This window comes from Elgaria multicarinata, chromosome 4 (genome assembly GCF_023053635.1).
Source record: "Elgaria multicarinata webbii isolate HBS135686 ecotype San Diego chromosome 4, rElgMul1.1.pri, whole genome shotgun sequence".
NCBI lineage: Eukaryota > Metazoa > Chordata > Lepidosauria > Squamata > Anguidae > Elgaria > Elgaria multicarinata.
The window spans coordinates 91,794,106-91,903,244 of record NC_086174.1 but is presented as its reverse complement, the minus strand read 5'-3'; the positions used below and the strand labels follow the sequence as shown (position 1 = coordinate 91,903,244).

The window sequence follows — 109,139 nt, the reverse complement described above, 5'->3', positions numbered from 1 at the left end:
TACACAGAGACAGAAGACATCAAGTGAATATTTGGTACTCAACGTAAGAACTTTCTGGATCAGATCATGGGACAAACATCCTGTATCCAACAATGGCCACACAAATGCCTGTGGTAAGCCTACAAACGGTGTGTAGGAACCAGGGCAATTTGAGGAATTTTCTTCCAGGAGAAAAGTTGCAGGTTCACCCGAGAACGTAGATGAATTCCATGCCAAGTTGTCTATGCATGAAATCACTGCAGTAAAAGTTAGGCAATAATACTCTGGGTCTGGCTGGTATCTCATTTTGGTGACAGCATTGTTCTACAGGTTATAGCCTTGAACTGAAAAGTGAGCTGTAATGTAATCACAAAACCTAGAGCAATGTCCTTCAGAATTACTTTACCAACAAAGTATCCACAGCTGCTTTACAAAAACTAACAGCAGTGAAAATACATTTATATAAGGACCTAGAGCAATAAAAGTCGGCATTTTAAAAAACAACAACCCTCAAATAGATGACGCATGTAAACTAATATATATATATATATATATATATATATTAATATTATTTTGTCGAAAGCCTTAATCAGTTACAAATTTCCCTCTATTTTCAGGTCTGAGGGTAAGAAGTTTATCACTGACCTACACTGTTACCCTGGTATAGGTAGTAAAATGTATAGTGAAGCAGAATCAAAGCTTGAATGCGTACATCAATTGATTGGAAGAGACAACTTTGACCTTTCATATTGTTGCAAAGACATTTTTCCAAGAGGAAACTCATTAACTCTTTTCTGGCCATATACATAGATCTGTAGATTCTACAGAACTCTCATGACTGATGTTTTATTTATTAAAATAAATAAATTTATTTTATTTATTTATCTCCAGCTGAGAGCCCCCTCCCTCCTTCTACCAACTGTCTCTGCAGAGGCCACCAGTGAGGGAGGAAGCAGCAGCCAGGCACCTCTCCATCGGGCCTGGGTCCAGCTCCAGCTGAGAGCCCCCCTCCCTCCTGATACCAACTGTCAACTGTAACTGCTGAACTTTGCAATTAAGATTGTAGTGCCTGAATTTCCTTTCCTTTCCTCCCCCTCCTCCTCCCTCCCAATCCCCTTTCCTTTTGTGTCATGTCTTTTAGATTGTAAGCCTATGGGCAGGGACTGTCAAGAAATACTTTTGTAAGCCGCCATGAGAGCCTTTTTTGGCTGAATGGCGGCATAAAAATGCTTAAATAAATAAATAAATAAATATATAAATAATAAAAGGCAGTTTTCTGTGCTTCTAAGTCTCAAATGAAAAAGTTAAACTCCTGTATGCTGCATAGTTTCTCCATTCAGATTAGAGATAATTTTAGGGGGAAACTTGTTCAAAGTTCTGATCCCAGCTAAAGATTCGGTTTGGATTGTGTAAAAAAGGTTGTAGTTTAAATAAATCTAACATATCCATAAAACCAATAAGAGCTTTTCTACATGAGGCTGTTAATCGCTGTATCTTCTTTCGGTTTCATCGCTGAATTGAGACCTGAGCACTACACTAAGGGCTTTTCCTTCCTTTCTTTTCCACTAAGTGAAGCTGTGCTAGAGCAGAATAGAGTAAATACACTAGTAGAAACAGTGCTTTAAGAAATAATACTCCATTTCCCCCATTCTAAAGAAACCTGGGAAAGTGTTCTGAAAATCAAGAAGTGAAAATGGAGGATCACAACATCATCTAAAGACTCTGTAAACAACTGTGAGTAAGGCATCATGAGCCCACAATAAATACCTCATCTGGGAAAGCTCTAATTTCCTCTTTGCGTATAATAAGGAACAATTCATTACATTTGTCAGCTATAGATTATCAGAGATTCAACTAATTCAAATGAAAATTGAATAAAATTAATTCCAGACAGAGACTCAAAAGACAATTGTTTATGAAGCATGTGTATTACGTAATTTATTCTGTAATGTACATGTAACAGATGTATTCAATACAAACTATGAACAGAATGAATGCATGCCAGAGACACAGCGCCTGTGTATGAAGCATCTCCATAGTGCTTAATAGAGACCTTTTCTTCCTCTCTCCTCACATATGCATACACCTTGTTACATGCGTGAGTAGAGCAGCTGTATATAAGAAAGAATGGGAGCCCTGTGCTTGCCTCTAATATCTGAAGCCAGCCTGACCTCTAGCTGTGCCTTGCAAGTTATGTGTGCTCCCACAGCAGGAACAACTGGTGTCAGTCAGAGAGGAGAGGACTGGATGGAGATACTGTGTTTGCTGGGCCTGCAGTGGATTGTGACCAAAGGCTGGCTTAAGGTAGGGGTGCTGGATCTCTTCCAGCCTGAGGGCTGAATTGGATTTCAGAGAAGCTCTCGGGCTGCATTCCAGGGTGAGTGGAGCCAAAGGGGGTAGGACCCAAATACTAGCATATTTTAGCTTGAATCTTTGACTGCCAGTAACTAAGTGGGGGATGTGGAAAAGCCAGGAAACCCAAAAAGATTGGTGGTCAGAGGAAAGGGGATAAAGCCAGTGAAACAGGGTGTCATCATCTGGGGAATGCTCCTTCATGGAACCTGAGGTTCAGCTTTCCAGGCTGAAGGAATGATTCATATGGAATGAAGTAAAATATCAAGATCTTCCTGTGAACAGTTGCACTTTGTTTGTGACCCATGGATATTTCCATGATCTTAATTGCATCTAAAAAGGCTTACCACCCAGGCTCAGCTAGAACAAAATCCATGAAATGAATGAAAGGTGGGGGGGGGGGAAGCTGAACCCATACTTGAATGTGCACCGAAAATGGGAGGAAAACTAATCAGGGAGTCCACACACCGTTCCGAAGGCGCCCCGAAGCCCCTTGAGGGCGCCCCGAAAACGGTCGTGTAGCACATACCTTAATCGTCCCCAGAAGAGGCGGAGGAGGAGGCATGTTTTGGCAGCGCAGACTGCGGGCGGGCTGCTCCTGGCTCCGTTTTCCTTTAGCCAGCAGGCCCTGCGAGAGCTACCAGCAGCGGGGTGGCAGTGGCGGCCCCTGCGTGGTCCCAGGGGCGTGGGAGGCGCCCTCCCCTTTCCTCGCCCGTCGGCTCTCTTCCCTCCCACGACCCAGCCCCGCTGCTGGGAGCTCTCGCAGGGCCTGCTGGCTAAAGGAAACCGGAGCCAGGAGCAGCCCACCCGCAGTCTGCGCTGCCGAAGGAACCTCCTCCTCCGCCTCTTCTGGGGACGATTAAGGTATGTGCTACATGAGCGTTTTCGGGGCGCCCTCAAGGGGCTTCGGGGCGCCTTCGGAACGGTGTGTGGAAGAGGCCCAGATGCCAAGCAAGCTACTCCCTTTTGCCATTGAAAGGCGAGGGATTTCCAGCCTCTACTGCTGGCAATAAGCATTCACAATCAGAGAAAAGGGATTTTTTGCTGCCCATGCTGTGGAAGCCATTTCTTCAGGTGCAAAGCAGTGAGCTTAGGGTTGTTGATTCACACATCAGCCATAACCCTATTTCGTTAGGCATGCCTAAACCATTATTTCATTAGGATTAGGTGCACCCATATCTGCATAGGATTGGGATGGTAATCTTCATTCCCCAGATATTACATCAGGGAGTATCCATATATTTATCTCATAGGAAGCTGCCTTATACTGATTCAGACCATTGGTCCATCTAGTCTAGCCCAATATTGTCAACACTGACAGGCAGCGGCTCTCCAAGGTTTCAGGTGAAAGTTTTCCAGCACCACCTGGAGATTGAACCTTCTATGTGCAAAGCATGTGCTCTGTCCACTGAGCTATGGCCCCTGTCCCCAAACCCCAGGATTTGGTGCACTGCAAAACATGTTTAAAGGCTTCTGATTTGGTAACAAATTCCCAGTAGTGAATATAAGCATAATGCTTTATCATTGACATATACTGAGCTATATATATATATATTTAATTCTTTGGTACTGAAGATTGACCCCGGCACAGCTGCTTCTTGTTGCTTTCCTTTTCTGCTGTACAGGGTCTGGCAGTTTTGCAGTTCATCAGCTTTTCAGGCGGCAGGACAAATGTTGATGCTCACAGCACCACTGACCAAAGCTGCCTTGCTGAAACTTACTGGCCTTTCATCAATCATAAAGTTACGGATGCATCCAGTGAAGGAATTTCGTGTGGTTAGGCTGAATGTCAGGAGAGATTCTGCAGAGAGGTTAAAAACACACATATAACCATAAGTTGCACAAAAATGAGATTAAAATATCTACATGCAATGGTGCTTCTTAGAGTTGGCTTAACAAAATGGGGCACAACTGTGTCCTAGAATATGACTTGTTTTAAATGCACTTATTGCCTTTGCCCAACTTTGATTTCTAGCAGGTTTTAAAAATTACCTGCTGAATGACTCTTAAAGAAATCTTCAGTAAAAGTTTTAAAAATCATCATTGAATCTTTCTGATTCAACATTCAAACATATTTTTTTTTACAACTACAACAATAATAGATGGTGGGTTGTATCCAGGAAACTGCATAAGGAAAGGGGGTGCTATTTCCTCCCCCTGGGAGTTTCCTGAGTCCTGCAACCCCACCCCCACAACCCTCCTCTAGGCCTTACTCACATGCACATGGAGGGTGGTGGGTAAGGGAGCTATGAAGAGAGGAGTAACTGAACCACGGCAAGGAGCTACCAAGATACTCAATTATTAGCGGCTTTCTTAATTGACTTTCAGGGGGCATAGAAATAGTATTACGAGAAATTTAATGTTCTTGACCATTACTGCAGCACAGGTTTACAGTTTACTCTGTTACATTAAAACAACGTTTCTGCACTTCTGCATAGAAGGAAGTTCCATGTTCTGTAGTCGGTGTGTACAAAAGTATTACTTGAGAAGGAGATTAATGCTTCAACAAAATAAATGAATATAGAATTACACAAAATGTGGAAATTTGCTAAATAAATATGATTTTTACTTTACAGAAGAAAAAATCTTTAAAATAATAAACTATGGTCATTGTTGGAAATAAGGTAGCAAAATGATGACAACTCTTACCCGGTACTCCCCCAACAAACACAGGCTCCCTGTGGTCAATTGATCTTGGATTTAATGGTCCTACGACATGATTCACTTCAGAATCTACATCCAGCTGCACCACATTGGCATCTCTAATAACTGTCATGCAAAGCAAACAACAATGTTATGAACCACTGGTAAACGTTCTGCTTCTATTACTTATGGAGTATACATTATTTCATAAATACAGTTTTGAAAGGACCAGAATATCCTAAATAGGTAGGCTCCTACCCTGTATCCTGGACCTACTCTCCAACAGCTGATATTTATTTGTTTGTTTACAATATTTGCATATCACTCCTTATCCAAAGATTTTAGAGTGGTGAACAAATAGAGTAAAAGAATAAAAACAAAAAACACCATTAAAAAGTGTTTTCAAAGAACAAGGTTCAGATAAAACTGCAGCGGGTCATTTAGGAAAAGCTTCTTGGAGCAATAACACTTTCAGGAGGCACTAAAAGAAATGCAACGTTGGCACCTGCCTGACCTCCAAAGGCAGGGAATTCCATATAAAGCCGCACACACACACACACACACTGAAGGCTCTGGTAGACTTCAATCGGATCATAGGGCCACCAGGAATGTGCCCTCAGATGACCTCAGTGACTGGGCAGGTTGATAAGAGAGGAAGCACTCACAGCATCATCAGGATACTCCAGAGAGCATAATTCCAGGAGCCAATGGCAGTCATACTAGCATGCTACAGCTCAATGGTAGAGCACTTTGCTTTGTTGTGGAAGGCTTCAATTCAAGGGCGGGGACAACTTGTGGCTCTCCAAATGTTTTGGCCAACAACTCCCATGATCTCTCACCATTGGCTATGAGAGTTGTAGGCCAAAATATCTGGAAGGTCACAAGCTGCCCATCCCTGCTCCCGTTAGAAGATTCTAGGTAGCAGAGCTGGGAAAGGCTCTGCTATCTGCCAGTCAGAACAGATACTATGAAACTAAATAGACCATAACTATAGACTGCATCAATACCACTTATAATTGGTGTATTCCAACAGATACATCATAGTGTCTATCACTAAGACACATCTCTCTCTCTCATACACACACCTAGACTACTTGTCACATTCATAAATCCTTGACCCAACAGCGCAAACACAAAAACACAGCTTGCATACACATTTCACACACATCAGGATGCAAGTAGCAGCCAATGGGCTGGAGCATGGAAGCACACAATGTTGTGTGCCATTTAGGATGGGTGGTGATGGTTAACTGCATGGTTGCAATTTTCAGCAGAAGCCACACACTTAATGAGTGTGTATTTCCAGCAGTGGTTTATTGGTCTAGTGTGCAGGATGGTTTAAGCACACTTCAGTTCTACTACTCTTTTGCTAGAATTCATAGCTTAGTGTTTGCACCACAGAATCTCAGGGTCTGAACATTGCCTGATTTGTCCACATGCCTGGCCTTATTTAGACTAAGAGAAAGGGAGGATCGGGTATCACCATTATTAGCACAGCTTCTGGGGTTTACTCACCTGCAATTCTGTGCCATCTGCCATCACAAAGATTCTGTTTTGGTGTAACTGAAGTTGAAAAGTCTTTGATTCCATTGTTCAGCTTCACAATAACCTAGTAAAACCATTTAATTCACATTTAGAAGCTTAATTTTGCCTGCAAATATCTGATTATCTTAAAAAAAAGCAGCAGTATAAATCACACCTTTTTTTTTTTACTGTCTCAGAATAGGCTATCAGGATATTATACTGGAGGCATAAGGACTATTGTACTTTCTCACTTAGTACCTAATGATTAGGATGCAATCCTATATGCACTTTTACCTGCAAACAAGTCCCCTTGAATTCAATGGGATTTAGTTCTGAGTAGACATGTTAAGGACTACACTTTTAATACTCAGACCATGTTTTGTTGCACTACAATCCAAAGGAACATATAAGCATAAGAGGTCATTAGGAAATGTGGAGTTAGAATGGTGGGAACATTGCGAATGAAGAACGTGTACTATCATTATCTATCTTGAGAGTGTTCAGTAGCCTCCAATGTCTTTTGGAACGTTTAATGTTTTTGTTTAGATGTTTCAGTATGGCTATTAGATCCCCCCCTCCATAATCTTAATTTCATTGGAGCCAACAAACTATTTAAGTTCATCTTGCTGCACTGCTTAAACCTATGTTCTGGACTAGATCTACACTACTGCTTTACTGTGGTATTGAAGTGCACTGGTAACTGTCGGGGCACAATCCACATTCTGTATACCACTTTCAAAGTGGTTTCCCCCCTGCTTTTTATTCCACATTCGTAATGATTTGACACAAGGTATAGATCTGGCCCTGCAAGGGGAAACTGTACATAAAGGGGAAAGTCAGTTAATGAATATTGAATGCACATTGAATGCACTTTGGTTTCAAAGTTAATTGTAATACATTTGGGCGGAGCAATCCTAATCCCCAGATCTGCTGGCTAGGAGTGGGTTAGGAGGGAATGGAGAAGTGCTCTGCTGGTACAGTGCGTGGGGGAAGCTCTGCCCACCTAAGCAGCCCAGTTTTGCCCCTGGAAAGCTCCTTGGATGGAAAACTACAGCTAGCTGTGATCGGCTGCAGGCAAAATGGGATGTTCTGTTGAGAATCCATACGTCGTACTGAGGCCGCTTCCATGCGGCCCCAGTGCACCCTGAAAACGATCGTGTAGCTTGCCTGTAAAAGAGACGAGGAAGAGGCGTCCTTGCCGCCGCCACCCACCTCCCTCCTCGCCTGCTGGCTCGGAGAGCTCGGCAGAAGAAGGCGGGGTGGAGAGCTTCTTCCGCTCTCCACCCCGCCTTCTTCCGCCGAGCTCTGCTCGCCGACCGGCGAGGAGGGAGGTGGGTGGTGGTGGCGTCAGCGCCGCCGGCAAGGACACCTCTTCCTCGTCTCTTTTACAGGCAAGCTACACGATCGTTTTCGGGGTGCACTGGGGCTGCATGTAAGCGGCCTCAGTACGACGTGTGGATTCCCCCCTGGAGTGAGGAAGGGTCTTGGGATGAAGTGGAAGATCTGCAGCTTTGTTTTTCTCCAGCACCATTTAGGATTATCTATTCACCTGCAGTACCCTCCCTGCCCCATCCTAAAAGCACTACTCTGCACTCAGGGACTTCCTGAGTTTTTGACTAAGGTAGGATTTGAACCAGAAGTCCCAGGTTATACTCTTAGCTACTACAGTATAGAAGCATCACCATAGGGTAAAATCCAATTGAGCGCTTATGCCTCTGCCAATTATCTTCTGCCCTGCCAATTCCCTTCCGCAATTTGTGAGTCCGCTGGTCGGCCACTGCGTGAAAAGAGTGCTGGACTAGTTGAAAACTGGGTCTGATAATGCATGGCTCTTTTTACATTCTTATGATCCATGGCTTACGCAAGGGAGATTTAGCACTTCCTAGGGGAAGCCCGGCAATGAGCAGAAATGCTCATTTCTGGAAGGAGGCAGGTCGGTGGAGCCCCCCATATGTGAGCTCCGCTGACCTGTTGCCATGTTGCTGACCAAATTGCTGTTGTGAAAGCAGTGAAGGAGGTTGTGCAATGGAATTGGCAGGACTGAAGAGATAATCTTCAGGGGGATAATCCCTGACTGGGGGATAATCCAATGAGAAGTGCCCCACTGCATTCTGCCCATAAACTTTAGCTCAAATATTTGCATATATTTTAATATATATAAAACCAATTAATTTTCAGAACCACTCAGCACTGTACAGTACAAAAAGTATGAGCTTTTGCCCACCCAAAAATCTGATTTTGTTTGTTCTTCAGTCTCTGGCTTTTTTCTCACTTCCCCACATATTATTCAAGAACCCTTACACAAACACTGCCACACACAGAGGTCTGAGTAGAGCTCTGATAGTTTGAATGCATGCTATAAATAAATGATCAATTGATCTGCAAGTGAAAAAACGTTACCTAATCTGTAGCAGTGTACAGTGTAGCCCATTTGTAGCAGTTATACATCTTTAATGCTTTCATAAGGCAGCAGCACCAAGATGTCAACATCCTTTTCCTTCATCTTGACACGCAACATTTTTATTGATGCTATAACTGAAGTGTTCTGATGTTATGCTGACAGTTGACTCTTTCTGTACTTTAAACTGAAGGACTACAATTGGGGTATATTTTGCCTTTTCTAGTTAGGTGGAGTTATTTATTTCAGAAACTAGAACCTGTTTATATTAAGAGTGAGTTGGTTTGTACACAAATGCACATGACAAAAAGAGAGTAGGGTATTCCATTTGGAAAAGCATTCATAGATAAATGTGAAGGGAATTGTTAGTCCTTCCTCATACCTGTCCTTGTTTCATGTGCATGTTCAGGAACTCTCCGTTTACACTGTGTGCGTGCATTAGGATTCCCGAACTGCTTCGAGGACGGATTTCAAAAATAACTTCAAATTTTAGACCCAAACTGAAGGATTCATCTGCAAGGGGAAATCAAGACAAATCATCACAGACTGTTCTTTTTGTCCCAAGGTTAATTGTGTAGTTACCCATCTGCTACAGGACATGAAGATCTAACTATGGCTTCCAATTCTGGATATATCTTAATTTTTCTCATCTTGGAAGTATTTTATTATTTTGTAACCCCCAAGGAATGACTATTTTTAGGAGTCATACTCTGCAATGTTGACTTTGAATATTTTGCCTTAATTTTGCTTTGTATATAGTAGAAGAATCTCAGTCACCATTTGAACAATGTGCTGGTTTTGTGAGATAGTGTGTTTTAACACTTAACAACAAAATTCAAAAACATTTTAAAGCTGTGATGATATATTCAATTCCTTGGGAGTAAGCCCCATTAAACTCAATGGAACTTAGCTTTGAGCATAGAGGTAACGTTTCTGGGCATTTTGAGGTGGGTTTTTTTACTCCAGAAATATTGAAAATTTTGGAAAAATAGAAAAATAAGCAACACTTTTTTTTTTAGCGCTTTTTACTGATCTAAAGTCACTTTGTTACTTTAAGACAGCCTTTTCCAACCTGGTACCCTCCAGATATTTTGGACTTCAGCTCCCATTGGCCTCAGGAAGCATGGCCAAAGGTCAGGCATGCTGGGCACTGTAGTCCAAAACATCTGGAGGACACCAGGTTGGGGAAGGCTGCTTTAGGAACATAAAGCAGCCCTTGTATTCCTAAAGTTATTTTATATATAGCTTAGTTTGCTCATAAAATTATCCTTATATTTAATTTTTAAAAGTAAACTCAGTAAATTTGTAATTATTGTCTGCATAGATTAAAACTACATTACATGACTGCAACAGCATCAGAAACACAGGACTCTATAGACAAAAACCCAAACTGTCAAAATGCACAATGGTGATTCTACTCACATGTTATCTATCAGTAAAATATACTTTAGATCAATAATTTTAATAAGGAACGAAAGAAATAACAATGCTGGAAATCTTATAGAGAGGATTAAAAAACATTTTCCTCCTTGGCTTAGTTATTTCAGGACATTTTACATCTCTAGTCTTTCTATAAATATATTCTTATTACATCGTTTTTCTAAATCATTTTGGGGTGAGTAAAGTTTGGGTAACAATATACAAATACTTTGTCTTAAAATCTAAAAGGAAATATTTCATAACCCAAAGTTGTTCAAGTTTTTGCTATTTTTGTGTGTGGAACAAAATAAAAACCACTCCCCCCCCCCAATTTTTCCAGCTTTATTCCGGGCCTTCATATTTCTTGTTCTCAGTAGACATTTGTTAGATTTCATTGTTAAATAAACTGATCCTTCCATTTGCTGTATAAATGTAGTGATATTTGTGGTGACATTCACAGTTCCTCTGCCAGAGCATTATTATTATTATTATTATTATTTATTTATATAGCACCATCAATGTACATGGTGCTGTACAGATAACACAGTAAATAGCAAGACCCTGCCACATAGGCTTACAATCTAATAAGTTGTAGTAAACAATAAAGAGGGAAGGAGAATGCAAACAGGCACAGGGAAGTGTAAACAGGCACCGGTAGGGAGAAGCTAACAGTATAGAGTCAGAACAAACTCAATATTTGAAGGCTATAGGGAAAAGAAAAGTTTTGAGCTGAGTCTTAAAAGCAGTGATTGAGTTTGTAGTTCTCAAGTGTTCTGGAAGAGCGTTCCAGGCGTAAGGGGCAGCAGAAGAAAAAGGACGAAGCCGAGTAAGGGAAGTGGAGGTCCTAGGGCAGGTGAGAAGCATGGTATCAGAGGAGCGGAGAGCACGAGCGGGGCGATAGTGTGAGATGAGAGAGGAGAGATAGGCAGGAGCTAGACCGTGAAGAGCTTTGAAGGTCAGCAGGAGAAGTTTATATGGCATTGTGCTAATTGCTGGACCTGATCTGGGAATTACTATAGCAATAGTGCTGTCACTGCTATGGTGACAAGGATCTCTGCTGCCAATGCAATAGAGTATGTAGAGCAGGTGAAGGGATGCTTAGAACAAATTATTCCACTGTGTGCCAATAAGATAGCAGGAAACCCAGCATAATTTTAAAATAAATGTTTGAAAATCAATTCAGTTATCTCTTCTTGCTTCACTAACAGACAATTGATGTGAATACAGACATCACTCTGATGGAACAGTCATAAAAACAGTCAATGACTAGTGACATGTTACCAAGAATAATGTATCCTCCTTCTGATGAAAAATATGTTCCTTCTTCTGATGGTCCTTCAAAACAAGGAGTTACACTAAATGTCTGTGAAGGAGAAGTGACTGGCCTTCCATTAAGCTGTAAACTGCCGAGACAACCGCTAAAACTGTAGACTGAGTTAATCTGAGAAAACAAAATGGAGATTAAGTAAAATGGCTGCATAAGGGAAAGAGAAATCCTTTGGTCTTTCTATATGATTTGGGTGTACAATTGTTTATAAATCCTATGGACACAGCCCACCATTTTCAGTAAAGAAATGGAAAGCCGAGAAGGATGGAGGTTCTCATGCTGTGCTTGGTTCTTGGCGTTAAGTCACAGCACCCTAAATTATCTTCTAATCATAGAGTTGGAGAAGCCTTGTAGCTCAAACTTCTGTTTGATATAGGAAATCCAGAGCTAGAACATTCCCAGACCTTCAAGGCTTGTAGTGAGGTATTTATGCTCATTTCTTCAGGAGGTCCAGGGTCTACTACTGACCATCAGAAACTTAGCAATCAGAAACTACCAACAGATTCACATCCAGGATATATTCTCAATTGCAAAACAAATGCAGAGCTTAGTAATTTTTTTCTTTCTGTTGGTTACTATGCAGTTAGCATGAGGAAAAGGCTATAAATATTCTCTCAATCTCAGAGAAGCTTTTGTAAAAGACTCACAGTGCGATTCTATGTGGGAATCTACACTGATGTTATTCTAACGTTTTGAATGGGTTACTGTGACGCACAGCGTCACGTGACCCTGGGTCTCCAACGTTGCAAATGAGTTGTACTTACAGGTTCTATTTCTTAGTTCCAGCGTGGCTACAGATTCATGTGCCTCGTCCTACCGGTAATTTTCCTCTCCCTTTCTCAGAGCTGCTTGGTTTGCTCCGCCCACTTCCTGTTCTCCTTCCTTCGCCCCGTTTGCTATCTTATCTGCTACAGCAGATAAATCACACCAGCGTTACACTGTGCAATCACTGACAATTGCATGCAAAGGACTCAGAAGTTTTCCACCTTAGAATCTGCTTTGATTGTGAAGTAGTCCCATGCATCCAGCCTTAATTGTGCTCCTTTTGCAAAAGGTTCGCCCGAGCCGCTGCTGTGGGCGCAGGAGTAGGATTTTAAACAAATGCTTACATCTGCGTAAGCTTTATAGATAAAGACACCAAAATTGGCACAGTAATTCAAATACCAAATTTGAATGAAATTGGGTCATCGGTTGATTTTTTAATGATTTTTTTTTAACATTTCCCCCCTCTTTGCAAAGGAGCTGAGGAGTGCTCAAAGGATCGCTGTAGCTCCGTGCAGGAAAATTAACAAGGGTCCAAAGTCCAAAACTCATGACCAGCGGGGCTGCTGCAGACCGAGCCCTGCTTAGCTTCAGCAAAGTGGCTGGCTCCTATGCATTCAGGCAATTCCCTGGGATTTATATTAAGATGTTTTGGGAGGAGGTTTGTGTGTGCTTATGACTATTGCCCTGCCCTGCTCTGCTCTGCTGGCTAGGAATGAGGCAGGCAGTGGGCAGAGCAAATCCAGCAGCTCTCACAGAAGAGGGAGAACAACGGAAGGATGGAACCATGTGCCCTGAAGTTCCGTTGCAGCGAAACGTAAGTCACGCTAGTGTGTCCCGTGATACAGAGAACCATGTTAGAAAGGGACACTAGCAACGTTATAAGACTAGTGTAGATCTGGCCTATGCACTCCTACTTAGAAATGATTCCCAGTGAATTCAGTGGGCCTCACGATGCAATCCTATGCAAACTACCTGAGAGTAACTGCTATTGAGCATACATGCATAGGATTGTGTGGTCAGGATTGTCACTCTGTGCCTTAGCTTTATATGAAACATTTGGTAAAACACCCAACAGCATGCTGACCTTCAGTTTATCTCTTTAGTTTTTTTGTGGGGGGTATAGTTAGCTTCTTAATAAATATATGTATTCGTGCTTTATTGTGGAAAATATACTTTTACCTGGATATTTTTGGCAGCTTTTCCTGGTGCTACACCCCCTATATAAAAAGGACTATCAACACGCCATGTATTATCAAATGAGGAAAGTCTCTCTTCTAGTACTCGGAGACCATCAATTACCAAGCGGCCAGTATTTTTCTCCCGAACAAACATTACCTAGAAAACAACAGCAACAACACACACACAGAGGCTGAAAAACATATAAATGTATTGCATAACAATTTTTTTAGAAAAGATTGTTGGATTTACTTTGCAACTCTGATAATTGTGGTATGACTTAACAGGTATGAGAGCCATATTGTTCATCATCATTATTAAGTCTACTATTTTATTGTAATAAACCTCAGATTTTTTTTTTTTTGAACAGCAGTTTTCTAAAGCATGCCATGGTTTGCACCTGCTGCCTCTAACTTACATTGTGCCATTGGTCATCATTGTACTTCTCCTGAGTTCTAATTCTTAATTTTCGGTGGCCGCTATTAAAAATAAAAATCAGTCGGCCATGGGCAATAAAAAGCGCCATGAAATTCTCCTCCTCTTGATCAGAGACATAGAAGATCATCCCATGGGATGAATGAGTCTTTAGCATAATGGAGAACTGAGATCTGTCAAAATAACAACAAAAAACATTTTAATGTGTGAATAGAAATCAGTGCACAACAGCCCTCTACAAAGTGAAGGAAAAAATGTATACAGGATATAGAGAAAAACACTTGTGCAATGTCAAAAATCCCTCTAGTTAGCTTACTTCCCCCCAATTATGGAATGATCTCCCCAACGAGGCCTGCCTGGCGCCGACATTGCTATCTTTTCGGCGCCAGATCAAACTTTTCTCTTTTCCCAGACATTTGCAAGATGTGATGATCTTCACCAATCCCGGATCTGTTTTTAGGTTTGGCTGACAGTTTAGGGCTGTTTATATTGTTTATAGTTGTTTTTAGATGTATATTTTTGTGTATGCTGCATAGTTTTATGGTTTTAAATTTTGTATATTGTTTTTAATTGTTCAAATCTTATGTAAACCTCCCAGAAAGCTTCAGCTACAGTACAGAAATGTAATAATAATAATAACAATAATAACAATAAGTATTAAAAAATCACACTTGTTTTATTAGCTCACTGTACCTTACATTGAAATCCTTTGGTAAGTAATCAAATTCTTGCCGGCTATTTGCTGTTCCTCCAAACAGGTACATATGTTCAGTTGCTTTGGGGCTGTTGGACAAGTGACAGTGTGGATCCCGCTGAACTCTCAGTTCTTGATCTGTTTTGTCTATGCTTGATGGAAACTGTGACGGTCCTTCATTGTCTTGTCCAATCTTCATACAAAGGAAATCAAAAATTAAATCGTTGCTGCGGAATTGGCACTATTTCCATTTCCCCTACTTTTCTGTCTGTACATTCTGTTTCAGTACAGGTGGGGCAGGGCTAAACTTCACTGCAGTACTGATTGGACAGACCAGCTGTGAGTTACACCAAAACTGCACATGCTGATGGTAAAACAAGTCTAGATGTCAGTTATATTGGTTTTAGAAAATGAAAATCTCCTCCTAAAATATGTAACTATTGCTCCTTGGTACTGTCTTCAAATGACACCTTTCAATAAAAATATCTTAGGGCTATACTAGAAGTGAATGCAGCAGACCCATTTTTTTAAATACAGGGGAGAAGACGTAAAAAGTTCAGTGCATGTGTCCTATTTGCACCTTACCTGAGATGCTTTTCTTCTCAGACAAACTTCTAGAACAGAAATTGGCTCAGACATTCAGAAGCCCTTGGAAAGAGAGACTATGGGAAATAATTGTTGGGTGTCATCGGAAGGGTCCACGTCCCCTCACCCATTGTTGCCTTTGCTTTTAAAATCAGACCCCAGCAACGCTGTATTTAAGGGTGGAGCAGAACCGAGTTGAAACAGGCCTTCAGGCCTCACATCAAATGTTTCTTCACAATTTTGGGAGAAAACTTCCTTGACCCACAGTAAAAATATGTAGGGGGTCAAGGAAACATGCTCCACTCCAGTTCCAGCACTGAGGGGTATAACCAGGATTACCCCTGGAGCTTTGGAATACTGATAGTATTCTTAATATAATGACATGTGATTATTTTCTTACATGTCTGGTATATTTGGTAGATCTACTAGGTAGAGCCAGTGTGGTGTAATGGTTAGAGTGTTGGTGGAAGCAGGGAGATCCTGGTTTTAGGCCTTTGCGAGACCTAAGTGAAAATCTGGGGGAGAGGAAGGGAGACCTCGCGTTATGAATAACGCAAGATCTCACCCTTGTTTACATGCGAGATGCGATAAGCTCAAGAAGAGAGCCGTCGTGCCTGCCATTTTTTAAAAAAACTTTTAAAGGGCCAGCTGCGCACGAGAGGACGAGTGGCAAGGTAAGTGGTTTTTGTGTGTGTGTTTCTTTAAACTTGATTTCCCTGCTCCCCTCACCCTAGCCCTCATGGGTGCATTGCTCCTGGCTCCAGGCAAGTAATCGTGTGGAGCTGGGAAAAGCTGCGGAAATGGGCCACACGCTTGCAGACCGCGGGAAAAAGCGGGGCCAAAGGGTAGGCCTATATCCCGGGGCCAGGGAGGGTTGATCCCTGCCTGCGCCCGGGATCCCCTGTGCGTCATCTGGACGCACAGGGATGATCCCGGGTATCACCCTGGGATATAGGCTGGTCTAGCAAAGGCCTTAGTCCCCACTTAGCCATGAAAGCTCACTGGGTGGATTTGGGCCAGTCACAGATGCTCAGCCCAGCCTATCTCACAGGGTTGTTGTTGTGAGGATATAATGGAGAGGAGGAGGATTATGTATGCCACCTTGGGTTCCTTGGAGGAAAAAAGGTGGTATATAAATACAATAAATAATAAATAAATAATATATATTATCCTTTAATGGAATTACAACTTTTCTTGCTCTATACATGTAATATAAATAAAAAACAACACATCCTACACTCAGAAGAAGGTTCCATTGAGCTCAATGGGGCTTCCTCCCAGGTAAATGCCTCTAAAGCAGGGATCCTCAGACCCAAATCTGGCCTACCTGGGATGCTCAACCAGCCAGCTGGGGTTAGCCAGAAGGCCATGCTCCTTTTTCTCCAAACACCAATTGGTGGTTTCTCCGCTTTTGTGCAGTTTCCCCCCATTTTAAAGTCTAAAATGCCAAAAAGACTTAGGGCATGTCTACACAGGACTTTTATCCTGAGGTTGTCCCTTGGTTGTCCCTGTGCGTCCACATGATCCTGGGGGCAACCAGGGACAACCCCTCCATTTCCCCGGGACAACTGGTTCCCCAGTTATCCTGATTTTTCCCACTGTCCCAGCAGTGTCCTGAGACCACAGGAGGTGTGGGCACCTGTCCTGCCTAGTGCCCGCTTACTCATGAGTAAGCATGACACCAGAAACAGGCATGGAGCCATGCAGCTCCATTCCCATCAGGGGAGGGGATGGCAGCAATTTCACCACCCCTGCGATGGCAGGGAGGGGGTTTGGGGGGCGATTTTTTGGGAAAAGTTTTTCCCCCTTACTTTACGTTGGAGCAGGGCCTCGGTCTTGTGTGACCCGCTGCTTCCTCCCCCCCGCCCCAATGGCGACTGCAACATACTGCTTCCTTCCCGGACATTGTGCGCTGCATGTGAATCCAGGGGTTTAGTTACTGGCAGAGCGTTAAGCTAAATCATGCTGTTATTTTTGCTCCGCCCCTTTTGCCTTTGGCTCCACCCACCACTGAAATGTGGCTGTTAAGAGCTTCTCCAAATAGAATTTCGCCTTGGGCTGAAAGAGGTTCAACAGCCCTGTTCTAAAGCTTAGGCAGGATCTACACTACCCCTTTATAATGGTTTATAACAGTTGGGGCCCATGACACATTTCATATACCGTTTTCAAACTGCTTTCAAAGTGTTATATCATGCTTAGTGTAGATCTGGCCTTAGTTAAAGTTCTTTAGGAGCTGTAAAATTTCATGGATGCCTACCTTAAATATCTAACAAATATCTTTGAGAGAACCTACATGGTATTGTCCACTTTTGAAAGGCATGTTCATAGGTAAAAGAGGGATGATGCTCAAGTATCTGGGCATAGTATTTACTATAGCTTGATTAATCCAGAGCGTAAATGGTGTGATGGTTAAATCACTGTAATAAAAAAAAATCCCTTATGGGGACAAATTTCAATTTGCCTAAGGCTGATTCAGAATATCAGGGGCAGTAAGCTTCAGTCCAGAGGCAGTAAGCCTATGTGCACCAGTTGCTGGGGAACATGGGTGGTAGGGTGCTGTTGCACCTGTATCCTACTTGTGGGTCCTTGGTCAACAGCTGGTTGGCCATTGTGTGAACAGAGTGCTGGACTAGATGGACCCTTGGTCTGATCCAGCATGGCTCTTCTTATCTTCTTATGACTTATCTCTTATGAGAGAAGAGTTCTACAAGAGATTTTTTGAGAATGAGGGCAGTGCTCAAACAGGAAGACTTTGAACCCACACAACATGGACCAAAAGAAGTATGCTATTTGTTAGTTTTAACTAATTTTAACAGTGAGGTGTAGGGATTAGAGTGTGGGACTGGGACTCAGGAGATCTGGGTTCTAGACCCCATTCAGCCATGAAGCTCACTGAGTGACCTTGGGCCAGTCACTCACAGGGTTGTTGTGAGTATAGAATGGAGAGGAGGAGAAGGAGAATAATATACACCACCTTGGGCTCCTAGGAGGAAACGCCGGGATATAAATGTAACAAACACATAAATAAATAAAACGTTTCAGTAGCTAAACAAGATGCGGATGCTAACTTCTTTCTTGTAGCTTCCTTTGGATTTGGAGGAATTTTTTCTTTTCTTATGGAAAAGGGCAGCTGGAGGAGATTCAACAGGACATCCATAAAGGGACGCTTGGACTTTCTCAGGGTATCGCTGGAAGTCTTCCACCTCAACATCTCGATCCAATCTATTTTAAAAACAAAGTGCAATGTAGCCGTGAAATTATTATTTTCTATGTAGATTTTTTTTCCTTTAAGAAAACACCTAATTTCTACTTCTTCTTTTTTAAAAAAATGCCTTGTCTATGAGATCTCCATGTGAATGCAACTGATCCATGGGAACACGGAGCCCTTTGCCTTTCCACTGCTAAGAAGACAAAGATTTTGCTGCATGCACTGCTGAGCACTGCTGGTCATGGCCTGTATGTTTGTTTTTATACATTTCAAACTTAGTGTTGTTATTTTGACTGAGAATGGAAACATAATTGGAGAAATAATCCATATCAAATTTCAGTCACAAGGCAGAAGCAGAAACAGGGCCATTCATCAGAGACTTTTGGTAACTTTGAAAATTACAAGCTGTTGGCAGGCTCCTACTAACTTTTAGGAAGTTTTCTAGTGGTGTATCCAGTGTCTGATTATTTTCCACTCTAGTTTGTACATTTTTAATATATTCATTACCTTTTTCAATCCCATCTGATCCTAGAGGTTCCCAGTAGGTACTGATAGATTAAAACGTAATTAGGTAAAGTGGCCAATATTATGAGGACATGTGGGGCCCTTCAACAAAACGTTGTAGCATGGAGTCTTTCTGTTCAGGGTTCCAGCCACTCCATTCCATTCTACTCCCCTCTGTTTTTCCGCACCCTAGCAGTTAGTCAGCTTTCCCCATGCAATGAACATTCTCAGTCCCCACTGGGCTGTTTTGGGGTGTTTTTCTCCATTTTGGGTTCCCCCCTCTATTATGTGCTTTGTGGGGTGGACACACTTGTTCTCAATTGCAGCTACATTCAAATTTGATTTCCTAATTGAAATCTGTGGAGAATATTTTTTTTAAATAGCTTCTCAGTATGAACACAGAAACAACTTATTCAGCAAATGGTTCTTTCTACCCATTTTTTATATCTATATATCTTTCTCTCCCTTCCAACGCACTCTATTCCATTACCCATCACATTACCTATCCCATCCAACTGTCACTTTTTAAAATATCAGTCACTATACATTCCATGTCACTGAGCTCCTATGGAGTTTTTTTTTTTGATCTGCCCACTCCATGGGATTTCCCCCCCTCAACATTTTCTTCTTTTTTTGCATCTGTAAACCTTGGAGTTACTGAGTGTATTAATGGGGGGAGTGTTTGAGGGACCCTTCCTGTTATATCTTGGTTAAGGAACAAGACAGATACTAGTCAAAATGTACTTACCTTATGAAATAGGCATTGCTTATGCAGCCAGTAAAGTTGGCAAATTCAGTACTGACGGGAGAGCCACCAAAGTAGAATTTCTTGGTGCTCACAGACTTTTCCGCAAGTCCATCCTTTGCTAAATTTTCTGTGATCCGCTTTTTTTCATCTACCAAAAGCTCAAGCCTGCAGACAGAAACCATACTTCTTATGAAGAGTTTTTTAAAGTCACCTGTTTAGCAAGTGATAATATACAGTATGCTAGTAACTGTTTCAATGAACTTGAACTTGATGAACAATTCACTAGGTGGCACTCTCAACACAAAAGTGCATCCTGAAACTAGTAGTATTGCATAAGCCTCTTAGCATGTATCTTCTTCTGATAAAATTGAAATCACTTGCAAGCCATTCACTGTTATGCTAAAGACAATATGCTACAGTAGGGATGGGTGCAACATTAATTGGGTTCAGCTTTTTAAACAATATTACCAAATTGCACACAATGCACACAGAAATGTGTATTGTAGGAGAAAATGCACACAGAACCACATTAAATTAGTGAAAATCAATTGCAAAAGATGTGTATATTTTGATAACTGTATACAAAAATGTCTCCATTTAGACAGCATTTATTTTGCCAGTTTGGCTGTTGTGATGATATATCAGTGCTTGTCCTCCATCTTTTACACTGGTGCTGTATTCACAAGATTCACAGATGAGGTTATTGTGCTAAATAAAAGGTCATAATAATTCTAGGCTGAGATCAACTGTTCCTACAAGTTTTGGGAAAGAATAAAAAAAAAATTCTTCCATGCTGACTTCCTTAAATAAGATCTCACTCTGGAAGCAGAGTATGACATTTCAGATTTCAGCAAATATCTCCAAGTGGAATCATGAACTACAGGTGTAATAAGATGTGCACTTTATAGCTTTACCTTTCTGGTGAGACAGATGTAATGACAAAATGGGCTTTTCCATCATTATAGGAGCTGTCTGCTGTCTGAACTTTGACACCTTTTGCATTTAAAACAACTGTCCCTTTATCCATTGAAATGGAGAACTCATCTGACTGAAATATAGAAGAAGAAAATACATTGGATCCACAAAGTATGGGAAGAAAGTTTTGTGGAGATTCTGAAGTTTGGTGAATATTTTTATAATGCTTTTTATTTTATTTTTTACAGCAAACAGAGTAAGTGTATCGAGTAAAGGGCCCAAACTTGACAGGATGTTAAATGCGTGAATGCATTTAACACGTCTATTTTTTTACATCAGCTGTTGTGTGTGTGTATGTGTGTGTGTGACACACATGCAGGGTTGGGACTGGGTATATGGGAAGTGGGGTTGTCAGCTTTTTCCCCCTGTAGCTGTTTGGTGTGCTTGCATGAGCGCAATTGTGCTGGGGAAAATGGTGTGCTGGAAGACCCATGCCTGCCTGTTTTCTTTCCCATTTAAATTGCATTCCTGGCAGTCTACCAAACAGCTGAATAATGGGCTGGCCCTAAGGTGACCATATGAAGATGAGGACAGGGCTCCTGTATCTTTAACAGTTGTTTAGAAAAGGGAATTTCAGCAGGTGTCATTTGTATGCAGGCAGCACCTGGTGAAATTCCCTCTTCATCACAACAGTTAAAGCAACGGAAGCTATACTAGAGTGACCAGTTACAAAAGAGGATAGAGCCCTGTTCTTCTTTCCATATGGTCACCTTAGGGCTGGCAGAAGTGCAGTTGTGCTGTGGACTCTCCCTGCACACTGTCTTCCCCCTTTAAATCATGCTCAAACCAGCCCACCAACCAGCTACCTTGGGGTGGGGGGTGAACTCGGCCATGGGGTGGGGGAGGACTTGGTGGCAGAGGGCTTTGGCACAGAATGCCTCTGAAAGCTTCATGCATTCCACAGGTTCTCACTTATGCTTTTGGATTTCCCTGAGTGAGGAACATTGACTGATTTTTGTCACCACCAAGAGTTCCAAACCCAGACTGTACACATGGACACCCCTGGTAAAAAACAAACACAAAAAACCTTAATTTTTTTGTATCCGATGGCATACAAGACTTTCAAGACTTATGTTTTTATATCAGACAGGGCATTTCACTATGGCCTCATCAGTCAGGTTCTTTGTTCCCAATCCAGAAAAGATTGGTTGTGTTTAAGTCCCATTGAAATAAAATGAACAAGTTGGCTGCAACTTCCACTAATTTCAGTGGGACTAAGCACAAGTAGTTTTGTCTGGATCAGGGCCTGTGGGATTTAGTCCATAGGCTGCCCTGCAATATATCCACTGATATGTAAAATTATTTTAAAAAATCAGTTTTCTTTAAAAAGGAAAAGGCAGATTTTGTTATATTTCCCCCAAGTTATTTTAAAATAAATATATTCTTTTTAAAAATGGGAAAACCATACTTACTCCTTCAGCACAATAAAAAAGCAGTCCATTGGGCTGTAAAGTTCGGAAATTAAAACCACCTTCAAAACCATGAAAAGGGGAGATTTTCTGGCTGGATGCAATGTAGCTTTCTCCATTGAAATATGCTTTCCGGGACATCTGCTCAGCAAGTAAACAAAGCAAGAATTATACAGACAGTAGAGAGAAACATTTGAAAATAACAATAGAAAAGAATGCATAGGGGTTCAGGGCCTTTAGCTGTCACAGACTATGCAGCAATTTCTAAGTTTAGTGTATACGTGTTGTGGGGGTATGGTGAACTCTTATCCCTCTGTAACTCCCCTGGCATCCCAAAATACATCCATCAAGCACTGCTGCTTTATCATGTCCATTCCTTTCAATGGGGCTCATGTGCTAGTGATGCTGAAATGAATATAGCTTGTGAATTGTGCTTAAGTGCATCCCAGGGAAAGGGCCTATTCAGATGATACTCCTACCTGGAATCTATATGCACAGTGTTATTTGGAATATGTCTTAGCTTGCACCTTATGTCTACTCTTACTGTGCATAGAACATAACATCTCAACTGGAAGATCTCATGATCTAGAGGGACCCAAAAACCATTCCCAAGCTCATTATACATCCCATATAATGCTAAGTCATGGTGTGGTTTGTTGAAGGCTGGCTTGTCTGAACCCATTCCCACAAACAAACCATGGTTTATTAACCAGCTATAAACCACAAATAGAATCCATAGTTTGTGGTTGGCTTACCAAGTCTGCCTTAAACTGTGGCTTGTCATCTGAACCCAGAACCATGGCTTATCTGCACTGCTGTTTATTATTTATTTATTTATTTAGAATATTTACATACCGCTCCCCATTGAAAATTTTTGGAGCGGTGTACAAGATAAAATGAAAATAAAAACAGAATAAAACATAACAAATTTTAAAAGAAGCAAATACAGAGACTCAAGGCTGCATATTAAGGAAAGGCTTCCTCTGAAGGCTGGCAAAATAGGCAGGAGTGAAAGAAACCAGAAATAGGGAAAACAAGCTCATTTGCTCATTTGTTTACTCGTTAACATAAAACATGGCTTAGTGTTATGTGCAAACACAGCCATTGCCTGAACATGCCTTAAGAGGAAGCCACCCATCACAATCCTCTGCTCATGCTGCTTAGTGGGAAAAGTCTTGGTAGATCGCGTACCTCTAGAATGTTTGTCACTTAAACTTTTGCCATAAAGATACAGCCTTATATTTTTTCCAATTCAGCTACCCCTAAATAATAGCTTCTTAGGTGAAATGCTGACTCCATTGCCAACAGTGAGCATTTTATCACAGATCTTCAAAAACATAATTCCACCAGTGAGTTCTATGGTACTGGAATTATACTGAAGGGGGAAAATGTCCTTATGTCTGTGTTCAATTTTGTTCTCCTTTTTGAAGCTTTGAGGCCACAAAACATTTTGACATTGGGGGTTCCTTTGGTTACTTCAAAAGGCTAGAGCTGAAATATTGGCTATTGGCATCATAGATTTGTATCTAACTGTCAGAGTGTTTACCCAAGTATGCAGAACTGAAAATAAAGCTAGCTTAAATTATGACCTATGAAGACGGAGTGGGTGGTGGGAGGGTAAGCCTGAAAATATTTATTAAGCTGACAAACCTGGTGAATGCAAACTGTAGTAGGCCTACCACATTGCTTTTCTATTGTGATTTACTTTCTACATTCAATAGCATATTAAGTGCTAGTTCCCATATCTTTATGCTAAATGAATGTTATTTTCAGAGGGAAGACTTTTCACTTGAGAAATTTATATTTTCCTTTCCCCTAAGTATTACAAGCTGATGAGAAAAACCAATAATAAGTTCTACTGACATGTAGCATAAAAAGAGAAAAATAACACAGCATACATATAGGGGAAAATATCAGAACGTATACATCTACAAATCAAAACTGCAGCCAGCACCACAAGATGTAAGCACAGTGCTATACTTACAAGTGATTCTTCTGGACAGCCATAGCCAATTCCCAGGGTTCCTGGCTCCTCTAACAAGTTGAAGTCCTTCTTCTGGAATTGGAACCCTTTCATACAACCCCTAAAACTGGTACTGATGGCCAGGTGTGAACTGACACCGCTGCGAAGAAATGACATTTGTTCAGAGGGCAAAGGCGGGCTAACATCCTGATACTAAATTTATGCACAGAACTGCATTATACACTGGCAAAAGAAAAACCTTGTGTGAGGCATGCCCATCCTAGTAGGTTCACTATGTATGCTATGCAGTGGTGACAAGTAAGGTGGCTCCGAAACCTTTTACTAGGCTGGGGTCAAGGTGTTTTCCTACCCTAAGTGAGGAGGTTTTGGGCCACACTCCTAAACTTGTCCTATGCTGGATAACAAAAGGCAAGCAGTATGTAGGGTAACATGGTTTTTAAAAGCTGCATATCTCGCACACATAGTAAAACTCTCTATCTGGGTTTTGTTAAAACAGTCTTAGGCCTTAGTTAGACCTAAAGTTTATCCTGGGATCATCCCTGCCTGCTCCTGGGATCCCCTGAGAGTCATTTACATGTACAGGGATGACCCCGGGACGATCCCGGGATAAACCTTAGGTCTAGCTAAGGCCTTAGTTATTCATTTCCATTTTCCCCTAGGAACGTGAAATTGCAATGATAAATAGGATGCTTTTCAATAGGAGTGTAAGCGAACTAGAAAAGGGATTTTTTTTAAAAAAAAGAACACAAACAAACGAAAAGGACTGCTACCCTTTTCATTGGTCCAGTTTGTGTACCAGCAGCTTGACACACAGAAATTTAGTCGGTGACTTTTCTCTAACATTTATCTGTATTCCAATAGAAGTTTAATTAATAGTGATTGAATCAGGATTATAAACTAACCTAGATGTTAAAATCTCAGTAGGAGCTCCTCCTATATAGACATCAGTAAATGGCATGCTTTTCTTCTCATTTTCCATACTTTTTACATGTCTCTTATCCACGACTAAGATCATTTTCTTGGAATTATGGTATATAACGGATATCTGAAAAGAGGGAGGGGGAATTGCAGGTTAAAAGCCATACTATAGTACAAGACAGCATACGAGACGGCACATAATACAGTAGTATAACTGTATTTTATAAAGTTTTATTAAGAGTACAGTTCTATACATGTCTAAGAAGTCCCACTGGTTTCAATGGCACTTAGTCCCAGGTAAGTGCGTATAGCAGGGCTGGAAAACTTGTGGCCCTCCAGATGTTTTGGCCTATAACTCCCAGCAGCCCATATTCAATGGTGAAGGATAATGGAAGCTGTAGGCCTAAACATCTGGAGAGCCACAAGTTGCCCTCCCTTGGTGTAGGATTGCGCTTAAGAGTTTGTCAAATAAGGGAACATTAGAGAGAGAGAGACTTTTTTTTGTCTGCATAGGCAGACAAACCTTCTGATTAGTTGCCATCGGCTGGACAGGAAAGGGGGCGGACCTCCAGGAGCTCAGGAGAGCCCCGAGGTAAATAAAAATAAAAACGAGGGGGGGGGGAGGAGAGGAACGAGCCCTGCGCCTCTGTAAATTAACAAAGCTGCACAGATATGAATAATAATAATAATAATAATAATAATAATAATAATAATAATAAGTGTGAAGGAATGGGCAGCCAGAGGGAGGTCAGAGGGAGGAGAGGGGGTTTGGGCACCCTACATCCCTCTCCTTGTCTTCCTCTGGCTGCCTCATTCCTCCTCCATCCCTTCTGGTGCTCAGCGCAGCTGCATTGGAAAATCCGCACTTGCGTTCTTTCCCGTGCAGAGGCCAGGAAGGAATGGAAGTGCAGGAGCTGGAGGCCTTGTGGTGCCAAAGTGTCGCCATCAAGACAGGGGCCTGGTGCCAGTATGAAGAAGGATGCCATCACTGCTGTTGTTGCAGTCACCAAATCAGGCCAAGTAAGTGATGGGGGAAGGGGCTAGCAGAGGTAAGTGTTACGGTGGCTCACGGGTTGTTCAGAAACCCATTTGCATTTGTGATAATGTATCATTGCAACGTATGCCTTTCTACTTAGAGCACCCAAGGCAGCTATTATTAACAACAACAACAGCAAAACAATAAACCCCCTTTTAAAAGGCTCATAATCACAACTATTAAAAAGACAATAACAATATATCCCTCTATACCTCATGGAATTTGGCATCATTAATCAGAGCCTTTTTCATTGAATCTTCTAGGATCACAGGGCCACTGGCGAAGCCAAAATCATACTGTAGATATAAGTATCCATTCTGCATCTCTAGGCTGAAAAACATACTCTGCGCAAGACAAAATAGCAATGCGATTTTACTGAAAGGATTTGTGCTGTGGTTATGGAACACAGTGCCAACAGATGTGCAGCTCTTCAGACACACTTGTTTTCTCTGGCCTTTTCTTAAGATAGAGTTTTATGGGCCATTAAATTGCGATGGTTTTAGCTTCTGTTGTTACAGAACAGTGTGTTTGAACGCTTAGCTGGGTTTTTAATTTTTAGCTGGGTTTTTGTTTGTTTTATTAATAGCTGACTTTGTAAATTTATTATTTTATTACAGTGACTTGTGTTTAATCAATCTTTTCAGGCTCCCTTAAAAGGGGTTTTCCCTTAAAGGCAGCATACAAATATTTTGGAGCATTTACAGATACTTGTAATGTTGTACAAATTGTTCACCAGTTCATGACCCTACTGGTTGTTAATATGACATTGTTAGCTATAAAAGAAGCACAAACAAAGATCTCCTCGCCCAGTGGGCTTTTGTCATGCACCCCACTGAGGAGTCCTCCTCCCTGAAGGACTTGGTTAACCTGAGCTCAAGGCTTGCTCTTCCCCCAAGCATGATCCAGCAGCAGCGTCTTTGAAAGATGGCAGACATGCAGATGAGGAGGCGGCAGGCCCCTCTAGGATATCTGGTGGAGTTTCCCTTCTCCACCTCCTCCTTCCCCAGATGGTTCAGATTCTTAGCCAGAAGTGGAGCATCCAGCCAGCCCTCACGAAAGATGATGAATGAAGGTCAGAGAGCAATTTCAATCCTTCAGGAGAAGCCCTGGCTACAGGCCAGGAACTCAACTCTGTGAATGCTGCCCTTCTATAGCCGGCTTCACCGGAAGGTCTCTAATGAGCTGCAGCTGGGAGTTGGGCACGTCCAAGCTAGGGCCTATATAAAAGCCAGCAAGGCCAGTCCATGAATCAGACTTGCACTGATTCGAATTTCATCTCTGTGTCTCCGCTGTTTGGATCCTTTGAACTGCCTAAGGAGTTGCTCCTCAGCCGTGCACCTTATCACTGTTGGTTGCTACCAGCAATCTTGAAGCTTCTCTGCTGGCAGGAGGAAACCATGTGTTTTGAAAACACACACTTGATAGAGGACCCTGTCCCTGAAATAGGACAGCTTTCCTGCCCCTTCTTCCCCACTGTAGCCATCCAGAATCTCTAGACCAGCATATGATTGGGTATGTGATTGGGTGGGTGGAGGGCTGCAGTGGAATGAGGAAATTGGCAGAATTTGGGAACAGCGCACCTTGTGTGAGTGGAAGTGCCTTTCTGCCCATATAAGGTCCTTTGTGATCCAAGATTTTTAGAAAAAAATCTAGCTATGCTCTGAAGCTAGCTTAAATCAAGTCAGTTTAGATTTATTTAGGTGACATTGGGTTATATCCACAGAACACTTCCACTGGTGGAAAGGCGGGGAGGCAGTTTTTGCTGATTCCCACTCCCTCTGGAAGGCACCTGAGAGAATATTTTCAGAGGACATAGGGGACTACAGAGGAGCAGGGAATTGGTGTAGTTCACCTTCTTCCCCATTTACCCAAAAGGAGAGTTCGGCTGGATCAAAAGCATCCTGCTGATGGAAGGTGCTTGGCTTTTGCTGGGTCCACCCCATCATCTGAACCAGAGCAGACAATACCCGTGGTCTTATAAGCACCTCCAGCTTTCTGTTATTAGGATAACCTTCACTTATAACCTCCTGTTATCCTAATGCATCCTTCTCAGCTTGGTGCCTTCCAGATGTTCTGGACTACAACTTCCATTATTCCAGGCAATTGCCTGTGCTGGCTGGGGCTGACAGGAATTGTAGTCCAAAACATCTGTGTGTTTGGGGAAGGGTGTCCTAACAGGTCTACCTGGGAGAGGGCAGGTGTACAATATACAATGGATGACAGCCCAGAAGTCCATGGAAAATCGCTGAGTTTTACTGTGAATAAGAGAGGTGGAGTGAAGGAAGAGATTTTAAAAAATTTTCTTGATTACATTTTGGGCTTTTGATATAGTCATGTACTCAGTAAAATTTATCCCTTTTAAAGGAAACATCGAACCTGCATGGTTTCTGGGCCATGCTTACCTAAAGAAGCTTGTTCATGCTTTATTTATTTATTTATTTATTTATTTATTTATTTATTTATTTTAATGTTATTTTTAGGCTGCCTTTAAGGGTAAAAAAAAATGAAGGTTATCTTAAGGGTACAAAACTGGAAGGGTTGGAAAAATGGCTGTTTGGTGTGCTTTTATAATTGTGCTAGCCCTGGCTAGATCCTGGGAATATGATCTCTGCACTACATACCCTATTTCTTCAATTCTACAACACTTTCCCCCCCATATAAACATCTCTAAAAATGGGGTGCGTCTTAGAATCGCGGGTGTGACAGGGTTTTTTTTTCCTGTTGGTGGTACTGAAATTGGTGTGCGTCTTCCAATCGATGGCGTCTTACAATTGAAGAAATACGGTATATTGAGAGAGACAATCAGAGGGCCATTGCACAGCTAAGTAATTTTAGACCCTGGACTTAATTAACTTTCCCCCTTACCTACCATACTATGCTTATTTCCCTTCTCCCCTGCCCTTCCCAACTGATTCTACATTCCTGATATTCTAGAGCAAAAACAAACAAACATCCCTGTTTGCCCGCCTTGATGAAAAAGAAATACTCTGAGCATGTACCATTTCAAATGCGGAGACAGAGCCTGTTGCCACTCTCTCCCACCCCCACCTGCTGCTCACTGGATAGTCATTTGGGGCCACTTAAGTTGCGGGATCCTGGACTTTAACCCCAGTGCCTGGGCCTAGCTGCCCCACTGCCAGAGGGTGTCACAAGGGGCACTGAGACAGAAAGCACCATCACATCGAGGTCAAATGTGCGGCTCCCGTCTCTTCTCTGTTGCCGCTCCAATGTCACTTCCTGAAAACAGGAAGTTATTAGCCCCATTCAGTCCAGTAGGTGAGAGCAGCAACTGGACTTTCTCTGTTTTTTTTTGCAGTGCAACAAAGGCCAGAAGGGGCAGAAGACGCGTGAGAGGCAGACAATGTCATGTGAGTAATCTGTGAGTGCCCAGTAACGAGCGTGGAATAAAACCCTCATCTGATGGAGCTTAGAGTTTAGGAAAAGGATGTTTAAGAGCACTTAACAAAAAGAGTCCATAACAGTCCAATGGTGGCTGTGGGAATTGCAAACTGCTGAGTTTAATTTTTCCATGTCAGAGTAAATCAAAGAGCAGGCCATATTCTCTTTGCTGAAACCTACGACTTTGACTTTTCAACCTGTCTAGGATTTTCAACCTTACAAGATAAAACAGTTGTTTGCACCCAGTTTTTTCACAGTATATAATTTCCCGTGTTCCTTCGAATACATAGCCATAAAAACGATTTTAATAATTTATTTTGTGTTATGTCAGAGAAAACATCAATGAACTGGGAAATGAAATGTAAACTTATTTCCCTCTCCTTTTTTTTTTTACTTACCCCATTAACCATCAGGAGTAGGAGTCCATTATCTGTTGGTGTTCGAACTTCTATATCAAAACGAGTCACCTGGGCAAACTTCCCTCTTCTCTCAATATTCCTCAGCAAAGCATAGCCAGAGCCATCGAAGAAATAATTCACAGCCCGGCTCTGTGTAAAGGCCAGCTTATCTCTAGCAAGAAGAATAGAAGCAAAGAAATACCAGAACACTGTAATCAGAAGGCCTACATGCTCTGCCCTGGAGAAGTAATTATGGAAGCGACGTTGAAAGGGAAAATTAGGAAATGAGGTAGTTGGCCTGAACGACTTACAGCAATTTATTATCCAGTCTGCCATTCACTGTTTGTATAGATAAGTCAGCTTGTCTAATGTTTACTGGAAGAAGTATTTGTGTTACTTTTTCTGGCATGTTTTGTTTAATGTAGTAATCTATTAACTGTGACTGTAAGGTTCAGAAATAGGTGTTATCTGTTGAGGAGGCCTTATATGAACATGTTTGTAAAGTAAGATTGATGTAATATCATTACTGTTGACAGGATTCCCAGACATGCTGGATAGGAAGGGATGATTACTGAAGTAATGGTAGGAGAGAGTTACATGCCCATGTCTGCTACGTACTGTGGTGATCAGGCAGGGGTGAATGAGTTTCCACAGAGGGCTTAGCTACACCAAGCAAGATATCCCACTATGAAAGTGGTATGAAAGAGGTACGTAAAAGACAGGAGCCACACTACTGCTTTATAGAGGTATTGAAGTGCACTGACAACTGTTGGGGCCCATTGACACATACCATATACCTCTTTCATAGTGTTATATCCTGTTTGGTGTAGTTGTCAGAGCACTTCAGTACCATTATAAAGCAGTAGTGTAGATCCTGCAGTGTGCTTCAGTACCATTATAAAACAGTAGTGTAGATCCTGCAGTGCACTTCAGTACCATTATAGAGCAGTAGTGTAGATCCTGCAGTGTACTTCAATATTATTATAAAACAGTAGTGTAGATCCTGCAGTGTACTTCAGTACCATTATAAAACAGTAGTGTAGATCCTGCAGTGCACTTCAGTACCATTATAGAGCAGTAGTGTAGATCCTGCAGTGCACTTCAATATCATTATAAAACAGTAGTGTGGCTCCTGCATTTATATACCGCTTTCATAAAGGAATATCCTGCTTGGTGTAGATGAGCCCAGAGAAGACACTAAAAGAAGAACTTTGATAGGAACAATGTTTCTGAATGGAGTCAGCTCACCGGTTCTCCTGCAAGTCATCAAATGCTGAGAAATCAAGCAATGTAGCTGCATCTGTGACCTTGCCCATGCGCAACAGGAAATGGACAGGTTTTTATTAACAATGGAATAACAGAGCTGGGAAACAGAAACAAGATCAACTACTCCTTTTCAACCACTCTTTTCTACATGTAGATTAAATGTACTCATTTTCGCCCATCGAAGTCAGTCTACATGGATTTGTGAGAATGATCTTAATAAAAGGAAAGGCACTTCTTACCACTTCTTATCTCACATCACAAAAAGTAAGACGTTTGCAATTCACCCTACCTGGCACAGGGTACAGATTTGGTGATGTTGTAGATATTTCTGAAATTGTACAAACTGATTACATCATCATTCAATGTAGCAAGCTCCAAGCAGCCAATGAAGCCAGGCAGGTCCAAACTTGGAGGGAGCTGTAGAGAGAAGGAACCAAATGGAACACAGGTGAAACCAATGTAAAAGTTAGTAAGCTAAGCCAAATTTGTAAAACAGCCCTTTGCAGGCTAGCCTTGGGTTACTCTGCTATAACTCCAAACATGCTCCCATGACTATAATAATAAGTTGTATTTTTCCTCTCAATTTCTGATTATTACTGCATCACTTGTGAACTCATTTAACGCTCTCCACTAATCTGTTCCACACATGCCTTTTTCCTTCGCCTCTTTTTATTTTCCTTCTTCTTTCCAGTCACAGCACATTCTGGATACTTCCAGACAGATGGCTCTTAGCACTACCAATCAAAAGGCTATGTACAACTATTCTGTCTTTCTTAAAATCCTTAACGGACTTTTGTCATATGAAAAAAGATGGAAGGAGCGGGAAAAAACTCTGGGTTGTGTGTGTGTTAGTGTCTTACAAGATGGCATTGTCTGGACCCTTCATAAACTTCTGTAGGCAGTATCCAATGTTGCCTTTGTGCCTCTGCTTGTTTGGTTCTAGCAGTGGGACTAACAGTTAGCATGGCAGGAACTAGTGCTTCCTAAAGCAATCCCCAAAACAAGCAGAAACACTTATTTCCAGAGTTGGACCAGTCATGACAAGTACTATCACAAGGCAACACAACCGATTCCTTGATTACTACATAAAGAGCTTTGTGGTTTGCATTCTGGAGGAAGGTTTTCCCTTCAGTGCAAAAGGTTGTATATATTATTCACACCAAGTACATTTCCTCATTTAAGTAAAATAATAATGATCAGTGCATAGATTTATAGGCAAATTGAAACCCATTTTCAATTATTTTTCTTACCTTAAAATGTTGTGGCACTCCTCCAACATAGAAAACTGTATTTTTAGGTTCCAGATCCAACAGAGAATCATCACCAGGGACCTCTCCTTTTTTGATGAACTTTTCCTCAGCCGTGCTGCTGAGACTTGGTACAGTGAGAAACACTTTGCCATGCTTCCCAATCCTGTTGAGGAAGAGTGGGATGAGAAATGGGACCCATGTTCATATATTTAGCTGAATGATTAAATACGAAAAAGGGATTAAACTATTTCTAACCCAAACTTTTTTTAAAAAATGTTTATACTCCAAAAACTAATTGTCTAGAAGTTTAACTTTCTAAAAGAAGAGCTAAGCTGCAGATCATGCTCTTTCTGGGGAAGCATCTTCACCCGGGGAAGAAAGAGGAAGCAAGCAACAACCGTGTGGCCCATTCAGTGGGCAGTTTTATTGTGCTGCTTCTCCTGCACACAGCAAGTAAGGGCGGCAGGTGTCGTTATAGTAAAAAAAAAAAAAGATTGGATTTTCTGGGTCTTATTTTTTAATGGAAAAAAGAGCAGGAGGAGTGGGAGATGCAGGGGAGGTGGACGTTGTCAAAAGGACCTGCGAACATCCATGAGCAGTCAGTAAAGATCATGCTATAATATGCTCGTCAAATGATGCTCACTGAGGAACCCATTGTAAATTTCAGAGGAACCCCAGGGTTACCTACAACGCAGTTTGAAAACTATTGCTGTAGAAAAAGAGAAAACAATTTTCAGCATTTCTTTTCTGGCACGTTTCAACATTTTAGCACATGTAGTGATCAGGAAGAAAAGAGGGGAAGTTTTCTAAACTCATGAATCTGCTCCCTCCAGGGAAATCTCTACTTCTGTTGTATTTAAGTAGTAGATACTGATGATAATTAAGCTGCAGTGATAATTAGGCAGGGAACGCTGATGATAATGATCAGGGATAGCCATCCTGTCAGTTTGTTAAAATGGTATGATTAACACCTTTGATCATCACTCCACAAAGTAATGTCAACAAATTAACCACATTCCTCTCTTTTCCTCTTAATTTTCTTCAACCCAATCAGTTATGTAAGAAATGTAGCAGATGCAGGTCATGTTACCTTTCTATTTTAACAAGGCTGAAGTATGCTGGCCAAGAACTCACTGGCTTGGAGTCTAGCGGTATCTCCATATCGCCGCCACCCAAATTGTAAATGTATACCAGGTTGTCATTCTTAATCGCTAGACCCAGATAATTTTTTGTCTGGAGAAGGAATACAGAATACGAGATCATGAGGGTTCTAAGACATGTTGCAGACAAAATGGCTAATATAGGCTGAACAATTAAGGATGAAAATATGGCTATACAGGTAAGCCTTCTATACTAATGACAGGGAAGAGCAAGACAAAGGGAGGACTCAGTCTCAGGTGGAAAGAAGGAGCCCGCAATGGCTGGGTAGAAGAGCCGGGGACATTCTATGTATATTTATTTATTTATTTAAGCATTTTTATGCCGCCTTTCAGCCAAAAAAGGCTCTGACGGCGGCTTACAAAAGTCTTTCTTGACAGTCCCTGCCCACAGGCTTACAATCTAAAAGACATGAGCATACGTTTGTGTGTGTGAGTGAATGGGGGGACGGACAAGCAGTTTGAGGGATGCATGCCAGCAGTGGGTGTGGCTTCTCCCACTTTGGGCTGTACCCACTGCTGCCCTCGGTGTGCTTGTCCGAAGCAATTAGGCTGAAATAGATGCTCCACTCCTGAATAAACTAAGTGCATTTCTACATGAGGCTTTTTTTTTTTCCCATACCGTTACCAGTGCTTCTGTTTCCAGATTCTTTGCAAGGTTAAGATCAGCTCCTTTATATATGCCTTTTTTCCGGGAAGTTAGTTCTCTGCCTTTCTACATGTTTCATTATACAGCCACTAGATGGCACTATGGTGTAGTGCGAACGGAGAGTTTAATGGCACCATTTAGGATATTCTAGACCTTCTCCATTAAGAAAAAAGCTGCGAGAGTGGTTGCAAAGCACGGGAGAGGCCCTGGAGAATGACGACGTCATATGCAGGATCTGCAAACTATTGCAAGTGACCAATCACGAGTACACAATAAAACCCTCATATAGAACGGCACTAAAATTCATACTATTACTCAACTAACAGTGCAATCCTATACATGTCTACTTAGAAGTAAATCCAAATGAGTTCAATGAGGCCTCCTCATAAGTAAGCATGTATAAGATTACTGCATAAGATTTTCTATTTAATTGTGTGACAACCCTGCTAATTTCCATTCCTGAAAGCACTAGTCTAAAGCTTTGGCAGTGGTAGGGGAAGGTTGTTCAAGTTTCAAGCAAAAGTGGCGGTTAGTTGCCCAAATCATTGGTTGCATGGTATCACTAAGAAATCTACACCATCATCCCTGAAACAGTTTTCCACTCTTTTTATTTTTTAATGAACAAAGGATGAACTAGTCTTCACCAGAGGATCCTCTGGCCTTATTCTTCTTAACAAGCAGCTCCACCTCATTTCATTAGAGTATTCAAGCGCTGTCTATTGTCCTTGAGAAGATCTTTTACTAATGAGGATGTCTGAAGGTTTTTGGTTTTTTTGTGGAGTAGAGATGTGATTCCCTGGAACAATCGCAAACTCAATGAGCAAATAAGCACTATTAATCTTGAAGTCCTTGGAACTGGAAGGCTTGAAATGTAGACTGCCCGCAGGTGAGCACTAATGAAATGTGAGCACTGAAAGCTAAAGTGCAGTAATTTGTTCTATGTGTGCAGTGCCCATGGGCAGTTGATTGGAAATGTGGTTGAATATATCACACTGCAGCAGATGAAATATTTTGCTGTTTGAAAACACTGATCAGTATCCTATATTGCCGATGTGCCTCTGCTAGTTTTGTTGAGCTAGCAGTTCCGAAAATAAGCCCAGAAATCAGCAGCAGCAACATCCATTTTCAGAACAGGTCAGGTCAGCGGAACTCCCTTCGGTGAGCTCCACTGACCTGTCCCCTTCCAGAAATGAGTGTTGCCTCTCATTTCCAGTTGTTTCAAGAACTGGCTCGTTTGGGCCTAGCGGTCCATTCCTCTAGTGCCGGGGCAGAAGATCAAAGACAGTGGGGCGAGGGATGTTTGAAAATCACCAATTCATGCTCCTATAAACATGGAAATAGAGCCACATGGATGAAAAGAAACTTCAAACCGTGCCATTAGCAAAACTACTAGCATGTCCAACATTGTACTTTCAATGAGACAAAAATACATTATCTTACATTTTTGCTTCCTAGATACAGAATGAACTGATCCTGAGGTGCTGCCTGCTGTGTGTTGCCCTTGTGAAGCAGCATGTATAAACTCAAAGATGTGAAAGCCTTTAAGTCTTCCATGTTTGTTTGGGGATTGACTTCAACAGCTGACTGACCTTCAAATGACATCGAGACTTGAACCTGAAGATTGAAATATGGAAAGTCAGATGTTAGAATGATCTTTTGTGGGGTTGTATCCTATGTTAGCCTAATTTAAATCCCATTCATTTCAATAGGTGTACTCTAAGTAGGGTTAACATTGGATACAACTCACAGATTAGAAGATTTTGCAAAAATTCTAGGCGACAGCTACTCCTATATAACAGTGTGATACATGGGAGGTCAGCTATATTTGGCTTCGTGGATCACATGTCCAGTGTAAAAGAGAAGAATAAAGTGATAATTTCTGTTTTAAATCTGGTACTGCATTTGAAATCTTTGCAGTGCTGCTAGGTTCTGCTTTGTTAGTATTTTATTTACACTGTAGTTTTAAACTTTTATATTATATTTCATTGTGTTGTATTTTGTGTTTTTAATTGTTGTGAACCACCTAGAGAGCTTATGCTACTGGGCAGAATAGAAATGTAATAAATATAATAAAAGCTAGAAAATGCAATCCATTCGTTCATCTTCATTTACTATTCCAGGGGTGAGCAGAAGGTAGATCTCCAAATGTTTGAGACCAACCCCCAGAAGCCCCTGTTAGCATGGCAAAAATGGTCAGGAATGTTGGGAGTTGAAGTGCAAAACATCTGGAAATTTACTTTTTGACCACCCCTACAGTATTCCATACACAGCTTGATAAAAGTATTTTGGAAGGTTAATAAATTATAAAATTTGCTAAAATGTAAAATATATCCAATAAATTGGCTCCAGATTTGCCCAGAATAGAACACCACTATCTGGTCCTATGGGCAGAATGGGGAAGGAGACAACTTTTGACAGTTTTCCATGCATGCCCCCACCATCTGGTCTTGAGGATTGGACAACTGTTTAGATCAGTGTGGGTGGTTTTGCTGGGAGAAGGGGAAATTGATGGAATTAAGAACGTAAGAGCCACGCTGGATTAGACCAGGGGTCCATCTAGTCCAGGAGGCTGCCTAGATGGTCTGAAAGACCCACGGTGAGTACACAGTTGCGCTGCATTGGTTATACTTTGCAGCCATTGTGTGGCTTTCCTGAAAAGCTGCGACTTTAAAAAGTTGGGGACTTACCCCGACTTTTTTCCCTGGAGCAAGGCAAGTACAGTGCATCTGCTGTTTATCTTCACTCCGGAGTTATGGCAGAGGCGTTCCTGGGCAGATGGTGACTCCTGATTGGTTGCCATCTGGCTGAGCAGAGGGCAGGAGGGGTGCCTGGCATGCCAATGGCTGCCAGAAATCCCATGCCCTCCCTCTGCATTGGGATTAACCACTGCTACCCTGCTGCAGAGAAAGCCTGGGGCTTTGCTTAAGGTGGCGGAAACCCGGTACAATATAGGCAGCTTCCAGCACTCTGTTCATTCAGCGGCCAACCAGATGTTGACCACGAACACACAAGTAGGACATGATTGAAACAGCACCCTCTCACCCACGTACCCCAGCATAGGATTGATGCCTCTGATACTGGAGACAGCTTAGAGGCATCAAGACTAGTAGCCATTGATAACTTCTCCTTCAGGAATTTGTCTAACTCTCTTTAAAGCCATCCAAACTGGTGGCCATCACTATGTCTTGTGGTAGCGAATTCCATAGTTTGACTATGTGCTAGTCACCTCTCCCGCTGGATTGGAATTCCTTCTGTGAATGAAAGAATCCTTCTATTCACAGAACAGCAAGCCTGGATCCAACCCAGGGTCATTTATATAATTTATATCAATTACTATCTTTATTTTGAATATGGAGGTTTTTATTTGGGTCACACACTGATATATGTAGCTGCACTACTGTAACACCATAATACATATGAGGACATCTATGCCCAAATTTATTTATTTATTTGTAATCACTTAAATGTATATCGTGTTGAGTCTTTATTGATTTAAGAAGCCCTGATATGGTGGGATATAATTCTTTAAATAAATAAAATAAATATGGATGGCCAACACTCCGATGGTTTTCAGTGTGCAGATTTAAATGATTTTTCAGAAGCATTTTCCCAACACTACCTCTCCGTTTCCCCCCATAAAGATGTAACAGCACTTGGTATTGATTTATATATTTTGGAGTTCAGGAATTCCACAGCAGTAAACATTAACATGACATCAGTGTCATTTGACCATTCAGACTGAAACTTGCCACCCCACTGAGAAGAGCTGTGAATGTTGAGAGGAATCCAGGAGGGAAGATATAACGTAACATCAAGGTTGAATTCAGGAGATGATCAGATCATTTGTTAAGAAATTTCCCCTCCAGCACTTTTACCTTCTTTGCGACACTCCTTGTCTGTGCAATGAGCTCTCTGACCCTCTGGATGCTGGCTGAGACATTGTTTGCTGGCCACTTCTGTTCTACAGTCCGCAGCTTATCCAGAAGCCGTGGAAGGACTTCTGTGAGACTCTTCACTATCATTGAAAGGGACACAAGAGGGTGAGTGGGCTGCTTGGCATCAACGCTACATGCCAAGAGATGATATCAATCATAACTTTATTTTGTTAAACCCCATAGGCTACTGAACACAAAATGCAAAGCCATAAATACAATGCAGTTTTACTTGGAATAAGCAATAAAGAGACACTGATCCTGTTCTGATGACATGCTAAACCACGGCAGTTAAGCATTTTGAGCTAAACTTTATGGCTTAGCGTGGCATATGAACCATAACTTACTGCATCATGTGAACCATTCCTGACCATGGTGGCTACATAACCACAGTTTAAACTCACTCCCTAAACATTTGCTGCAAAAGGGTTAGCGGCCTAACCATGGCTTAGCGTGTTGTCTGCACAGGCCCATTGCAAATTCTATCTGTCTGTCTGTCTGTCTGTCTGTCTATCTATGATCACTTGCCCAACTTTAGCAATTTATATATTATATTTGTAGCTGTTGTTCTATTTATTTATTTATTTTATTTATTTATTACATTTCTATACCACCCAATAGCCGGAGCTCTACCCTCTAGGGTCTTCTACCCATTGTAGGTAATCAGCTAATTCTGGATCCCATTTGTTTAGCATTTCCCATCAGGATACCTGTCTCCCTTGTTGTGACGGTAGCACGTTCATAAGCTGCTCTTTCAGGTTTAATGTTCCTCAGATCTTGGGACCATTTGGTCAGATTCTCAGCCATGGACCCAGTAGTGTGGGTTACTACTGCAGCTGTATTTAGAGCTTGATCAGTAATGACTTTCAACTGGTCCAAACGCTCTCTGGTTTTATCTGTAAAACAAAGAAAAAGTGACTCTTAATAACTAGTGTAAGGGGAAGAGATAAGAACATAAAAAGAGCTGTGTCACATCAGACCAAAGGCCTGTCTAGTCCAGCATTTTATTTGCACAGTGGCCAACTAGATGCTCATGGGAGGCTCACAACAAGGATATGAGTACAATAGCACCCTCAGGGTCATGTTCCCAAGCAACTGGTATACAGAAGCACACTGCTTCTGGTGCTGAAGGTAATATATAGCCATCATCACTAGTAACTATCGATTGGCTCAGTTTGGATGACACATTAGTTGATGGTGGACTATTAATCAACCGTTGCTTAAATAGCCCCCTGTTGACTGTGTTGTCTGTCGGGCAAAAACCATGTCACAGTTATTTTGAAAAAATAACCAACAGTTTGCAGAATGTTTTACTGCACAAGCGTTGCTTATCGTTTTGTGTGGTGGGCTCCGTTGATTATTTTCCCTGCCTACAGAGTTGCGAGGCAAGAGGGGCAGAAACCCGTACCACTCTAGCCCAATGGGGCCCCATTGGCAGGGGAAATAATCCCGTGGGGTGACATGATTCTTGGCTCCCCATGCGCTTCCCGGCATGAGCATATGCCATCCCCGTGTGGGGCACCACCCACTGCGGTGCCCCACATGTTCCCAGGGATGTGCACATCCCTTGCCACCACCAACTGCCACGCCAATCTCCAAATGGATTGCAGGGTGGGGTGAAAGATGTTTCCCATGGCTGGACATGCAGCATCCAGCCGCGGGCAAAATCCATCCACCGATATTGGGGGGGGGGAGGCACAAGGGCCCATCCTTCAGCTGTGACAAGGAGGACGGATTCTTGTGCGTCTCATCCCCATTCACCAGAACAGAAGGGGAACCCTTTGCTATAGCAGGAGGGATGTAGGGGAATTGGACGTGCAAGCATCCCTCCTCCTGCAGCAAAGGATTCCCCTTCCATTCTGGCCAATGGAGAGAATTTGCCCTGCTTGTCACAGCAACAGCACAGTTCCTTGCACCCCCCGCCCCTTCGTCACCATCATTTCCATAGTAACAGGGCAGTGGGAAGCGTTGTTCCAGTTGCCCCTGTCCCTTTTGCTGTGGAGACTATGGTGAAGGATGCATCGTTGCTGAGAGAACTGCTTCGCTGAGAGGGAATCAGTTGTCTCGGTGGCACCTCTTCCACCCCCATTTAGGTTTGAGGCAGAGAGCAGGGAGGCCTGTTCCTCGGCACACGCTCGCTGCAGACGGAGGAAGCTTCAGAGATGTCTCCTCGCATGTAATGTGATGAGAGGCTTCCACTGGTGAGGGACGCATTGGTGCCCGTGCTGCTCCTGTAGCCTGTCCGTCTGCGCTGGCCAATGGTTTTGCAGTGGTTGTTGCCAGAGAAAGTAGCGCTGCCGGAGCCATTTCTACTCATGACAGGAGGTGGGATTAATTCGCTGCCATGACCGTCGCTCCTGCAATGGCCATGGCACATCTTTGCAGTATTTTCTGTTGTATGTGGACCCTAAAGCTCTGCACAACAATGGATGGCACATAGAATACTATGAATGCAGTACCATGCTATGTGAGTCAGGTTGGACAGAAGTGTTCCTCCACACTATATATGTTTCAATCCTGTTTTAATACCTACTACAAAATATTTGGTATGTAGAGATCCATCAGAATAGTGGCACGGGGACAAAAATGATTCTTAGTACAGTTCATAAGTAATATATCTTGCTCCTGTTTACATTGCAGGGGTCACAAAATTGAATTGTAAATATTATTTTAAAATGCCCTTTATTGGGAAGATCAAATAAACACAACAGAATTAAGGACAGGTATGCAACCCCACTTTTTAAAAACAGAATCAGTAAGCAGGATTTGAATTGGATCCTACCTGACATAACCACTAAGGGGATACCTAGTATAAATTTCTTCTTTAATCAGTTTCACAAGATTAAATTTTTCAGTATTTATCTCCTGACCTTGCTCTGACATCTGTATTTTGGTAATGACTTTCATCAAACGGGCTTTAAAATTATTCTTCCTGGCAAGAGTCCCATTAACACGTCGACCTGTGTCGGCAACAGCTAAATCATCTGTAAAGAAGAAGAAATAAAATGTTAGAAACAATTTTTCTACTGTGTGTGACTTAATGAAGGTTACATCTAGTCTTGATATTAATGCATCTAAAAGAAGTTTCACTACATGTTTAACTGACATTAGTAGTTATTGAACTATTTAACTGGGATATATTTAGTGACACATACACTAATTAAGTTTCAGGTAGTATGGATTTCTTAAACTGAATCTTGGCCAATTCCCATCAGCTTTTGCCAAGGGAACCTGCAATCTTCCTTAAGGATCTTCTCTTTAAAATAATTTTTAGCTGGCATCCACTTAGGATAGGTGACAGTGCATTTACATTACTAATATAAAACACTGCAAACATCAAAAGCATTTGGTTCTGCTTCTGACAGTTTAAAAGCACTAATCCCCGTTGTTTTATATTGCAGTAAAAATAGTACCAACATTCTGTAAATCATATATATGGCTTGGTAATAGGATAGGCATTTGTGGGTCCCAGAGAACAACAAGGCTCAAAATGGATAAAGTAATGTGTGCTTATTAAGCCAGCTTCTGTTGGGCATGAAATATTCAAGCCCTTGAATTGCAGAACTCTCAATGGGAGATAATGATTAAAACTTTCTTGTCAACATTTTTCTTCTTCATGATGCTTCCTTTCCATATAGAGAGCTTTTGTAATTCCATCTGAATCAAGAGAAAAGATTATATTTACTAGCATCTGCCGTCTGTTGCTGTTCTCTGGCTTGATGGAGAAGCTTTTTGCTTTCTTCTTTATGGTAAGTGATCTGAGTGTCAATTCCAACAACAGCCTACAAATTCATTTCAGAAAGAGAATCAGAATCAGAATGCATGAAAATAGGCACCTTGGGGTGCTTCCAAATGAGGCTTTTATTGTGCAATTGCCCTGCTCTCCTTCTCGGAATTTTACTGGTGGTCCAGATGTCTTCTTAGACTTCTATTATTATTATTATTATTATTATTATTATTATTATTATTATTGATTTCTTAGATGCCTTTCTCAAAAAAGAGAGAGAGGAAAGACTCATGGTGACTTAACCCTCCCATATTTTCCCACTGCTTCTTCCATCTTTTTTCTTTCTACAAAAACAAACAAACAAACAGTTAACGAAGAAAAAAAGGTGGAATGGTTACGCAATGCCTTTTGATCGATAGTGCTAGTAGCCATCCGTCTGGAAGCACAGTTTATTGCATCTTGTACCTATGAGACAGTCACCCTGATTCAGGAGGCCCTTATGTGTGCAAGTATTCCGATAGCCACATACAGCTTCCTTATTGTTATTGAGGGGGCAGATCATGGATGCATTGCACTGCACTTAGAAGTGTCCATGGATCTTTGGCTCAGAGTAGTGGAAGTGACCGAGATCCAGTAGAGGATTCCTGCTGGAGGAAGGGCAAGGTGAATTTCACCAATTGCTCCTTCCCCCTGCAGGGCCCAGCGTTTCCCTCCATGCTGTTTCCCGGGGGTGCTGCAGAGCCTGCTTTCTAATCACCCAGAACTGCTTTCTGGGGGCAGAAGGAGAAGAGGGGATCAACAAAAAATGCTGTCCCCCTTTCTCTAGCAGGGTGTTCTTCTCATGGATAGTCTGACTACAACCCATGGTAACTTTTCAGGTATGCAGGAATTATGTAATTGTTGCAGTAATGATTAGAAAATCATTCCCAAACAAAATTTACCAGAGACTGCAGCTGGAACATATTGCCTCTTGTTCGGTGAACACTTTAGTGCCCAGCAGAACTCACATGTTTTGTGCTTTGCATTTAGCCTTATAGTTTGGCGGGAGCTTAGACTGCGTTCAGACTTACAACAAGCAGCTAGGTAACTCTCCTGCTATGCATGGAACCGTTTGGAGGTCTAGAGCACAATCTAGCACAGAGGTAGGCAACTTGTGGCTTTCCAGATGCTGAGGACTCCCATCATCCCTCACATGGTCCATGCTGACTAGAGCAGATGAGAGTTGCAGCCCAACAATGTCAGGAGGGCCAAATGTCGCCCACCCCTGATCTAGTAGAATGTTGTCCTGTGCAAGCTCCACTAAGAACATAAGAGGAGTCCTGCTGGATCTGAGCAAAGGTTCATGGGGTCCAGCATCCTGCTTCTGCAACCCTCTGGGGAGCCCCAAAGCAGGACACTGAAGGAATGAGCCCTATTGCCCCTATTGCAATGAATGGAACCTCTGCCACACACTATGCTGTTGTCCTTCCAGCTGCAATTGCAATTGCACTACCGCAGTGTACATAACATTAGAAGGCACAATGTAATTCATTTGGAATTTGAGAGTATCCTGCCATCTTTGGAAAAACTGTATGGGACCTTTTCACATACCAGACTTTTCAGAAGGGGCAAATCTGGCTTCGTCTTAAGGACATAAGGATCATGGCGCACTGACTAGGGTACCAAGTGTTACTTACATCGCTGACTCGCTCTGTAGTGTTTAATGCCAACACAGACATCTGATGGGCTTCTTGAACGTAATTAATGATATTTTCGTGGACATTGGAAGCATTTAATGCTTTTTGTACTAATCCATTCGTATCAACACCATGCAATGACCTGTGACAGAGGGTGGGGAAATAGAGTTTTAAGCAGAGAGGCCATAAGCAGCTTTGGAATGTGACAAATTAGATAGGGAAAATGGCATGGGCTGGGGGCTGGGAGTTAACTCCCTCTCCCAGTGCTGCTTCACTGATCAAATTAGCATCCTCCCCCAAACTCTTTGAAGTAAATAAAGAGACATCAGCAGAGATGATCATGGATCGCCCACATCTCATCTAGCCTGGCCTGACGTTGAGAGATGGTGTTGTGTTAAAAGAGTTTGAATTGTGAGGCAGAAGGCGGCTGGCTCAGGTTTCATGTCAGCCATTACCAGTGGAGGCTGGTGGCTTCTACATCAGTGGGTTGATGGTTCCGCTCCAGGTTTTAGTCAGAACCAGTCAGTACTCTAAAGGAACTATCTGAGGTTCTGAATCCATTTTGGGGATGGGGTCCAGGACTTTGGATAGCACTTTTAGAGTTCTGAGTGGTTCTGACTGAAACCCAGAGCAGAATCACTGCCCCACTGAGATAGGAGTCACCAGCTTCCACTGGCCATTAACTCACTAGGTGGCCTCAGGTAAGAAAATCTTTCAGCCATAGCTTCTCACTGTCTGTGTTATGGGGTAATATAATATTAACCTACCTTACAGTTCTAAGGCTGCACTACCAAGATAATATACGCACATTTTAAAGCGCTATTTAAATGCTAAGCGTTATTCTTTTTGTTATTATGGTATCTGCTTTCCTAACCAGCCTCTCCTTTTATTAACCTTGGGTACTATCCAGCTAATAGGAAGCACTTTGAAGTCCAATTCATTCCCAGGGAAGGGTTAACCACATCCTTAATTCTGTCCTGCTGAGATGAACGGGACTTACAGGTGCTTCACATTGGCTGGGCCGGGCCCATTTGTTGTGGATATGGAATCTGATATTATTAAAATGTACCTGTCTAGGTCATCCGCAAGAACACGGAGCTCCTGTGCATAGTCCATGGCCCTCTGCACCAGAGCGTCATCGAATCTTGAGAGGTTGGCCAGTTTGTCTTGTAGGAGTATTTTAGCTCCATCTATTTCTGCATAGAAGCTGGATGCATTCTGACCAAACAAGAAGAGTAAAGAAAGAATAGCAGTGATTTTGAAAAAAAATCTTCCTACAAATTATTCATATTATTTATTTATTTATTACATTTATATACCGCCCCATAGCTGAAGCTCTCTGGGCAGTTTACAAAAGTTAAAAACAGTAAACATTAAAAAGTATACAAAATTTAAAAATCATCAGAAACATAAAAACAAAAACAACAGTATAAAAATTAGGTAGATAAAGAAATTGCCGAAAAGGTTTTGGGATTCTTAGGCCAAATTCTCACCTAGGTAGTCGACTTCTGCCAGGATTGTATCACTCCAGATTTTAGGTGGGGGGTTGTTTGACTGAATTCTCCTCCATACCCCCCTCCCACTGCACATAGAAAACAAGCACCTCAGGAATACAGCTTAACTAGAATCCTTCTCGCTGATTTCCTTGGACTTTCCTACATGAGGCATTTATCGTGCACTCGTCATTCCCTACTTATGGTTGTTTATGGGTTCTTTAGATGACGTTGTGACCCTCCAGTTTCGTTTCTGGTTCTTACCACAATTTTCTGTGGTTTTTTTACAGCAGGGAAAATGCAGCATTTAATGTGAAACTGAAAGAATGTGTGGTTTCCTCTTGTGTATTTGTGCTGTTCTGCTAGAGGTTAGGTAGTGGAAAAGCAGGAAAGGAAATGCTCTTTGGGCAGTGTGCTGATCTCAGTTCTGTGCCAAAACCAAAAGTAGATACCACCTCATGTACAAAAGGTCCTTGGTTCAGGGGGAGTTTTGTTTGTTCATTAGTATGGAGGAATATTCAATTGTATGGAGGAATATTCAACCTCCAGTAGTACATTCCAGATAAAAGTTTACCATCACATCAAGAACTAGGTCTAAACTGGAGGAGATCATCAGTCAACTCTTACATTCTATAAGGACTAAGGTGTTATAAAGAAGGTTTTAATACTATTAATCTGATTTAGCAATGCTTTTAATTTTGTTCAGGTTAAAGTCTTAGGCTCTAATTGGAGTTCTTGTCCGTATAGGTCCCACAGACTTCAATAAAGTGTTGTTCCAACAGAAGTTTCTGATGATCAAGATCCCCATTTGTTTCTAAAGGGCTGTGACTTCCCACAATGCACCAGTGAATTCTGCATCAATGAATTATGATTAAGACACTAGAAGTGTAATGTAGGATCACATGCTCTCTGTCCCATCCCCTCTCCTCTCTTCAGTGGGACTGACCTTTCCCTGTCAGAGGTGCAGTGCAAGCCTAGCCATGTCTACTCATACATAAGCCCCATTGTTTTCAGTGGTACTTACTCCCAGGTAAGTGTATATAGGACTGCAGCCTAAACTATGATTAAGTGTTATATTGCACCCCTGTTAACCATGTTTAATGCTAATCAGAGTCTTCTTTTAGCCACTAAGAAAGAAATTATCTAGTGTTAACCATGGCTGAAGTTGCTGCTGATGTAACACCTAAATGCGGTTAAGCCCTGTGGTGAATGTACACTTACTTGTATTGCCTCATTCAGCTCAAAGTTGATTTGATGTGCTCCATTTAAAATATCTCTGGCAATCAGCAGAGTACTGTTAACATCATTAATCTGCTCTTCCAATATTTCTTGTTGCTTCTGTGAGAGAAAAAACAAAAATTGAATCAGTTTTCAGAAATGTTAGATACATTTCAAACATTGACCTGGAGGGGATCTACACTACTGCTTTAAAGCGCTTTGAAGCTCTTTATAACAGTTTTGACAACTGTTGGGGCCCAGGACACACTGCATATACAGTTTTCAAAACGTTTTCAAAGTGCTTTAAAGCGCTTTAAAAGCAATAGTGTAGATCCCCCCCTGGTTCGGATGACACGATAGCGTCTCTTCTTGGTTTTGCTCCTGGACTGCTATGTTAAAAAAGGCTACAGAAAGCACAGAAAGGGCCATCTCATTTGCCTCACATTATCCCAAATGACCTACTTCAGACCCAGTTCAGATAATGACCTACTTCATTCACGCATCCTCTTGTTTTGAAACAGATCTGTACTAAGTGGAACCCCATGTGCAGCTTAGACAAGGAGTCCAAACAACATCTGCGGGACCATGAGTTGCCCACCCTGGACTTAAGGAAGGGGATACTCCAAAATGCCATCCCATCCCAGAGTGCAGGACATGGAATAATGGGCTCAAGTTACAGGAAGCCAGATTCCGGCTGGACATCAGGAAAAACTTCCTGACTGCAAGAGTGGTACAACAATGCAACCAATTACCTAGGGAGATCGTGGGCTCTCCCATACCAGAGACCTTCAAGATGCAGCTGGACAGCCATCTTCGAGGTGTGCTTTAAGGTGGATTCCTGCTTTGAGCAGGGGGTTGGATTCGATGGCCTTATAGGCACCTTCCAACTCTTAAGATTTGCCAGCTTCTCGCTTTCACAGAACCATATGATTCTATGAAAGTGAGAAGATGGCAAATCTTAAGATTTTTGCAGAGCATGGTTTAATCTTAGAATTATTTCAGGAAATGTCTGATCCATAGCTTTTTGCAGGTAGTGTAAAAATCTATATTTATCTGTGAAAGTTGTCTATCTGGTCCATTGCCTAGTTGAGTGAAGAGATTGGTTTTCCTAACAAGAATACAACATGATCCTTCTTTCCCCCCAATATTAATAAAATTTCATTACATTAATCCAAAATCTTTGATCAGCACATTGCAACTTATTTTAATTTATAACTAGAATATCTTTCTTGTCAGTCCCCCTTGTTCACAGTCATGGCTTTGGATTAGGCTAATCATATTTAAGAATGGGGAACAAGAGACACTCTTTTTTGTATCTCATATTCTCTGCAGTAACAAAACCCCAGTTTTGTTTTTTGTTTTAAAAAAATCACATTTCCCTATTGGGGGATATGTTTCTTGTAGATTACATACACCCACACCCACCCACACCCACCCACCACTCAGTAGCCAAACTTCTCTGGGCAGTTTACAGTAAAAATACAAAACCATAAAAAGAAGTTAGATACAAATACAAACACTAATACAATATGCTGCATGGTACCTCCTGCTCTTGGAATTTAGCAGTGCTTTCCTTATTTATTACTTCTGTTTTTCTGATGGAATCAAGAGCTTGGTCCAGGGCCTCTTGCAAGTCTGCGAGATTGCCGTTGTGCTCCCCAAGTTGGTCCAATATATCAGGAATCAGAGATCTGGTTTCATTGTGTGTCCGCTGCCACTTTTCAGCTTTTTCTAACACTAAGAGAAGACGCTGCTGATTAGCCTTTGTGAATTGCCTTGTCCTCAGTCTCGGCAGCATGCACTACAAGCCCAACTACATAGGCACAATCCTATGCATTGTTTAAATAGAAAAAAAGATCTACAACTCCTAGCATTGCTGACTGGGAAATACTGGGTGTTGTAGGCTTTTTTTCCTTATCTAAACATGCATAAGAGTGTGCCCTTAGAAGATCAAAAGAGCTTAAGCCAATATAATGCAATTTCAGGGGAATAACATTCTGATGTAACTTTTCATAGGTACGACATATCTTCTTTTTGCTGTGGACCTTGGAAAATTAGGGTAGCATCCAGTGTTGTCACTCCATTCATGGAAGGTGTTTCCATTTCACAGAAATAACTATACTCATGGAGGTGAGCTTTAGAATCCTTTGGTGAGTTTTAGAAACTGTCCAAGATTAGATGCCGTTCAATGTTTATCTTGCGTGAGCTCACCTCTTTTATAAACCACCACATTGATAAAAATACTCCCTTTTCAGAGCTATCTTACACACAATGGAAGAGTATACCCATGACAAGGAGCAGCAGCTAATCACCCTGACAAATGTACTTTCACATTTTACATTTTTAGTTGTACTCTTGAAACATCCTAGGTTTACATCCAAAATTGTAATGTGTGAAATGGTCTTTAATGTGCACTTGTGTTGTGAAATTCATTGAAACATGCATGACCCAACTCATTTATCTGAATTACTTGAGGAATGTCAAAACATTTCCCTAATCCAGGACTAGATGAAAGGAAATTAGATTTGTAGAAGGCAGCACTGAATTTGAGCTGTTTATGTGCTAAAGGCACCCCACTTTAGGGAAATGTTAAACCCCAGTAGATCATTGCTCATGGATCCCCATCCTCAAATTCTAGATGTCAGCCTTATCACTTGGCTCCTATGTCCCAAATGGAACTAGGGAGGTCATGGGCTCTCCCACACTGGAGGCCTTCAAGAGGCAGCTGGACAACCATGGGTCAGGGATGCTTTAAGGCGGATTCCTGCATTGAGCCTTATAGCCCCCTTCCAACTTTACTATTCTATGATACTCTTCCTAAATATAATTATGTGCCAGGCTTTGCTTAAGTCGGGAAAAAGCTAGCAACAATGACTCTATATTGGACTGTGGTTTACTGGAACACAAGGTGGCAGGCAAGAACCTCTCCGCTCATCCCTTCCTAAAACTCCCTTTCTGAATGGCTTAACAGGAAGGAAGAGGAAAGCTTAGAGATTGTGGCTGAGTCTCTGGAAAGGTGTCCTTGATCCTTGGTTAATTCCTAGTCCACACAGCATCCTCCACTGCAATGAAAATGCTAGCTGGAGAGAGGAGAGTGGGAGAATTGCATTTTCCCAGTGACTCAATATTTCAATTGGCGTGCTGCAAAAATGTGATTTACTCACAGGAGAAGCACTACTTGAGGAAAGGTATATATAACCTCCACCACAACTACTCAATACTGACTGCTTATTGAAAAACCTCCATTTTACATAAAGATCCTTTGATGCTTAAATAATCATATTGCATATTTAAGCGAAGGAAATAATGAGTTAATTTTGAGTTAATTGGTACCATCATGGTTGTCCCTCATAAAGGTCTGTGCATATTAGATTGTAAGCCTATGCGGCAGAGTCTTGCTATTTACTGTTTTACTCTGTACAGCACCATGTACATTGATGGTGCTATATAAATAAATAAATAAATAAATAAATAAATAAATAAATAATAATAATATGCAGTTTTCTACATACAACTGCACATCCATGTTTTGTTTTTCCAAGCCAGACAATGCCTTTGCGACGGAAAGATAACTCACACTCCTTGGCTGCATCTGACTCCTCGCCAGCAAGTTGCATCTGAATGGTGAATGGCTTGCGTAGTCTCAGGTCCTTCAGCATCTGTTCTGCTGCCTTGAGCTTCTCAGTGATATCCTCAGGCCTCAGGTCATGCTCAATGCCATAGTATTCCACCTTGCTACTGATTTCTGTTTGACAAACAAGCCACAGGCAAATGGAGAAACAAGGAACTGGCAGCTGAACTACATACCACATTAAGTATGTAGCATGTATCTGAGGCTCACTTTCTTTTTTTACCTCCAAGTAAGTGCATAGGCCTCAATCTGGATTGGGATCAGCCAAAGGTCTGAACTTCCCCCTCTAAATTCCCTCCTGGAGTGGGGGCTGAGAATTGCCCCCTATTCAATGCTTTTTTTGAGTGTGTGTGTGGGCTGAAACAGTGCAAAAGTGTTTGCCTATTCTGAGCAAGGATGGAGTTGCCTTCCTTAAAAACTGGCTTTTAGCAAATTTGATTTCCTATATAGGAGCACATAGGGCTTCTCTACACCAGGCTTTTATCCTGTGATTGAGATTGGTTACTCAAGGAAGTTTGTGGGTCCTTTGTATGATGTTGTTAACTCCAGGGCCTCTTTCATGCTTCATGACTATTTCCATGGCTTTATTTGTAATGGGGAAAATGCACTATTATAAAATGGTGATTTGTATCTCTCTGTGAAATTATAATGAATAATGCATAATGAAACTTGCAGAGAAATGAAATCCCGATGGAAAAAAGGGGAAGTACGTTAAGGCTCCAATTTTAATCCCACAAAGAATCTGGAAGCAGAAGCCCCAGTAAACTTGGTGTAGAAAAGCCCATAAATAGGAAGAAAGAAGTTTTTTTTTAAAAAAAGGCACCAAATAGCTGAAGATCAGACTGTAGCCAGACTGTAAATGTTGGTGGAGGGAAGTGAATAATTTGTTTGGGGGAGGGTGGGAGGGTGGTGGAAAACTTTCTGGGCTCCGAAAAATACAATTTTCAGTTTGAATGTTCATAAATATGAACTTTCAGTGCAACTCTGCTAAAAAATACATGTGTTCCCTTTTTAAGAGTATAACATGTGAATCAAGGCTCAGTCTAGCTTACAAGGGGTTCTCAGGCTGAGACCTGCTTAACTTTAGCAATACAACATCAGCATTATGCTCTTTTAGCCTTTCTAAACCCTGGGTCCCCAGACTACAACTCCCAGCATCTTTTGGGTGTGCTGACCGGGGATGATGGGAATTATAGTTGAACAGCATCTGGAGACCCAAGGTTGGGAAAGGCTGTTTTCTATGGGCCCATCTAAATGCGTATCTGGAGAGCCACACACACTGGGTGACTTTGGGCCAGTCACTGACTCTTAGGCCATTGCTAGACCTAAGGTTTATCTCTGGATCATCCAGGGGTCAAACCTGTTCATCTAGGTGACACACAGGGGATCCAGTGCTCAGGCAGGGATGAACCCTGGATGATCCCAGGATAAACCTTAGGTCTAGCTGTGGCCTCAGTCTAACCTAGCCCACCAGGTTGTTGTGAGGATAAAATGGAGAGGAAGAGGACCATGTAAGCCACCTTGCAGGAGGAAAAAAGGTGGGATATAAATGTAGTAATAAATAAAAATAAACATTCTGGTGGGCAGCTGATTGCCATCAGCATTAGAAACCGTTCTTACATCCTGTTATAGATCATGATAGTTATGGCCCCAATGCTCATACATAGGAGCCTGATGCATTGTTCCAATGCATACCGGAAACTTCATCTCATGCTCATTTACACAACTGGCAGGTGCAATTGTAAGACCAAGCCTAATATGTTGTCTGCAAGGTCATTTCCTTCTCTCGGCATAGCAATGTCCCAAAGGTGGAACAACAGGGTCTGCTTACTTCTCCAGCTCCTCAAAACAGATGGGAGAAGGATTAAAGAAAAAAGTAGGTGGGTGGGTGGCAGGATAGGGTTTACTGATGGCTCTATGCTACCACCAGTGTCAGAGGCAGTATGTCTATGTAGACCAGTTGTTGGGGAACATAGGTGGGAGGTGCTGTTGCACTCACGTTCTGCATGTGGGTCTGATATCGACAGCTGGTTGGCCACTCTGTGAACAGAATGGCTAGATGGATCCTTGGCCTGATCCAGCATGGTTCTTCTGATGATCTTACTTGCAGGGATCTTACAGGGACACATGCTGCTGTTCTAGATATGTATTACAGCAATGAACTGGGAGCCTGGGAAACTGTCACATGAACCTGCTCCAAACACCCGACTGACCCTGCTTTGCTGACACACGAAGTAAAATCTGAAAAATGGTCTATTAATGGTTGGTTAGTTGAAAAAATATGCAGGATCTTTGCTCTGCAAAACTGCAAAGCTTTTGAATCAAAGGCTGTAACCTGGGGAATATTCACAGCATCCTCAGTCAATCACCAGTTCAGCAATGTTCATGGAGCCCTCAGCGATTTATGCAGGAAACATTTCTTATGTATTTGTGGGAAATCTGGGTTCAATTTAGGGCATTTTCAGTTTCATATGTTAAGTTTGGCTGGCTTATAACACAGCTATGCTGACTTTTCTCCTTTGGCAGTTTCACTGTTCTGTTCTTGGCATTCAGATGAACCAGGATTTTTTTTTACCTTGGATGTTATCTATCACATTTCCAAGTACTTGTACAAGAGTAGTAGCACGGTCAGTGGTCGCCATGGTTTCCTTCTGTACCAGTAGGCCTTTGCTTGATTCTTGATTTCTCTATGAATAAACCATGAGTGTAAAATATTAGATTTTACTTTATTTTTACATCTGCAGGCTTGTGTTAGTTTGTCTAATATAAACAAAATTTTGCTTCTGGCGGATGAATGTAGGAAGGTCTATGGAGGATATAAATGATATTTGACAAGGTTGGAGAAAAAAGAAAGGCATGCGGCTGGCATTTACAATGAAGGCTGTGGAATACTTCTCCACATTTCAATGGCATTTGATGCAAACTTTCACATATCTCCCCTGACTTCCATCTGCTGCAGTTCAAATTGATCCATGTCTAAGACTGCAATCCTACACACGCTGACCTGGGAGTAAAACCCATTGAATATAGTGGAGCTTTTGTCCAGAGCAGGATGGTGCTGCACAAGATACTGCATGTCGTTAGCAGAATTCGGCCAGATTACAGACCACAGATTCATAAATGAAATTGTCATGATACTGCATGTTTCTCTACCCTATCCCCACTAGAAGCAAGTCCAGCAAAGCCTGGTGGCTCCAGCATCAGTGTGGCGGTGAATCTGCTCCAGGTTTCCATCAGAGCCAGTCAAGGTGCTTTCCACCTTGCATCATTCCTTTAGAGTTCTGTCTGGAACCCCAAGCAGATTCACCACCCTATTGACATGGGAACCACCAGCCTCCACTTGATGTTCCATGAGGCTATGAATCTGGATATAGAAAGAATGAAAGAAAATGTTTACTAGATTAAAACTTGTGTGTTGTTTTGAGACATGGGTCACTGGAGGTCTTCAAGCTGAGCTGGGCAGCCATTTGTTGGGAATATTCTAGTTCTGGATTTCTTATATCACACAGAGGCTTGGGGTAGATAATTTACAAGGTCTTGCCAGCTCTATGATTAGAAGATAATTTAGGGTACTGCAGTGGAGGCGGTTGGCTCCTATGTCAATGGAGTTCTGAAGGAGCTATCCAATGTGCTTCCGCACCTTGGATAGCTCCTTTAGAATTTTGACCTTTTCTGACTGAAATCCGGAGCTGATTCACCACCTCACTGACATTGGAGCCACCAGCCTCCACAGGAAGCAACCAATGATGTGGTGAATGGGAAAGGAAACACAATAGTATGGCCCAGTAATTACGATGTGATGCCAAATTAGGGAGAAACCTGCTACTAGCAGTGGTGCCCTCAGGGCAGGACTTTGGGGCAGAAGTCTAGAGCCCCATTCAGCAAAATGTGCAGGAAGGGGCCCCAAATGCCACAGGGCTGGCTGACCACATTTTGAAATAAGTCAAGTAACACACATTGCCTTCTAAAGAGCCCTTTCCTGCTCTAAAGATATTCAGTCCAAAGTCTAAAATCATCTAATTGTCCTACTGCTGCCTTCTCTAACCTGATGTCTTCCAAATGTTATGGATGGTAACTCCCAGCATTCCTGGCTGGGGCTGATGGAAGCTGAATTCCAAAGCATCTTTAAGGCACCAGTTTTTTTGTGTGTGTGGGGGGAAAGGCAATGAGCAACATTAATTTGATGGGCTGTGTTGAAAATTAAAAGCCCCTTCAAAAGGAGGCCATTTGGGAAAGGAGGGTGGGAAGTAACCAAGTAATAGTTTTTCCAGCTGAGCTGTTTTTTTTAAACCTCCATTCCATCCCAAGGCAGGGCCCTTCACTGCTTTTCCCTATGTAGGGTTCCAAAATGCATGTTAGCAAGCGGAAAAGAGCGACCGGGGAGGAACAGGAGCAGGAAGTCAGTTTAGATTAGGAAAGGGGCCAGCAGGGAAAAGTTTACGTGCTGCCTCTGCCTGTCACTTCAAGCGGATTTTAATTGTTTTATAAAGCCACTAAGGCAACGTTACATGAACCTGCATGCACTGTCTAGCTTTCTCACCAAACACGTGTGCAATCTTTTGCAAGTAGGCATTTTCACTTGCGAAGCACCAGATGGCGCTTTCAGCCAGATGGCACCCCCCCACAAAAAAACAAGCCAAAGACCATGTAGCAAATATATACTATGCCCACTCTCCTGTCCTGTCCTATCACTCAAATCAATGTACTGATCAAAAATCTTCTTTTCCTCCTACCAGAGCTGTGCCTACGTGCTTACGGGGGCAGCTCTTGGAGCTTGGAATCTCCAGCTACAGTCTAATGAAAACAGAAATATTTTTAACATCCACTTTTCTAATAGAAGAGATTTTTATCCTGTTGCTGGATGTGCTCCAAAGAGAAATGTACTAGAATAATATAGTTGGGGATGGTAGGGGTGGGCTGGAATGTATATTAACGTCAAACTATAGCACTCCATGCTTCACACCTTGATTCTTGATTTCTCTATGAATAAACCATGAGTGAAAAATATTAGATTTTACTTTATTTTTACATCTGCAGGCTTGTGTTGGTTTGTCTAATATAAACAAAATTTTGCTTCTGGCGGATGAAGCAAAGCTCCTTTAGAGTTCAGACTGTTTCTGACTGAAACCCGGAGGGGATTCACCACCTCACTGACATCAGATCCACCAGCCTCCACTGCCCCTGCTGTTATTTCTGGGCATTTTCAGGTAAGAAACCTTCATTGAGACCCCAGCATGGTGGGTGGGAAGGATTAAATCCCCCTTCATCTGTGGTCCTGATTCTAATTAGCCTCTTCGCTATGCAAACAATCAAGACGCGCGAAATGCGATCATGCATTTCATATATCACCTGCTTTGGCCCCAAGAGTTCCAGTATGTAAGAACACTTGTTCGAGAACAAGATACCATGATTTTGTCAAGCTATCGAGTTACATGAGAGTGAAGAAGGAAGGCAAAAGAAATATCCATTTTGAAAAATGGAATCCTTTTATCAGCTACTTGAATGGCTACTGTAGAACAAATGTAATTCCAGAAAAGTAATTTACTTTACTTTAAGATAAATAGGACAGTAGATCCTTCACTTCTGTAGTTAAGAGCTGGATAAATATTGTAAGAGACTGGTACCTGTGCATGTATTAAAGGGTGCCTGATTATAAAGAGTAATACTTTTTAAAAGTTCATTACAATTTTAACATAGAAATTCTGCTCTGGCTGCCTTGGGAACGAGCATTAAAAATTCTCTTTCTTGCCCTTTCCCCCTGATCACTGTGATCCAAGCTCTATCATTAAACTGGCATCGAACCCAAAGAACTCCTAATATGCTATTATTATTATTATTTTTCCTTGAAACCGTTCTTAGCATATGCAGCTAAAAATTAACAAATTTAAAGCCCAATCTTTTGCAAGTGAACTTGGATATTAATAACTTTTCATGTGAATTCAAGTAGAAAATGCCTTCCTCTACTCCCACCTCTTAAGAGATAGCTGAACTCCTTGAAGAAAGGAATGCCCACATAAATATATAAATATTAATATGTGAGCATACATACATTTGCTCTTTAAGGTAGTTTAGCATTTAATGGGGGATGGTTGGAGGTTACCCATGGCAGTGAAGATTGCAGTGAAGGTTAACAGTTGCATTATACATGGATTAATTATATGAGCAGAATTGTAAAACTGGAGAGCCAGTGTGGTATAGTAGCTAGAGTTTTGGACTAGGATTTAAGAGATCCGGATTATAGTCTTAACTTGACTATGAAGTTCATAGGCTGATTTTGGGTCAGCTGCTGACTCTCAGATTAAGCTACCTACAGGATTGTTGTGAGAATAAAATGGAGAGAAAGAGAATCATATAAGTTGCTTTGTATTCCATGCAAGAGGGAAAAAGAGGGAATAAATAAATAAATAAATAAATAAAAAGATGGGATATAAATAGAATAATAAAAAAGAAGAAATTGAAAATAATAAAACAGATCTTTTTTGTAATAGATTTTCTCTTAGGGCCCATTCTGACATTACCTTCATTAGATAGGAGTTGCTACAAGCACAGCTTTTTTCTGTGCTGCTCCAGGAAGGTCAGAAGCCCAGAAAACATGAAAGGAGTTCATGAAGCAAATGTTCCCAAGCAAATGTTGCCTGTCCCAAAGATGGAGCCATTATGGTGTCGGAAGGAGATTCTTCCCATGGGGTTAAGGACTTCTGATGCAATCCAACATGTACGGCGCTGCTCTGGCTTTCACATCACAACAATTATTTTACTCAGAACTGACCCTTAACAATCCACAAAGCATGGCTGCTTAGATAATGTTAGCTGGAAAATTATGGCCCTTATTTAAGCTGTGCAATGTATTAATGATAATAATTGTGTCAATACATAGTCTGAATGGTAAAGAGAGACTCTATGCAGTAGGTACCTGAGGACCCTTTATAAGTGGGTAGGCTTGGAGAAGAATTTGAAGTATCTAATCACGCTAATGAAAATGTTGTGAAAGCTTCAATGTACAATAACTACAGCTTGAGAGGTCTAAAAAGAATAGGTGAATTACTTTCATTTTGATTACTGTAATCAGCTCAAACTAGAAGCATACAAGCATTTGAAGCATAGATGCGCTATTTATATTAGAAAAAAGGAGCACCAACTGAATAATAGACAAGCAAAGAGGACTTGTAGGAAGATGACTTATACCAGGTCAGACTATTGTTTCACGTAGGTTTGTGCATCCTACAGTTTTGTCTGACTGACATTGCATTTTCAGAGTCTCTTTCTCTTCACCCTCTACTTGAACTTTTAAGGAGATTGAACCTGGGACCTTATAAATGCAAAGCAGGGTAGGCCATCTGGTGCCCTCTACAATTCTCATAGTTCCAGACCATACTGGCTGGGGATTTCTGGGAGTTGTGGTCCGAAACATCTGGGGGGCACCATGTTGCTTACCAATGAACTGCAAAGCATGTATGCTGTCACTGAGGTATGTGACTGGGTTCCCATGTTGGAGGATATGTCTTATTGTAGATACAGTCGGATGGGACAAAGCCATACTATTGTTCCAATTATTTTTTTCATGTGGACATCTCTCTTCCTTTCAAACTACTTCAGTCTACACTAACCTGGACATTTCCAGAGTGTTGGACTACAACCTCCACCATCCCCAGACAGCATACAGGAATTTTTATGGATATTTGGTTAGTCTTAATAAAGGTATTGCCTGACTGTGGGGTTTGGATTTCCCCCCCTTATGGACTAGCATGGCTTACTTTGTTTTTTCCTTCTAAAATCTGTCACTCTGGTCTCTACTGGTAGCGTTAATACATCTCACTGCCCAAAGTTAACAGTTACTTCCATGGAATTGCCAAGCTTTATACCATATTATTAACATATAAGGTCCTAAGCAACTTGGGGCCAGGCTACCTGAAGGAGTGCCTTCCCCCATGTCAACATCAGGACCCACTCACAAGATCTACAGATCAAGCCCCAGTGGTTGTTCCATTGCCTGCACAGATACATCTGATGGCAACCAGGGAGTGGGGTTTTCTGTTATGGCACTCCAGCTTATGAATTCTCAACCCCTGCAATGCAAAAGGCACCATCTTTGATGGGTTGTCAGAGCTTGTTAAAAGCCCATATGTTATCCAGGCAGTTGCGAAATTTTAATACTTATTCAAGTATGCATATTTTTTTCTGTTTTCATCTTTGTATTTTATTTTAATTGTGGTTTTGATGCATTTTGAACACCGCTTTGTGATTTTGCAATGAACGACAGTATATAAATATTTTGAATGAATGAATGAATGAATGAAATAAAAGGAAATGAAAAGAAAATGGCAAATGGCAAGCAAACCTTTTCATCAAGTGCATTGATTCCTTTGAGAAGCTCAGTCACTTCGTTCGCAGCATTATCAATCTGGCTCTTCATCACTACAGAATGATTATCCTTCTCTGACAATTTTGCCTATATGTATAAAGATTTTTTAAAAATGGGTTTCTTTTGAAACAAAGCATCTTCATTCAGTGCGCTTGCAAATCAATAGCCTTAAAAATGCAAAGAATACAGTAATATGAAATATGGTAAATAGTATATAAATGGATTAAATAATGACAACAACAACAACAACAACAACAACAACAAATGTACTTAGAGAATGTCATAGAATCAAAAGGCTGAAAACGAACTCATGAAATAGTCAGCTAATTTGCTGCAGTAAGGTAAGAGTTAAAAGACCGATGCTTATTTAGTGCTTATTAAAAAATGCAATTGAAGAAGATTGCAGAAATTCCCCAGCATTTGTCCTTTTGTCTACAGGAGGCTTCACATTCCTGGTTATTTTTTCTTCCCATACCACACATACCACGTTGCATAACATCCCACTGAAAAGCGACCACAGGGTCTACCGCTTTTTGCTGGCCTGGTGCATTGAATCTGTGGAAGAGTTTTGCTATAACTGAACATGCCGTTCCCTTTTGTATATGTGCCTCTCTGTTTCGTGGGGAGCAGATAGAATATAAGCCTAAAATATATGCATGAATCTGACCCAATTTCTCACTGGTATTTATAGTATCTTTAAAAATTGATTGAACTGTGTCTAGCTTCCGGTGCATTAAGCCCGTCACCTCTTCTCCTGCTTTAAGAGGGGATGGAGGATGTCTTCTTGCTGTGACGGACATGGTTCTAGCTTATACCATATGACCACAGGGAATCAGGTCAGTAAAGGAACACATTTCTCTCTTCTTAACTGAGGCCCATGGGTACACATGGCCTGGCTGCTAAGCAAGCAAAAATAGAGTTTTAGGATGAGATGGGCAGCTTGAACAGTCAGTCCCCTCATGCACCTACCATCTTGCTTATAATAAACTTTTTAAACATTTGAAAGCAGCCATGTGGGGTGGCCACATGCAGTTGTATGCTATTTGAGTTTACATCGCTTCATTCCTCAAACACTTCATGACTGACAGCTGAAAAGCAGTGTGTCTGAGGTAGTGTGAGCTGGAAGTCCTGTCTGTGATAATAGATGGCTCATTCGCACATGAAAGGCATAATTTCATGTTGCAATCACTGAACCCCCATCTTCACGAGCACGAGAGGAGCATGCATTGTTGTTATTCTCTGCAGTAAACTGAAATCAGCTCTGTTTCATCAGTGTTACATCGTAGAGCCAGCCGTCCCAGCTTTTCCGAGTTGGGAAAAAAACATACTTCTGGGTGAATGGGTGGGGGGCAGAGTAGAACCAATGTCAACCATGAAAGAAGCCTGTTATCTGGCTCCCCCTGCCACTACAGTTTTATGAATGGGAACTGGGGGTAGCTAACCCACAATAATGGCTCCCCATGAGAGCACCCCACCAGCACAAATAGCTCCCTCTCCAAAAAGTATCACACCAGCCCCAGTTTCAGAGTTAACACTACCTCAGAGAAGTGAGTTAACACAGCTCCCAACTCTGGAAATGCACAGCTTCGGAGTTAACACCGCATCAGGTAAACGAATTAATGCAGCTCCTATTCACAACTCTGGAGCTGCACAGCTTCGGAATTAACACTACATCAGAGAACCAAATTAACATAGTAATAAGGATGTGCATAAACGTTTCTCAACAGGAACACTAGGAAAAAGAGTGAATGGGAGAAGGGGGCAGCCCACGTCACAGCCAGGTCACAGGCACGCCCAGGATTTAATGGGGAGGCATGGGGGTACATTGCAGGGCAAGTTCCTGGGAGCTGCTTTAACTAAAAATGACTCTCCAATACTGCAGTTTTTCCAGATAGAAGCAGCTGGTTGGGAGTGCACTGGCCAGGGCGTCACATGCTGCAAAGGACCTCACAACACACCCAAGCTACAGGAAATGCCCCCACCCCCCGTTAAAACAGGCCCTGAGTAGTAAACATGTATGTGTAAACCAGACCTTGCAATCTATGGGTACAACCTATGATACTTGTATATTGTGTCCACCACCTGGGGAAGGGGCAATTTAAAATGGGAAAATGCTATCAGATGGAAGGCCTACCTGCATCTCCCTGCTTTTAACAGCATCTCCTGACCTTCTAGCTTTTCTTGGTTTTGTTTTCTTTTGAGCAACATATTAAGGAAAAGTAGAAACATGGCCAAATGAGCTAATGGGTACCTTGAGGACAAAAGCAGTGGAGTTGAGGTCATGCAGGTGTCTGTGAGCAGCAACCCCAGTGGAGATGCTCAGCAGAGTCGCTTTGCTTTCATCAATGGACTGATCTGCCAAACCCAGATCATTAGTCAAATCCCAGATGCATTTGTCACAGCCTGGCAAGAAAAGAACGTAAGGACAGTTGAATGGGGATTACATTCCTGTTGGAATCTTACAAAACTCAGCCCTTTCTTCTTTTTTAAAAAAGATAAAGTTTCAACAGAAATTCAATTTCACACTGGCGAAGGCCATGATCAAGTGATCTGGGGGATTGCCTGTTCAGTCTGCTGTCTAGGTGCTAAGTCTTGATGGGCAACTTCAAGGCCCCTGTTCGCTCTCCTGATGGTTCTTTCTCTTTAAACTGGACATGGACAGGAGAGCCCTTCAAAGAGGGCACCTTCAAATGGAGGACTGTCCTCTGTAAAAGAGGAGACATGGACCACCCAATGACGCCACGGTAAAGGACAGTTGGGATTGAAATGCTTGCTTGATTCTTGCCAGGTCTCCTGTTCTCCCAACAATACAGGCTGCATCTGGCCTTGCTGGTCAGTCCTCCTAGGAAAGTTCCTGGACTTTATTCTAGAATGACTAGCCTCAAAATGAGCTGCCCCATGATTACACAGTGGGACTCTGTGGGCCAGGGGGCAATTTTTCATAGCCTAGGGTAAGTCTTACCTTGCCTACCCCAGGCCTAAGTAGTTGGCTAAGTAGTTGGCTACCCTGGCTCTATGTCATTCACCCCTGCCAAACTAGAGCGATCATATGGAAAGGAGGACAGGGCTCCTGTATCTTTAACAGTTGTATAGAAAAGGGCATTTCAGCAGGCATCATTCGTATGCAGGCAGCACCTGGTGAAATCCCCTCTTCATCTCAACGGTTAAAACTGCAGGAGCCCTGTCCTCTTTTGAATCAGGTCACTCGAGTATAGCTCCTGCAGCTTTAACTGTTGTGATGAAGAGGGAATTTCACCAGGTGCTGCCTGCATACAAATGACACCTGCTGAAATGCCCTTTTCTACACAACTGTTAAAGATACAGGAGCTCTGTCCTCCTTTCCATCTGGTCACACTATGCCAAACATTGCTTCAGGTATGTTTTAATGCCTGCCTCTTTGGGCCAAAACACATCTTTAAATCTGCGTCTAGCAGCTATGTCTTCTTTCCTTTTGCTCTAGGCACAGGAAGTTTGATCTGTATCATTAAAGTCCCCCTAACCCCCCTCCCCCCATGCTAGGGTCCAAATCCTAATCGGGTGCTTTGTGCCTGTTTGTTTTTGCTTGTTTACTCCTGTTGTTCAGTATTGGTAGCGCTTGCTATGATTCATAGGATTCCTTTTTGGAGGGAGGGGAAGGAAAGTAAACACAGATCAAGATATTATGGTGGTGGGTGGGGAGACTCGAGTGCAGCAAATATACCGCATAATTGCTATTCTTACTGATAAGAGGGCAATCTGTGCCTGGAGGTGACATTGGAGGTTCTGCTAGACATTGCCCTGTTCGGCGGTCACAAGGTCCTCCTCTGCAGTTGCATGCTAGGGGGGGGGAGAGAGAGAGAGAGAGTTTTACAACAAGCATTTCAAACTAGAAGCTTTCAAAGCAAATAATTGATCAGTTATTTCAAACCAGTATATGAGATTCAGCCCCCTCCAACTTTTCTTATTAGGTCATTCTCTTTTTAGTTCCTCCTCTCCTCTGCCCTTTTCCACAAACATCCTCCATTTTAAATTCTCCTTTATTTGTGTCCCATTTCTCAGTCATTTGCCTATTTTACACATTCTCCAGCCATCTTGGGGGTACCTATACGGCGGTGGGTCGCCACCACAATAGGCAAAATCCCCACAGGTTTGCTGCATTGGGGTGGCGGCAGCTAATCCTAACGCCCAGCGAAAGTGCGGGGTTTCCTGCAGCTGGGCCCACCCCCTGCCCTCAGCCTGGGTGGACGGCGACCAATCAGAGGTTGCCATCTGCCATGCCATGCCTCTGCATTGAGGATGGAGTTAGGATAGACAGCGGACGCTTCTCTGGAAAGCTCTGAGGTGGCTCCCTGTGGCTGCTGCATCGTATCATTGATGCAGCACCACTGCAGAACGACCTTGGGGCTTCCAGAATGAATAGACACCCACTTCTCTCTGAGATCTTGGCCTCTTAGCTCCCCTGTCTTCTGGTAGCGCTTTCCAGTCATCAGTCTGCTCCACAAATCTCCTGCCCTGTGTTTTGTGAGACATTACTCCCTGTCAAACTAACTGGCCTTGTTACCCCGAAAGGCCTTGCCCTTCCCTTTTAGAAACTGAAGCAGAAACAATACAACAGCTTTGTACCCTTAGCACTCAATGTGTTTACGAATATTCCATGACACCACAGTAGCTCAGCCAATCACAGCATAAGTTCACATACGGTATAGATGAGATGACTTTGTTAATTCATTATACTTTACATTAGGTTTTATTCATTTCAAAACATGGTCAGGGCCCTTTTATTTTAACTCTGACTATATGTTGGGAGCAAATGCTTAGAATAGAGGGAGCACAAACAAATAAAGTCACACAGCATAGCAGTTGAGGTGGGAAGAAAGTGAAATACTTCTGATATATTGGTCATTTACCCTGGGTAGCCTCTGACATTGTTCCTGCCCTGCCTGATTCTTGCTGGCAGGGCTTAGGACAACAGAGGGCTCTCTCTATAGAGCAGCAAGCCAATAGGATTATGCTCTTAGTAGTTCAACTTTGAATGCTCAAAACACTTTATGAGCTCCATCAGATGAGTGTTTTATTGCACACTTGTTGCTGGGCACCCACGGATTTCCACGGGTCCCTCTCACGACGTTGTCTGCCTCTCGTGTGCCTCCCACCCCTTCTAGCCTTATTTGCACCACAGAAAAACACCCCAGTAAGTCTGACTTATTTTTAAAGACGCAAGTTGCCGCTATCTCCTGCTGTGTGCAAGAGAAGCAGTGGGATCAAAACGGCCCACTGAATGGGCCACGTGCAAGTTGTTTACTTCCTCTTTCAAAGGAGGAAGTAATGAGGGACAATCGTGTGAGCAGAGAAGCGGCAGTAAGCAAACGCAATTTCCCCCCATGTAATGACGCTCCAAGTAAGAAATAAACCCATTGAACTGCTGTAGACAAAGTAGAGGAAGGGCGATCTTAAATGAATGTGGTTTTTTTTTTTTTTAGAACCAAATGTATTACTGCTAACATGGGGGATGTAAATATAATAATAGTCCTGGTTGAATGGTTGAACTGTTCTTTATTACTTTAGATGTTAAAAACCACAATATAACCTACCACTTTGAACTTCAGTGTGCTTCTAAAACGTGCATCTTTCAGAGTACATTAAAACCTTCTGGCTATTTTGTCGTATTATGGCTTCTAAAATTAACTTTGTTCCCAAGCCTAGTTTGTTTTAAAGATGCGTAATGTATACACTGCATGGTTAATGCAACGTGGAAAAGCAGACTAAAGCCTTTTATGGTTGACAATGTGAGTATATTAAGTGCCATTAGTTGTAGTGGCACAAAAATGCCATATGCCCATGCAGCTAAAGTGGGGGCGACAAATGTGGTGAAAAGGTTCCATTTGAATCTATTTTCAAAACAGGGTTAGGTCTATCCCTGTTTATTAGCCATAATAGCTAAATGAAAACTCTGAGACCAGAGGTAATATGCCTATGAATATCAGATGTGGGGAGAAACAGGGAAAGACTGTTTTCTTCCTGCTCTGCTTGTAAATTTCCAAGAGTCATTTGGCTGGGCATTATTAGGCCAAACTAGATTTCATGTACTCCACATCTTTATCCCTGGTGAGTGTGTTTTTAAACAAATAACCGCCATGGTGGTGAAGGTGGGCAAGCCAGGTTGTGATGATGATGATGAAGATGATGATGATGAGATGATGATGATGATGATGATTTACATTTATAGACCACCCCATAGCTGTAGCTCTCTGGGCGGTTTACAAAGGTTAAAAACAGGGAACATTAAAAACAAATATACAAAATTTAAAACCATAAAAAGCATAAAATACAAACAAAAAACAGACAATATCCATTTAAAACAACTATTCTGTGGTCAGTTAAGAACCCTCAGCATATGCTGTTAAATGCCGGGGAGAAGAGAAAAGCCTTGACCTGGCACTGAAAAGATAATAATGTTGGCGCCAGGCAAGCCCTGTCAGGGAGATCATTCCATAATTGGGGGGCCACCACTGAAAAGGCCCTCCCCCTTGTTGCTATCCTCTGAGCTTCCCTCGGAGTAGGCCCCCGGAGGAGGATGTTGAGCGTAGTGTATGGGTAGGTTCATGTCGGAAGAGCGTTCTGTCAGGTATTGTGGGCCCAAGCAGCGTAAGGCTTTATAGGTTAAAATCAGCACCTTGAATCGAGCTCAGAAATGTACAGGTAGCCAATGCAAGTGGGCCAGAGTTGGTCTTATATGTTCAAACCTTCTTGTTCTGGTTATCAATCTGGCCGCTGCATTTTGCACAAGCTTCAGCTTCTGAACCATTTTCAAAGGCTGCCCCACGTAGAGCGCCTTGCAGTAATCTAATTTGGAGGTTACCAGAGCATGGACAACTGAAGCTAGGTTATTCCTGTCCATACAGGGGCACAGCTGGGCCACCAACTGAAGTTGGTAGAAGGCACTCCGTGCCACTGAGGCCACCTGAGCCTCAAATGACAGAGATGGTTCTAGGAGAAACCTCAAGCTATGAACCTGCTCCTTCAGGGGGAGTGCAACCCCATCTAGAACAGGTTGAACAACCTCCATCTGGTCAGCATCTCAGCATCACTAACAGCATCTCAGTCTTCTCTGGATTGAGCTTCAGTTTAATAGCCCTCATCCAGTCCATTGTCACAGCCAGGCACTGGTTCAGCACATCCACAGCCTCACCTGATGAAGATGAGAAGGAGAAATAGAGCTGTGTGTCATCAGCCTACTGATGACAACACACTCCAAAACTCCAGATGACCTCACCAAACAGTTTCATGTAAATGTTAAACAGCATGGGGGATATGGGGGCGGGGAGACCGACTTTAACCTCCTTCATTCCTACTATTCAGAATGGGAGCGTTTATCCCATTTTGAATAGCAAGTGCTAGAAGGTCTAATTCCAATCAGGACTATGGTGGTGGCAATGGCTTTATTGATTGATTGATTGATTTCATTTGATTTATGCTCTATCTTATTACCAAAAATGGCACTCAAAAAGTTTACAAAAACAATTGAAAATAGCTTAAAACAACAAGACACATTAAAATACAATAAAAACAACAATTACAGAATAAAAACAGCATCCAAACCAACAGACACACTTTCAGGCCAAAGGCCTTCTTAAAAAGAGGTCTTTGCCTGGCGTCAGAAGGACAGGAGAGAGGAAGTGAACCTAGCCTTCCTTAGGAGGGAGCTCCACACCCTGGGAGCTGCCACCAAAGAGGCCCTCTCTTGTGTCTTCACCAAAAGTACTTCTGACGGTGGTTGTCCCAAAAGAAGAACCCCTTCAGAAGATTTTAAGGATGGGGACAGGTTGTATGGGAAAAGACTCTCCTTCAGGTAGCCTGGTCCTAAGCTGTATAAGATTTTATTGGTCATAATCTGCAATTTGAATTAACAAGGGAGTGACATGCTCCCTGTAACCAGTCCTGGTCAACAGTCTGTCCATAGCATTCTGGGACAGCAGTTGTTTCTAAACAATTGTTGAAGGCATCCCCATTGAGTGTGTGTTACAGTAGTTCAAATGGGATATAACTAAGGCATGTGTGACTGTGACCAGATCAGACATCTCTAAGAATGGGTGCAGTTGCTGCACTAGTCTCAGCTGTGCAAATGCACTCCTGGCTACTGCCAAGACCTGAACATCCAGGTTTAAGCCTGAGTCCAACAGTACATTCAAACTGTGAGCCTGAGTCTTCAGGGTAATCCCATCCAGCACAGTTTGAATTCCTGTTCCCTGATTTTGAAGAGAGTGGGCCCTGATCCGGTTTAGGAGCCATCTGCACCTGCTACTTATTTAAACAACAGCAGCTAGTGACTAGGGCTAAAGACATGAAGGACATCACATCTAGTTTTGCCTTTAGAAACAGAATGTTGGACTGGGTGGTCTCATCAGACAGAGTTCTACTCAAGTTTTAATTCCTTATTCCTGATTACAACTCCCTGCATTCTTGGCCATTAGCCATGTTGGCTGGGGGCTGAGTTGAAGTCCAAAACATCTGGAGGGTACCAGGCTGGGGAAGGATACTTTATTCAATAGAAAGCAGTTACCTGATAGTACTAAGATTTCCTAGATTGTTCAAGCAATGCTCAAGGTGGGGCCATGACCATTCCTGGCTCTACTCCTTATAATGATCATGGCATGAGAAAATCTGGTGCAGCAACACACATGAATTTTAACAATATGCTGCTGTTTGGACCAGCATAAGGATCTCAACTACTCTCTTATGCTGGACTCGTAAGTGTGATCTCAGATGTTCCAGTTGAGTCATATTGGATTAAGTTGCAAAACTCATCAAAGGAAACTACTCATCTTCTTCCAAGGGCAGAACTTTCCAGTTGCAAGGATATCCACAGCTATATATTTATATCTCAATCTATGTTCATATATGTTGCATTCAAAACATATTCACAGCATTTTCCACTCAACCACAAAAGTATGAGTCATCTTCTTTGCTACAAATCCACAAAAGCAGACTGGCAACAGTGTGTACTACCATATTTCTTCAATTGTAGGACACCATTGATTGTAAAATGCACACTAATATCAGTACCACCAACAGAAAAACAACAACAACCCTAAGACACACCCGTGATTCTAAGACACACCCCATTTTTAGAGATGTTTACATGGGGAAAAAAGTGTGTCTTAGAATCGAAGAAATAGGGTAGATCTACAGTCCAAAACCATTGAAAGAACCTAATATTAACACAGTAAGTACCTGTACACTTTCTAGCTATTCTGGCATCCCCATAATAACCAGGAGCGCATAGTTCACAATTGAACCCTGTGGTGTTGCGCAAGCAGTTGCGACATTGGCCTGTCACGTCATCACAATCTTCAAAGATCAGGTTAGGATCCGAGTTGCCACTGCAGTCACATTTTTTACAGGAGCTGCCAATCACCAAGGGGCTTCCATAGTAACCGGGGGCACACCTGGAATGAAAAAGCAAACCCAGCAATGCTAAATGGTCATGTTCTTTCTGACCTGTTAGCCTGGTGACATTCTCCATGGCCAAGTCAACAAAAACAATGTGGGAACTTTGAAAACTGCAGATGGCTGGAACCCTGATCTACGTTTAAGATTCTCTACACAGTTTCTCTACACAGTATTCCTTTTATAATTATTTGTTACATTTATACATCTTAAACTTATCATCACTTTATTTCATTAATTTGTGGTATTAGCCTTTCTAGCAGCTAATATGTTTGGAATATATTGCAAAAGAAAATGAAAAAAAAAATCACAGCAAAAGCTTACAATGTAATTCTAATTTTCTAACTAATTGATTCATTCTTCCATTTTCTGAGGAAGGTGTTGAAGATATCAGATTTCATTCTGTGAAGCTAAAGTGATTTCATACACTAGTTGCTTTCCTTGGAACACTGCCAGTTGGTGTTATCTGATCTTTAAATAGTGAATTGAAAGTGATGCAGTTAATTCTTCTAGGCCATAGCTAGACCTAAAGTTTATCCCAGGATTGTCCTGTTGTCAAACCTGTTAATCTAAGTGCCACACAGGGCATCCAGCGCTCAGTCAGGGACGAACCCGGAATGATCCTGGGATAAACCTTAGGTCTAGCTATGGTCCTAGGTGCTTAGTAATCACACCAGTTTGAAAAGGAGGAAATTTCAACACCGTACAGAGCAATCCTATACTTGTCTATGCAAAAATAAGCCCCGTTAAATGGGACTTATTCCCCTCTGAGTGCATATAGGCTTGCAGCCTTACTTTATTATATTTCAACAACATTTATATAAAAAAGTATTAGTTTTGGAATTATCAGTTATCATCAACTTGCCCTGTCTTCCCTGTCCTGGGGCAACTTCTTGTCATTAGTCTTTCAAAAGGAGCAGCACCAACATCAAATAGGGCCAATTCACATTGTTACCTAGTATGCAGGTTTAAATGAAGTGGACCATAAATTCTAAATTCAGATCTTTGGCTCACATATAGATACCAATGAGAACATATTGGCCCAGTATGATCTATCCAGTGGTGAAGGGAGATCAAGTATAAACCCCTGATGAGTAAACATGTGACTTTCTAATGGGCAAAACCTGAATCACTGACTTCAAAGTCTGCACTTTCTTTATCCTCTTTTCTAATTTGGCCTAATTTATATCTGTCAAATAAATCCCTTCACCCAAAGTTGAAAATCACATTTTTTCTGTCTACACAGCCACACCTGGGCTTGATATTTCCTTCTTCACATAAAGGAAGGGTAGTGGTGGGCAGAATAAAAATGCTGTACTTGTCAAAAATATATATCTCATGGTCAAGATAAATGACACAAAGGTTCACCGTTCTTAACATTTTGCATCAGAAAATGTACATACCTTTCACAGTTTGGCCCTGCATAATTTTCTTTGCACATACAGCGCACCACTCCATTTTTTCTGTAACAGGAGACTGCAAAGCTAAAATTGCATTAAAAAGCCATGATGGTAGTTAATACTCATAAATATAACCTGAGCAATAATAATGATAAACTAGTGACCCAGACCATGCTTGTAAAGACTGACCAATTGCTCCCACTACAAGCATGATGTTTGAACCAGAGACTTCTTGTAGATTAACAGCTAGGATGCCCTTGAACTCTGGCTTATTGTGATATGCAAACCAGGTCATAGTCTGTGCAATTTTTTTGTACATTCATCTCTGAATTTTTGAGAACAAACGTATTTGGGACGTATCATACTTTCAAACTCAGTTCCTCCCAGTGGGTAAAATGGATCTTGTAATCAGGTGGGAAAGGCAATGATCTTTTTGATGTCGTTCCAGCCAGTTTGTATATCTGCCTTGAAGCCTCCAAGGTTCAGGCTGATTTAAGGACAATGCAGCTCCTTACATGACACATTGGCGTATTAGCGCTACATGTCATCACAGATCCTTCTCTGCAGTGGCCCCATACCTTTGGAACAAGTTGCTATCGGAGGTCAGCCGTGCTCCATCACTGCAGGTTTTTAAGAAGGCTGTGAATACATATTATTTTACCTTGGCCTTCTCTTGTTGCTCTGCCGTTGTTGTTGTTTTTATGCTGTTTTATTGTGTTTATGTTTTTATCACTTCTAATATTTTAACTGTTTTTATGTATTTAATTGCTGTAAGTTGCCTTGAGAGGGCTTCTGTCCTGGAATGCAGGCAACAAATATTTTAAATAAATAAATAAATTTTATATGTGGCTGAAAAGAACTCATAAGCATCATAAGAAGATGATGAGTTCTTTGTGCTGCACGGTTCAGAGAACCCTTGGGTGCTTCTCTGTTGATGTAAGAATGTACTATAAGCAATCTGTATTCATGCATGTTACTTCGGGAATTTTATTTCTTCTAAGAGTTTGCTTGTTTTGAAACAATTAAATATTAATAGCTTTTGAAAGATGATGTGTAGACAGCCCTAGGGTCAAAATGTTTTATTCAGCAGTATTAAAGATAGACAAGAAATAGTTAAAATCCAAAGTGTGTCTCTGTTGAGCTCTACAGATGGTGAAGTCCACCAGGCGAACCAGATCTTCAACTCCCTCACCTCAGGGCCAAACCAGACATTACTTAAATCTGTATCTAGCAGCTACATCTCCCCCCCCCCCCCCGCCGTTCTACTCTAGTGCAGGCACAGGGAAACCCAATCTGGAACACGATATTAGAAAAAGTCAAGGTAAAATTTTAGGTAAAATATTTATTACTATTGCTAACTTTTTTTGTGGGGGAGGCGTTGTGGAGTATTTTTCTATCCCCATAACAAACTTCTCTCTGGTGAGGTGAAGGTTCCCCTGTGAAATTTCTACTGATAGCCTGAAGACTTAAGACTGCTACCCTAGGGCCAGTTTTCTTTCAACATTTTTATATCCCCAGTATGTTGCCTGATTTGGGGGACAAACGACACCCCAGTGGCAAATCAATTGATTCTGGGGATATTTTAAGCCCCATGTTTAGAGATTTTCTCCAGAAAGGTAAATGATAAGTGGTAAGAGGCTAAAAATTTGGGGACATTATCCAGGTGATGGAAAGCAACAATGTCATGGGAGACTACGTTGTAGGTCTACTTCTGTGTAAATTCTGCAATGAAAAGTGCATTTCAGGTCCTCTTTAGGCCACCCTGTTTAGAGTTAAACTAATGTCTATTTTGGTCCTGATAGTAATTCTCAGCTGGGAAACTCTGGTGGGATTCCAGAGGGGTAGCACTTCGAGTGTAGTGCTTTAAGTGAAAACTGGACTGCTGGCAACTGAATTTTACTAGATTTTACTGAACAGTCAAGAAACAGTGGGGCATCTATAGGGTCTATTTACCCCATTGTGTCTGCGCAGTGGTGCTGCATTGTTTATATAACGCAGCTGTCAACTCACAGCCAACGACTTTTCACAGTGTCGTTTTACCACAATTTCTTTAGTTGCTCTGAGGTCACCAAGTTGTTTCTCCATCTGTCAGTGATGGCCTTGGGAGTGCAGGGTTTCCGGCGGTCATCCTGGTACTGGAGATGCTCCCAACCCTTTCTCTGGTGGAAGGTGACCAATCGCTGGTCACCTTCCACCAGGACCACCCCTCAGATTGGGCCCCCGGATTGGCGGAAGAGCTGTAGTGACCTCACTCCTAATAAAAAAGTTGTGATAAATCCCCAACTTTTTCAATGCGCAGCAATGATGCAGCACAGATTTGCAGCCACTGCTGGGCTGTGAGCAGGTATAGACAGCCCCCAGGAGAGCTTTCTATTAGTGCCATTATATACCACACCAATAGATATACAACCTTTTGATTCTGGTGGGATAGTTGTAACGAGTCAACTGGCAGGGGGCAGAATACAAAGAAAGAATCTGGTTTATGTATTGTTTTCCCTACAGGAAAAAAAAGCACTGATAATTCTGGCTTAGATTGAACTTTTTCCATTTTTCTTTGTAAGCTAGTATTCTTCAGTGTTAAAACAAATGCATTTATTTGCCTTGTTTGGAGACATTCAGTCAGTGAGACTTCTGTAACATTTTAATGACAACATCCCAACAGTGTTTGAGCCTGGCGATATTCCTCATCCCCACCCGCTTATTTTACATGAGTTAATTCCTTACTGTATTTAAAGAATCCACTCTCTTGGACATAATAACAGGCTAAAACGTATTCCTGAACCTTTTATCGGAGGTTTTTTTTTTTTTAAAAAAATAGACATAAAATTCATAGAAAACAAAAATCTTAATAACATCTGCTAGGGTTTGGAACAGCTGGTATCCAGTTGTTCCAAACAATGATAGACCCTTTAATGAGGACTCTTCTACGAGTTCCCAGGATATCAGATATGAATGCAAACAGTCTGGCCAGAACACCCACTCACCCCTGACCAAAATACAGTGCACACAGATGAGTCTCAAGAACAACTGCGTATATCATGAACCTGCCAGCTTAAAGCATTCGATACAGTAATGGTCAGACTGTATTGATCCCTTGACTATGTTATTCAAATGGCTAACTCCTTTGTTGCAAGGGGAACAGCAAGAATTCTCTCTCCAAAACTGTCAGGAGATGAAGTCTGATTCAGTTTTCAGTTTTCTACCAATATCCTTTTATTATAAAGGCAAAAGACGAAGGAAAGGAAATCAATGATTAAAATAATGGTTTACTCATTAAAAAAAAGTTAACTAACCGGATATATATATTCAAGATAATGTACAAAGAGAGAGAGAGAGAGAGAGAGAGAGATATTTGAAATCCTGACCACTCTAAGGGAAGGCAGCAATGGTTGTGCTTTTTATCTAAATCATTTCTCAGAGAACGTTCTTCATGTTTGAAGGGGAGACACATAGCTACAATAAAACCGAACACGTGGAACGCTGGGAGCTGGGAATATACAGGCCTTTGTAAAAAGCTGAAATTTCACTGACCAGTGGAAGGGAGACCAGAGGAAAGCCTGACTCCAGAACTGTTGATGTGCAGGAGGTTAGCATTTTTTAAAAAGTGCTCCATGTGTGCAGACCCAACAGCTAGATTGTGTTGGGGATTCATGTGTGCAGACACCCATTTGCATGTGGTTCTTCATCCAGATATGGATGTGTGTGCTGGTATGGGATGGCATCACTGTAAACATAAAGTGGGCATGTGTTCGGGTGCCATGGCCAGGTACAGCATCCCATCCCAGCTCTTGTCTTCTGAATGACCCTCTGTGTTTCTATATAACTATCTCCCATTCAATATGATGAATCTCTTGACCAGATACAAAAGAGGGCAGGGCTCCTGCAGCTTTAACTGTTGTGATGAAGAGGGAATTTCACCAGGTGCTGCAGGCATACAAATGACACTTGCTAGAATTCCTTTTTGTCTACAATTGTTAAGGATACAGGAGCCCTGTCCTCCTTTCCATATGGTCACCCAATGAGGGAGCAGTCTGTAAAACCCAATGCAGTTGAGAAGGCTGCAGTTACTTTAGCTACAACAAATGAACATCTCTGATACAACCTTGTCTGTTTGTGTTTGTAATTTATGCTTTTTATGGTTTTAAATTTTATATATTTAACAGTTGTGATGAAGAGGGAATTTCACCAGGTGCTGCATTTGGTTTTTGTTGTTCACTGTTTTTAACTTTTGTAAACTGCCCAGAGAGCTTCGGCTATGGGATAGTATATAAATGTAATAAATAAACAAATAAATAAATAATACAGCTTTTGCGTGGAAGGTGTGAAAAATATATGGTGATAGATGGGGCTCATCTACACCTATGGGTGTAGTGGGAAGGAGGGGGGAGGATAATGGATTTACCTGCTTCTGCAATCCTCCCCCAGCTTCTATATGGCTGTGCGACGTCCGAGAAGGGAAGAGGGACATCGTGGGCGCCATTTCCCCCCTCAATCCGGGGGAAAAGATAAGTTTTAAAAAAACTTTTGTAGCCAATCCCCCCACCATCCCAGGGATGGCAAAATTGCTGCCCCACCCCCAAAGGGCATGGAGCCCCCTGAACAGCTCCGTGCCTGTTTTGAAAGCTGGAGGAGGTGGCAAGAAGCCAGGATGGGCGTCCACACCACTGTGGATGCACAGGGATGCTCCTGAGCTGATCCTGGGATAACTGCATTGTGTAGACATGGCCATGGTAACTCAGTGGCAGAGCACATTGCTTGCAAAAGGTCCCAATGCAAAGGACCGAGTAGCAGGTGATGGAGGAGGCCTGAGACTCTGGAGAGCTGCTGCCTGCAGAGTAGATAAAACTGGGCTAGATAGAGGAATAGTTTGACTCTTTCTGGTCTCACATTTTCATAGGAAGCTGCCTTATACTCCTATGAGAGCAAAACCAGATACTGAAGGACATTGCTGGAGTGCTCTCCACGTGCATCACAAACTGGTTGGAAGTTCTGTGTAGAGGAGGTGTAGGATCCCCCCCTTTTTTTCTTTAGTTTATCACACTGGAAACCCTTGGGCTTTGTATGGCATGCCAGACTTATTTTATAGGCTGTCTGCACTAAGTTCTTGTTAAATCATTTGCTCTTGCAGGCTGCCTGCCTTGAACTGGGAAAATAAAAAGGCCCTGCAATCCTCCAGAGAACACCAGTGTGGAGTGAGCTCTGGGAAGAGAAGGAATCACTGAACATTGCCCCCTTCCCTGTTCCTTGAAGGCAACTTTCCATTGGTGGAGGGAACTAGTTAGTTAGATTTTGCCCAATGGGAGCATAGATCATTTCATGTTCTGCAATTAATTATCTGCCATTAAATTTCACACAAAGATTGAAAAGGATCCTCAGGTTATTCTGTAGAGAGGAAGATTGTTCTGCAAATTTGGCAGTCTGCAAGTTTGTATGGCATACAGCTCAATGAACTAGAATAGTTTGTCCTCGGTTTAAATTTGTTCTTCTTCAAAGATGTAGCAGAGTAATTAAACTTCTCAGTAAGTTTTGTATTAGTAGCTTTTCTTTAACTACTGTGGCGCATCTCCCCTCTGCCATTTATTTCATGTTGGTCTTTTAATTTTCATATAAACACTTAAAAGGTAAACAAATCTAAAAATGTACACAGGCACATGATTTCAGAACTGGTCTCAAATATTACCATCCTATTGTTACATATGGAGGCTGCCTGGCATTTAAAAACAAAACAAAACTGAGATCACAATGGAATTTACATAGATAAGAAGCCACAGTTTTGTTTTGGATTTCAGAAGTATTCAGAAGTTACACTACATAAATGACCAGGAATTCTGTGTTGCTATTATCTGGGAATGTAATTTTCTGTCATACTGGAGAGTTTATCTACCCACAAAGGGAAGATACCTTCCCTCATGCTGTGGTGTTCAGCACTTCATCCAGAATTCAACATATTATTTGTGGACATGCCACGTAGTAAATATTGTGTTTTTGTTAAAATTTCATTTTTCTGGGCTGCTCTTATGTTCTCAAATCCTTCTCACTTTTGGAAAGGCATTGGTTTGAAGCCTTGTGATATGTCTGCCCAACAGCAGTGTTTGGTTTTGTTGTGCACAACAACAACAGCAATAATAATAATAATTTTATTTCTTACCCGCCTCTCCCTCTGGATCGAGGTGGGGAACAACATTAAATACAATATTATGCATAAAACTAGTTAATGAAATAAATGCTCTTGAAAAAGGTAGACATCTCCTCAGGGCACGTATAGGATATCTGCATAACAGCCATAGCGCACATGAATAAACATTAATGCACATTAAGCTGGCAGGGATAGATCTTCTTACCAGTGGCCTCTCACTTATAAAACTCTGTTTCAATTAACGTTCACCACCATTACAGAACTTTTAGCAGGCCTATAACTGAGTCTGGACTTTATTGGGTGCCATTGTATATATGGTGCTATCTGGTTTTAATTGTTAATTTTGGATTTTATTCTATTTTATTCTTGTTTTTTTATCATCATTTTATTGCGTTTTGTGTTTTTAGATATTGTACATTTCCTTAAATACAGCTTATATAGCTTTTAAATAAAATAAAAATAAAATAAATAGTGAACCTTGAGAAATAGACATGAATATGTAATGGTTAAAGCAACAGAATTCTGCAGAATGACCAGCAAATGTACATCTTATCTATTTGGAGGATACACACATATTCACTGGTCAAAGTTGAAAATTCCTGTTTCTGACATATAGTTACATGTTTTTCCCATTGTTTTGGGGAATTTTTGCATTTTCTCAAACGTAAAAAAAAGTTTGAAAAAGCAAACAGAAAAAGCAAAAAACAAAATAAAAAAAACAAAAGAAAAGAAAGAAAAAGAAGAAGAAGCAAACAGTTAGAAAACAAACTTATCTTGTTCTTTTGTTTAGATGGGTTTAGGGTGACCATATTTTGGAAACCAAAAAGGAGGACAACATGGTCGCCCCCAAGGGGGCGTGTCCAGTACCAAGGGGGCGTGCCCACCCAAACATAGCCTTGGTCACATGTCTGATTTTACAGCACACATTTAAAACAAATCTGTTCTACATAACATACTAATGTTAAAATCACTGAAATAAAGAACAAGTGAGAGATTCAATGTATCTGAAATTAACTTCACTCACTCCTACTTTTGTAGGTTTTGCTGTACTTTGAAGCTTTTGCTATACTCTGTGTGTTACATTCTCCCCTTCCCTCAAATATCTTTTCTGACTGTATCTTCACTCATTGCAAGCTGTTGTTGTTGTTAAGAGGGTTTGCTACTGCCCCCAGATCTGTTTCAAATTTGGTACAGCTAAAGCTCTACCTAAAACCTTTCATGGTGCCAACTTTCAGCTCTTTATCTTTAAAAATGACAGTTTAAAAAATAATTTTAAAACCTCATTTTTTAAAAAAATCCTAAAAAAATCAATGGATGAACAGATCTGTTTCAAATTTGGTGTGGCTAAAGCTCTACCTAAATCCTATCATGGTACAAAGTTTCATCTCTTTATCTTTAAAAATGATGATTTTAAAAATAATAATTTTAAAACCTCAATTTTTAAAAAATTCCTAAAAAAAATCAATGGATGAACGGATCTGTTTCAAATTTGGTGGGGCTAAAGCTCTACCTAAAAGCTATCATGGTACAAAGTTTCATCTCTTTAACTTTAAAAATGACGATTTTAAAAATAATTTTAAAACCTCAATTTTAAAAAAATTCCTAAAAAATCAATGGATGAATGGATCTGTTTCAAATTTGGTACAACTAAAGCCCTTCCTAAGAGCTACTATTATGCCAAGTTTCATGTCTTTATCTTAAAAAATGACAGAGTTATAAGCATTTTTGTTAATTCCCATTAGAGCTGCTCTTTGAAAAAAAATCCGGATTTCCCCTCCCCCTCCCGGATTTGCCATCATATGATCACCCTACAAGGGTTGTCAAAATTTCCCCCTCTCTTGGGAAGTCTAATCAAATCTGCTCATCATGAGTATTCTTAGCAGTAGGAGGGGCATCTATGAGAGGCAATAACATAAAATAAAATCCATGTGGCATACTTGGCAACACGTGGCAAGGGACAAGGGCAGGGATGGCAGAAACTGGGTGCACCCCTGGTAACATCTCCCAGGTAGCCATCTGGACATCGTTCACAATGGTCCCCAGTTGTGTTTCTTTGACAATCCTGCATTTTTTTTTAAGAGGGAGAGAGAGAGACAGAACAAGAACTTGCCATCAGTAAAAGAAGGCACTTCTCATTCAAAGCCAGCAGAAATTATTGAAGTAATCACCCTTGGCAAGCACAGTGAGAAAGTACTATGCCCAATTACCAAACCAGTAATCAGTATTGACTGATTAAACAGCAAGGGCTTGTAACAGGCAGCGCACTGCCAATAGAGCTATTTTGAACAGCAAGCCTGGCCTGCCAAAGTGTGTTGACAAAGCACAGCCTACAAGATTACCACTATCTTTCAAGGCATATATCTGCAGCCAGTTCTGGCTCACTCAGTACAACCCTGGACTTTCCTATCATCAGAGAAGCTGGTAGCAGGCAGAGTTGGATGTACTTGAAATAAACATCTCATATTTCTTGATGCCAACTCAGAGTCAAAACTGCTTACAGATGTACATGTAGGCTAACCTAAAATTATCAATAGATTTCAAAGAGGATGCAGCCAGGTGTAAATAACTGATCGTTCTTTGTAAGATAACGATTGAAAGGGGAAATTACAGGTTAGCAGCAGTGACTGAGAAGTTGGTGTGGGTCACTTTATTCAGGATTCAAATGTTCATGATGTCTGACATACAGATGCATCACATTGTCGCAAGCTTCAGGGCACCATCACACCTATGTTTCCCCCCTGGTTTGCCTCTGCGATTTCTAGCTCCATTTCATTAGTGTGTCAAGCTAATGGACCCTTTCATGTGGGTTTGTGGTATCTCACTATGCCAATGAAACCTCCCTTTCGCTTGTTTACTCTCCCAATACGCCCTGCCCCACCCCTTCTCCTTCTGTCTCCAGTTCATTGGTTGTATAATTGTGATGGGTGTGGGCTCCTCCCCCCTGCTCTGGCTTTGTTGTCTAGTGATTTACCGACTTAACGGTAAAAGTCCATTCAACTGACTCAACACAAGTCTGTTGGCTCAATATGGTGCTGGATGAGTAGAACTGCCTCCCCCTCCCCTTTTGTCAGCAAGCTCTCCCTTCAAAGCACACGCCCCCAACAAAGGAAATAGCGACAGGACGGCACTACACAGGGGCTGAAGGGCGCTTTAATTCCATTTTAGGGAAATAATCCAGACTTTCCCCACTGTAGGAAAACATGAAAAAGAGAGGGGAAGAGGACAGGCGCAATGTCATCTGAGTGCTGTGCTGCAAAAGCGCAAACCAGGCATGATGAGAGTGCAATAAAACACTGGTGTGATGGAGCCCTCCGAAAATGGAAGAGAAGAAAATGTTTTCATCTCCCTTTTTTCAAGCAAGCAACTCCTTAACAGTTACTTTTAGTACTGTTGTAAAAAACAAAACAAACACTTGTGGTTTGTGGAAGCTTTACTTATCACATCTCATTCGAGACACGTGACTGGGCAGAATACTATTTTCTGTATCTGTTCTATCATCAGACATGATTTAAAGAAAACATTTCCCAGGAAGGTATCCCGGTCTCATTCCATTTCACTACTTGCCAACGCTCTCACTGTGAAATGAATGACATGCAGCTTTAAATTTCACTCTTCTGGATGGATTTCAAAAGAGCACACGCACATACTCCGTGGGCCGAACTCTGTGAACCCAATCTTTCCCCTAGGTTTTCCTTTCAGAAAATAACCCCCACTACCACCAAACATGCAATTTTTGGGATTTGGTGCAGGGGCACTTTACAAGGAAACATGGGGAAAATACTGAGCATACAAATGGGTGAGTTTTCCCTTAAATTGCTCTTGTCCCCAACAGCAATGAAGGATCAGTCTATCTCTGGTCTGTGTCAATTTCTCCTTCATAAGTCTGTTCTGCCCTATTTTTCCCCATTAATGTGAAATTTCTTCTAAAAAGCCACACACAATAATATGTATTGTGTATAAATACATATTAAAATATGTGTTTTTGGATGTATTTTCTCACAGAAATGCAATTTGTTTGTTAATGATTTGACTTTTCACTCCAGATTCCATTCATAACTACTTGCAAGGAGCAATGGATTCACAGATTTAGTAACCAGGAAAGATGACCTACCAGACAAACTCCAGAGCCATCAAGGCACTTGTATGCATTGTTGTTGCAATTACAAGGGCTGCATTCTCCTGAAAGCGTTAGGAAAAATCCTTCTTGGCATCTCTGCAACGAAAGCACAAGGAAAACATTTAATATGTGTACATGTAGGACATCCACAGATGTCCTATATTTCAGGTTTCTCCCCCCCCCCCAAAAAAAACCCTTCTCTGCATTTGAGTAACCCTTTGGTGTCAGGAGATACAGGCGGCGTACAGCGGAGTGAGAGAGAGAGAGAGAGAGAGAGAGAGAGAGAGAGGAAGAGATGGTTGAATCAATGACAGATATATGCCAGAGAAAAAGAGATTGGTGAGGAAGTTTAGAAATGAAAGAACTGAATGAGAAAGTAGTGCATGAGAAAAATTGGGAAGCTAAATGGCTCTCATATGTTTCGCTGATTGGATAGTTAAATGGCAGGTTAAAAGGAAGACAGTTGTGTGCACTGACTTTTATCAGCCACAAGGATGTCCGCCTCTAGCAAATTTTTTATTACTGAACAGATAACAAACATTCTTCAGATAAAACACATTCTTGTACTTCTATGACCACCTAGTTAGAAGACTAATAAAACAGGCCTTTGGAGTCGGTGCCTTTGAAATTAAAGTCATGTTCAGCAAAAAATGTGAAATTTGTTTCCCTCTGGATGTATTGGACTACAACACACAGCATCCCCTAGCCAGTCACCACATTTGGGAAGGCTGATCTAGATGTTGTCACTTTGAGTATTAAGTTCTAGGAGCTTGGCTGCCCTCTTGCATGGATGAAATCAGAAGAGAAAGTTTATTAAGGTCTATGCCAGTTGCAAATGGGGAAAAATAGGTCCAGAATGCTGTCTTTCCTAATTCAGATGCCCAATTATTATAATAATTTGAGTATAATTGTTCGTATTTGTTTCTTCTTATTTTATAGGGAGAACACAGTGGTGTTCCATCTAATGCCTTTAGTACTAAAATGATGCATCTTCAGAGCATGTGGAGGAGTGTTTGAATGCCAGTAAGCTGCATCAAGATTTATCGCACTCTCACCATGCCTGGTATGCATTTTTGCAGCGCAGTACTCACATGACGTCATCCCTGTCTGTGTCCTGCGCTCATCTTGCCTCTTCCCCTTCCTTTTCCATCTTATTTTGGAGCAGGGAAAGTCCATTTCCCCCCTTCTTGTGCAGTACAGCTACTACTCAGTCTCGTGTATTGCTGTCCTTGCACTGTATCAGACCATCTCAGTTTTTGTTGGGGGCATGTGTATTGAAGAGTGGTCTTGCTGACAAAAGAGGAGGGCAGGGTGGTTCTCTGCTCAACTGCTTAACCATGAAGGGGGAGGGAGAGGGGTGCCTGAACACTCTGTGGAGAAGGCGAGCAAAGCCGCCAACGCCCGTGCCCAAACTCAGTCCCATTCAACTCTATGGTTCTTAGTCCTGAGTGGGCATGTCTAGGTTTCCTGACCAGTACAATGTTGGTTTCCCATTGCCATACCAACATTGACCACAAACTTCTCCAAAAACTAATTGCAATACTTTCTCTTCACTTATATTGTTAATATGATCTTAGGGGAAAGCATAGTGTGTTGTTTTACTGTAATTGTGCAGTTTCAGTCTACCGTACTATTGTATTTGCGCAGAAATATATCTATCTATCTATCTATCTGCAGGAGGAAGGAGAACGAAGAGGGCGGGGTGGGAGATTTCGCCAGCACAATAGTGATACAGGTGAAAAGATACATGAGATGACACAGTGCAACAATGCACAGATGTGAAAGTGCCCAGCGCTAGACTTGCTAAGGAAACGTAGGGGGAAACCGCAGACTCAAAGCAGGGGAAAAAAGTAGGTGTGATGGAGCTCTTAATGTTCCTTGGTGCATAAAAGCCTTGATTGGAGTGTGTATACAAGTAGGGAACAGAATCGATTTGGCAGGCTGCACTTGATTTCTCTGTTGCATGAACAACTTTAACCACCTCTCCACTCACTGGCCTGTAGCTGAACTTTAAAAACAGTTGGTGGGCTGAAATATAAAGTCCACATTTCAATTGTTTCTTTAGGATTAAAGCATTTATTTTCTATGCAAGTCAGTACAAGCCTGGGGGGCAATTATTATTTTTCCTCAGCTCTTAGATGAAGAGATTTATTTAACAGTTGTTTTGCTAATCACTATAAGCCCTTGAAACCCAAAAACATATTTTATGTTGTTTTGACACCTGCATTTTGGTGGTGGTGGTGGTGGTGTGTGTGTGTGTGTGTGTGTGTGTGTGTGTGTGTGTGTGTGTGTGTGTTTAAGGCACAAGACATCTGTGGCTCAATAATACCAAAGCTGTGATTGTTGTCTTCCTTTATGAATGTTGCTATACCTAAACCAGACAATATGTGGAATTACTTCTCTTCCCTTTTAGCTTCCTTATCTTGCATCAGCCATCGTTTATGGCACAGTGTGAAGTTGAGAACTGAGAGATAACAAAACATGATGTATAAATGAAAGGAAGTGTCATGGTCAAAACAGAAACAAAGCAGACTTCAGCATAAAACAGGAAGTGTGTACAATGGAAAATACTGTTTAAAAAGTACATTGCGATGTCTGAGTAACAGGCGGCATCCTCCCCATGCACAGCCTAGAGTTCAATATTGAGTTGGCAAATCAGGTGTGCCAACTGAACCACTTACCCAGCTTGCCTGTTGGTGCCTCATTCTCTGGTTATGAGAAATCCTGGGCATTTTTACGCAACAAATTAGCCTATCATGGGGTGACAAGTTACGGAACAACCCAGAGTGCATAGTTTGTGTGCCTGACAGACGATCAGGCTTGCTGCGTCTTGTTTCCTACCTCCTTCCCTGTCTTTCCATCTCAGTCCTCCACCCAGTATCCCAGAGTCCTGCACAGCAGACCCGTCTTATCTGCCTGTCCCAACACCTTCCCTGATCCAATCGCTACCCCTTTTTGGTCACCGATTTCCCCCCTCCCCCTTGGTCTTTTGCAATAGCACAATAACGGAATAGTGCTATAGTACCATGAAGAAATATATATATATATATATATATATATATATATATATATATATGGGGAAGCAGCCAATGAGAATAGGGATAAAACTGACAACGATACTGACAGAAAGGTGAAAGGAGCAAAAACATCACTTAGGAGTAGTACAGTGTGTGTGTGGGGGGGATTCGAACAGGAACATGGTTTTCCTGGCAGCTGTCAATCCGACTATCGGAATAGCACTGTAGACGTTAACCATGAAGAAGTTAATAACATCAAAAAATGGAACAGTCCTTCACATTAACGTCATCCAAAGAGGATGCCCAGGGTTTAAAGGGTGGACCCAACCCTTGGGGTGGGTGCCTCCTTGTAGTCCACACTTCCCCGAGATGGCATCTTGTCTTTTTCATAAAAAAAGTGTGAGACATCCCACTTTCCCCACCCGATCAGAGCACAAATGGATGGAACACAAAGGCATTAAAAAAAAAAAGCTGGAGAATCAGTAACAGAGCCTCCAAAGTGCCACTTGGGCACTGTTAGAAGGATTACCACTGGTGTGGGAGGCTTGAGGCGCCTTGGCCACAGTTGTGAAGAGTGATCACAACTGTGCAGAAGTTTTTGCCATTTTTGCTGAGTGAATCGCTTTCCGCTTCTCTTAACCCATGATGGTTTGGGTGTCCTGGGTTCGGACAACACGCCAAAACATGGGTAAAACACCCCCTGGAACAAGCCATTGGTTTTTGTTATGGCTTGTTTCAAAAATTTAACCCACCCCTCAGGAAGCTCTACAGGTTTGGATGACAGGCCAACCCATCGTGGATGGACATCCATGATGGGTTGGTGTGTCATGTGAACCAAGTCCCTGTTTCCTCAGCTCAACCAACTGAGCACAGGAAACCTAAAAGCAGAGCTGACGCACCAAATGTCTGACAAATGAGAGCTCCTTTGCACCTGAGTACATGTACACTTCCAGCCCAGTGTGAATTATTGGTACAGAGCAACTATTATCCACTGCTTTAGACACAATCTCAAAACTACCTCCAGAGAGCAATCCTAAGGCTCCTAGATGGTATCTGAAGGAGTGGGGGTCATAGGATGCTGAGGATTTTCCCCTCCAAGGCTGTAGAGCTACAACTTCAGAGGGGGCAATCTGAACAGGGATTGCCCCAACTCACCTGTGAAGCCCCTCCTGCCAGCTGCTGCAGAAAGGACTAAGGCAGCTTCTGAAGCTCCAACCTTAGGAAGCAGCAGCAGCAGGAGGGATGGGGGCATGCCAACAGGCAGGGAGAGAAGAGGTTGTGAATCCGCCGGATCCAAAGACTTCTCAGCCTCTGTCCCTATTCCTGGCAGAGTGAGTCATCTAGATGGGAAATACGGCAAAGATGAAGAGGCTGAAAAGTCTCTGTTGCTTCTCCTGTCCAACTGGCATGATCAGAAACATCTGATCTCGGAGATGTCCATTGTTAGGGCATCAATCCAAAAGCAATACCCCCTTAAACTGACGTCCTTTACCCTTTTCCTGGGATTAAGTCCTATTGATTTCAATGGGACTTACTCCTGAACAGACATGTATAGGGTTGCACTCTTTTTAGAAGTTCACTACAAGCCTTAAGGGTCATGAGCACTGTCTCACTAATGGTGACTGCACACATTATCCAGAGCACTATGACACAGACATATCACCTTTTCCTGATTTCACAGTAACACACAAAGGAGAAACTTACACTTTACACTTTACAATGGCATTGAAGTGTACTGACAACTGTTGGGGCCCAGGACACATTCCAGATCTGTTTTCAAACTGCTTTCATAGTCTCACTCGTAGCTATGTTTTATCCCCCCAAAATGGCTGAGCAGCTCACTACTTGTGCACACATAGGATGGCAGCATTTTTATTGTTGGGTAAATAAATTTTAGCCAGGATTGTTGAAATGGTGCATCACATTACCCTGATTGTAATGTAAATTGCCCTTAGCCACTGCTTAGCATGTAACACTCTTCTTTTTTTAACCCACATTTCAGTTTATTGTTATCAGACATTATTCATAATCATTAACTTCAACAACAAGTATATCATTCAGCTTTACAAAGAACAATTCCAAAGTACAACAGATAGTCTTAAGACCATATTGTCAAAAGGTCTCTTATGTGTATGACACATTTGTACTCTTGTAACTAAGTGAGTCTGGCTTGACAACCTGTCTGCATGGGTGACTGCCTGGAAACCTTGCACAAGTTGCTCCGAGTTCTTTGTAAGTTGAATAGCATACAAGCAAATATTAATAAAATTAAAAACAAGCTCATTTCTTTTTAAGTATGTATTAATATTATCAATAATAAAATAACTTAAGAATACCATATCTAAGTTTCCACAAGATAATACCTACAACCTATAAATATGTACCATAGCATTTTATAATAAACAGTTTTATTCCTCTGATATCTTCTATATCTTCTACCAAGTCCAAGAGGATATTATGTAGTATATCTAAAACGATTGCTAAAATAATATTACCAGGAAATCAGATAAAACGTTTTCCACATTGATTTGTAGATGAGCTGAAATCTAGGACCCTTTCCACCCTGCTGCTTCCCTCTCCTAAATTCATCCCTCCCCAGCACAGGATCTAAAAAATAATAATACTCCTTTGGTGACAATGGAGTCCCACCACCACTTTTTAGCCCCTGAATGGTAGAAGGCTATTTAGGAGGGTGGGGGAGTGACTGGGTGGAAAGGTTTTGACCTCCCCTACATGGTGGCCCTGATCTGAATTGGGGACCCACATGCTTATTTGATGGTAAAAAAGAAAGAAAGTGAGGATCAGTTGCACACATATTTAATGTAGGCAGTATCTACACCACTGCTTTAAAATGGTCTATAACAGTGGTGACAACTGTTGGAGCTCAGGACACACTCCATTAGCGTGACCATAAGGAAAGGAGGATAGGGCTCCTGTAACATTAACAGTTGCATAGAAAAGGGAATTTCAGCAGGTGACATTTGTATGCATGAAGCACCTGGTGAAATTCCCTCTTCCTCACAACACTCTAAGCTGCAGGTACAAAAGGGGGCAGGGCTCCTGCAGTTTTAGCTGTTGTGATGAAGAGTGAATTTCACCAGGTGCTGCATGCATACAAATGACACCTGCTGAAATTCTCTTTTCTATGCAACTGTTAAAGATACAGGAGCCCTGTCCTCCTTTCCATATGGTCACCCTACACTCTATATACAGTTTTCAAATCATTTTCAAAGTGTCACATCCTGCTTGGTGTAGATCTGGCTGAAGTGCGTAACTTACCCATGAGTGAAAGGATCAGAGGAAATGCTTCAATTACTTCTTGGTGCAACAACAAAAGAGCAATATATATAAAGCCTCAGACAAGACCTTAGTCAGAGGTGAAGGTTAAACATAACCATCCAGGAGCCAATGGCATGTAATCCCTGCTTATTCTCACACATGTGAGATTCTTACAGATGTGTGGCAGGACAAAATGTTTTACAAAGTGGAGCTTTATTGTCAATAGAAAACCCAGGGCAGGATCCACACTACTGCTTTATAACAGTGTATAATGGTTGTTGTTTTTTTGTTTTTGACAGTTTTAAAAACATTTTCAAAGTGTTTTGAAAAACAGTTGTTAAAAACAGTTTTTATGTTTCTGATGTTTTTTTTTAAATTTTATATACTTTTTAATGTTTACCAACTGTTGTAAACTGTCCAGAGAGCTTCGGCTATGGGGCGGTATATAAATGTAATAAATAAATAAATAAATAAAATCCTGCTTGGCGTAGATCTGGCCCTGGTATGAATGAAGCCTAAAAACAACTGAGCACTGATTCTTCACCAGCAGAAATTCTCCCCAGGTGGGTCCAGGGCTCTAAATGACTGAACATGTTCAAAGCAAAAAGGCAGAACAGCTGCTTTCTATTTTGTTGGAAAGGGAAGTTTCTGTATTATGGCGAGAAGAGCTTTTCACTCTACACATCTACTTTTATGGTAACAGAACTAACTCGTTAGATACTTTTTCTTTTGTTCTTTCAAACAAAATTACAAGCCAAGCACGTTTCCTTCCTACAGGCACTTAAATCCCACCCCCATCCCTCTTGAAAAGGGCTTTAAACTTTGGCTCCGTTGCACATTGCATCATGGTGCAGTAAGAGCTGTAATGTTATCATGAGATCTGCATGAGCAGATTTAAACTCTCAAATCAGGCTTCTTCTACTCTGAACACATCTAGTACGTCATGGCAAAACAGAAGACAAGCACCTTTGTGGTGATATCGGCACTAACAATGATTTAATAATAGATCAAATTTAAAATGAATATAGCAAAGCAGCACAAAAATCCCCAGCCTGAATTCATGACAACATACTGCTGAAAGTGAGGAAGTTGTGCCTTTAGGGCATACTGCAAACCTCCTTTGTTAAAAAGTGCACTAATTATATCCAAATTTGGATGGAACAATATTCAAGAGAACAATCTAACATTACCCACGCACAGTTTCTAATTTCAGAGTGTATGAAACAGACAACATAAAAACATCACGGCCAAGTATTAGATCATTCTACATTGAGAACCTAGAGGGCAGGCATATGAACTCTTACCATCAGAGCTAAAATTAAAATTCTATGGTTCACTGGGATGGAATCTTGATTCAGAAATCAAGATAAGCTTGTTATCAACTTTTGATAAGGCAAACAATATGATTTGGATATTTTCCAGTCCATGTTCCAACTATTACAACTTTTAGGCAGGACTTAACAGCCACCAGGCCTCAATAGGTTGATGGACCTGCCCATGTGCCTGATTACTTTGACTGTCACTGTAAACTCAACATCCACTATGCTGTTTATTCGCCTCTCTCAGCTCTTCTGTGTATTGCTGCTGCCATCTGTTTGTTCACACAAAGTAATCGGTTCCATAACCATTTGGTAGATTATCAGAATGGGCTTCTTCATAGGGTCCTAGTAGCCAAGACCCCCCCACCCCACCCCAAAACTGATGCATTGTTCACTCTCTTTCTCAAAATGCTTCTGCTATTCTGTTCCTTAGTTTTTTGCTTTTGCCCCAATTTGCAAAGAGGATTCTCTTGTGAAACATCATCTTTGTTCTTCATCCCATACCACAACATCTGGTCTAAATTAGTCAGTTAATTCTATTAGCATATGATTTATCAGCATGCTTATCTTTAATACTAGGATATGAAGAAATTCCTTTCCACATTGTGTTTGAACTGCCATGGCCTGGAATAAAACTTGCAGTTTTCCAATCATGTGGAGGGACCATTCACTGTTGAACTACAATGGTCATAGTGCAGATTGTTGTGAATCCATAGTCTATACTGGGCATCACAGTGTATATAATTTATAAGCATTTGACTGAGTAGGTATAGTGCACAAAATACCTTTCAGTGCACTGTGTGAGGCAGATGTCCCCAGGCTGGTGTCGCCTCAGATGGTTTAGACTACAATCCCCAGGATACATAACTATTGGCCATGCTGGCTGGGGCTGCTAGGAGTTGATGTCCAAAACATTGGGGAAGAGGACTGTTAGATCTTGTTGGGACTGGTTACTGGCTAGCTACTTATTATGAGGTGGCCATCACACCTTACCATCATCCAATTTCATCTTGACATCAATCATTGTATCTCTTCCCAACTATGGCCTTGAAAGTACCTTCAAAATTCTTTCTTGCCCCTTTCAATATTAGTAGCAGTTTACTTCTAATAAATCCTTCAGGAACTAGGACAAATAGGACATTTGTTTTCATTATCTCATCTGGGACAAATTATATGGATGATTACAACTATGGCTAGTACCCTGTGTTAGTCCTATATAGAGTAGACCCATTGAAATGAATGGGACTTAACTTAGCCATGACTAACATGGTTTTAATTTTTGTGAACCACAGAGATTTTTGGCTATTAAGCGGCATAGAAATGAAACAAACAAACAAACATAAGCCTCATTCCTTTCAATGGGTCTACTCAACATAGGACTAACATTGGATACTACCCAATACCTCACAAACCTCTCATTTTGGGGACTTTGGTAACTCCCATCTCATTGGGGAAATACAGATGATCTTATTGGTGGGTTTGTTCAGGAGACAAAGTAAATGGTTGCAGACATGATTTGGTCAGCTTTGACATACTGTACTTGAGGAACCAGCAATCCGATCAATACATGATACTGGGGATCTGGGAGGAATTATCTGCATTAATTTGCCACCAGGGGCAAGCAGTGATACATCAGTGTTATCAACACCACCCTCAACGACTTCAATCGGATTTTTCATATGGTCATTAATACATTATTTCCTGAAGTTCTAGCACAAATCCATCTAGTTGATAATGCAGATTTTGGCATCCAACATGCACTGAAGTTTTAGTGGCCTGAATCTGATTGTCCATATAGGCATGTGCCTTTCTGCCATAGATGTCGAAACCTTCTAGACACAGCCAGATTTAAGGGTGTCATTATACAGGGGTAGATTGCATTTCTTTATCATCACTTCTCCCCACCCCCCCACACTTTTGTCCTTCATTCTTCCTGGAGGGGAGAGAGGAAGTAAACAAAGACCAAGTGGCCCATTCAGGGGGCATTTTTATCACACCGCTTTTCCTGCACACAGCAGGAGATCGTGGCACATTCAATTTTTTTTTAAAAAAAGTTGGATTAAAAGGGGTCTATTTTGCAACAGAAAAATGAGTGGAAGGAGTGGGAGACGTGCAGGAGGCGTCGTTGTCTAAAGGACGTGTGCACATCCGTAAATGAGCAGTAGCAAGCGTGTGATAAAATGCTCGTCTGATGAACCTGTAAGTCAATGGGACTTAGAGGTTACCCTTACTTCCCTCTGCCTTTCTCATTCCACTGAAAAGATGGTGGAGCAGCCATCCTACAATCTTCATTCTAAATTTGGTGAATGTATCCAAAATATTTGGAGTGTGTCAACCCAAAGCTATTGGTTTAATCAGGTAAATAACCACAAAAGCTTCTCTCACACTCTGGACAGCATCAAATATCACTTGCAAAAAGAGTGTGCATAGCAGCAACGACAGCACATAAATTGCTGGTGCTGTAAGCACGACTCTCATGGATGCTGTGCCATTGACCAAAGCAGCAGCTGTCTCAAATTCCAAACAGTACATGCCGTCCAACAGTGCAGTTTTGCAAGCACAAATACAAAGACTCAGTTCTTCTGAAGATTGATGGGAAACATTTTGCAAAAGAGTAAGGGCTGTAAGAGCTACTCATAATTGTTCTGCTATTTCTTCACTCTGTGGCTTGAATTTCCCTTGCTCCTTCGCTCAATCCAGAAAGAAAACCATATGTCTGGGTGTTGTACATTAAAAAAAACGGTGCATCCCTTTCCTGCTATTGCTGGTGGTCATGCACACATCACAGACATTCTTGACTCATTGTTGTTTATTCGTTCAGTCGCTTCTGACTTTTCGTGACTTCATGGACCAGCCCACGCCAGAGCTTTCTGTCGGCTGTCACCACCCCCAGCTCCCCCAAGGTCAAGTCTGTCACCTCCAGAATATCATCCATCCATCTTGCCCTTGGTCGGCCCCTCTTCCTTTTGCCTTCCACTTTCCCTAGCATCAGCCTCTTCTCCAGGGTATCCTGTCTTCTCATTATGTGGCCAAAGTACTTCAGTTTTGCCTTTAAGATCATTCCCTCAAGTGAGCAGTCTGGCTTTATTTCCTGGAGTATGGACTGGTTTGATCTTCTTGCAGTCCAAGGCACTCAGAATTTTCCTCCAACACCACAGTTCAAAAGCATCTATCTTCTTTCGCTCAGCTTTCCTTATGGTCCAGCTCCCGCAGCCATAGGTTACTACGGGGAATACCATTGCTTTAACTATGCGGACCTTTGTTGTCGGTGTGGTGTCTCTGCTCTTAACTATTTTATCAAGATTTGTCACTGCTCTCCTCCCAAGAAGTAAATGTCTTCTGATTTCCTAGCTGCAGTCAGCGTCTGCAGTAATCTTTGCGCCCAGAAATACAAAGTCTGTCACTGCCTCCACGTTTTCTCCCTCTATTTGCCAGTTATCAATCAAGCTGGTTGCCATAATCTTGGTTTTTTTGAGGTTTAACTGCAGCCCGGCTTTTGCACTTTCTTCTTTCACCTTTGTCATAAGGCTCCTCAGCTCCTCCTCGCTTTCAGCCATCAAAGTGGTGTCATCTGCACATCTGAGATTGTTAATGTTTCTTCCCGCGATTTTAACTCCAGCCTAGCATTCATCAAGCCCAGTATGTCGCATGACTCATATTTGACTCATATTGTACTCTATTTCCCTCCTTCTTCTCCCATAAGTTAATTTCCACCCAGCTTTTCCTCTCAGGGTCTGCAACCACCATCTCCTTTTTCTTCCTCCCCATTACTATGCCTAGCATGTCTTACAACCACGAAGATGTTGCACATAAGGGTGCTGACAGCAACCTGAATGTTGTCCCCATCTGCTAGTCTGCTAAAATAGCTAGTAGTCTTCAGCACATGTGGCAAAACAAAGTAGGCACAAGAGATGTCCATATGGTTACCAACTTTTCCTTGAAAAAAGTTCCTTGCCCGTAAAAGTTTCATGGAAGAAGGTAGAAATTCAACAACTGCAGCTATCCAATCTCCAGGCTGAGAAAAGCTGCACCCGTTGAATTTCTGTATGTCAGAAAACGTTTGCCAGAAAAAAGGCAGGGGTGATGGGCATGGTCTGCCTATTTGTCTAATCACATTCTAAGGTTGCACTCATTTTTTCCAGGGTATGACTCTTAGGCAGGGAGCCTCTGGACATTCTAGTGTAGGGGCATATACTCCTGTGCAAATGATACTTTGAACACATGAAGGTCAAGGGCAGGACCATTGAGCATGATCCTGATCTCTCTTCCATATGTTCATTTCTAGCTGAAATGAAGATTTGCTCAGGGCTTTAGATAGAAAACATGTGTGTTTCCTTTAGCATACAGGCAGCGGTGGCAGCAACTTTTTTGGGCCCATGAGCCCAGTTGGCAATTTGTTAAACTGTCCAGGGCACCACTGCAAAATGGGCGCACTGCAGAGGAAAGTATTGGTCTGCAGCCACCCGCCATAGGCGTTTATGGGGGGAAAGAGGATGGAAGCAGCTAGAGATCCTCACTTTGCTTTGAAGTGACCTCAGCTGTCAAAACGAAATGTTGTTATTTAAAAAAGCAACTAAAACTAAAAAGTGGGAGGGGTAGGGCACATTGGCGGGTACCAAAAAAGGTGTCTGAGGGAGCACTGGTGCCACGGGTGCCACGGTGCCTACCCCTGGGCTATGGTGATTATCAGTGTGGCAATAATTTTAGAAATCTCACACTTCAATAGCTGCTGTATAGCTTTCCCCATGGCAGTCCAAACAGAGGTAAATTCTAGCGTTTGCATTGTTGAATTCTGAGGCAAAGGCTAGCTTTTCCAGAACTGTAATTATGTGATTTCTTATGCCAGAGAACATTACCTTTTTTTTGATGTTGCTGAAAGTGTGTGAGTAAAACAATATGGATACACTAAGAATGTGGAAAGGAATGCTAAGCGACCATAACCCGTGGAAAGAAAATGACACCAGCCGATATCTTACATCCTGCCCCAAAGGAAAGGGGATTTCTTGTGTTTTATTAAGAACTGGATGCATTCTTCATTCACTCATTCAACCAATTCCTGTCTGTAGTCTGTTTTGGGCATCAAAATGAAAATTACATAGCCTTATCCAGGTAATCCATCTTGATAGCCCAGTTAACAAAGGAAACAATGAAAGATTGGCAAGGGCAAAAGAAATGTGTAATGCTGAAAGTTGTGGAATACAAACCATCTCAAGCCATGCCCACCCCAATTAGTCCATCCAAGGCAGAAAGCAGAGCTGGTTGTGACTCATGCTTATATGGTATTCCTCTGAAATTACATTCTTAGTACTTCTACAAGATCTTCATCCCCTTTAAATAATAGCTTGTTTATTTGTGCAGGTTTTATGGGATCTTGTTAAAGGATTATTTGTCCCTGCTATTTGACATATCTTTTGCAGATAGTTTAATTTATTTATTTGTTCTGCTTGGAAGGGCCGTGCTCACAGTGAAATGTACAATGAAGCCCCTTAGGACTGCTAAAGAAAGAGAGAGAAAAACTCATGTAAGGAAATGTACACCAAAGATTGACCCATAAAGCAATGACTTGTTACTAAACCATCCATGGCAGTGATGTAGCTTGTGTGCTGTTATGGTCCGTTAGCTATAGGAAGGCCTCATCGTGCTGTGTGGTGAAGCATTAACTCAGACTTCACTTTCTCACAGTTTTGTTTCAGGCAACTCCTGTTTGTTATTCATAGGTTACCTTCCAGTTCTGTCTAAATTGAAGGTTTTTCCTTGTTGACGAAAGGGGCATGAATGTCATTTATTTTTTCATACTGCATTTTCCCGACACAATGATATGTTTTTTTATTGTCTCATCATCTGAGAAGTCCTATTTTTTGCCTTTTTATTATTAACAGGTTAGTCTATTTCTTCTAGAGAATCTCCCCTCACTGCACTGCCAAGTAGATTGCATTGGACCCAGTTCTGAAAACACAACTGTACATAAGGGTGCACTCCTATATGCTCTTAACTGGGACTGGGAGTAAGTCCATTGAACCTAATGGGGTTTATGTTTGAGTAGATATCTATTGGACTGCTCTGTAAACCAGTATTTTATGTAAAAAGGCCATTCCCACAATATAAGATGCTGATCCAGAAATGAATAATAGTCTCACTAAAGTATCACAACAGTAGCTAGCTGGCAAGATGGACCATTTGAAGGAGCAAGGCTTTCTGCTAGATTTGAGGTAGCCAGGTGTCACTGCAAAGTAGTACTGTGTATAGACAGGGGCTTGTCTGCTTCCGCATCTTCAACTCGTTTCCAAGGAAAATGAGGACATAGAAATAAGAAGAGCCATGCTGGATCAGACCGAGGGTCCATCTAGTCCAGCACTCTGTTCACACAGTGGCCAACCAGCTGTCAGCCAGGGACCAGCAAAGCAGGACATGATCGCAACAGCATCCTACCACCCATGTCCCCCAGCAACTGGACCCTTGCCCTGTTCACACAACCAGTCTGGGTACAGTAAATGCAATGAGGGGGTAGTAGGATCGCTGCAGCAAGGCACATCCCCAACTCCCATGCCTTTGTCAGCTCTTCAGCACAAAGTCTACGTGCATATGCAAACTGTATGCACAAAGCTATTTTTGCGCAGTCTCGGATGCTATGCAAGCAGGGTTCCATTTGTGCGTACAGCCTCTGTGTCCATGCACTTGGTGCAGAATTGCTGACAGACATGTGAAGAACAGGGCCAAGACCTGCCACCATGATCCTATTCCCTCCACCAACCTGTTCAAAGACTCTGCTTGTATTGGGCACGAGAACAGAGTTTCTGTAAAAAACCACACATCCTGAAATGTCTTCCTGTTTGGGAATGTTCAGAGTGCAATACACTATATGGGTCACCTTTATTCAAATTAATTAAGCATGGACTGATGGTTTCTGTCTGTATCCTGAGTAAAAAATCGATATTCTCATCATTCAGAGTGCCACAGCAGTTGAATATGGCTGAATAAGAGTGGAGGAAAAAGCAGAGAGCGGGAAGAGTGTGTTTTTAAAGTAGAATATCTAATCTATTGCTGTGTTCAAATCTAGTTTTCTTCTCTTGCAGATGCTTCCACATGGTTACCCCTTTCCCAATCCAAATGCAAAACAAAATACCATTCAGCAACAGAGTCTGATGTAGAGATGGGGTTGAGTCCAGTATAAACATTTCACAGTTAGGCGTTCTCTATAAAAGTGCACACTCATATTTTCCATATACAGTGGGATAGACAAAGCCTTAGCTTAAAAGGCATTCTTTCCCACAAAGGAAATAAAAACACACATTGTTGCTCTCTGCAACTTTTCTAGAATATAAATCACGTCTGTCTAAGAACTTATTTAATTCTTGAGCTCGTAATAATAAAAAACAAATACATACCAATCCCCTCTTTTCTCCTACAAGTGTAACACTGTAGAAAATATTTCTTACTAATATTAGAAATATTAGAAATAATATTAGAAATATTATTAAATATTATTAAATATTAAATATTATATTATTATTAATATTTCTTATTTCTCAATAATATTTCTCTGTTATTTATATGCATTTATTTTCCTTAAGAAAGATTATAAGGTGCTAATAATTGTCCTTTTTTCTCCTTGTTTTTGATGCTATTCAAATGAAATATGCACTGCAGGAAATTTTTCCTCACATCATTTCACAGGGCAATACTGGAGAGAAAATGACAGTTGGGCAGTTTGTATTTAACCAAATACACCCTTCCTTGGATGTTCAGAAGCTTTGATGTGAAATAAAAGAAACTATATTTTTTAAAGCCAGGAAATAGCATATTTAATGTAATTACAGCCCTGTAAAAGAAACTCATCTGGTTTCAAATCAATAGATGGAATGTAGGTAACATGTAATCCCCCGCCCCCAGCTATTCTGGCCTCAGGACAAGGACTACTGTTAGACAGACTGAGGTGTCTGCTTTAGGTGGCAAATTCTGGGTGGAGAGCTGGAGAGAGGCATCGAGATGTTGGAGACCAGAACTGTGTGTGTCATGCGGCCTGCAAGTCTTCGTTAGCCTTTACCCTCAGGTGTGTGGAGGACATTATTTGAGGGGAGGGGAGTTCTGTTACCCTTCATCTCAGTCAAAAAATATCTTTGGCTGGCCCTGATTAGGTTCTGAGATCATGCCTTAAAGGAGAAGGAAACCCTACGAAGGGGTGAAATATTACCAAAGCAGCAGCAACAGGTTGGGGACACATTGACTGAGTTCGCATGAGATGCTAACCCAAGATGCCTTATTTTCCGGAACAACCCGTGACGGGTTAGTGTGTTGACTTGGGATGTTTCCCCACTACCACCCCATGGTGATTTGCTTTCCCCCGAACAACCCATTCTGAGAACCCATAGTCTGCAGTGGAGATTGTTCATACCTAGCATGTTGTCTGTGGCAGGATGGGTTACAGAGATCACCTACAGAGCTACTCGTCCAGAATGGTCAAAAACTTCTGCTGCCACTCTGTTCTTCTCAAGCAATCTCTATTGCCACCACAGAAGAAGCTGGGATACCTGCCCAGCTGAGCGGGAGATCTACATGAGGAGGAGGAGTGAGGTATGTGTGTAAAATAAACTACTTTGTGTGGCTTGTTTGCCTGATCATCTGACGGGAGCAAAGTAGGTTGTTTGCATACCCACCTACCCACCATAGACTAGGATGACATGTGAACCCAGCCGACGGCTGTGAACAGGTGCCAAAAAAAATCTCAGTGGTAGGCAGTTTTGGGAAGGATATTTTGAGTCCCCCAAAAGGCCTATTTTTACCCTCCAAACCAAACCAGATGAGTATTTATTTAGCGCACAACTATTTTTGACATAGGAAGTAATGAGTGCGAATTCCCATGCATTGTGGCTAGTTGCAGGGAAGGAGTGACAGGCGCTAACCATTTTCCAGTATGTATAAGCTTAGATGGTTTTACAGATTAATGTTTCTAATTCTAAAGGTTTCAATTATGAATCAGTTTGTAGTGCTGGTATTGTAACTCTTTCAATGAAAGAACCCAGTCATGTGGCCTAATTCTTAGGATTACTTCTGGGTGTTTGTTACAATAAAGCAATTACTTCCGCTGCCTCTAGACTATCAGTCTTTTTACAGTGCCTTTCCTAAAATGAGATTATAACACATGACAAAGATGATTAGGTCATACTGTTTGGCTTGCTAATTTCTTTTTCTTCCCAATTTCCCATGATTTAAGAAGTTTAGTGCTGGCAGCTTGTACTCTGACAGCTGATTTCCATTAAATGTGAATTGGAAGTTGCAGTTTCAAATATCTGTAATATAACTTCCTCTCCATGCAAGTCCGTTTTGCAGAATGAGGAAAAATAATACCAACAATTAATGGAATTTTCATTCTCCAGTAAATCTGAATTATGTGCCATGTTTTCGATGTGTAATATATATAGGGTGCCAAAACGCACACAACTACTCAAACCACTAGTGGAGAAGGATGATTAACAAGAAACCCATTTATTATTATACAAAAATTACAAAAAAGCTGATGTATCCCATAGTTATTAGACAATAGTGGTGTTGGGTACTCTAATACAATAAACCAATAATTAGAATGCTATTCCTACTATAAGACAATGCAAGTCTATAATATAGCCCAACAAAGACACTCTAACACACTTTAGTCTATTAAACACATTTGGCTATACATCAGTACATAAATATATGTTCACAGATATATTATAAATAAGGTTTGTTCTTAATATATTTTATTCTTCTCAGCGTTGTAAGTTGTTGACAGGATTTTGCAATAAACTTCCCGTTTTCGCTGCTCAAGCTTCCTTGGAACAAACGCCATATCAGGTTAAACCGTCAATTATAGGATATTCATCCTCAAAAAACTTTCTTGTGGGGGAGAAAACCCCTCCAATTGAAGGTGGCCTGTCTGTTTATGGTCTGAAGAAAAACGCGGAAAGCACCCTCTCAACAACTTACAACGCTGGAAAGAATAAAATATAATAAGAACAAACCTTATTTATAATATATCTGTGAACATATGTTTATGTACTGATGTATAGCCAAATGTGTTTAATAGACTAAAGTATGTTAGTGTGTCTTTGTTGGGCTATATTATAGACTTGCATTGTCTTATAGTAGGAATAGCATTCTAATTATTGGTTTATTGTATTATAGTACCCAACACCACTATTGTCTAATAACTATGGGATACATCAGCTTTTTTGCAATTTTTGTATAATAATAAATGGGTTTCTTGTTAATCATCCTTCTCCACTAGTGGTTTGAGTAGTTGTGTGCGTTTTGGCACCCTATATATATTAGTCATTTAAAAACTACTGCCTTCTATTTGTTTATGTTTTCGATGTGTCCATTAAGACAAGTAAGTAACATAGTACCTGCAGGCTAGAGAACACCAGGGATCTCTTTTCAATGTCATAGGAAGTTACTAGAGTCTCAGGGCCAAAATAGATATTATGAGGCAACTACAGAGTTCCCAATTGCATTTTTCCTTGTAATTGTATTGACGGAGAGGGTTGCTTGCCCTCATTACAGTTACAAGGAAAAAGGAGTGCTTAATCCTTCTCCCATCTGCTAATTCTGTCCTGCAAACACCCCCTTACACAAGTCAGTTTTAAAAACAGGATTTTCCACAGCTACGCTTCAAAATCATCAATGAGCTTAACTCCAGTGGAGTGGGAGCAGGGGCAACGTGATCTCACAGTGGTGGCATTTGCAGAGAGCATCACTTGGCAAGCGCAGGAAATGTCTTCCATGCCTGATAACTGTCATTCATCCTTGTATTTCCCATTAAGTCGGAAACATGGAATGGGAGGGACCATGTGTTTGCTGAAATAATTTGACCCTTAGTAACTGGGCTTCCATTAAAAGTAGGCTTGTGAATTTTTAAATGACGCCTACCTACCTTCTCCCTGCAATCCAAGCACTCCAAGCTGGTGTGGCAGTGATCAGCACCTTGCTTTCTCCTTCCTACCATCACTCAGATCACCCTGCTTCTGTAGTAAACTGCACCCTTTCCACACAGTAGGAGTTTGAGTCCAGTTAGGGAATCTGGGTCTAGCACTTGCTTTCCCAGTGTCAGGAGCTGCTGGGAGTCAAACTAGAAGCCCGCAGTCGCCTTGTGTTGTGAGCCCCCAAACCGCAAGTTGCAGCAGTGAAATATTCTCAGCGCCTGGATGGGCAGCATGAGACTGGGTGGGCAGAGTCAGACTGACTCTGCCCACCCAGAATTGGTCTATTGAATCTTCCTGGACAGGAACGAGAATCAGAGGGTTTCCTGTTCCAGTTAAGACTTACCTGAGCAACATGGTCTTCCCAAACTTTGGTACATCCCTGTACTCTTCGATTGTTCTGTGTTGTTGACTTCTGACTTGCTGCTTAATTCTGCCTCCTGCTTCCATTGGCCCTGACAACTGCCTGCCCCCACTTTGACTCTGAACCACTGATGCAATCTTGATTCCTGCCTTGAGTCAGGCTGCTGCCTATGGCTCAGTCCTCCTGACAGACTTCTGAGTGGCCTGACCATTCTCAAAAGTAGGCCATTCTCAGTACAGCTGCAGTGGAGTGTTATTGGGCCTCAGTGATGGAGAGGCAGGTGGCAGAAGTAGGAAGCCCTGGTCCTGGTGCCAGTTTGGTGAATTCTCTTTCTTCCAAGGGCAGTGAAGGCTGGTGGCTCCTATGTTAGTGGGGCTGTGAATCCGCTGTGGCTTTCAGTCAGAACCCGTCAGAATTCTAAAAAAGCTATCCAAGGTTCTAAACCCTATCCCCCAAAGTTTTCGTCACTTTGGACAGTTCCTTTAGAGTTCTGACTGATTCTGATTGAAACCCAGAGTGGATTCACAGCTCCACTGACATTGGAACCACCAGGCCCCAATGGCTAAGGGGGTGGTAGAGAAGTAGGAGATGGCACAGAAGATGGCTGTCACTCTTTAAAGGTTAGACAAGTGAGGAACAGATATGAATAGAATGAGAAGCAGTGCCAGTTAGTTCCGTTGAGAGAGAAAGCTGGAGAAAGAATCACATTGATCATCTTTTGTATCAGCAGTTAGAACTGGAGGACTAGTTAAAACACAGTTTCCCAACCCTTTTGGGTCAGTGGGCACAGCTGGAATTTTTGAGAGTGTCATGGGTGCTCTCACAAAATGGCTGCCATGGTAGGCACGACCGGTCACAAAACACCCATTCCTAGAAACCAAATTGGTGAGACTAAAAGAATAGTGACTTGGCGAAGAACCTAAGTAGAAGACAGAGGTGGTGCCTGAGTTCCAAAACAAAGAAACGAAAACACTCTTTGAATCCAAATAAAGAAGGTACAGGACGATAGCACTTTGCCTTGCAGCAGGCCAGCCTCCCAGTTAAAAAAATAAATAAATAAAATTAAAACCAGGAGGGGCAGGAAGGCCTGCTGAGTACTAGGAGAGGTGTCCATGGGCACACTGGCACTGTCTCTTCCACTTACTGAAAAAATACTCTTTTACCGCCATCACTCTAGAGGGAATCTACAGGAAGGAACACATCCCTCTTGACGCCCATCATTCTGTGTCATTCACCTTCTCCTTCAGTGTGATTATGCAGACAGAGTATACAAGTACACTTTTATTCTACTTTGGGTCATGTGCATCTCTCTGTGTGTAGCGTCATGTGAAGTGTGTTTCTTTGTGAGATGCTGCATTTTTCTGTCACATTCTTTCTCACCAAGAAGAATCTTTGTAAATCTTCCATTATATTAGAGCATCCCAGTTAATCATTGCCAGAGGTGTCACCACCTCAAAATCCCTTGGCACATTTAGATTTTATTTTATTGTCTTAAAAATCTTGTACTCAGGAAATCTAAAGTGATAGACTTTTTATAACCCCAGTATTTACCTCTAGCTAATAATTACCAGACTGAACATGAAAAAAAGATATAAGAAGCTGATGAACCTTAATAATCTTTAACATCTCTTCTCTAGAAAAGGATCGTATTTGCAGCAGAATTAAAGAACGACCTGTCTTAGTTAACAAATGTATATATTCCTTTTAGAATTTCATACTAGATATTTCAAATTAATGATGTTTCCATGATGCCTACATCCAAAAGAATTTGTAGAGAAAATTCTGCATGGTGTTAATCTGACATTTTAAATGCCGCAATTGCCAGTGTATGTCTTCAAAATGTTTTCCCCACTATATAATGCTATATTATCCAAAGCGGTTTTTCAAATACTGTAGTCCACCTTGGAACGTTCTGTGGACTGATTATGTGGTTTTCATGAAACCACCCTTTATAAAATCTGGCACTGCTAACCATGACTAACAGTCTATGTCTGCTAGGAGAGTGAGAGCCCCAAGTCAATATTTGGACTAAGAAATAAATGAAGAAGGATATTATAGGGAGGCTTGCTCTGATTTTTGAGTTAACCTCCCCCCCCCCATGAAACCCATAAAATAGCTTGCTTTACATATACGGAAATACTATTTTTCGTCTTTTGTTTTTTTTGTAGCTTGAATAGCTTGGCTGAGAGCAACCAGCCAGTTTGGTGCAGGGATGTGCAATGGAAGAAATCATTTTGTAGACATTTTGAAAGCCACATTCATTTCATTTTATCTTCATTTTAATTGCATTTGTTTCTTTTCAACTCCATTTTAATTACATTTGTTTTACCTGTTAAATTCAGTGGCAACTCACCCTATCTTCTAGTAACTTTGGAGTTGCTATCCAGATGGCATGACGTTTGCAGATATGGTAATATCAAAGCCTTCAAGGGCTAAATTCTCCCTGGTTACATATAGTTTTAATTGTTTTAGCTGTTTTATTGCTTTTAATTTTTTTCTACTGGTTTTAGTTTGTTAATGATTTAATACATTTTTAGCTGTGTAAATTATTTATGTTTATATTGTTCTGATATTATCTGCACGCTGCCCTGAGATCCCAGTGATAATAGGGCGGCATGCGAATGTTTTAATAAATAAATAATACATAATAATACACCTTCAAGGCATCATGCCTGCCAAATATTAGGCAGATTGAACAAAAGACATGAGTGTGAAAAATAAAAATAAAGGCACCCACATTTGTGTTTTTTCATATATATTAGGATGAATGTAAAAATAATGGAGTTACATTTCTTTCATTTTAAAAATGAATGTAAGCCACCAGTTTGGTGGACTGCTGGGCACTTTGGCAAGATGCCTTGAAATGGGCCACCTTCTCCTTACTGCTGTGGCTGATCCTAATTGGCTTTGGGCCCAACCCACAGAGCTGTGCAGAGTGGGAGGTCAAAGTGAGTAGAGGCCACTGCTACTTATCCTTGCTTTTGCTAGTGCTCACTTGCTTAGAGAAGAGGAAGCGACAGTGAGGAAGAGGAAAGGCAGGCCAACAGGCTGCAGGAGTTGGCAGAGGCCCCCCCTCTGCTGGAATATTGACCTTGGTAGGTGTCTAACAATGCCAACCACTCATTGGCCCTGGTCTGGAAGGAGTTTACTGACCTGGTTAGCTCCAGCTGCAGTTTTAATATGCCAAGTTCAAGATTAACTCCTGATACTACATTTTTGATTCCAGTGAAACACCAGGGGTCAGGACTGATCTGTAGGCTGGAGATGTGCCAGAGGATAAAAGCTGAGGGACAAGGCTGCTAGCCAGGACCAAAGGACATTCTAGGAGGCAGGATCAAGCAACATGCCAGAGATCAAGGTCAAAGGTCATATCAAGACTGAAAAACAAATCAGGGAGAAGGATCGAGGCGCAAGTCAGAAGACAGAACCATGCCGTAGCTAGACCTAAGGTTTATCCCAGGATTGTCCTGGGATCAAACCTGTTCATCTAAAGGCCTTGCTAGAAGGGGCTTTAGCCCAGTGCGAGCCCCGGGCTCCCCCCTGTGCATCCAGATGATGCACAGGGTATCCCTGGCTCAGGCAGGGGTGAACCCTCCCTGAGCCCTGGGTAACCGGCACCGCTTCTGGCCCAGTTTTTCCTGCGGTCTTGGACTGAGCCTGAGACCACAGGCATGTAGCCAGGTCTGCCACTTTCACGGCTACCACATTTACTTCCGAGTAGCTGGGAAAAACGGCGGACAGGCTGCAGTGCTTCACAGGAGCGCTGCAGCCATCAGGGCTATGGTGGGGACATGGGGGACGGAAATCATGGCCTACGGGACATGGGGGTGGGTGGGAAATGGAGGCCAGGGGAGATCCGGGGGAATCGCAGCCCAGGGGACATTGGGCGGGCATCGGACATCGCGGGCAGGGCAGGCAGGCGGGGGATCGGACATCGCAGGCAGGCATTGGACATCACAGGTGGGGGTGGGCGGGCGGGGGATTGGACATCACGGGCAGGGGGGCGGGCGAGCAGGGGGATCGGACATCGCGAGTGGGCAGGGGGGATTGTGTTGAGGGGAAATGGGGGGCAGGGGGAGCAGGGAACCCTTTTTTTTAAAAAAAATAACATTGGTGCGCTCCTGCGCACATGGCCCCTTTAAGAAAGGAAACAAAATGGCCGACGCGGTGGGGCTTTCCTTTACCCTGTCGCATTGACGTGTAGACTGGGGTGACAGCCCGCGCTAGCTGCAGCGTGGGCTCGCCCCTCCTCCCGACCAGACTTTCAGGTAGGTCCAGCAAGGCCTTAAGTGCCACACAGGGCATCCAGCGCTCAGGCAGGGACGAACCCGGGATAAACCTTAGGTCTAGCTACGGCCCCAGAGACCACTCAAGGGATACAGAACACACCAAATGTTGTTCAGGCAAACGTCAACTAGAACAGGAAGCCTTCTAATTCTCCTTCCTTTTCAGAAAGTTTTAGTGGTCAGGCTGGGTGAGTGGAGTCAATCCAGGATCTAGGAAGATGCTGCAACCTACAGTTTGATGGCTCATTATCACATAGAGTACCATGAGATGGCACATAATGCAGATGCAGCATCAAAACACTTACATTAGTAAAACTGGCCATGGAGAACTAAAGCATGGGAAAATGCCTACATCTCCATGCAATACACCTCTATGCAGCCCACACCTGGTCAGCACAAGGGAAAAATCTTTTCTAAGCCATGCTGCAGAAATCACTCAGAATTTTCCCACTCAGATTTTTCCTACCATAAATTGCAATTGATTCAAGGATAGTCCATGCAATAAGGTTTTGTGAATACATTGCATGCTATAATAGCTTGTAGGATGCAAATATTTAGTTTCTGAAAGAATAAACTATGATCACTATCAAACCAAAGTTGGATCCAACTATCCAACCAAGTCCCATGGGCTTTGATGGGAGAATTAAGCATGTGCTTAAATCTCTCCTGTAGAAGTTAATGGGACTGAGAAGTGCTTAATTCTTGGTGGACTGTACCCTCTGTTTCTTTTTTTTCCTTGTGAAATTCAGGGCTTGGCTATGCTATGAAATTCTTGTGGATGTGTACTAAATTGACCCATATTTAGTCTCTAACTAGGCTAGAATATTGAAAATACTTTTGAAGCTTTGCAAGTGCTGGCAGAAGAAGTGCTTGCATGGTTTAAGCTGCATTTCCTAAAAGAAAATCAAACATTCCTGGTAAAACCTAACCCCATGTAAAAATGTGCAGAGATAAAAATCCTAAATTAACCTTAAGTTGACTTGGCTTGTTTTGTGTGGGCTGAGATGGCCTGTTCTCATGCTCTTTCCACTCCTACCTTGGGCATAATCTGACACAGCTAAACAAGCACCACTTCTATTGATTGCCGGAAAGATTTAGGCACATGTTTATCTCTTCCCTAGAATTTTGATTGGGTCGTGCCCACTGTTCCAGGCTACCATACATTCCACTTGGTTGTTTTGTTTTTCTTTTGGTTCACATTGTGCAGTTGCATTATGGATTCGTTTTAATGAGCTGGCCAGTGGACAACTGCACATTTGCAAATTAAAGATCTGATTCACCATGCAACAGGTAGGGATCTTGTTTTCTAATGTTTAATTTCAACCAATGTATGAGCAGGCCAGTTACATCCCACTTTATGGACAGTACCCAAGCTGCTCCCTTTCCTGCCACCTAGACATTGCAAATTAACAACATTTAGGTTCAACACTGTCTCAGGTGGATCTTGGGTTTATGTAACCATAGTTCAAAAAAGAAAAAGAAAAAAAAAGGGTAAGCTTTGAGTATTTTTTCTGGGCATGGCTAAGTACTCAGATCAGCATGTGGGGACATATTAGTAAGAAGTCCTGACTGTGGGAGAATAATAATGACACATGTGTATATAAAATCATCCTTATTTGAATATGGGGGTCAACAAAAGGTTCAACTTCAAACCAAAGGTATTCTTGTCTTTGAAACTTCCATTTAAAGGCCATCTGTTAAGGCTAAAATCCTACACCCACTTATTTAGGAGTAAACTCCATTGAACTGAAATAGTATTTACTCCTGAGTAGACATGTATAGGATTGCACTGTTAATGTAACTAGCTCCAATAACTGGACCATGTAATTACTGTGTTACTCACATTTCTATGCTAATATCTACTCATTGTCTAGGTTTATTGCCAAGACATACACTCCTTCAATTCCCATGACCTTCTGTGCATTAATTTGCCCCCTACACTGTATCACCTACACAGGAGATGCTTTGCTTATTTTCCCCCATGAATTGTAAATTACAGCCAAACCAAAACCAACACACCTCAATTATCCATGATGTCAAGAAGCATATCACCTAACGACAACAAATTTATCTGTCTGTCTATCCAATCTCCTTCAGTAAACTCCTGGTTTTCTAAATCACTAAAGCATTGTCATTATTCTTTTCAAACACAGAAACATTCTGGTTTCTTAGTGGATCTCTTCAGCAACTTGTTTTCTAAGGCCCCAGCCCTATGCACACTGACTTAGAAGTATGCCCTGCTGAACTCTGTGGCAGTTACTTACATGTAAACATACAATGAGGCTGCACTTGTGACTTCATGTAGATTTAATGCATGGACTATAACGCTGCATCCTATTACAGACAAGTAAATGCCACCGAAATCAACAGTACTTATGGCCACTTTCCGTGTTATGCTTTCAAGTTGTGGGAATGTTCCTGGAAGTCACACCCATATTTAAAACCATAGACTCTTAATACTGGTCTGTTCATATGGAGCTCCTGTACGTGCAGGGTTCCTAATTCACATTGATGAAGTGTGCAACCCTGAACGTGTACCCAGAGTGCTCCTTTTTCTCTAGACCTGAAACTGAGAAGCCCTGGGAGAGTTCCATGTTCATAACTGACACTAAGGCATTGCAGGATGAGATGGTTGTGCAGGGACATCTTATACAATATTGATTTGAGGGGAAAGCAGGAGTCTGCTGGGAATCCAGAAATGCCTTAGGCCACCAATGTCTTTCCCATAAGTACATAAACCATTGCTATAGTATGATCTTAGACAGGTGAGTAACTTTCAAGATAGGTGGCCACTGACATTCATAGATCAATGGAGGATCATGGTATCATGATTTCACACTGCAATGAATGTGATGTACTTAAATACATGCGAACGTAGTGCACCATTACAGTAAAAGGCAACAAAATACAGACTTTGTACTCACAATCTATCTATCTCCTTCTCTCTCCCCTCTCTCTCATGTACCCTTAATACCCCCAATAAAGCTCCTCCCTTCAAAACTTTGCTAGAAATCTACAGGCCTTAGAATCTCAATAAACTAACAATCTTTTTTTTTTTAAAGTGGACTGATAAAAATCCACTTGAAACTGCTCTTTGGGCAGGCCTGCTTTGTTGTTCTTGCATGAAACACAGGCAAGGTAATATGAATTTATAATAATACTGCTTCCTATTCAAAGCAGCAGCAGGAGATGTATGCTTAGGAAGGGGAAAAAAACCTTCTGAATGTTCTAGCCTTCCTGGCAGTGCTTTGTAATCCTCAAAGTGCCACACTCCCGCTTTAAAACATCCAGGGGATTGCATTACATTAAAAAAAAAAAACATAAGGAAAAAAACATACAATAGAGGAGAAAGGTCAACAGACAGAAGAGTTACTATACCTCAGGAAAACGCGGCCAACTTCTAAACGAGACAGATTGTTGCTTCCCTCTGATAAGGCTGTCTTCTTGGCTACCGACTGCTGAGCCCCCTTCAGTGTCAAAATGAAAAACGTTGCCCTCTGTTGAAGCACAGCTTAAGGAGAAAGAACCCAGGAAGAAGAATACAGGGAAAATCAGGGGCCGGGCCAAGATCAAAGCCATCTCTCCTCACATCCAGCAGTGATCCTGCAGCACCTTAGTACTTTCCCCCCTTTAATCAGTGCCCCCCTCGTCCCCGTCCCCCAGTTTGGTGGCGCCTCAGTTATTTTAAGTTTCAGCTTCCAGATGTGGCACTGCTTCCAGGCAGTTTTTAAAGCAGATCCTTATAAAAGGAAGGAATGCCTTTGCTTTCTCTCTCAGTCGCTTTCTGAGCCTCTAGCTCCTCTTTCTCCCCAGAGGCTCCGGCTGAATAACATACAGATGGGCAGTGCTTCAACAGAGAGTGTCAAAATGTGGATTGTATTCCAGGAGCTGTGCTGCCACCTTATCTTCACTCTGTCAGGATACAGACTGAGCTTGCATTCAGGGCTCGGCTTTCCTTCAAGTTCTCATGATCATCTGCACCTTCCCACTGGAGAACCACCCACTCGAAACTTTGCCATTCACACACTGAAATCAAACTCCCCTCCCCCCACCCTCTGCCGCCAAGTTCTACAATCAGGATTTAATATAGGGCTTTCGGAAACGCACAGCTCTGACATCTTTTAGTGCCTTCAGTGTTGGAAAATGGGCACCCCCCCACACTTTTCTGTTAATGATCTGACCCAGGAGAATAACAGGGAAAAGCGATTCTTTTCATTCTAAATATAAAGAAATAATAATAATAATAATAATAATAATAATAATAATAATAGCCGCCTTTTTTGGAGCAAGAAACCAGGTTTGTGAGAATCATTCCCAAGACTCTTATTCACAGAAAAATGTGTGCTTAATTAGCTCCTCCAATGCTCTTCAGCCCCACCTCTTATAATCATGCCTGTTCATTAAAAAAAAGAAAAGAAAAAGAAGGAATATCATTCAGCACAGTTTTGGGAAGTGACTTCATTACGCAAATGCATGAACTTTTATTTACAAAGACCAACTTGTTTGCCTCTTCAAGAGATGCTTTGTGAGGTCCCTGAAACAAGGCTCTTAGTGTATAGAAGCCTGCCAACTAGACTACTTGGAAAGGACCCTCTATTTTCCGACTAGAGGCTGTTGCAGATAATGACATCAGCATAAGTAGACTAAAGTTTCCAAGGTTCCTAGCAGGGTTGCTACCTTTTCATTTTAAAATTCCAGTGACCGCCTGGATCTTTTTCGCTCCTCTTCTTTCCCCTTAAGTATATCTCCTGCTTCCAAGTGACTGGGGTGATGTTTCTTCAGGTATCCTTACCTACAGAGGTTAGGTGAATGATGACTGAAGATCAGGCATTCTCTGTAGTGGCACACTGGTTGTGGAATGCCTTCTCCAAGTATAGGTGGTGCGTTGGATCCAGGATCTGCCCTTGTGCAAGAGGAAGAGCTCTGATTGCAGAAAGTCCCTCTGTCCAATTTTTGGAGGTCCTCTCCATCAACTCACATTACAGCTGACCCCATTCAGAAGAAACTCCTGATTCTCCATATATCATTTTCAGGGGGCTGAAGGGGCTATTGTGGGAAAGAGGGGGGGGCAGTTCATTTCTTTTGTGGACCATTTATTTTACTTTCCAGAATTCTATGAAAATTTAGTTATAGAAAAATATATTAAATGAAAAAAACCCCCTGAAAATATGCATTCCTCCATAGGCTAAAGCATGAAAATCCATATTTTTGGGTGTGTGCATTTTGGAAGGAATTTGCCCAATTTTGCAAATTTGTGCAAATATGAATTTGTGCAAATTTGGGAAGTTGGAAGAAATACGATTCCGCCAACGAGAGGATGATGGAATGAAAGGCACCCAACAATCTACAAAACGTAGATGGATGGGTTTTACAAAATCTGTAATCCCTATATGTAGCTAGCAGATATAGCTAGCAGCTACATCTTCAGAATAATGTGTACTTTTGGTCTAGCACTAACAAAGCAAGTGAAAGGAATGAGATAAGAACTACTGAAAACATAGAAGGATCTAGATGCTCATATAGAGTGGAGAAATGCTCACAGTGAAACTTTCCCATGGAAATGAACTCATGATTATTTATTTATTTATTTAAAGTATTTATGTACCACTTCCTTTTTTTTTAAAAAAAATCCTAAGTTGTTTATAGAAAATTATAAAACAATAAAATATAATAATATTACAAATTATAATACCAATCTTGCTGGTGCACAGATAAAGCTACACACAGATTTTTTATTTGGGGAAAACTAGAACATACCCTTTAAAGCTACTGCTTCCCCCTCTCAAAAATAGCTTTCTCTCTTTCATTCATACCTTACATCTGGGAAGCATCGAGAGAAAAAGTACACTGAAGATTCAAGTCACGGAGAATGGTGAGTTGGTGTGTGATACTCTTCTTTGTTAAAGCTAAACACACCTCAGCAGTGGAGGCTGGTGGCTCCAACGTCAATGGGGGTGGTGAATCTACTTTGGGTTTCAGCTAGAACCAGTCAGGTATCTAAGGTATGTGTAATCTGTACATCACTTGCATAAAGTCCCATGATTAGATCTCCTTCAGTCCTCACTGCTTCATCACAAGAGGCTCAGAAGTCCTTTACATGATGCAATAAAAATTCTGAAGGACCCACAGCAACTTGGGCTATAAGGCTGATAAACTCTTTTTGGGGGATAGTATTCAGCACTTTGGACAGCTCCTTTAGAGTTCTGACGGGTTCTGACAGAAACCCAGAGCAGATTCCCCACTCCACTGACAGTGGAGCCAAATTGGTGCTTGCTTGCCCATGGAAGCTTCCTGAGCAAAGAGTGTCATGAAATTTTACCTGGGACTTAACTGATGAGTTGTGTTGTATGATGGATCAGGAAATAGTAAATCTATGTGTACCTACAATTCCTGCAGCCTCTGTGTATGTCTGTGTTTCCCTGGAAGTAAGTATCACTGAGTTCAGAGGGATAATGGTGTGATGGATCCTCAGGGCATTCTTGCTCTGACAGTTCAGTAAAAAACTTACAAATAGCAAGGAGGAAACCCCCTTCCTCTTCCTAAGGCGTCCTGTGCTCACTCTTCAATAGAAGTAACAGAGAGTGGATGCTCCAACTCTATATAGAT

At 41.8% G+C, this 109,139-nt stretch overlaps 1 protein-coding gene across 1 annotated transcript; it reads right to left on the bottom strand.

Annotated features, from left to right (window-relative positions):
- Positions 1–3,885: 3,885 nt before the first annotated feature.
- Positions 3,886–106,147, bottom strand: LAMA4 (laminin subunit alpha 4). The gene is made up of 38 exons (XM_063124767.1): positions 105,912–106,147; positions 79,311–79,412; positions 77,137–77,261; positions 69,067–69,147; positions 67,448–67,662; positions 61,958–62,053; positions 60,489–60,640; positions 58,214–58,324; positions 52,451–52,562; positions 49,822–49,989; positions 47,788–47,981; positions 46,248–46,364; positions 44,603–44,751; positions 43,534–43,675; positions 41,816–41,912; positions 41,001–41,114; positions 38,841–39,026; positions 38,074–38,213; positions 35,639–35,812; positions 33,483–33,625; positions 32,393–32,555; positions 31,432–31,559; positions 29,877–30,048; positions 26,292–26,423; positions 25,028–25,170; positions 24,126–24,264; positions 22,145–22,282; positions 20,672–20,805; positions 19,758–19,922; positions 18,366–18,519; positions 14,712–14,905; positions 14,002–14,191; positions 13,587–13,742; positions 11,597–11,756; positions 9,279–9,409; positions 6,490–6,583; positions 4,981–5,100; positions 3,886–4,132 (listed from the first exon to the last, which is right to left on the bottom strand). Exons 1-38 carry the CDS (start codon positions 106,110–106,112, stop codon positions 3,987–3,989), a joined length of 5,478 nt encoding a protein of 1,825 aa, XP_062980837.1. The 5' UTR covers positions 106,113–106,147; the 3' UTR covers positions 3,886–3,986.
- Positions 106,148–109,139: the final 2,992 nt, after the last annotated feature.

Coding starts and splice junctions, on each gene's coding strand:
- LAMA4 (XM_063124767.1), bottom strand. CDS start 106,112: ATGGCTTTGATCTTGGCCCGGCCCCTGATTTTCCCTGTATTCTTCTTC. Junction 41,913..43,533: donor CTACAGAGCGAGTCAGCGAT/GTAAGTAACACT, acceptor ATGAATTTGTAG/GCTGTTGTTGGAATTGACAC. Junction 19,923..20,671: donor ACATCTGTCTCACCAGAAAG/GTAAAGCTATAA, acceptor TTCTGTCTGCAG/GCTTGAGCTTTTGGTAGATG.